The sequence below is a fragment of the Schistocerca cancellata genome, chromosome 1 (genome assembly GCF_023864275.1).
Source record: "Schistocerca cancellata isolate TAMUIC-IGC-003103 chromosome 1, iqSchCanc2.1, whole genome shotgun sequence".
NCBI lineage: Eukaryota > Metazoa > Arthropoda > Insecta > Orthoptera > Acrididae > Schistocerca > Schistocerca cancellata.
Genome location: NC_064626.1, coordinates 413,544,936 through 413,689,114, shown reverse-complemented (window position 1 = coordinate 413,689,114; position 144,179 = coordinate 413,544,936). Strand labels below are relative to the sequence as shown.

At 42.9% G+C, this 144,179-nt stretch overlaps 1 protein-coding gene across 1 annotated transcript; it reads left to right on the top strand.

The window, feature by feature from the left end:
* The first annotated feature begins 42,859 nt into the window (after positions 1 to 42,859).
* LOC126180299 (mucin-17) lies at positions 42,860 to 131,551 on the top strand. Its single transcript, XM_049924686.1, has 10 exons — positions 42,860 to 42,948; positions 97,640 to 97,693; positions 102,486 to 102,695; positions 103,518 to 103,648; positions 104,286 to 104,433; positions 105,622 to 105,915; positions 109,869 to 112,820; positions 114,751 to 114,948; positions 118,662 to 124,311; positions 130,303 to 131,551. Exons 1-10 carry the CDS (start codon positions 42,867 to 42,869, stop codon positions 130,400 to 130,402), a joined length of 9,819 nt encoding a protein of 3,272 aa, XP_049780643.1. The 5' UTR covers positions 42,860 to 42,866; the 3' UTR covers positions 130,403 to 131,551.
* The last annotated feature ends 12,628 nt before the right edge of the window (positions 131,552 to 144,179 follow it).

Genomic DNA, 144,179 nt, shown 5'->3' with positions numbered 1-144,179 from the left:
GGTGGTGGCTCTATAATGATGTAGGGTGTGTGCAGTTTGGGTGATATGGGACCCCTAATACGTTTAGATACGACTCTGGCAGGTGACACGTACGAAAGCATCCTGCCTGATCACCTGCATCCATTCATGTCCTTTGTGCATTCCCACGGATTTGGGCAATTGCAGTAGGACAATGCGACACCCCAAAAGTTTAGAATTGCTACATAGTGGCTCCAGGACCAGTCTTCTGTGTTCAAACACTTCCGCTGGCCACCAAATTCCCCTGACATGAACATTATTGAGCATATCTGAAATGCCTCGCAACAAGCTGTTCAGATCTCCACCCCCTCGTACGCTTACGGATTTATGGACAGCTCTGCAGGATTATACCGAGCGAGATGGCGCAGTGGTTAGCACACTGGACTCGCATTCGGGAGGACGACGGTTCAATCCCGTCTCCGGCCATCCTGATTTAGGTTTTCCGTGATTTCCCTAAATCGCTTCAGGCAAATGCCGGGATGGTTCCTTTGAAAGGGTACGGCCGATTTCCTTCCCCATCCTTCCCTCACCCGAGCTTGCGCTCCGTCTCTAATGACCTCGTTGTCGACAGGACGTTAAAAACTAATTTCCTCCTCCTCCTCCCTGCAGGATTCATGGTGCTAATCCCCTTCATCACTAACTAAGACGTTAGTCGAGTCCGCACCACGTCGCACTGAGGCACTTCCGTGTGCTCGCCGGAGCCCTACACGATATTAGGCAGGTGCATCAGTTTCTTTGGCTCTTGAGTGTAAACATTTCATCTGGTAGGAAGTCTCTATGCGTGGGACGGACGTATTTGTGAACCGCTTATATTTTGTAAATAATATGGCCTGATGCATCGACAATACACAATCGCCTGAGATGCACCCACGGTGGAATTAATCACGCTCTACAGTTCGTGACTGATTTTCGACGATGGAACGTTACCCGTTACAGCATCTTGCAGACATGCCTTTCATCCGATGTGCAGTAGGGTGCAATGCCACGACAACCGAAAAATGTACAAATAAAACTTTTCTTTGATGTGTGCTCCGACGTTGTTGGTGTTCGGCGAGAGCAGTGTGACTTAGAGATCAGATAGTAGCACAGTTCGGATGTCGAGGGAATAAACCTGCGGTAGTTTTTGTGTTGTACTCTCCGAGGCACTGGAGAACGTTCCAGTAGCAACGTAATTTACTTTCGTTTATTTCAAGCTTCTCACGGCGTAATGAATAATCCATTAAACGTCTCCCAAACAGATGGATTAACATGGTTGAATGCCCGAAAATTAATGGATTAATCTGTATAACGTACTAGGTGACTAGTATTCTCTTCCTGTAATTTTTTTTCTACCAAACTTGTGTGACAACATCTGTGTCCCGCGGAGAGTCTAATCTAGACAACTCTAATTCTTTAGCATTGCTCTTCCAATCGAGTCATCCGAGGATGCCTCCGGGAACGACTTGAACCTGCCACTGGTTCGGTCCATATCTTCCCATCTACTTTACGTTTCTCTCTCGATGCTAAAGGATTAACATGCCGGGAAAATGGATGTAGAGTAGAATTTCCCTACCCATAGCATGTAACAGAGCGCGACATTCTTTCTTCCTACATGCAGTCCCCAAAAGAAGACGGTGCACATGGCAAGCGATGAAATGCAGAGTACACATATTCCTATTCTTCTTTCTAGCGTTCTGCTGAGGTCACGGGCCTCGATTCGTTTCATGAGTTGAAGATACTTTCATTACTTCGCTTCTGCGTCCGGATGCTCCTCCTTGTCAAATACCAAGTGGTAGGAATTCGTGTGCGCCGTCTGTGAAATGTGTAAACTTTTTTCTGCATATTGTCATTTTTTACCTGTTTGTCTATCACATTTTCTAAGAAAAAGATTGGTGTGCAACCAGCCATTCGTGTACAAGGGAGCCCACTACTGTTCAAAAACCACACTCGGGGCGGCTGGTGCACCAGACCAAAAGTGATCAGTACGGCGCGCGTATCAGGTTCGGGTCTCGCTCGCGCCCCTGCCTCCTTAAAACGGCGTACTGCGCTTTGCCTTGTACGGCAAAGCGTTGCACAGTACGCACACAGAGGCGCAAACCAGAAGAGCACTGCCTGCTCGACGCCGGTCAGTGTGTCTGAGTCCTATTCTTACCTGCCGTCTCTAATACATCCTCTACTCGAAATAGAATGAAGGACTTTCTATCCCAGGTATCACAAAAATTTTCCTCTAAATACATAGTAATCATTCATTCATGAATGTAAACGCCTTTTCCTTGCTGAAATATTATATTTATGTATGTTCGAGAGGCGTTTCGCCTTTTATATTACAGACAGATGCATTTTTTCGGTGAATAGTAAAGTTTTGTTTTAGAATTTATGAAACGAATATTAATATACTTGCCGCAGAAAACAGCCACACTAGCAAATTTGCTTTTTGAGTCTGATCATAGCACACATATTTGATGCTCTGATTCAGGTTCATTGTGGATAGAAAAGTCTGTGGGGTATTGCGGATACACTACAACGAGAAAAATTTCTCTCTCTCTCTCTCTCTCTCTCTCTCTCTCTCTCTCGCTGTGTCCGCAGCTCGTGGTCTTGCGGTAGCGTTCTCGCTTCCCGCGCACGGGGTCCCGGGTTCGATTCCCAGGGGGTCGGGGATTTTTCCCTGCCTCGAGATGACTGGGTGTTGTTGAGTTGTCTTCAACATCATCATTCATCCACATTACGGTCGGAGGAAGGCAATGGGAAACCACCTCCGCTAGGTCCTTACGTAGTCGCCGGTGCGGGTCTCCCGCATCGTTCCCTATGCTCCTCGGTGTATGGGACCTCATCATCATCATCATCAGTCTAAAAGTAGTTGCGGTTTGGAATTGGAAGCCTTATTAAGAAGTTGCTATAGATGTTCACTTCTTTATGTTGCGTTTAGAACTGATTTATCTGGTTCGACGAATTGCAAGGCGACCTGTGTAGGTGCTACAGAATACCGGAAGGTCATCGTTGGGCAGTGAACCGCTGAGAGGAGGAACCGAGGGATTGGGGATGACAGCAGCGCGGAGCCCCGGCAGACCGCTGAGAGCGTTACTGCAACAAGCATGACGTACAGTTCCCGCAGGGCCGACCGCAAATAGGCCAGATGAAGAGTACGGCAATTTGCGGTGCCGGGCGCGCTACAAAAACACGGCGACGTACGGGAGGTGTGGCCACGGCGCCCCTCCGTCCAGGACTCGATTCTCATCAGCGTATTACTCTTAATAACGCCACGCCGAGCCCCGCCACCACAAAGACGCAGTGTTCTTGTCGGCAGCGTGGGGGTCTGTAGCATTACTTTGTATTTCTTCTTTTTTATGCGGAGCCAACGAGTAATTCTCGACAATCAAGGTAACGGCATAGTTGAATGTACAGCTACGGAGTTTCTACGAGTGAAACGAGTCTCGAGATCTCTAGGGCAAAGTGGCTACCTAGACGTTGGGCTCCAGGTTTGTTTTGGGCTCGGAGCGAGTTTGTGGTTGATACCGAGGTCATCAGGGATAGTATTGTGAGCTTGTTGCTAGGAGATGGTTGGAGCAGAGTTTCACCAGTTGAAATGGGGACACTGTACAACTTTTTAGATCACTGACAAAGATTCATCACAATCGAAGGGCCGGCCGCGGTGGTCTAGCGGTTCTGGCGCTGCAGTCCGGAACCGCGGGACTGCTACGGTCGCAGGTTCGAATCCTGCCTCGGGCATGGGTATGTGTGATGTCCTTAGGTTAGTTAGGTTTAAGTAGTTCTAAGTTCTAGGGGACTTATGACCTAAGATGTTGAGTCCCATAGTGCTCAGAGCCATTTGAACAACCGAAGGGCGTGTGAAGCTTGCTATGTCCGTATACGTTTTTCGTAAAAGTAATGCCGTTTGTGATTGTAAAGATGTTTTTTTAAGTGCGTATTGATTTTTCGAGTATTCTACATGTCAGTGTTTTCAGATGCGCAGCTGTCTAAGATGTGGCACAGAACAGCATCAGGATCTGTGAGATCGGAGTAACAGATAGCTTTATCTAATTAACACAAAAACGACTGATACTTGCTGAGTAGTGTCTAACATCTACATTCCCTCTCCCTAACGCATATTTTCTGTGTTGAAGAAAGTCGGGATAATCGAAGGTAATTCTGGAAAGGCACTCAGTCAGGCGTATTGGAAAGCCTCATGGCCTTCTTGTAGACGAAAACTCTCACGTTAGTTGAACGACTTGACTGAACAGCTCACCAATATTTGAACACACTTACTTTTCATCGTGAGATATGCGTAAATATTGACGATGAGAGAGTGTTGCGAGTGAGCTGCGTATCTGTTAATGATGAGGGCAGTGGGAAAAGCGAGAAGGTGAAGCATGAGCCGGAAGACAGCTAGCTCCTTTCGAAGAGCACAAAGGGACACCAGAATTTAGGCTCCACAGGTAACAGGTGTTTACTGTCCGCCATGCCCCATCTCCATAATATACTGCGGAGACCTTTATTATTCGACGTCTATAGCGGTTTGCACTACGAAGGTGCGTGGTTGGGTGAATTGCAGCAGCAAAGGCTAGTGTGCTTCGTGACCCGCCAGCCAAGAGCGTCATTCTGCCGCATATGTCTGTGACGAGTGCTCCCGTAGCGACAACTGACGTTAACTGAACAATGAGCGGCACAAAACTGTAATAAACTCAATGTAGAAAAGATGAAGGCTCTAATGTTCTCATGACGACGCCTCGATCTCCGTGATTGTCTGATTCTGCTCAGTCGACCACTCAAACGGACGAACAGGCTTAAATACTTAGTATTATCCTGGACGACACGATAATTTTTAACACACATGTACGAGAGAAACGAATCAAGCTGCTCTAACTTCTCCACCAGATCTACCCTACACTGGCCAGCATGCAATTACGGACCAGACCCGAGCTCCGCTATTATTCTGCAACAGTCCTCCCGGCGCTTCTTTACCGCTGCTCGTCATGGAGCACTTTTGTCCCTCATCCATACGCCTACTCCGGGCAGTCCAGGATCGGTGCTTTCGGGAAATAGTCTTTGCACCTCGTTGGTCTCGGGTCCAGCACCTCTTCAGAGAAGATGTTCGAATATCCACTATGAAACTCGTCAACAAGGTTGAAGTATTACGTCCGACATCAATCCACCTCGAATATGTCTGTTCCGTGGCATGTGCACGGTGGCAAAAGTGAAGACAAAAGAAATAAAATTGAAGGTTAAACTAATCAGAATCCACCGCCTTAATAGGGTCTACGGCTCTGCTTAAGACTACTTCACCCCAGAAATCCAGTCACACGGATGATGATACTTTGGAAACACGGCAGACAAACAGACAAACACACACGCCCTCACACACAAACAAACACACACACACACACACAAGAATGGTTTGTTGTTTGAAGTATGGTGGACGTACTTAGCCACTGTACTCTTCATTCTGGGTAACGTGAAGCAGAAACTTCATGTATCAAGTTAACAAACGACACCAACGTACAACGTAAATAAGTCTAGGGAGAGCCAGCAGCAGAAAGAATGGCTCAGCGTGGTGCTTACTCCATCGTTGACGGTTACCAGCGTAGGCGACATCTGGAGCAGGTAGCGTGGGTTGGGTTGGGTTCTTTGGGGGAAGAGACCAAACTACGAGGTCATCGGTCTCATCGGATTAGGGAAGGACGAGGAAGGAAGTCGGCCGTGCCCTTTCAAAGGAACCATCCCGACATTTGCCTGGAACGATTTAGGGAAATCACGGAAAACCTAAATCAGGATGGCCGGACGCGGGATTGAACCGTCAACCTCCCGAATGCGAGTCCAGTGCATGTAGCGTGGGACCGACAGAGTGACCACATTGGTGACACCGCTAAGCATTCCCTGTCCCTCGCTGCGTAGAATGCATCATGTGCTCGCCTTTTACGCCACTATAACATTTGCTCATGATGTGGTCATTAGGAAATGTTTGTAACTACGAAACCAATGCGCTAGTATGTTTCCGTGTCGTGTCAGCTGGCGCCAGACGGATTTAGGTGCCATTACGGTCACAGAAAACAGGTATCTCAGAGCGGTCATATATAACTCGCCATTAATACGGATCATAGATCTGTAGCAATCATAGTCGCATACCATTGTATCGAGGGTCTCGGGAATTGTGTTTCGCCGCAGGCACGACGCTTTTCCTATTAAAGTGGACGGCGAGAAATGAAGAGCGCTAGTTCCGAAGCGTCGTCTATTGTCCGGCAGTGCAGTATTACCGCCCGGGGTCAATAAGTTCGAGACGTGCGGCCATCGGGACGACCCCCGGACGGAATCAGTCTGGACGACATGTTATTTGGTGAGCCGGCCCTGTTATTACGACTATATACACAAGCGGCACTTAAATTAATGGCCGACATACTCACGCAGCCCCGGGCCGGCGCGAGCCGCCCACGACGGAGCTGGGGAACGAGAGACGCGGTTCATCGGCCGGCCGGCCGGCGGGCGCCGCGCGCCGCCCAGACGGCCGGGAGCCGGGGCCCGGTATGCGCCGTTTCGGACAGCGGACAGCGAGCAGCCGCATTACATATGTAATAGGGCGCGCCATGCGGCGCACGTCTCCGCCCCCGCAGTCTGCATTCCGCCGCCTCTGGCCCTGGGCCGCTGATGCTGCCTCTGCCGCCGCCGCGTCTTCAAGGACGAGCAGTCCGCGTGCCGGCGCTCCCGCTAGCGCTCACTGCTGGACCCGCGTTCAGCTCTTAGCCTCGGGCCGTGACGCTTGCAGCAGTGGGCGACAACAGATACTATCCTCAGTCCCACCACACTTGAAACACTGCGAATTTCCTCAAATGCATCTTTTTTTTATTTAACTGAGGCGTTTGATTGTGTTGATCACAAAATATTGCTCGAGAAGTAGGACCATTATGGAATACGGGTAATAGCTCACAACTGGTTCACCTCTTCCTTTAACAGCAGACAGCAAAATGTCACTATTCACAGTGTTGAGAATAGCTGTGATGTGGGGTTTGGGTGGGGTACAGTGAAATGGGGGGGGGGGTGCCCCAGGGATCACTGTTGGGGCCACTCCTGTTCCTTATTTACACTACTGGCCATTAAAATTGCTACACCGAGAAGACATGCAGATGATAAACGGGTATTCATTGGTCAAATATATTATACTAAAACTGACATGTGATTACATTTTCACGTAATTTGGGTGCATCGATCCTGAGAAATTAGTACCCAGAACAACCACCTCTGGCCGTAATAACGCCCTTGATACGCCTTGGCATTGAGTCAAACAGAGCTTGGATGGCGTGTACAGGTACAGCTGCCCATGCAGCTTCAACACGATACCACAGTTCATCATGAGTAGCGACTGACGTATTGTGACGAGCCAGTTGCTCAGTCACCATTGACCAGACGTTTTCAGTTGGTGAGAGATCTGGAGAATGTGCTGGCAAGGGCAGCAGTCGAACATTTTCTGTATCCAGGAAGGCCCGTACAGGACCTGCAACATGTGGTCGTGCATTATCCTGCTGAAATGTAGGGTTTCGCAGGGATCGAATGAAGGGTAGAGCCACGGGTCGTAACACATCTGAAATGTAACGTCCACTGCTCAAAGTGCCGTTAATACGAACAAGATGTGACTGAGACGTGTAATCAATGGCACCCCATACCATCACGCCGGGTGGTACGACAGTATGGCGATGACGAATACACGCTTCCAATGTGCGTTCACCGCGATGTCGCCAAACACGGATGCGACCATCATGATGCTGTAAACAAAACCTGGATTCATCCGAAAAAATGAAGTTTTGCCATTCGTGCACCCAGGTTCGTCGTTCAGTACACCATCGCAGGCGCTCCCGTCTGTGATGCAGCGTCTGGGGTAACCGCAGCCATGGTCTCCGAGCTGATAGTCCATGCTGCTGCAAACGTCGTCGAACTGTTCGTGCAGATGGTTGTTGTCTTGCAAACGTCCCCATCTGTTGACTCAGGGATCGAGAAGTGGTTGCACGATCCGTTACAGCCATACGGATAAGATGCCTGTCATCTCGACTGCTAGTGATACGAGGCCGTTGGGATCCAGCACGGTGTTCCGTATTACCCTCCTCAACCCACCGATTCCTTATTCTGATAAGTCATTGCATCTCGACCAACGCGAGCACCAATATCGCGATACTATAAAACGCCATCGCGATAGGCTACAATCCGACCTTTATCAAAGTCGGAAACATGATGGTACGCATTTCTCCTCCTTACACGAGGCATCACAACAACGTTTCACCAGGCAACTGCTGATTGTATATGAGAAATCAGTTGGAAACTTTCCTCATGTCAGCACGTTGCAGGTGTCGCCACCGGCGCCAACGTTGTGTGAATGCTCTGAAAAGCTAATCATTTGCATATCACAGCATCTTCTTCCTGTCGGTTAAATTTCGCGTCTGTAGCGTGTCATCTTCGTGGTTTAGAAATTTTAATGGCCAGTAGTGTATATAAATGATATGCCTTCTAGTATTACGGGTACTCTAAAGTATTTCTGTCTGCTGATGACACTAGCTTGGCAGTGAAGGATGTTGTGTGCAACATTGGCTCTATTTCAAATAGTGCAGTACATGACATAAGTTCGTGCCTTGTAGAAAATAAACTAACACTACATCACAGTATCAGTTTTTACAGTTTGTAACACACAATTCAACAAAATCCGACTATGGGTATTCACAGAATGGGCATATAATTAGTGAAACAGAACAGGTCAGATTTCTAGGTTTTCAGATAGACAGAAAAATGACGTGGAAAGCCCACGTTCAAGATCTTGTTCAAACAGTTTATCGTGCCATTTCTACTATTCGAACGGTATCTGAAGTTCGACACGACAATTAGTTTGCTTTGCTTATTTTCATTCCCTTATGTCGTGTGGTATCATATTTTGGGGTATCTCTTGCCATTCTCAAAGGATATTTTTGGCTCAGAAACGGGCAATTCGGGCAATAAGTGGCGTAAGTTCGCGAACCTCTTGTCGACCACTGTTCACCAGTCTGGGTATTCTGACGATGGCCTCTCAATATATATATACATTCCTTATTGTCGTTTCTTGTTAATAATATCTGATTATTTCCAAAAATTAGCAGCTTTCACTCGGTTAAAACTACACAAAAATCCTTGGATCGCACTTCCTTGACTCTTAACAGTTTTGGGGAGATGGACGACCAGAAACGTCCTAGAAAATAATTCTGATCGTCTGTCCGTGGATTGTACAGAAACTTGAAATGGTTCGAATGGCTCTAAGCACTATGGGACTTAACATCTGAGGTTATCATTCCCCTAGAACTTAGAACTACTTAAACCTAACCAACGTAAGGACATCACACTCATCCATGCCCGAGGCAGGATTCGAACCTGCAAGCGTAGCAGCAGCGCCGTTTCGGACTGAAGCGCCTAGAACCGTGTACAGCAACTGTTCTTAGCACTTCACGGATGTTATTTTCACCACATCGATGTCGTCTGCCTAATATTTTAATGATCTTGTACTTTCCATTGTGATGGAAGAGGTAACGAGTTCAGCCCCCAACATTTTCTCGACTACCAACAAATACTATTTATTCCTTTTTTACTGAATCCATACAGTTCTATTTATTGCTTCCCAAAAGAAGTTCAATCTATTGAGAAGCCACAAGGCTCCATCTTCAGTTGTAAAACGCACACTCAATGTACATAGAGTACACGAGGAAGCATATCACCTGGGTGAGAAGCAGCTCATTCACCTATCAACAGGTGTGAAAACAAAATTAACAGGTTCAACTAAAATGATTAATTTCCACGTTTTATTCGTAAATATGGAGATCTGTAACTAATAAATCGATTACAATTAAATAGGAAAAGCAATAAACACAGCTCTTTGGAGTAAGAAATAAATAGCGGGTAAACAACATTTATTTTTCGCCGCTATATTATTTGAAGACTCCAAGGCAGTACAGGCCCGAGAAGAAAACTGCACGAAGCCACAGTGGTCGAAAGACAGAGTGACAGGTGACTGGGCGAGACGCGACGCCCAGACGGTGTCGGCAGCACAAGGACATTCACTGCGTGGGAGGCGCTCGGCGCGGCAGTGCAGTGCAGTCTGGCGGCGCGAGTAGAGGGCGCCGGCAGACCACGCCAGCCAACAGCTGATCCCCCGTCCCGCGTCTGCCGAGCTGCGGTCCTTCTGCCTAACCGGTTCCCTCAGCGTATGACTACAGGTCGTACGGCACCACTTAGCTCTGTTGCTGTTGCTCGAAAGCGGAACTCTCGATGTACTCCCTCACATTTAATAGACCTACGTACTGTCTACGGAATACGAAAAGTATTTGATCAGAAGAGCACAATGGTATCGCCGTTGTCACGGAACACAGTGAAACTTTTCGCAATTGGGAATTTGTTAAATATAAACGTGAACGCAGCAGCCATAGCGCATGTTCTGCTATGCAAACAGATGACTGTTTATGTGACAAAACAGGCGCAACTTATATGGATGGTATGGAAACACATATTGAGGTTCAAGTGTTAATACCGTAGGAACCAGACTCAGACTTCATCCTGGGTATTCTACACTGAAGCACCAAAGAAACTGGTACAGGCATGCAGACTCAAACACAGAGATATGTAAACAGGCAGAATACGGCGCTGCGGTCGGCAACACCAATAAAAGACAACAAATGTCTGGCGCAGTAACTAGATCGGTTACTGCTGCTACGATGGCAGGTTATCAAGATTTAAGTGAGTTTGAACGTTACAGCCGGCGCACGAGTGATGGGACACAGTATCTCCGAGGTAGCGATGGAGTGAGGACTTTCCCTTACGACCATTTCACGAGAGTAGAGAAATCAGCAACCCGATAAAACATCAAACCTACGATATTGCTGCTGCCAGAAAAAGATCCTGCAAGAACGGGACCGACGACGACTGAAGAGAATCGTTCAACGCTGCAAACTGCTGCAGATTTCAACGCTGGGCCAACAAGCGTCAGCGTGCGAACCATTCAATGAAACATCATCGATATGGGCTTTCGAAGCAGAAGGCCCACTCACGTACGGTTGATGACTGCACGTCACTAAGCTTTACGCCTCTTTGCGCCCATGAACGCCGACGCTGGACGATGACTGGAAACATATTGCCTGATCGGACGAGTCTCGTTTCAAATTGTGTAGAGCGGATGTATGTGTACGGATATGGAGACAACCTCATGAATCCATGGACCCTACATGTCAGCAGGCGACTGTTCAAACTGGTGGAGGCTCTATAATGGTGTGGGGTGTGTGCAGTTTGAGTGATATGGTTCCCCTAATACGTCTAGATACGACTCTGACAGGTGACATGTACTTAAGCTTCCTGTCTGATAATCTGAATCCATTCATGTCCCTTGTGCTTTCCCACGGACTTGGGAAATTGTAGCATGGCAATGCGTCATCCCAAACGTTTAGAATTGCTACATAGTGGCTCCAGGAACAGTCTTCTGTGTTCAAACACTTCCGATGGCCACCAAACTCCCAGACATGAACATTATTGAGCATATCTGGGATGCCTTGCAACATGCTGTCCAGAAGAAATCTTCCACCCCTCGTACTCACACGAATTTATGGACAGCCCTGCAGGCTGATTTTGGCCTTGTCTCCTTTTCTTTTTATCGTGGTTTTGCTTTTTCTCTTATTTATTTTCGTTAGAATGTGCTATTTACGTCTTACAGCATTTTACTAAATACCTTGATGCTTGTACTTCCCTTAAACATTCACGTCGTCAGAAAACTGTAGATACTCCATCCTTTTCCCTTTCCGTCCATTAACTCTCCTATGATAACTTTCAGGGAGATATTAAATAGCGTAGGTGAAAAGCGATATCTGTGCCTGACTTCCTTACCTATTCATACTCTCTTCATTAGTTCACCACCAAACTTGAGTTTTCGTTTGAGGAAAAACTCATCTATCACCTCCTTAACCATTATAATAAATAATATAATTTGATGTGCCTCAACGACCTGTTACAAGCCTCTGAATTTGACCCTGTCTCGGCGGAATATGTATTCTTAACATACGCCACTAATCCTGTCGAGGAAAGGAGAATCTAATCCACGTGTCGTTCCCGATGAATCATCACGTCATTAACAGGTGAAGGCTACGTTAAAAGCAGACTAAAAATTTTCCATTGTCTCAGTGGAATTCTATCCCGCGACCTTTCCGTATTCAGACACGCGTTTTGCCCCCAGACCACCAGGCTTCTTAACCAACGACGGCATACGACAATTACTTTCGCTTAAAATATCCAGCTTCAGTCCACGGTTATAACTATCGTTTGCGTTAGAGAGTGCCTGAAAAGACCAAATAAAGATAAATATTTTGAGATACAAAATAATGTTGTCTAGAATACAATAGGTAACAGGTGTAGAATGAAACAACAATTTTACTGTTACCACTCACTCTTTATTTATATCCGCAACGCGTTTCGAAGGTTTAAGCCACTATCATCAGGTGGATTTACATGTGTTAATTAGACATACGTGTGTTGTGTTACGATATTGGGGCAATTTATGACCACTGGAGACAGTGCCACAAGTTACCCCTAAATCGTAAAACAACAGACACATCTGACATACTAACACGTATAAATCCACCTGATGATGCAGGTTTAAATCTTCGAAATGCATTGTATACAGAAATAAACAGTGACTGGTAACAGTAAACTTGTTGTTTCATTCGATATCAATAGCAGTGACGGTAAAGCCTAACCTAAAATGTTCGCATTTAAAGGTAAGAGGCGCGCTGCTCCTTGACAGCCACCACTGGCAGCTGAATTCTAGGTCAAGAGCTTCCCAGAGCTGTGGTCGCGACAGCCGCCTGGGAAGACTGCTCATTGTGTCGGAGCAGCGAGGAAGAGGCGAGGGAGGATTGGACCCCTGCTCGTGTGCGTCCTTGGCGCTTTGGGCGGGTTCAACACCCTGGCAGCGGGCAGCTTCCGCGATGGGCCGCCGGATTGGGCGGTGGCGGCGGCGGCACCTGCGCTAACGGTGCCGGCTCTTCTTGCCTTGCTCGGCCACACCGCCGCTCTAATTGCGGGCCGTTAAAGCACGTACGGTGGGCGCCTTTTTCCCCGTCCCGTCGCATTGTGTTCCACAGGACCACCTGTCTGGGGTCTGGGCAGCCAGCAGCACCTCCGCTGTCCAATTTCGTCTGGCAAGCCACAGGCGGACCTCATCCGCCGCGCGTTCCACACTCCATTTCCTTCCTCCTGACGTGGAGGCTTTTTTTTGTTCCGTAACCGCATCCAAAGCCAAGGTCGTTGCCGCGAACTATATAGAGTGATGCCGCTCGAGCCGGAGGTAAAAGGGAAGTTGTAATTACAGTCGACAACGAAGTCATAGGAGCCAGAGTACGGACTCGGAATGGGGAACGAAAATTGGCGCGTCCTTTCCAAAAGAACCATCCTGAAATTTGGCTTAAGCCCTTTAGAGAAAACACGGGAATTATACATCTGAGCCAGCCGTTGTGCCCTAGCGGTTCTAAGCGCTTCAGTTCCGAGCCGCGCGAATGCTACGGTAGCAGGTTCGAATCTTGCCTCGGGCATGGATGTGTGTGATGCCCTTAGGTTAGTTAGGTTTAAGTAGTTCTAAGTTCTAGGGGACTGATGACCTCAGATGTTAAGTCCCATAGTGCTCAGAGCCTTTTCTTTTTTTTTTTTTTTTTTTTGAGAGAATAAAAATGAAACCACATCTGCGTCTACATCATACTCCGCTAGCCACATTATGGTGTGTGGCGGAGGGTGCCCCTACCCTGTTCCACATGCGAATGGCGCGTGGGGAGAATGAGATGTATGTGGGAGGAAGTAATATGTCCGAATCTTTTTAATAGTAAACCTCTCAGTGATGCACAACCCCCCTCTTGTAGCGTCTGCCAATGGACTTTGTTGATCGTCTCAGTAGCGCCCTCACGCTGACTAAACGATGCCGTGATGAAACGTGCCGCTCTTTGTTGTATCTTTTCTCTCTCTCTCTCTCTCTCTCTCTCTCTCTCTGTCTCTCTTCTAACAGTCCTACCTGGTAAACTAAATGCAGGAAAGAAGACAGCTATGTAGTGTACAACGAAAAAAGTGTTCACAGCTAAGCGAATGCTTCGACTACGATATACAGTAAGGCCTTGGTCGACAGCAGTAAAATATTTGTGTATGACTCTAGAACAACAAATGACATTAAAACAAAACATCAGAGAAAAGGGCAGAAAGTGTAAAAAGGTTAGATAGATAGCGTCATTCTTCCTCAGTGTCGATCTTTCAACACGAACTAAACTGCGTCTTTACGAAGCTACCATGCTGCCAGCAATATTACACCGATGTACGGTTTCATGTACTGCGGGAAAATATTAGATGAAATGGTTCAAATGGCTCTGAGCACTATAGGACTTAACTTCTGAGGTCATCAGTCCCCTAGAACTTAGAACTACTTAAACCTAACTAACCTAAGGACATCACACACATCCATGCCCGAGGCAGGATTCGAGCCTGCGACCGTAGCAGTCGCGCGGTTCCAGACTGTAGCGCCTAGAACCACTCGGCCACTCCGGCCGGCATATTAGATGAGACAGTTCGATTCAGTTTATCTCTTTCCTGGGAGCCAACAGTTGAAATACACCAACGAATCAGAACTGTGACAAAACTTTTTTCAAGAAACCAACATTACAAGATTTATTCCACCATGCTCCGGATCCTAGCCAGCGATATGTAGTGCTATCTACATTAATCATGCAAGAGAATGAAACAGAATAAAAATTACAGCAGACCATGTACCAACAGAGGTCAGGGAAGGATCCCAGCCGGCCGAAGTGGCCGAGCGGTTCTAGGTGCTTCAGTCTGGAACCGCGCGACCGCTACGGTCGCAGGTTCGAATCCTGCCCCTGGCATGGATGTGTGTGATGTCCTTAGGTTAGTTAGGTTTAAGAAGTTCTAAGTTCTAGGGGACTGATGACCTCAGATGTTAAGTCCCATAGTGCTGAGAGCCATTTGAACCATTTGAAAGATCCCAGGAGGAAGCAGTCCTTACTCTCGCCTTACATAACTACTGTCAAAACAGGCATACGTTTGGAACAGAAACTACGGATAGTGCACGGAAAAAAGTAACAGTCCAGTTGGTGCAAGCTTATGAAGCTAATCGTCACGTGCAGTAATATTAATAGTATACCGAACCTGATTTACCACGGATTTTTTTGGAACGGTGAATCGGATTTATGTGTTAAGGGCTCTCAATGAGTCTTGCTGTTCAAACGGCATTCGCTTCGCAACGGAATGAATCCAATCTCTTCCGAATCAACTGTTACGTGTCCCTACAGCTGGACGTTAAGAGACTTCACTATTCTGGTATCATTGTCAGATATCAAATTTAAAAAAAAAGGAATAGATTTTATCGCCAAGTTTTGCCTGTAATGGTGAGGAGATGTGGTGATGTATGACATCGTTACTTACCTCTATGTGAACGTGGGCTGGGTACCAAATCTTTCTGCAGTGTCATATCGAGTGAGGCATGTGGTTATGTCGACGGTGGTTCATTACTTGGATGGAAGCGTAGGTGTGGTGGCTCTCTCAGTGCTATATCAAAAGTTGGTAGGGACCGCGAACGTCCTTTTTATAGATGAATTAATAAACAAGTTTCGTTAGACACAGCCTACCGTCCTACTGGCTTTACTTTCTGAAAGAAGGATAGCTGCTTGCTGGGGTAGCAACGTTTTCAAATATCAAAAAGCCTACTCCTGGATGAGACGGCGTAGGTCCGTAAAATGAAGTCCTGCATTGCGAAGTCACTAAAACCAAAACCTTTTAAGAAATTAGCCGGAATTGGTAGTCACTGTTGCAATATCACTTCCTGATTTACTAATACTACGAAGATGTTTCCCTTTTCAAGTATCTCGGTATAGCCGTTCTCAAGCAACTAGGGTATTGTTGACATCATTGCAAAGAACATTACCGTCATGCACAAAATTTGCTAAACTATTCCGTAAATGGTTTTAGATGAACCACGAATATATAAGAACAATTCTGCTGCAACGGATTAGCAGCGTGGTTATAAGCTTGTCGATGTTGTAAAATCCCAGTGTCCCCTTCAAATGTTCGTTTCACAAATCCCGGAGCGATCAGCTGTAGTTACACATTTGAGTCAAGTATTAAAAAAAGATTATTGATCATGTTACTTTCTTATGCGATAAGTTTTAGAGAATTCGACGCATTCTCATGCGTGTTCAGCGGCGTGTCTCATGTTCAAACTATTAGTTATCAACTGACTAAGAAAGAGGTGCCATAAAAACGTTGTTAAGGATTATGTCAAGATCAGTGATGGTGCAATTCGACTGACACAGTTCGGTATTTGAAGATACTATTATTCCACTTTCACAGCTGGAAGATATATGCGTAGAGAGTAATGAATGCTGCAGTGTTTTCGAAAGATCAATATGATTAATTTTATAGTTTTAGGGTCCATCACGTCATAAAACAAATCATCCTCTGGTTCATTCGCAAGTACACGAGAGCAACCAGCCGTATAGGAGACGTACGGCTGAATCCTATAGACCTTAACTGCATGTAAACATAGAGAAAACGAAACTAAGTAAGAGCTTATCGGAAGCCACAAAGACGGTGGCGCGAATACGGAAAGCGTATTAGGCGGTCGCACGGTGTGTGGTGGTAGGTGGGGAGAAGTGCAGAGCCGGAGGGGTGCGGCCCTCTAATGAAAGCAGCTGGGGGAGGCGCGAGGGCAATATTGACGGACCTCGGGCGCCGAGCGTCATCCTCGCCTCGCCGCGCCGCGCCTCGTTGTAATTCCGAGATTACTCACCGGGGACCCGGCGTGACACTGGCGCCTCGCAGCCGCAGAATGGATCGCTGGAAAAAATACATGCGTGCGGAAGCGAGCACTGAATTGGTTTCAACGGTCCCGGCAGAATGAAACGCAGGCCCCCAACAGAAAAAAAAAAAACGCCAACCACAATTCGTCTCACACAGTGCAGGGAATCGCTTTCTGTAGAATGAGTTGAATGAAACGTTACGCAGAGTACACACCTTTCACGGCACCTGAATAGTACTAGTATTCAGGTAGGCACATGTTTTACTTAATATCAAAAATAAAAACATTCACTATATAAATAAAACAGTTTCTGCAGCAGTGCCATTACGAAATTCGGTGGTTCTTGCCGGCCGCGGTGTCTCGCGGTTCTAGGCGCTCAGTCCGGAACCGCGCGACTGCTACGGTCGCAGGTTCGAATCCTGCCTCGGGCATGGATGTATGTGATGTCCTTAGGTTAGTTAGGTTTAAGTAGTTCTAAGTTCTAGGGGACTGATGACCACAGATGTCAAGTCCCATAGTGCTCAGAGCCATTTGAGCCAATTTGGTGGTTCACCCCCCCCCTCCCCGCCACCCACCCCCTTCTTCACCCTCCTCTCAGTCTTCAGGTGGAGAATTTCGTCGTGGTCACGTTCTTGGTATTAGTGCAGAGCATAGACGCTTTGTAGTAGTTAATTTACAAAGTAACAGTATATTCATTATATCCGATATGCAATAGCGATTTAAACTGGTGGTTTATGTAGCCTAAGTATAATATGCCACCAATTGCTTTTTGAATTTCTTTCTTTCTCTCTCCATCGGAAGGCCAAATAGTACCGACATGCCGCCATGACTTCCTCAGACATAGGCGTAACTGGATGCCGATATGGAGCGGCATGTGGTCCGCACACCGTTCTTTCAGCCGTTGTCAGTTTTCGTGACCGGAGCCGCTACTTCTCAGTCATGTAGCTCCTCAATTGGCCTCAATGTAGCTGAGTGCACCCTCCTTGCCAAAAGCGCGCGGAAGATCCGGACGGTCACCCATCCAAGTGCTAGCCCAGCCCGACAGCTCGTAACTTTGGTGATCTAGTGGTAACTGGTGTTTCCACTGCTACAAGGCAGTTGGCGCTTTTTGGATACGATACTTTTTTTGTACCACTGCAGACTCATCATCAAATGGAGATGTCACAGGAACGATATACAGAGTGGACCACAACTCCACCGACAAAATTTCTCGGGTTGTTCAGGGATATTTTCTGTGTATTTTGGTATAAGCGACCCATCGTCTTTGGTGGCTCGTTATAGCGAAATGATTTATTTATGATTCATTCAGTTTGTCACCCAAATTAGCTTTATTTATAGGAAAACATGTTCATAATAATGAAAAGCCCGTAAAGTGACAACACAAACTGATTATTGCAACAACCCTCAAACAGACGCAAAAGTAGTGTAATGAGGTTATCTCGATGGAAGATGATCTAATCCTAGCGCACTGTGCCGCTCTTCCACTGTATTCAGTGAACCAACACGAAGAGCATTTCCGCAAATTTTACATCATTAACGAAACAACTATTACAACCGAGAAGGAAAAAACAGAACGAGACAGAACTGTAAAGTTTTGAATGCAATCCTGAGGTCGGAAAGTAATCAGCTTTGCTGTTGGTAGCAACAGGTACCATGAGTGAATGGAATACCATGATTGAATGGAACAGGTGTTCCCAGATAGGACACACAATGCACACAGGCCACATCTGCAGTGTTATGCGGATATTTTCAGTGCAATACAGACGCGAAAATAAATGTGTGCGAAAAATCAAACGAAATTCAATAACTGTAACGGACCACCGGAGACCACGGTTCCTCGTACCATCTCAGATAACCATGAACAGCCTCTGAAAATTTTTCGGTGTAGTTCTGATTCACCCTGTATTCTGCACCATATGCAGATCTAAATCTACATCTACACAGATACTCAGCAAGCCATATACTTCACTATGCTCCGATTTTTGGTTTGAGCATCACCATCTTGCATCCAGATTTGAGCTTCCCTAAGCTGAAGCCGGCCGTGCTGGCCGACCGATTCTAAGCGCTACAGTCTGGAACCGCGCGACCGCTACGGTCGCAGGTTCGAATGCTGCCTCGGGCATGGGTGTGTGTGATGTCCTTAGGTTAGTTAGGTTTAAGTAGTTCTAAGTTCTAGGGGACTGCTGACCTCAGAAGTTAAGCCCCATAGTGCTCAGAGCCATTGGAACCTAAGCTGAAAAAGGCCAGAAAAGCACTTTCATCTAAATCAAGGTATGTGCTCAGCAAGCTACTTCTCGTTACTTTCGTCTTTATTCGGTTCACTCTCAGTCCATATTCTGTACTCATTAAAATGTCCATTCCATTCAGCACATCATGTAATTCTTCCCCACTTTCACTCAGGATAGCAATGTCATCAACGAATCGTATCATTGATTTCCTTTCACCCTCAATTTTAATTAAACTCCTGACCCTTTCTTTTATTTCCATCATTGCTTCTTGGATGTATAGATTTAACAGTAGGAGCGAAAGACTATATCCCTCTCCTACACCCTTTTTATTCCGAGCATTTCGTTGTTGGTCGTCCATTCTTATTATTCCCTCTGGGCTCTTGCACATATTGTATGTTACCCGCATCTCCCTGCAGCTTACCCCTATTTTTCTCATAATTTCGAACATCTTGCACTACTTTTACGTTGTGGAACGGCTTTTCCAGGTCGGCAAATGCTACAAACGTGTCTTGATTAGTGATTGTTTACGGTGAAACCAAACGGACTATCACAACAACGACTACAGAAGCCGGCCACTGTGGCCGAGCGGTTCTAGGCGCTTCAGTCTGGAACTGCCTTACCGCTACGGTCGCAGGTTCGAATCCTGCATTGGGCATGAATGCGTGTAATGTACTTAGGTTAGTTAGGTTTAAGTAGTTCTAAGTTCTAGGAGACTGATGAACTTCGGTCCCATAATTTTTAATGTCATGTGACTAGGGCCTCCCGTCGGGTGGACCTTTCGCCTGGTGCAAGTCTTTCGATTTGAGGCCTCTTCGGCGACTTGCGCGTCGATGGGGATGAAATTATGGTGATTAGGACAACACAACACCCAGTCCCTTAGCGGAGAAAATCTCCGGCCCAGCCGGGAAACGAACCGGGCCCTTAGGATTGACATTCTGTCGCGCTGACCACTTAGCTACCTGAGGCAGACAGTCCCATAGTGCTCAGAGCCATTTGAACCATTTTGACTACAGAAAGTTTCAAAACAGCACAAATTCCGATGTAGAGCGGAAGTTTCATTCTCGAAGCTGTACGTCTCTAAACATGGAGCTCTCACTTCGATGTATAAGCTCTAATAAACAGACATTACAGTCGGCTAATGGACTTTGAACTGGCAAATAACTTAGTTTCCCAGTTCCGCCGCAGCAGACCCTTCGATGTATTCAGTGCCTTCGATGCCATTTAAGGACAAGCAGCGAAAGCGTATCCCCGCGCGGACAGGTGTTGTCGGCGCGCAGCTGCTGCTTGCAGCGCGGTGCAGCCAGACGCTCAGTGAAGCGGAGGTTGACCCGGACGCGGACGCTCGGCGACCTGCGGCGCCCGTTCCCTCGCCTGGTGCTCTTTTTTCGCGCGCAGCCTGTTTAGCATTTCTGGCCGAGCAGTGGTCAGACCAGGAAGCCGCGAGCAAATGAGCGAGGCGCTCGCAGGAAACCGCTAATCCGCATCCGCGGCCGCTTAACGCCGGCAAAACATTCGGAGTCCTCGTCATTAGCCTCCGGCCGTGTCCAAAGCGAACTTCCACCACCACCGCCGGGGACCGTGATTCATCGTTCCGGTCATCCCACTACATCGCTTTACACTTAAAACCCCGGCCGGCGGCGTTGCTATGTGGCGAGGCTGCCTCCGCAGGAAACTCCCGTTCCAGCGCTCGCCCGGCTTAGGTGATTACTCGCGCTGTACTGACGTCGCTCACTAGCGACGTACGCGGAGAGCAATAAACAGAGCTTACAGTCAAATGTTTTATATTCCAGTCTTTGATCACAATATCAATTCCTTAGACGATGACCGGCTTCAGTCCACAATGACCACCCTCAGATCTTTTTTACACCATGTCCTAAAGTGATAAGGCCATAATGGCATCGTCAAAACATATAAGTATAATCAGCAGAGCATCGCCACATAGATCTAAAATAAGCTGTAGAATAGGCTAGAGCTTACAATCTACTGTTTGTAACACGTTCTATCATTTCAATGACTTCGTTTTCTTTTCCTTAATACGAGGGGTACTGTCAAAATAGGGTCTGATCGGACGCGAAAATCCATGAAGCTTTGAACAGATGTGTTGGGCAGTAGTCTCTAGTATGCCCTTCGATCGCGTCGCGTCGCTCTTTTCAGTTCTCAGCGCATAGTGAGCAAGTAAAGACGCCTAGGAAATAGTGTACCCCGTCAAGTACGGATCCCTACCGAAAGACTTCGCCTGATTTCACGCAACCCCACGTAACTCGACATAAGTGTCATGCATTTCGTTCTCCATGAAAATTCTCGGCCGCACTCTGCAGGGGCAATGAAGATACTCCGGCAGCCTTTTAGATGTGGATTATTTGATCACCAACAGGACAACCCCTAATTGGCTTCCCCTGAGTTTCATCTCTCCTCACATGAAACTCTAGCTATGAAGACAATATTTTGGCACCGACAACGTGCTGTAGACCAGCGTAGAGAATTGGCGAAAAACACAGGTGGATCCTTCTATGAAGAGGATATTGGAAAGTTTCTAGAGCGCTACTATAAATGTCGAAGCGGCGACGATGTAGAGAAGTAGTTGGTAGGTATACCTAACTGCTGCAAAAAAAAAAAAAAATAAAATCGCTGATGTTAACAGTGGTTAACATTTCGCCAGGGATCGGACATTACTTTCCGAATAGCTCTCGTAATACAGCATTATTCACAAGTACCGACCGGTTGTAATTAGAGTAAAGCTACTTACAGAGGTCTGGTGTAGGGTGTAATTATCGTATGGCTGCGAAACCTGGAAGATATGCTAACGCGTTAATGCAGAACCGAATTACGCAGAAAAAATTGTTCCCCCAATATCGTCATTCCAATACACGTCTGAAATTGGTTTATATTCGCAACTGCGAATGCATTTCCTCTACTCTTATTAACCACAGCGAAAGCTCTTTCATCCAGCCGTTTGTTCTTTGGGACCAAGCCAAACTAGGGCCCCACAAATGAGCGCTTCATACAACTTGGGATAGAGGGCGATAGCCCGCCGGACGCGGGAATAGCGCCAGACGGCCCGCGTGCAGAACACGTGGCGGCGGCTGCGGCGCCAGCGTCACGTTCCGGCGTGACCCAGCCGCGGCCGCACAGCGCGAGTCTTTTGTTCTCGGCGTGCGCTGCTCCGCAATAAAGCACTGTCCTGCCGGCCAGACGCGGCCGTCTGAGCGGCAATACGTCTCCCCGCCGCGGGCCGCCGGCGCCGGCCGCTCGCTCTCCGATAAACCGAGCCACTGCGGCCCTGTACCGCGTCACGCGGCCGGTCGGCACCGCTCTCCCAAGTTATGTACGGCTTCTATTCCACTGTACTTATATGTCACTGTCTTTCCGGGTTTCCAACGCAACTGACAGTTCTAATTTTCCGTAAAATGGGTGCACCAATATGAACTGATTAAATATAAAAATGCACTGACTGCATTATCTTTCAGGTGTACCTGGAATTCAGATTCACTTCAGCCGAAAAATGTATATCCGCACCAGCCAAGAAATTGTGATTTACTTCCCCTTTCCACGAACCTAATATGAGCGGCAACACCCATCCTCCCTCACACTCAGATCCCAATTGAGTGTGGAGCAGAAACAAAAAAATGGTTCAAATGGCTCTGAGCACTATGGGACTCAACATCTTAGGTCATAAGTCCCCTAGAACTTAGAACTACTTAAACCTAACTAACCTAAGGACAGCACACACACGCATGCCGCAGGCAGGATTCGAACCTGCGACCGTAGCAGTCCCGCGGTTCCGGACTGCAGCGCCAGAACCGCTAGACCACCGCGGCCGGCGGAGCAGAAACAGTTTTACAGGCTTTGGGAACGGAATCCTCACAATAAAAAGAAAATAAAAGGGCCGGCCAGTGTGGCCGAGCTGTTCTAGGCGCTACAGTCTGGAACCGCGAGACCGCAACGGTCGCAGGTTCGAATCCTGCTTCGAGCATGGATGTGTGTGATGTCCTTAGGTTAGCTAGGTTTAAGTAGTTCAAAGTTCTAGGGGACTGATGACCTCAGATGTTAAGTCCCATAGTGCTCAGAGCCATTTGAGCCATTTTTGAAAACAAAAGTCCGGAGAAACAAGGATCCGAAAATCCTTCGTTTTAGAATTTTTCTCTCGGACGTTCAATAAGTAATGCAACACATTTTGTTTCTAAAAGCAGGTCAGTTTTATTCAGGATTCCAGTACACTATATTATTCCCCACTCTTTGCTCTACAAAACCCTATTTTTCGAAATAATCTCTCCTCAATGCGACGGCATTACACCACTTTATTAGGAGGGGCTGTATGCTCGCACGGCACCTCTCTACTGATCGGTGTGAACGTCTTACTGCGTCAATAACCTGCCCATCATCTACATACTGCTTCCCACAGAGTTCATCTTTCATTGGGCCAAACAGACGGAAGTCGGAAGGTGTAAGATGCGGACAGCAGGGTGGATGAGACAAAACTGTCCAATGAAGTTTCGTGAACTCCTCTTGGGTACGCAGACGTTCGCAACGCCCGACGACTCACCCTACTTTTGATCACCGACAGGTCTCCGTAAAAATGATGCAAGCGCCTACGAATACCTGCGATGCTCCAGTTTTCAGCCAACCAGTGCCGAAGAGAGGATGTCGATCATCATTGGTCTGAGCCTCTCGGCGAACCTGTGGTATGTTCTTCGAGAGCCGGAGCAGCAGCTCTGTAAAACTGTGTTAGGGGAATAGGTATCATACACCCTACTGTAACTCGACAGGTTTCGTTAAGGCTTATGTCGACTTTCTTCAGACTGGTTGAACTGGTCCATATCGGGAAGGCATACTCAGCTATAGAGAAGCATAGTGTTTGTGTGGCGGTTCTCAGGACAGCAGGTTTTTCTTCCCGTTTGCTGTTTATTTCTGGAGGCCGCCTTCTAAAGGATCTTTTTGCGGTGTTGTCGATATGTCAGGGATCTATCTAAGTGGACAAAGAACGAGCATCCAAGAGAGCGTTTTCGAAGTGGGAAAGCAGAAAGTGGAACTGAGAATGCCGGCGTCCCACATAAACGTTATCTACAGAGGCGACTCTGGCGACTGTAAGCCTAAACGTCGAGGAAATTTATCCTGAAATTGCCAGTGTTCGATCTGGATTGGTCTGGAGAACCGAATCCGGCTACGACGGCACACGTGAGGGTGTCGGCCGGGTGCCGCGTGGCTGCCAAACGGCTTGTTGGGACTGTCCCTCTAATCCGGCCCTGGAATTCGTGAATCCCTGAGCAGAGCGGTGTGCCAGCGCCCTGCTGGGCCGAGTAACCGTTATCCCAGCCGGGACAGTCCCACGGCCCCACCTCCTCCGTGTCGCGCCACCACCACGGGACGGGGCGGCGCTTCAGTCTGGCCCTGCTAGCGCCGCAGCAACCTACACCACTACACCACTCTCCACTCCGCGCGACAAGACCAAGTAATATATACGAAGCTACTTCAAAAGTAAGTTGCACATTATTATGGCATGCCAAACCTTTCATTGAATGGTATATCAGACTTCACACTGACGGATACATGACGTTATTTCTCAAGATAGTGATCAAGTCTTCGCAAACGACGGTCGGAACGTTCTACCAGTCGTTCAGTTTCTCAACGATAGGAGTCTGCTTTTCGGTCACGGAGCCATTCGAGAACCGCTGTGTACACGTCCACAATGACGGAAAAATCTCTTCCCGCCCACATTTTCCTTCATCTTGCCGAAACGATAGAAATCGCATGGTGCAACATCTGGACTGTATGCCAGATAAACATCACCCACGTCTATGATGGCTTGATGAATTGTTGCAATCGTTTCACTACGGCTGGACGTGAAATTGCATCGGGTCCATACACCCCTTGAATTTCACGGTAAATCTTTTTGCAATTTACTCTTTTTCGCACGTACTTCAACTCTGGAACACGTTTCAGTTTTCGCGCCATTTCCGTCCCACCTGTTATCCGTACCGCAGCGGAACTACGGCTGCAGGGAACCCAGAACATCTACGCTCTCCTGACAATGCGCCACTCTTCTTGCGAAATGATTTTAGTGTGGGAAAACGTGTGTAACTTTCTGAAGTCCCCATGTAGAAGTAAATTTTCATCGTCGTGCTAAGAATATAAGAATCTGCACATGTAACAAACGTTAGACACTAAAACACCGGAGTGAACTGGCTCTGTCCAACATTAAATTCAATCCTTTTCGTGGAAACCTGTGTATCTGACGGAGTCGACGGAGCATAAAAAGTACTGTTTTTAATACTAAACCGAGGCTAGTCCGACTTCTTAACGTCTAACCTTTAATATATGAAAATTCTTGTACACTTAGCTTGAGGATTGGAAGTTCTTCTACAGGCGCGTCATCTGATACGTGATTTATCATTAGTACACTTAGCTTGAGGATTGGAAGTTCTTCTACAGGCGCGTCATCTGATACGTGATTTATCATTAGTTATATACGTATGCGGACAAATAGCATAATTAACAAATTCAGTGGCATTGCGTCATTTATGAGCAAACTCTTTTCATCTCTGTGATGACTCAGTAGTTCGCGTACGTAGTTTAGATGAGATTTTTTAATAAGTTACTAGATATATGGGATACACTTTTGCTAACTTTTTGCTCGGATTTCTCACATCAAAACTAGGAAAAGCTTCCTATAAACATTAGTGGACAATAATTTTTGGTCTTTTAATTAAAGAACGTTAAAAAGGTTCACAAACGCCAATGTCAAACTCTCCTCCACTGATTCTACAGGTGCATGTACTCGTCAGACTTTGGACTGTCGCAACTGTTTAACCTCATCCAGCGTTGAAGGATCTCGCAGGATTCCGTGGCATGTTGTAGAAGCTGTCTGCATGAGGATGTCCGTTACGTAAAGCAGTTAGTTCTGATTGCTCCCACAGAAAATAGTCCAAGTCGTTGCGGCTGGGGAACGTGTAGACTGTGGAACTGGCCCTTCCCCACTTTTCTGTTTCAATACATGTTACCCGGTACTTGTCAAAATGTTTAAATCATTTACGTTGATGGAGTCCCAAAAAGCATCCCCAAACGCTTGTGGGCTGAGGTAAATTCTGGAAGAGTGTATTTGAATAAGTTCTTGTACACAACGCTAGTAAGAAGTGTCTGCAGAGGATATGAACCAAGCATTCCAGACCCTACATTAATTTTAAACAGCTGGTGCTGCCTACCCTCAAATGTTTCATGAGGATTTTCATCTGATAACAAGCACTGTGCAAGTGGAAGATATTTTGAACATTCTTTTAATCATTTCTGACTTGAATACTTTCTAAAATTTGGTTTCATTAATAATTCAAAAATGATTTTTCAACAATGTTTCTCTGAACTTTATGAATGGAAATGTATTATCGTATATCGCCGGCCGCTGTCACCTAGCGGTTCTAGGGTTCTTCAGTCCGGAACCGCGCTGCTGCTACGGTCGCAGGTTCGAATCCTGCCTCGCGCATGGATGTACGATGTCCTTAGGTTAGTTAGGTTTCAGTAGTTCTAAGTCTAGGGGACTGATGACCTCAGATGTTAAGCCCCATAGTGCTTAGAGCCATTTGAACCATTTTATCGTAAATCAATCTTTTCTAATTGTTGCATTTTGTAAAGACGATGAAACCTGTAAGGTCCAGTAATGGCACTGACGATTGATAAAATAATTACTTGTATATTTATTTCGTTTCTGAAAAGCTATCGACTCTGATATCATTATGTTTAGGAAAGATGAAAAGAAACCAAATTTAATCCTCTAGAGGTAGTTTTTGCAAAGTGGTGATGATGATGATGTCGTGTGACGACGGCCTCCCGTCGGGTAGACCGTTCGCCTAGTGCAAGTTTTCGATTTGACGCCTCTTTGGTGACCTGCGCGTCGATGGGGATGAAATGATGATGATTTGGACAACACAACACCCAGTCCCTGAGCGGAGAAAATCTCCGACCCAGCCGGGAATCGAACCCGGGCCCTTAGGATTGACATTCCGTCGCGCTGACCAGTCAGCTACCGGGGGCGGAATGCAAGGTGGTGAGAAACGAAATGAGCATGTTAATCAGCCGTAAGCTTTTCGTGGAGGCTGAGAAAGTTATACCTGCTCTTTGGTGTTACGATCACAGTCGGGTCTGTGGTCCGGGTGTGCCTCTTCAATCGGCGAACTTCTACCTGCTAGCTCAGACCGCTACCTGCCAGATCGCACTCCATCAGAGCAGGCAGCTAGGGTCCGCCAAGCAGCCGCCTCTGCGTACAAATACTGGGACCGATCGGCGAGCGATTCCTCGGACCGATCGGGCTGCGAATGGGCGGCTTAAAGACTCGTGTGCGACCTACTCGCGAGGTTTCGGCAAGTATTTGATCCTCATCAAGTCTGCCAGACAGAACAAGAAGGCATCACACTAAATTGTAAGACGCTGTTTTAGTACCTATGAAGCACAGTCTGATGGTCTAAAGTTAACGCGTGCCTAGAAACAGAGAGGTCGCGGGATCGAAATTTTCAATCTGCTTCTAGTCTGACCCTCACCTCTCAACGATGTGAGGAGTCACCAAGACGACACGTGGTTCGAATTTCAGGTACCCTTTCCCCAGGTGGTTAACTCAAGTAGATTAAGGACACGCAGTCGCCTAAGTGACGCCCAATTCAAAGACGCATCTTGCCATTGAGCCACACGACATTATTGGTCATATGAAAGTGTTAAGAGGGTGCGTAAGAAGCTTACCTTCAGAACACTTGCTTCTCGCAAAACGCCGTTAGAAAAGGTTACAGAACCAGCATTTGAGACAGATTCTAAAGCAACTGTATAGCCTCCTTCCCATATCCAGTGGCGAGAGCTGAGGACAAGATTACGTAATGTACGAGTCATACCGGCAATCATTTCCCCGTCGCTATCCAAGGAACAAGGAAGTGCCCTGTACAATGGCTCGTAGCGTACAACACATTAGTCGATGCAAGCAAAGCTGTTCATTTCTTTTTTACTCCCCCCTATGCTGTGGCGCCTAGCCCCTGATATGACTCAGGGTCTTTGCTGCCACATATGGACTGGTACGCCTTTTCTGCCGCTTCGCCCTCTCCCGTTACGATCCCCAATCCAGATGATCGCCCGGGGAGAGGGCTCATCCTCGGGAATCCCGCTGGGCTGCATTCTGGGCGCATCATCCGGAAGAGCGCCCAGCCACCTCGCCTCGCGTCACGCGCCGGCTGCTCTCGCCTTCCGCGCCGGTACCCCGTCCGCTCGCTGCACGGAGAACACTAATAACAGCTCTCATTTCTTTCCACTTGTGTTTTCAAGCGAACACTTGCAAGTTTCAACGCAAGTGCCACTCTGAGTGTACCATCACTGTTATCGATGATTTTTCTATTTTCGGAAGGCATTGTTATACGGAGGATAATGTGATATAATCGAAGCGAAGCTGATGGCATTGGATTAAGGAATGAGACACTAAAAGTTGTATACGAGTCTAGCTATTTGGGCAGCAAAATAACTGACGATGGAAGAAATAGAGAGGACATGAAATACAGACTAGTTATGGCAAGAAAAACATTTCTGAAAAAGTGGACTCTGTTAACATCGAATCTATATTTCAGTATTTGTAAGTCTTTTCTGAGGATATTTGTCTGGAGTCTAGCCTTGTATGCAATTGAAACATGAACGAAAAGCAGTTCAGGCAAAAAGTTTTTACAAATAAGGCGCTACAAAAGAATGCTGAAGATTAGAAGCATTGATCGCGTAACTAATGGGGATATACTGAATCGAATTAGTGAAAAAGAAAATTTATGCTACAACTTGATTAAAACAAGGGACAGATTCATAAGACATTGGCTGAATTTTCAATTTGGTGACGGAGGGAATTGGGGGATAAAAATTGTGGAGGGAGGCCGTGACGTGAAGCTGCTTCAAAAGGATGTCGGCTGCAGCGGTAATTCGGAGATGAAGAGACTTAGCACGGCATACAGCAGCGTGGAGAGCTGCACCAAAGCAGTCTGCGGACTGAAGATCACAACAATAACAACAACATTCATGTAAAACTGTCTAAATGATAACGCTTTGGCCTTCGGACGCTATTGCAACTGCGGCTCTACAGTTATTTTCAAGTGATTCTGCAGTAAGCATTTATTTACCTACGAAACTTTAATTACTTCAACAATTTGCGTACGGCATCAATTTAAACTGCATGTTCAGTTTTCTGTATCATTGATGGTTCAGATGGCTCTGAGCACTATGGGACTTAACATCTGAGGTCATCAGTCCCCTAGAATTTAGAACTACTTAAACCTAATTAACCTAAGGACATCACACACACCCATGCCCGAGGCAGGATTCGAACCTGTGACCGTAGCGGTCTCGCGATTCCAGACTGAAGCGCCTAGAAGCGCTCGGCCGCGCCGGCCGGCCTCTGTATCAGTATCTGGGGCATCATGTGCCTAATATCGCTCATACTGTGCCACACATCACTCAACATTAGCAGAATTATAGTTTGGAATATATCAAATACTTAAAAGTTTGTGATCGTGAGTTTCTGACATAAGTTGCTGTAATCATTAGGTAACATAGCGTGAGGCGAGACAGAGGCAAGTTTGCTAATATTGCGTGAGCCAAGACAAAGGGAGGTTGATACTGAAGTGCCGTCGTACCGATAGGTATGTGTAAATCACCAATGTCCTGCTTGCCCCCCCCCCTACCTCCCTCACCTCCCCCTCCTCCCCCAGTGATGAATGTTCTATGAACCGAAACCGGTAGAGGAGTAAAGTTGTGCTGGTACATCTAATGGTTTCCAATGGATTATTTCAAGTACTTGACAGCTGTGGACTGCTGTTTCAAGAAAATTATTTACTAGTTTGGCGGAAAAGTGAGTTATGCCCACGTTCCAACGCCTGTAACTCAAAAACGGCTACCCCATGAAAGTTGTTGAGCATCAGTTTCCGTGTAAAAAGAACTCCTAAATTGTAAAATTTACTCTCCCCTTTGCAAAGGTACAAAAACAAATGTGAAAATATTCGTAGCAATAAAGAAAAAGCATGACAACGTGGATATGTTGAGATCTGTAAAAATTTGTTGTTTCTAATTTTTTTTCTCAATAAGCAGATTAGTACTGAACTGCAGTTACTCCTTCAGCAATTCCTATTTACATGGATGAAGAGCATCAATTTTTGAAATTTTTTTGAATGAACGATATTGAGTGTAAATAAAAAATCCGTCTCTAGTAAAATTCTGTAAATGGCATTTGTTGAGTTCTGTTAAAATGTCCTCAATTCATGTTGCAGATAAATTGTACTGATCAAGCCATTGCAACAAACAAGCTCAGGAAACACCCTAAAAGCTTAATCAGCATGTCCGGGAGGATAATCGAACAGCCGTCCTCCCAGATTTTACTAATGCCCAACTTCAACATTTCTCATGCGAAAATTTAGGACGTACTCCCACAAAGAAAACGTAATACTAAAGAAAACCGTTAGACGCTGTGAGGACTGGAATCTCACCAAATATAATTTCTAATGCTGCTTTGAATGTCATTCATTGATGGCATAAAGCCGCAACGTCCCAAATGTTGCAAAGTAATGCACTCTGAAGGTATGGAATGATAATGCTACCTGTTAACGTCCACAGCCCCGAGAGGGGCGGGGGGGGGGGGATGGATTATTTCACCTGCAAGTACCGGGTGATCAAAAAGTCAGTATAAATTTGAAAACTGAATAAACCACGGAATAATGTAGATAGAGAGGTACAAATTGACACACATGCTTGGAATGACATGGGGTTTTATTATAACAAATAAAATACGAAAGTTCAAAAAATGTCCGACAGATGGCGCTTCATCTGATCAGAATAGCAGTAATTAGCATAACAAAGTAAGACAAAGCAAAGATGATGTTCTTTACAGGAAATGCTCAGTATGCCCACCATCATTCCTCAACAATAGCTGTAGTCGAGGAATAATGTTGTGAACAGCACTGTAAAGCATGTGCGGAGTTACGGTGAGGCATTGGCGTCGGATGTTGTCTTTCAGCATCCCTAGAGATGTCAGTCGATCACGATACACTTGCGACTTGAGGTAACCCCAAGGCCAATAATCGCACGGACTGAGGCCTGGGGACCTGGGAGGCCAAGCACGACGAAAGTGGCGGCTGAGCACACGATCATCACAAAACGACGCGCGCAAGAGATCTTTCACGCGTTTAGCAATATGGGGTGTTTTTATTTTGGTTCTAATAAAACCCCATGTCATTCCAAGCATGTGTGTCAATTTTTTACCTCTCTATCTACATTATTCCGTGGTTTATTAAGTTTTCAAATTTATACTGGCTTTTTGATCACCCGGTATGTGGGTTACTACGATTTGCATATTAATTTACCGGCGGGAGTGGTCGTAGTTGCACACTGAGCTCAGCTGTGTCACAGCAGAGTAGGAGCAGCCAGACTACAGTTTGCATACGCGAGGGACGAGCGGCGTGACGGATCTGACTCCGGCAGCGGCAGCCGCGACAGACGTGCTATGGGAAGGCTGGCGGGCGTAAGCCACGGCCGGGAGGAGGAGGGGCAGCCGTGCGGACGAGGGGCCAAGTCGCACGCCGCGCCGGTCGGCGGTCAGTGAGATGCAAATGAGAAGCCGCGCTGTGGGGCGACCCTGGCCGTGGCGGCATCGGCGGCGGCTGCGCCAGCGGCTGCGGCGACGCGTGCGGAAGCGCGGGATAATTTTAGCCGCACTCGCGCAGCCGCGTGTTCCAGTTTGGCAGGCCACGGCGGCGGTGGCGGCGGTAGTTGGCAGCGCCTCTGGGAACGCGCCGCGCCTGCTGCATCAAACATGCGCGCGCCTCCCGCGCTGTCCCACGCCGCCTGCCCTGGCACTCTGCTTCACACATCGACAGCTACGTTCTGTCGTCAAGTCTGCGCAGCGGCGTCGTGCCCACTCACTGACAAACACTTCACACTGTACAAAACTTCCGGTGCTAATTTTTTTGTAAGGGGTGGAGAGTTAAATTAAGTAGCGCCTCTGCATATAAGTAACATACTTGCCAGTAAGTGGCTATAAGTGTAAACCGCTATCTGATGTGGCACGTTATGCTGAACCTGCAGCATTACGTAGCAATATAAGCACAGTGGCTGTCGATCTGGACTTAGCTGCGTTCTTTTTTAATTAATTTGTTTCCAATGCAACAGAAGAAGTCGCAGCTAACAGTATGCGCATCAGTGACCACCATAGCAGGATCTTGTGATGTCTAGTGCACTATTAGATGCAAATGGTTCAAATCGACAGGTTTTGTGCGGCACGGCAGGAGAAGTGAATACAATCACCTCCTGCTTAACACATTGTCAAATTGACCACGACGCTGAAGCGTCACTGCACCACTTACGAAGCCGTTTTTGTGGTAAAATTCGACATTACATATTAGTGCGGTGACGGTCAATCTGGACTTAGCTGATCCCAATGGCAAGGGTTAGTTTGACACGACTGTGTGAGTGACAGTGTCCATTTCCTAGAAAGCAAGCTGCTCTTCCAGGCCGTGAAAGCCCAAGAGATTCTACCAGCCGCCGTGGCATCCTCTGCCTTACGGCGTCATTCAACTGCGCTATGGAGGGACATGTATTCAGCATACTTCTCTCCCGACAACTCCTCAATTGGCATTACAAGGCTGAGAGCACATATTACCAGTCCTCAGACCAAGGAAAAGTCCTTGCAGTACTGCAAATCGAACCCGAGTCCTCCGCACGGTAGCTCTCTCTTATGCAGTCATTTCCCATGGACCACCCTTAGTTAAATTCCAGCCTTCTCTTTACTGACTGTCAAAAATCTGTCATTCTGGCTGTCGTTGTCTGGATTAAAATATCTCTTCGTTATGCCTCTTGGAATAAAGACGGAAGAAAAAGCAGTGCTTAGCGTCCCGTCTGCAACAAATTAACTGTAGAAAGAGCATAAGGCCAGGCTGCATAAGAATGATACAGTAATTCGACCGTAGCCTTTATGAACTATCTTGGCACTCGATGTTTTTGTTTAGGGTAAATGTTGATAATCTGAATATGGTGGGCCGAGGGAGGCTTCGTGCCCCACTTCTCAGGAATGCAAATCAAGTTTCTTAACCATACATCCCTCATTGAGTGTGTCATGTGAATCCACTGATGCTCTTCCGTCACATGGTGACATGCAGCGGTATCCTCGGTCTCGTTCAATGTGAGTGAGGTACATGTTGGCCCCCGTATGACGGCATGATCCTTTTCATTCGTCGCAACAGTACAGACGTTGTACTACCATCAATATGAACCCACCACAGGCACCTGCATCAAAGACATTCTCTTAAACCCAGCCACCACACAGTTAAATAAACGCACCAACGAGTGCGAATAAATCGTTTCCAGTTATGTGGCACAATTGCGTCTTTGTATCTCCTTGTCACAAATGCTACGCAATACTTTCTTATCACGCCGAATCAGTAAAATTTCTTTAATTTTATCTCTGTCAAGTAAGCCTGCAGCCAGAATTGTTTCAGCACAAATTGTTCTCCAGTATAACTTATCGAAACCGTACTGACTGTTTCAGGATTGGTCCGTATCTTCTGTTGACTGTAATACAGAGTTTCTAAGATAACCTAAGAAAAATCCAGGATTGCTCGCTCTTGACTATGGGAACGAAGTAAAAGGAGTTTTAAGAAAATCAAGGTTATCAAAAATAGTGTTACAGTAGCAGTGCTTTCAGAATCAGCTTAGCAGCAGTCGGTTTTGCAACCTCGGTTACGAGACTCACCGTTTGGAGAGATTCAGTCACATTGCATGAAATGGTGAGACTACCAAGAGGGTAAAGCAGGAGGTGAAACACATACGTATTACGTGTCGTCGTTAAAGTAATTTAACTGCTTCATTCAGCAATTGTTGATAGCTATTTGGTCGAGGATAACACAACACTCCAAAATGATACTAATTAGTCATGTTCATATATCATTTACGATCGCCGTTTACGGTACAATATACGAAGGTTGGAACTTTAATAGTGGCAACTATTTATTTACAGCTCGTAGAAAATGGATATGTGTTTCAAAGCTTTACTGACCTTCAACGTAGTCACCACCTAAGAGTATCCTACGACTTCCACATCGCTGGCAACGGGTTTATACACAATGCTGGTGACTACTTTGAAGATCAGTAAAACTTTGAAACACTTTATCTATTTTGTGCGAGCTGCAAATAAATAGTTGCCTACGTTGTGATCAAACATTGTGTGCTCCAACCTAACTACGTCTAATGTTTCGAAAATAAATCGAGAATATTTTTAGTTTCTTCTGAACAGTGTGCCTCGTTGTAACAGCTCTTTCAAAAATAAGGCCACTAGGAAAGAATTTCGTATACGAGCAGTAGTTGATAAGAAAGAGTGTTACGTCTCTGTTTACATACGTTTCCACGTCTTTTTGACGCTATATGTGATAGCATCAGTCTCATGGGTCGTTATACTTTTTTTCATTATTACTGCGTGCTTTGATACGTATGTGTTGTTTTCTGTGCATATATTTTGTATTAAGCAATACATGACCATCAGGTTGTTAATGTATACATATTTATGAACAGAAGTGCCATGTTTGGTCAGTCTATTTTCGTAAAACACGCACCGTGTTTTGCCATTTTCTTGAAGGACCGTTTCTATCAAATTGGCTTTGTAATGCACCAGGGAACATCAGTGGCCCGTTAATTGAAACGGTTGCTGTGAACGTGACCCCCTATGGCATGATGCAATTAACAGTATATCTCTGCCAGGCGGGCTTCCCGGCGGTCCAAAGAGCAGTCAGTTGTTAATTAATAATCTACTCTCGCGGCGCCACGTTCTATGTCTGAGGGCTCGTATAAAAATAGCGCGAACGAGCGGCCGGCTTCTAAATTGGCCGATCTGACGAAGCGCGTCCTCGTAATTATTGTTTCATTATGTGGCATTATACGAGCAGAGGTAGGGACCACGCGACGGGGCGCTAATTGCACGGAGGCCCGCCAAGCCGTTTAACACAATTAGCGCCACCCTGGCGGCATTCTTGGGAACCAGTCTGCCCGCCGCGGGGCATCAACCAACACAGAGCGACTGTCGCTCGCACAGAATTGCCCAATTGTTGGCTGATGCCCTAGGGGAACTGTCTCGTTATATGTGTGGGTAACGTCAAGCAGGATGGCGTAGATGTACGCGCTGAGAATGCGTAAGAAAGAAATCGTAGTTGTTTCCAAACAATCTACTACAAAAACGAAATTAAAAAATTATATGCATAGAAGACTCACAAAATGGGTTAGAGCGTCCAAATTCAAACTAACGACCGTAAAATAAGTCCGTGTATATGCAATAAAATTTATTTACTATACTATAACTTGAATACGTATTTGGATCACTAAGCGATTAATTTTTGCTGATCCAGATAACGAGCACTCAAAACATATGTGATGAATCATAACCCAAATTTTCCTTGTCGTAAGGCCTACATAAAATGAATTAATTACCTCGAGGTATTTTATGAGAAGGAAGCAAAATATAAAAGCAATGCTTGGTGTGAAGGAAGTAATTCTTATATGCTGGTAACTTCAATGCATGGTTAGGACACTAACTTTTCAAGACGCTGTCAAATTAGTTCCGATGTTCTCTGTTGGTTTTTCTCCATAAACCCTATCTCACACTCAACCTCCTCCCCTTCTCTTACTCTCTACTCCCTCCCTCCCTCTCTCTCTCTCTCTCTCTCTCTCTCTCTCTCTCTTTCTATCTATCTATCTAACAAACACACACACATACAAACACCATTTTATTTATCAGTTAGTAAAGGGAGTAGAATGAATGAGTCTGCGATAATTATGAACTTTTGCGAATACTCACTTCGTTCCAAGACAGACCCTTCTTCTTCTTCTTCTACGTGATCAAGCCCAGTGGACCGCACGCTGCTGCAAGTTTCCCCCTCCATTGTGTCCTGTCCATTGCTGCTATCCGCCATCCGTCCACATTTGCTGATGCTTGGTTTAAATCTTAATGGAAGCCATCCCTCCAACGCTTCTTCGGTCTCCCTGTGGGTCTGTTTCCTGTAGGTGTGAAATCCAGGAGCTTCCGAGGCCATCTGTGATCTGTCATCTGGGCCAAATGGCCGGCCCACTGCATTTGTTTGGCTTTGACAGTTCCTACTATGTTGGACTGCTGGTATAATTCCTCAAGCTCCTGGTTGTGTCTGATACTTCATTCCCCTGGTCTGCATCCAGATCCAAACTCATAAACACTGAAACAAGATTTGCTGTCAAGTGACGCCCCACTTCGGCGTATGTTTCTTTCTTCATTGACAATGAACCTTGTTTCAGAAGCTGTGAGTTTGGAATCGAAGATGGTAGTGGCCGAAACATGTCATGAAATAACAGAAAAATTGTAAAGTGATCTAGACAGTATTATTTGCAAAAGTTCATTTTGATCTGTCCATTAATGAATTAATAAGGACTATGACCAACCATGTAAAATTCTTAAGTATGTGCGATCCGTAAATTACGTCAAATAGTTGTTGTTAGTTACTGTAGATTTCAACCCAAAGACTGGTTATACACAGTTCTTCACATTAGTCTATCCCGTACAAGCCTCTTCATGCCTGTACAACTACTGTAGCCTAGATCCTTTGGAGCCTGATGACTAGAGCCAAGGCTTGGAGTCCCCTACAACTTTCATCCTCCACTCTTCCCTCCACTAACAAATTGGTTTTTCTTGCTGCCTGAGAGTGTGTTCAATCTACGAAGTCGCGGCATAAATTTCTTTTAACACCTTTCGGTTCAGTACTTCTGTTATCCAATCTATTAACGTAGTGTGCAGCACTCCCTTTAAGCAGCACATTTCAAAAGTTCTATTCTCTTCTTCTCTGAACTATTAACCGTCCACGTTTCATTTGCGGATGATGGTTCAAATGGCTCTGAGCACTATGGGACTCAACATCTTAGGTCATAAGTCCCCTAGAACTTAGAACTACTTAAACCTAACTAACCTAAGGACATCACACATACCCATGCCCGAGGCAGGATTCGAACCTGCGACCGTAGCAGTCCCGCGGTTCCGGACTGCAGCGCCAGAACCGCTAGACCACCGCGGCCGGCATTTGCGGATGAGGGCGCGGTCCAGGCAAATACCTTTAGAAAAGGCTTCCTTACATTCGAAATTAAATTCGGTGTTAACAGATTTCTGTTGCCGATCTGCATTTTACATATCTTTACTTTGGCCATTGTCACTCATTTAACTACCTAAATGATGACTGGGTGTTGCGTGATGTCCTTAGGTTAGTTAGATTTAAGTAGTTCTAAGATCTAGGGGACTGATGACCATTACTGTTAAGTCCCATAGTGCTCAGAGCTATTTGAACCATTTAACTACCTAAAGGACAAAACCCATATACCATTTATAGTGTCTCATTTCCTGATCTAATTCCCTAAGCATCGCCTGATGGAATTCTACTACAAGTTATTGCCTTTGTTTTAATTTTGTTGATCTAAAATAGTTACGTATACTTTCAGTGCAGAAGTCTTTTCGTAAATCCACGTGGAATCGAATACAGTCAGTCAATCGACATTTAAGACTGTTTTCTTTCTATTCAGGTCCTTAAACTTCGGGTAAGACGTTGATTATCTTTGCAGACGACAGTGTAAACACTTTCACCAAAATATTGCTCGCAAGCAGCTTGCGAATGTGAGAGAGAAGTGCGCCTCGCTATAGAGACGTTAAGGGCGCACAGTGACTTGCTGCTTGTCGGCTCTCGTTATTTATCTGGCCCGCTCGCATCTATCTTGGCTGCAGAAGAGACAGGCGTGACGGCCGCGGCATAATTAGGTTGTAAGTGATCCCCTTGCAGGCGGGAGAGTTGCTAACCCCAGCAGACTGGTACACCGCGCCCCAGCACAGTCGACGTGGAACTGGAGGACAGATAGCGGGGACGGCGGCGCCTGATGGATGGGCAAGCGTTTATCCGCGAGCAACGCAGCTAAAGCGCTATAACGAGGGCGTGCTCGGCAACGCCACAGATTGAACAACGCCTGCAGTTTCTCTTTTGGGCGGGTCTTCCAATGTACACGAACTTAATTAAAAATGCGGCGCTTTTGCATTCTCAGATTTGGCTGCTTATCGAGGAGACTTGGAAAATAGCAACTTTGTGAGACTGATGAGTAATAACTACCAAGACAGTCCCACGTAATCCGCGGGTAACGACACCAGTATTCAGCTCTGATCAAATTACCAAGCTTTGCTGTTTCTTCTTTACACTTGTGTTTTACGTAACCGTAGAAGAATGTTCCCTTTTTTCTCAGATCCCCATTATCATTCTATTCTTATTTCTCAAAATTTTTGCATGGTGTTTAGGAACGAATGAAATTATTATAGTAGTATTTTACGTATGTAACTGAAACCCTTAACGTGCAGTTCGGGAACATTCTTTTGGAATGTATATTTCAAAAATTGAAAGCATTTAGAGATCATAGTTCACTATAATTAGCGCTCTCCTAAGAAAAATAAAGAACTAGCTCTCTACTGCTTTGTGAAAAGTTAAAAATATGTTGCCGGCTTCATGTTAACGCAACCTAGTTTCCATACAAAGGAAACCATTAGCCATTTACTCCTCACTTCCCTTCCTCCCTTCCCTCTGCTCGCCGATCTCTCTCTCTCTCTCTCTCTCTCTCTCTCTCTCTTTCTCTCTCCCTCTCTCTCCCTCTCATTCTGTGTGTGTGTGTGTGTGTGTGTGTGTGTGTGTGTTTACTGACTGAACTATTATTGTCAGGAGATGCTAACACCCTGCCTTTTGTTGTTTCGGGAATATTCGAAACTTAGGATACTCCACTACCGTACATATAGAACTTTGTTTGTATGCGATAATTAATGAAGTATACAATCAGACCTGACACCGGAAGGTACAGACCAGTGCTAAAAACGAGCTTTGCTCTAATTCAGTGTGGCGCAGTTCTTCCTTCGAAAAAATCTCAGGTTCCCTGCTTCACTGTAAACTCATTTCTACAAGACAATGAAAGCGAAGGTGGCGAGCCAAAAGTATCATAATTTTGGTTGTAGTCGTGTTACTGGGGAGAATGATTAAGTCAGAACAACTAACATTGAATGTACCAGGAACCATGAACGAAAATTACTGTTCCAGCGTTGGTATGTTCGTACACGTTCGCAAGATAATCGTAAACCGCCTGGAATACCAACAGTTCGCTGATGAGTAATAGCAACGATATCACAAGAAATACAGTAACTTGAAAACTGTAAGTTTACAATCTATCAAACTTAACAGTAGAAGAAAAGTAAACCTTTTGCTTGCCACTATAGGAATATTTGCGTTACATAATAATTGGCAGCAACGTAACTCAAATTAAAAATGTAGTCAACTAAAGTTAATTAATAAGCGTAAATAAGTAAGAAAAAAGACAACATAACAGTGAAACAAAGTGTGGTCCACAGTGTTTGAGACGTTCTGGTGATTTCTTGATAGTCAGCCCAAAAAAAGAAAACTGTTCATTGGTGTTCCACGGCATTTAAAGTGTCGGGAAAAAAATAATTTTCTCTCTCAATTCTTGTTAAATTGTAATTTTATGTGTCCAATCCATAGAACAATCTTATTAGCTTGGTGTGCGTTGACTTCATCATTCCATCATGCAGCACTCTGATACAGCTTGTTCAATTTCTCTTTCAATTCTTGTTAAATTGTAATTTTATGTGTCCAATCGATAGAACAATCTTATTAACCTGGTGTGTGTTGACTTCATCATTCCATCATGTAGCACTCTGTTACAGCTGTGAATACAGCGACACAGTCGCTGAGGAAAACATTGATTTCTGTTGCCATTGTTAGTGAAAGTCATTGAACTGAATATCGCGTGAATAATTTTAGATTGATGTATCAACTGGGCACATACAAAATGTATTAATTTGAAAACATTTGGTTAGCACCAGAGGATTAAATCGACCTTTTCTAGTGACACTAGTTACCTTTCTGACACTTTGCCTACCGTGAAACCAAAATTAGAATGTCTTCATAAATGTCGGTGGGGTGACAACTGACCTCTTCTATAATCAAGTAGTTAGTTATCTACATTTCCCAAACATTGCCACTGCAACTTCCCGCCATGATGCGGAACCAGTCAGTTTAAAATTATAAAACACTGTCACAGTGAAAAAATTTGGCAACATGCTCACCATTTACAATGTTGTCTGCTTACATTAATCTTAGGCTACCTTTAATTTTGTTACGTAATTTTACAGTGATTTGTACTTAACTATGTTCTGTTGCGCTCTCTCCCACCCCCACCCCCGCCCCACTACTCTCTCTCTCTCTCTCTCTCTCTCTCTCTCTCTCTCACACACACACACACACACACACAGACTGACATTCAAATACTGTTTCATACAGTAAAAGTAATTGTCTGTCAGATAAGATTTCAGTTTCTGTTTGAAGTTGACGTAGTTATCTATTACACTGTTCAAACACTGGTTAAGTGGTCAAATAATGTTAATGACTATATGTCTCACTACTTTCTGTGCCACACTAAGGCTGAGAGCGATGGATACTGGATACTAGCTCTTTAGCTTTCTTTAACTTTTCTCGCAGGTCTAAGCAGAACGTCTTTTTTGAATATCACTCTATACTTTTTCTTATGTAATCCACTTCCTCTCCTCAAGACCTATTCATAAACATATCACAGTGTCACATAAACATTACGTTATTATAAATAAAGTTTAATTCGGCTCTCTTATAGTGCCACACAATGCAGATATTAGGGATAATGTAAATCGTCCGCTTTCTAGAACTGACAATAAAAAGATTGAAACAGAACGCAAATTCACACCGGTCATTATTACTTTACTAACTTACATTCTTCTTAGATGAGTAGAATTTCTAGTTTTCTTTGCTGGTAAACAACTGAATAGTGTTGACTGAATGACCTGTGTGCATTTCCGCTGTGATTCCATCCGTTTACTGTCAACTCCAGCGCGTGGACGAGTTACGTTATCCCAGATACCTGCGTTAAACTTTGAAAACAACCATTATATGCACTTCAGAGCCCGCAGCATATTTCCTTCCAGTATGTATATAATACACTCCTGGAAATGGAAAAAAGAACGCATTGACACCGGTGTGTCAGACCCACCATACTTGCTCCGGACACTGCGAGAGGGCTGTACAAGCAATGATCACACGCACGGCACAGCGGACACACCAGGAACCGCGGTGTTGGCCGTCGAATGGCGCTAGCTGCGCAGCATTTGTGCACCGCCGCCGTCAGTGTCAGCCAGTTTGCCGTGGCATACGGAGCTCCATCGCAGTCTTCAACACTGGTAGCATGCCGCGACAGCGTGGACGTGAACCGTATGTGCAGTTGACGGACTTTGAGCGAGGGCGTATAGTGGGCATGCGGGAGGCCGGGTGGACGTACCGCCGAATTGCTCAACACGTGGGGCGTGAGGTCTCCACAGTACATCGATGTTGTCGCCAGTGGTCGGCGGAAGGTGCACGTGCCCGTCGACCTGGGACCGGACCGCAGCGACGCACGGATGCACGCCAAGACCGTAGGATCCTACGCAGTGCCGTAGGGGACCGCACCGCCACTTCCCAGCAAATTAGGGACACTGTTGCTCCTGGGGTATCGGCGAGGACCATTCGCAACCGTCTCCATGAAGCTGGGCTACGGTCCCGCACACAGTTAGGCCGTCTTCCGCTCACGCCCCAACTTCGTGCAGCCCGCCTCCAGTGGTGTCGCGACAGGCGTGAATGGAGGGACGAATGGAGACGTGTCGTCTTCAGCGATGAGAGTCGCTTCTGCCTTGGTGCCAATGATGGTCGTATGCGTGTTTGGCGCCGTGCAGGTGAGCGCCACAATCAGGACTGCATACGACCGAGGCACACAGGGCCAACACCCGGCATCATGGTGTGGGGAGCGATCTCCTACACTGGCCGTACACCACTGGTGATCGTCGAGGGGACACTGAATAGTGCACGGTACATCCAAACCGTCATCGAACCCATCGTTCTACCATTCCTAGACCGGCAAGGGAACTTGCTGTTCCAACAGGACAATGCACGTCCGCATGTATCCCGTGCCACCCAACGTGCTCTAGAAGGTGTAAGTCAACTACCCTGGCCAGCAAGATCTCCGGATCTGTCCCCCATTGAGCATGTTTGGGACTGGATGAAGCGTCGTCTCACGCGGTCTGCACGTCCAGCACGAACGCTGGTCCAACTGAGGCGCCAGGTGGAAATGGCATGGCAAGCCGTTCCACAGAACTACATCCAGCATCTCTACGATCGTCTCCATGGGATAATAGCAGCCTGCATTGCTGCGAAAGGTGGATATACACTGTACTAGTGCCGACATTGTGCATGCTCTGTTGCCTGTGTCTATGTGCCTGTGGTTCTGTCAGTGTGATCATGTGATGTATCTGACCCCAGGAATGTGTCAATAAAGTTTCCCTTCCTGGGACAATGAATTCACGGTGTTCTTATTTCAATTTCCAGGAGTGTACATGAAGACATGCAGATAGAATAGGTTGACAGTGATAAATTTAAATACAGGGTGCTATTTAAAAGATAGATGTACTGCTGTCCATATCTTCCTAACGATCAAAGTTACTAGGAGGACACTCAAGCTTGTTAATGTAGCTAATTTGTCCATGGAGTAGATGGAGTTTCAAGCAGATGTTGTACGATTGTTACTGTTCTATTCTAATAGAATCCAACCGTTGACAAAACGAGTGTATAGAAGACACAGAGTTTGATTTGGTAATGAAGGTACTACTTTTACGTTTGTGTATGTCCTTGGAGCGGTGCATTAATGCTCTTGTTTTGGTGTGCTGCAGGTCGGCCATGTCTGATCCGCCACTGTGGTCGACAGCAGCGGCCGCCACGCTGCTGCTGCTCCTTGCGACGTGCCTTCCCGCCTCTGCCGGTGAGTACTTCTGTATGCCTCTCTCACCTACACACACATACCACATATAACACACTGAACGCTTCTACTGCCGCGTTTTATTGATTTATATTCGAGCACGCAGTCATCCACGACCACAGTGGTGCAGTGCTGTATGATCCACAGCAGCGATTCTCAACCTGCGGGGAAGATTATGGCTTAACTTCCCGTCGACAACGAATTCGTTAGAGATAGAGCACATACTTTCAAATGAACTCTCTCGGCATTTAACTTTGACAATTTAGGTAACTAGCGATAAACAAAAAATCTGAATATGCGGACGGTGTTTGAACCGTCATCCTCCAGAGCCCGAACACAACGTGCTAACTACTGCGCCACCTCCCTGGCTGTCGTAATTAAGAAGGTGTTGTATTTACATCTGACGTTCCGTTCTCTGCTATGAACGTTGTCCACTACACCTTCCAGAAATTTAAATCTTCCACTAGTTGACCAGGAGATGCACAACGGAGCTCCACAGAAAGTATTTCACTTCTTGTACTGCTATCTTTATACAACATAAATTTTAGAGTCGGTGTGGACACCGGCGCTACGATCTATGTACAAGGCAAATTTCTGCTGTACTTTTCTGCCACTGCACAGACAATTAAGTGGAAGTACCTAAACGACTACTAGTGGCCCCTTAATAGGTACAACTGCAACTATTTTATTTCATGAAATATCTTATCTCAAACTCATATAAAAGAGTCAATCTAAAAATATATTTTGCTCTTAGTTTTGAGGTAAGGAAATGCTTTGCGTTAAATGACGCTTGAACGCAGAAAGCAATCTCATTATCACAGCGGCTATGTATCATAGCGGAATTTGCAGAACAGAGGGAGGATTATGGGCTTTAAGGCTGCAATGTTTACATCCCGTCTTTCTCCTTTGTCAGAAAGTATATTGCAGTGTTTCGCCTTTGCTTTATACTTACCATTACTGTATCATTCCGTGGCCATAGGCGGCGATGTGACGTAATATACACAACTCGAATTCGAGAGAGAAGAGTTCAAATCACTGCACAGCTACGCTGATTTAGATTTTCCTAGCTCTGCAAATCGTTTAACTTTTCAATGTTCTTTCGTTATCTTTCACAGTCGGTATGAACTTGGTACAATTTAAATAACGTGGTTCTGAGAGGACCGTGGCCTTTTAGTCAACAATTAAAATTAATCGAGACTTAATGTGTACTGAGTTTCAGTATTAGAGGCCGTTTTCAAGTGATTCGTGTACATTCAACAATACAAATGTCAAATGTAGCTCTCCATGTGCACAAACCTTTAAATTTAACAAAAGTGGACATCGGCAAATATGCTGAAGATCTCAGCTATGTCCTGTTTCATATGACTATGGTAGCTGATATATGCGGTAGCTTATTGATGTATTTATTGGTACGTAGATGTATAGGTAACACAAATTTAGAGATTTTCCGCTTAAGAAATTGCTTTTGACGTACATGTATCACTTTCAGACGAGTTCTAAAGTTGTAATTGACTATCGATTGAAGTAAATTTTAATTTTTAGCAAATATTTTACGTAAATTCGAGAGTCCCTTTCTGCAAAGCCACAATCGATTTGTTTCCCATTCTTTTCCAACTAAACTAATGCTTAGTCCCTGACAACCCCGACTTTTATCATACGTCAAACTCAAACCTCTTGCTTTATCCATTTCTTGTTTCAGCAATTAACGAAAGGCAGCAAGGAATACGGTAGCAGCTTCCATTTGTTGTATAGACATTAAACCAAATAAATGTCTTATGATATATTCTTATTACATTATTCAAAGAGATGCAAGTTAAATTTAGGCTCTTGTACGATACTCGCGGACCTTCTGATAATAGCGAGAGCCTGAAGTAGGTGGGTAATAAAAATAGGATTGTAATACAAGACTGTTTTATTTCTTTTTTTTTTCTTTGTTGAGGAAAAAGAAGATGGCACAAGTGGTTACAATTTTTGTGATGTGTCTCAGTTTTCTCCAACCGTCGACTCCTTCTCTTTGCAGCAAAACTGAATACGATATCAATAGAAGCAAAGTGCTAAGTGGCTACAATTTCCTTTGTGGTAGCGGCTGAATGCTGCTGAACACCCGCAGGATGAGAAAGCAATACTAGAGTAGATGAGGCACGCAGCTCATCTCTGGAGCAGTGGCTAGATTCTTCGCCGAACGATGCGGCCGGCAGCGTCCGCTCTGGTGGCAAAACAGGCGCGGCTAATCGGCCACTGCGGATCTGAGGCTCTGGCAGGCCGCGTGCTGCCCTTCGCTACTGGAGCACTGCATCCGCGTGGCCAACCAGGGTAAGGGCGATTCGTTTCCATCACTCGCCCTCAACTCCGAACGGTCATACTTGCTTTCACGCGGGTGAGCACTCGTCGACTACGACCCGGCATGCACGTGGCCCCTTCCTCGTGGTAAGGAAACAGGTCAGTTGGCCCCGTTACAACGCTATCTGCGCACATTGCAACTTCGCGATCTGTGCGCCTCCGCTTGCGTTCCACATGGTTATGCAAGCTGTGCAAGTGACTGTGTCAGCAAGCGAGGCAGCATCGTTCATTCCCGACAACTATCGTCAAGCTATGTGTAGTTTATTCTCTATCTACTCTCTATCTATCTCTCGCAGACAGAACAGCAGGAGGATAGGGTCGGGCGGGCGCTTGCAGTGCTCTTCTCCCTATCACTATCAGCAGTGTTGGGAGAGACGGATAACAACATTTGACTCCGTAGAAATGGGGGTCAGTAAGCAAATCTGGATACGAAGGAAGACTGTCCTACCACTTGCTGTGAGTACCTGTTGGATGAGATCTAATTCTGGCCAGTCAAACCATAGTTCTGGTATGTTTTGGTATGGAGTGTAGAATCCCTCCTCACCCACGCCTCAGACATAGGGTAAGGCAGCACAAGAAATTAGAAGAAATGTAGCTAAGACATATAAAGAACGATATCGTTTCTACCACATTATTTTAAAGTATTAGTTTATTGAGCATTACAAGCCCCTTTTGAGTGCTGATCACTCTCAGCTGAGGCTATCTAGTATCTCTGATCGGCTTGCACAGATCCAACTCTTGATGAGGTTCCACAAGGAGAAATAAAAAAAAATCGTAAATGGGAATTTCCAATAATCATAAAAGCCAATTGAATGCCACCAAATCTTGCGATTTCTGTCTCTACCTAATATAAAAACACGGTATGAAGGATAATGGTTAAATGGATATAAAGTAAGGAATATGATACGATAACCGGTGTTACAGAGAAAAATTGTGGTCAAATGAAAGGAGCACTCGAAAATATATTATGTCACAAACGAATCGCTCCCGATTCATTACGAGATTTCGTTACTCAAAGCAAAAGATTCCTTCAGTACGTATACCAGTCGTAGTTACTCTGTGTGTTAAGAAGCCGCTTTTTGCTTATAGGTTATAAGGCAGTTTACATCTATATTGCCGGCCGGTGTGGCCGTGCGGTTCTAGGCGCATCAGACTGGAACCGCGTGACCGCTACGGTCGCAGGTTCGAATCCTGCCTTGGGCATGGATATGTGTGCTGTCCTTAGGTTAGTTAGGTTTAAGTAGTTCTAAGTTCTAGGCGACTGATGACCTCAGAAGTTAAGTCGCATAGTGCTCAGAGCCATTTGAACCATTTTTGAACACCTATATCGATATAATCAAACAGGTTCATACATGAATACTCGATATGCACAAGTATCCTGTCACCACTTTATCGCTCTTGCAAATTACGTAAAGTTATATGAAAACATTTTTTGTTGTTGTCTTGCATCAAACTGACCACGAAGATTACCAACAATATCCGTCACGCTGTATTGACAGATTTTGTCAAAGCAGCAGTCCTTTGTCGTAGGGGATGTTTCAGACTTTTCCCTCTCTTACGATCTATCGTGCTGTAAGAAGTAAACAAAACCTCGTCATGAATGTGTGGCATCGTGTCAAGTGAACCCTCTTAAAAGTTCTAGCTCCTACAAGATACCATTTGTTTGTTTTCGCTTCGGCCACATACGTTGTAGCACTATCTGTGTCTGTTCATGGAAAGGTAAACAAACAACGTCTTACATAACGGAATTTCTCTCCAATTTTTCGTAACAAGCTCGAAAAGTAAGAACTACAGTATCCAAAATATGATTATAACTGCTCTTAGTTCTGTACAGTTCCACACGACACGAAGTCACACGGAACTCAAGCAACAGCATCTTCTAAGCTTTCCCGAACCCGACTTGTGGCGACAGCCCGCTCTGGGCCGGTCCCCGACTCACCTGCCCTGTGCCGTGGCGCCGCAGACTTTCGCTGTGTTCGCCAGCTGCCCGCAACACACACCCGGGTCGCCGGGTTGCCTACTGCGTTGCCGCCTTACGGCAAGTCGTTCCTTTACGAGCGCATTACAACTCGTTATAGCCGACTGCTCTTCCTCGAAATCCGAATGAGTGGCCATTCCTTCGTTCAGGTGTCCTCGTCTCACTCATGTATATTTTATATTTTTTCTCTCTTGATACACGTGAGCCGAAGAATATAGGTGAAACTTGTAACGAAAATTATTATCTGCTATTTCTGTCTTATTAACTTTTTGACGATATGAAAGCTATATTTTACGCTTATTCTACACTTTCATAACATGACAGTTATACTACCTCGTTTAAATTCCTCTGTGACCAAATCCGCATTCCATATCTCGTTTTCATTTCCCACAAAATGACGCTGTCAGTTTTACTGAGTCTTCATTTTGTTGGTCATAGGTAGAGGTCTGCGCGGACAAGAAAAGTGCAATCCGCATCCGCACCGCATCCGCAGCAATTAATCCGCATCCGCAAGTTCCTTGTCCGCGTCCGCATAGATTTAAGTTTTGAATGAGTAATTAATAGTAATAGACAGTAGTACTTAGAATTATGGCATGTAATGACATAGTTATTGTTAGGGTGCCATTTCTGCAACAACTTAACTACTTTTGACTTCTTAAATCGCAGGAAATGCTCTATACCTACTCTAAAGCAGACCATTCCAAACAGGAAGGCATTGGCGCTCCGGAGCACACACAAAGCGGCTCGGATCTCGTGAGATTGGAAACGCTATTTAAAAAAATAAAATTCAGTGTAATAGTATTAAATGATGAAAATACGTGTATAGAAACAATTATATTTCGCTGCTCTTGTGCCAAGGCAGCTGAAAATGACGATGGTTTTAAACTGTTACTAGCACATTGCATCATTTACCGACAGTTTTTTTTTTTTTTTTTTTTTTGTACTCACTGCTTGGATGTGTCAAATTTTGAAGCGATTCATGTCAGCTGATGATTATATTATAGCTTACGCATTCAGTCCCCGTCATTTCCAGGTGAAAATATTTACAGTATTAGGCCTACACTGCAAAACGCTGGCGCACCTGTGAGAAAGTTAAACTGCCAGCAATAATTGACGTTGTCTGGAAGAAATAACTCGTATTCCGAAGAGTGACAACAAAATCAGTGGTTATAGAAATTAGGAGCCCATTTAGCTTTATCTAAAAATCTTTTGGCTGATTTATCGAATTAAGACCTAGCGATAAATGAAATGTCTGTTTCATTCTCAACTAAACAAAGTTTTTTACACTTTAAAACATCGTCAATATTGGTCTAAATTACTAAGACAAAATTTGCAGTATATTTCTCAGTTAATACTTTCAATTTTAAATAATAATTTTTTTCAGAGTTTAATGGAACTGCAAACGATTTCAAGATCTCTGTGTAAAAACCACTGTCCCATAACTTCAAATGTTAGGCACTGTTCCCTGTTAAGCAATACCGAGCTACAGTTAAAATGTTCAATTTTGTTACGAATTTCAGCTCTTATCTTCACTAATTGGCTGGTAAACTAAAAGACACATTATTATTTTGGATGATTTGAATATTTTGCAAGTTTTCAATGTAATCAGAATAATCTTTCACGGGCTATCGCAGTCACAGCTTGTTGGTTGTCGTGAGCCGTAGTTTTAAGTCCCACTTGTAATTAATTAAAAGGCCCGCCGTGCCACCACTCCGGCCGGGCTGTTTCACTGTTCACAAAGAGCGACAATGCTCGGCGGCTGCAAATGTTACTGTAGTACACGCTAAAATTTAAGTAGGCACTTATGAGATCATCATTACCTAGTTTAATAATACTGACGTGTTAGCTGTTGAATGTTCTTGTTGCGAAGAGTAAAAACTTAAAATTGAGCTCTTTAATATGAAAATTACAACAAATCAGATTGCTTGTTAAATATTTCCTTCTTTTACCTAATGCTACTTAAATGTTCTTGTTGGGAATAGTAAAAATACTAACAATATTCTTTACTATAAATATTACACTAAAAACTCACAGGCTTCAGATTAAATATTTTCATCTTCTGCTTCCTTCTGATTCAAATTCTGTAAAAGAAACAATCAGCTGAAAAAAATTGTAACTAATTCAAATAAGCCCAAAAAATACAGTGAAGTAAGAGAAGCTGTACAATTACCTCTTTAATTTGGAAGATTACTATGCAGGAACGTGATGTCATCAATCGTCTGTGGCTTCAAAGACGTGCGTCGGTCCTACATTATCTGTCCCGCAGTAGAGAAGCTTCTCTCAGACGGCGCGCTGGACGCTGGAATGCAGTGCACGAAGTATGCGAGTTTGGAAAGACGCGGATAGACGTTTTCACGTCCATGCCACCAAGCTATCAGGTCGATGCCTTCCGAAAACTGGACTTTATCATTCGTATATCTGAGAATTTCATCTGACGCAAAGTCAAGATCTCTCGTCGATTGATCTTCTGAGGAATCTTCAAATTCATTAAAAAGTACGTCAGACTTCTGTTTTTTTTATTTATTATTATTATAATTAATTTTTTTTTTTGCAGGAATTCCAGATGTTGTCTCCTCCTTATCTTTTAACCGTGCACAATTTCTCGCAACACAATTTTTCGCTTACTTTACAACTTCATCTTTTTCGGCAGTGCTAAGAAATTTTAGGTTTTTATATTTTGGATTCAAAAACGTTGCAAGCTTATGGGTTACTGTTATGTCCCATTTCCTGATTAAAATAGATTTGGCTGTCCTCTTTAAATCTATCAGAAATGGGTTGTCGTCATCATTTTTTTCAAGGAAGGAGAGAAGTTTTAACTTCCACAACACACATGAACAAAGCGTAGGGGTTTTGGAGGCTTCGGGATCACAAGAAACTATTTTAAATGGTGACAGAAAGGTTATTAATATCTTCCAACATCCTCTTGTCTATAGAATCAATCAAATTATCTTGATTTTTCTTTGACAAAATTGACAGAACTTCAAACCATTGTGAGTTAATAGACTCAAACATATCCAATGTACTGTTCCATCGTGTGTCTATATCTCCTTTCAATGACTTCTGAAGCCGATTCTGAAGACCAGATCTTTTAAAGAAAGTTGTGATAGCTCGACAGGAATTTATTAGTCGCTGCACGTCTCTTCTCATAATTCGCGTCTCCTCAAGTCGTGTGCTCCAGCACAGTATTAAGAACGTGTGCTGAGCACGAGAGCCTCTTGTATTGGCGAAGTGCCGCCACAATATTTGGACCTCTATCCGTAACGAACACAATGTTATTCACAGCACTGAATAAATCGAACGACCGTAGTATCTTAATTCAAGTTTAATGTTTTCTCCTGTTTTTTTAATCTCACTCTCAAAATTTCTGGTGCACTAGACTCGATCCTCTAGTTTCACTTCTTCATAATTAACATAATGTGCAGTCACTCCCATATAGTTTATTTTACGGTACGAATCAGTCCATAAATCGACAGTTAGTGCTCCACCTATATCTCTGAATATATTCTTCACTTCTGCGGAGACAGTTTCACGCAGACGATCGGCCGTTTCCCTCAATTTCTAGGTATGGTGGTTGGATGAGGTAGCAGTTTCTTAGCACTCACTGCACAGTATTGAGCCTCACATCAATAAGAAACTGTGCCGTCTCGAGAAACCCAGATCCCCACGCAACTTCGAATGGTAAAATGTCTTTGCTGACAAGATTGATAAGTTTTTCTGTCGCGGCTGTCTTCAAATTTGGCGGAACTTCAGGAACTTTCACGTCTCTCTTGGTATTTAAATAAGTAATTATGCTACTTTATCCAGCCTCACACGAATGTTTTAGCAAATTTGAAGTTCCACTTTTGTGTCCAGTGTAGGAATATACTTTTTTACAGGCAAAACAAGCCACTATATCTTTTATCTTTTCGTTGTCATCAAATACGTACCGAATTTTTTCCAAATTAGCGATTTCAATTTGTTTTCCTTCACTAATGTAAAATCACCTTTTTTCACCTTACACGAAATTGTATCCATCGATATGGTGTTCATTTGAAGAAAGAACTCTACTGATATTTGCTACGATGCACGTTGTCACTCGGTCACTACAAAGCGCTAACTGAAGGCAGCGGAAAATTGCAACGGGCACCTGTCTGGTAGACAGTGGGCAGGTTTGCCACCCACAGAGCACTTCACAGGCCACACAGAAGACACGGTCGCGGAAACGGATTAGGCGCAGGTCTTCTGGGTACAGCTACGTCGGTCGTAGCCAGGGGCTGAGGACAACAGACATCCGCTCCACCCGGGCCCAGCAAGATTCCAAGAATGTCAACAGACTTGAAGTTTTCAACTAACATTGCAACATACGTACTGGGCAGATGCCTTGCTCATTATCCGCAGATGACCCGCGGATATCCGCGCCGGTCGTGATTTTATCCGCCAAGTAACAAATACCGCGGATATCCGCATCCGCGCAGACCTCTAGTCATAGGTGAAGAAACGAATTTGTTTATATACCGTAATTTTCAGTTAGCTTCCCTAGGGACGAGCAAGAAATGCTGTTTTTTAGAAACACCGGCATTTGGAAGACTCCTTGTAAATAGCTGCCTTGCCTACAGTTCATAAAGGCTGTTGGTATAGCACTATACACGATGCATCCATTCACTGTTTAAGGAATATCCTTTACGTAAATTTTTTGATAACTCACCAGTTTCTGACAACTTGGATCAACACAAACACTTGCGGATGTAGTCACTCTCTCTCTCTCTCTCTCTCTCTCCCTCTCTCTCTCTCCTCTCTCTCTCTCTCTCTCTCTCTCTCTCTCTCTCTCTCACACACACACACACACACACACACACACACACACACACACACACACACACACACTCATTACTTTTCTACATCTGATTTGCAATTTTTGTTCGTTTGACTATCAGCCTCGTCATCGCGGCAAGAAAGTTGAAACAATAGTTTTCCATGGATGATGTGCACCATTTAACGAGTACATGCAGCCCTGTATTTCGTAACGGTAATATGGCCCCGGGTTCAGGACGGCGAATTTCTGAGAAAGTAAAATAGTTGTGTATGAGAAAAACAAAAATAACCCGAATGTACAAATCTTTCCATTTATAGAGTAAGTACACGTCAGGTTCAGAGTGTTTGGCCAATTTGGCGGTTCAGGTACCGAGAATAGAAAAATACCTTTATGTTAGAGATGGGATTTTAACTATGTCGAAAGTAAAAAGAAAATACACTCTAAGACATAAAAAAATGACGCACCACGAAGGAAGCAGCTGAAGGGACGGAGCTTGGTAGATATTATGTATATGTACAGACAAACATATGATCACAATTTCATAGAGATTGGATGATATAGTCAAGACAAAGAGCTTCACAAATTGGGTTGGGTTGTTAGGGGGAAGAGACCAAACAGCGAGGTCATTGGTCTCATCGGATTAGGGAAGGATGGGGAAGGAAGTCAGCCGTGCCCTTTCAAAGGAACCATCCCGGCATTTGCCAGGAGAGATTTAGAGAAATCACGGGGAAAACCTAAATCACGATGGCCGGACGCGGGATTGAACCGTCGTCGTCTCGAATGCGAGTCCAGACAAATTAAGTAACTCAATAACGCGGTGATCCACCTCTGGCACTTGTGCAACAGTTATTCGACTTGGCATTGATTGACAGAGTTGTTGGATGTCGTTGTGAGGGATATCGACCAAAATTCTGGCCAACTGGTGCGATAGATGGTCAAAATCCCAAGCTGATTGGCGGACCCTGCCCATAATCCTCCACACGTTGCCAATTGAGGAAAGATCCGGCGAACTTGCTGGCCAAGGCAGGGCTTCTACAAGCGGTAGAAACTCTCGCCGTGTGCAGGCGGGTGCTATCTTGCTGAATTGTAAGTTCAGGATAGCTTGCCACGAAGGGTAACAAAATGGAGGGCAGAGTATCGTTGATGTAATGCTGTGCTGTAAGGATGCCGCGGGTGACAAACAAAAGGTTCCTCCTATGAGATGAAATGGCAATACAGTGCATCACTCCTAGTTGTCGGGTCATTTGGCGGGCGACAGCCAGGTTGGTATCACACCACTGTCCGGGGCGTCTTAGACACATAGCCGCATATCATCAGGGCTCAATTCGAAGTGGGACTCTTCACTCAAGACAATTTTACTCCAGTCAGTGACATTCCAGGCCGAGTCGAGTCTGGGGACCCTGTACGTGGTGAAGTATTTTATTTCGGTTCTCTGTGCCTAAGTGCCCGACGATGAATGCTGCGAAATCAACTGCAAATAAACAGCAAATTTAGCAGATTGAAGAAATAGTATAAATACAGTGTGTGTACCACAAAAAAAATTTATTCCCAGTCGATAACACAATTATCCAGTTGTAGATTTTACGTCATCTCCCTAAATCGCTTAAGGCGAATTCCAGAGTAGTTCCTTTGAAAGGTCACGGCCGATTGCCTTCCCCATCCAACTCCAATCCGAATTCGTGGGCCGTCTCTAACGACATCTTGGCTGACGGGACGGTAAAATCAAAGCTTCCTGCCTTCTAGCCACTAGCACACCTTCGGCGATAAAAGAGGGAGATACTGTCCTTAAGTTTGACTGCGCCCCACAGCGTGTAACTACACTGCGCAACAGAATTAAAAAATCATTTTTACGAAAGCCCGCAATTGCCTCCCGTTGCGACACATAAGTTCGAAATTTGAATCAAAGATGCCTACAATCTTCCTATGGAATGGTGAAAAAGCATGGCGCCCTGCGACGTCACCCTCGGACTCGACTCGACATTTCAAACAACGAAGTGTCGACACATGCGAAGAAAAGGCCACAGCTCAGAAGTCCATGCCACGTGTAAGGTGGGTTAATGGTGCTACAATAATATCAAATTTAACGACAATACTGTCCAACGCAACCGTGGTTGTGTCACCACAGCCTCTCACCGCGACATGCAGCGTTGAAATCAAACGGTTTTCGTACGAGCGGCCGAGGAAAACATTCCAGACGCACCGCTGCCCATAACCGACACGAAGAGGTCTCAGGAGGTGGTATAAAGGGCGTCAATGAAGCCACCCCCTTCCTGGGAGGTGAACCCACACTGGGCAGATGACAGTTCGCAGTGTGATGATCAATAGGGCGACGTTTTGACAATTTTGACACTGTTGACACACCCCGCCGCTTCAACCCTTTTCTACGGGCACTGTAGGGCTGCACCTCCATTAAACGTGATCGCTCCCCACTGAAGAGCAACTCGACCACAGTTTTTGCTCTCGTGTACAGGTTGGAAGCACTAGAGGCCGTTCAGAATCATTCGACGAAATCTGAACGTGATCCGAAGCAACAAATAGTGATTATGCTCTTCCAACCCTCCCAAACTGGCACGAGACCAAAAATTGCGGTCGCGCTGCACTTCGAAGGGGTGTGATCACAATGAGATATAATCCCACAGTTTCCTTAGGGAAGGTTTGAAGCGTTAGAAAGTGTCAGCAGTGTCAAAGCTTGTCAGCTACGCCTTCCTGCTGCTCATCGTACCGCGAACTGTCGTTTTCGGCTGTGAAATGTGTTGGAATCAATGCATCAGGGAAACGGTGGTTTCATTGATTCCATGCGACCCCCTGAGGCCTTTTCGTGTCGATTCTGAGCGCAGTGTGTCTGGAGTGTTTTCCTCGGTCACTCATAAGAAAACCGCGTGATTACAAAGCTATGGAAATGGAAATGAGCTTTTGGCGTCAGTGACCGGGAGGCCCCTTGCGGGGCAGGTCCGGCCGCTTTGGTGCAGGTCTTATTACATTCGACGCCACTTTGGGCGACCTGCACGCCGGATGGGGATGAAATGATGATGAAGACAGCACAACACCCAGTCCCTGAGCGGAGAAATTCTCCGACCCAGCCGGGAATCGATCCCGGGCCCGTAGGACGGCAATCCATCACGCTGACGACGCATCTATCGAGGCGGACATTTCAAAGTTTTGAGTCGCGGTTTTGACCTCCATCGCAGAGACAGCAAGAAATGGGTGAAATGTGTGTAGGGATGGTTATGAAGATATTCCCAGCGTGTGACACAGCCACGGTGGAGTTGGGCAGAATTGTGGCTGAGTTTGGTGCTAACGTGACGTCATTAATCCACCTTACAAGTCGCATTAACTTGTGAGCTGTGGCCTTTCTTTCGCATGTGTCGACACCTTGCTGTTTGAAACGACATCGAACCCGAGGATGACGTCGCAAGGCCCCACGCTTTCGGCTAGGAAGATTGTAGGCACCTTTGAGCGGAACTTCAAACTATGCATCGTAATGGGAGACAATTACGGGGTTTAGACAAAGTGACCTTTTTTGTTCGATTGTTCAGTGTAGTTAGTGGAAGAAGTTCGGAGCAAGAAGGCCAGGATGTGCATCAAAAGATTCTACACGAATGCCACGGTACCGACAAGAGCACTTCCAACATAATCCACAACGGCTACGAAAGTCTACGTCCTTATGTTGCCATCCTGCCAAGCACACATCAAAAAGCGGAACGATGACGGAACATCTAACGACAGGCAAGAGTGGCGAGGAAAGCAGGCGCGAGCGGAAGCAAAGCAGCGAGATGCGAGCGGCGGCCTTGGAGGCTGGGCGACGTAACCGGTCGGGCCCGGAATTATTCACCTGACCCGCAGCCAGCAGGTCCTGTTATGCGGCCCAGTGATTAGCCCGCTTCCCGTCCCAGCCCGCAACGGCGCTCGCTGCGCTGTAAACATAAGCGGCGAGGTGCTGAAGCACGGATCTCCACACCGGCCGCTCCTTCCCAGATGCCTTCCGGTAGCGAGGCAGCCTGGGAATATGCGCGACTGAGGCATGCGGAAAAACAGCAAAAAAAAAAAAAGCATAGCTGCTGCTTGTCGATTTCCCACTTGCTCAATCGACATGGGAAAATCAGTGGCTCAGGTCAGTGAACCGCCATGTAAGTGTCATAATGCTTCAGAGCTCACAGAACAATATCTATACGCATACGACAACCCACCCAAAAAACTTGTTGGTGGTTCCTGTTCATTGAATGGAAATATGATGATCGCTGATTCAGGTCAGTGACTCTCCATTCATACACAAAGTGATTCAGTTGCCCCTACAAATTAGTTTTGTGAACCCTCAGCACTTTCAGACACCATGCTCAAGATTTTCCTTCACTCTCGCTCACTACACGCAACCTATTAGTACTACAGAAAAAAATTGAACAGGACCTTTTTGCGGGAAATTTAATGTGCTTAAATTTTGTACTGGGATACGTTCTCGCTAGAGACTGTAGTTTTCTAATTATTCCAGAAAAACGTACAAAAGTCACCTTCAAACTCGTTTTTATTGTGGCCTACAACGAAAATATATCTCAGTACAAAATTTAACTACAATAAATTTCGTACAGAAAAATCCTCTTCAATTTTTCTGTGGGACTAATAGTGAGCGAAAGAATGTAAAAATTTCGCGCACGGAGTTTGAAGGCTTTGCAGGTTTCATAAAACCTATAGATAGAAGCAACTGAGGCACATATTCGCGTACACATACTGCCGTACATGCAGGTTTCTATTCTGAGACGAATGTGAAGATTAAGGTTTCCCATCGACTCAATAGACACCATCACCAATGTCCATAATACGTATAAGAGAGCCGACTTCCTCCATAGCCGCATTACTATTAACATTGCGCTTAGCGTGACATATGACGACGAGAAGGACGACATTGATGGACGCTTTTCGTCATGCTTCAAGTCAGCGAAAAAGGAGAATTTAAAAGGCTATGACTATAACGTTTTGTTGACGTCGAAGTCATTAGAAGTCCAAAGGAATGGGGCAATGATGGCGAATGAGGAATCGAATACGGCGTTGTGAAGAGATCACTCCGGCACTGGTGTGGTGAAACAGTAGTAAGTCAAGTAGCTGGACTGCGATTTGAACTACACTGCTCTCGATCAGAAATCGTCTGTATTAATCGACGTACACACCACTGGTATTTGTGTAAGCTGCTTTGTAACTAGAGTAGAGTAGGGTAATCTATTGATCCGTTATATACTGTTGCTTCCATCATTTTTCAGAGAAAGGGAAGCTTAGTCGAAGTACATCTAAGAGATTATTTCTAGGAATGAAGGTGCAGCAAGCTTGCAGGGGTACCTACAAAGAGTTTGGAAATGAAGAAAGGCATACCAGCAAGTTGAGATTATAGCTCGCATTGTGACGCATTCTTGGATAGCCAATTCGGTAGAACGAAATCAATCAATTCATAATACGCCACACGTCACATATATCAAACAATTTCAATATTTGAACCTGCTTTTTTCATGAATCTTGCCATTCGTTTTCTTATGCGTATCATCGAAACCCTCCACAAAGCACTGACACTTGCTTCATAAGTTTACGCGTTGTTCAATGGACGTTAGCGAAGACCGGTTTGTTGCACTGAAGATGGTGTTCCAGTTTACTTTAATACTCCTGGTAAAGAAAAATAGCTGAAAATTATTTGAAGGGAACAATATGAACTGTTGTGAGAGCTATGTCTACATGCATAAAGTTTCAGCAGTAAATGAAAGGTAGACGTTCGCATCATTAGCCGGTTAACTGACAGAGTCACCGTGGAAACATCGCATTTATTGCACTTCTGCTGTTTCAGCTGTACGACAATTATCGAGTTATTTGCTGTCGTAATTGCAAGAGACGTGTGAACGAGCATTTAACAGCTCCTCGAGCCACACGGATTGCCACTGAGTGTAGGCAAACTGCGGGGTATGCCAATAAATGTCAGCAGCCGTAATTGTGAATTTTGCAGAGGCCGACTCCATTATGCATTAATTACAACTCTGAGCTACCTGAATTTCAGTGATGACATCTGTGCCAATACCCGCCATAGAAATCGCGTAATTAGACGTCGTCTAACCAGAGTCGGAGCGACTGATGTGTGATTTCATTCCGTGAGAGTGCAGACAACGAGCCATTAAGAGCCTAGGTGGGAATAGAAAACAACAAGCAGAAGGAGAAGATTTTTCAGGATACTCCAGCAGGGGGAAAACGTAAACAAAAGAAGCTGCGGAAAATCTTGCTTCTCTTTCCTGCAGGAAAGATTCTGTGAAGTTTGGAAGGTAGGAGACGAGATACTGGCAGAAGTAAAGCTGTGAGGACGGGGCGTGAGTCGTGCTTGGGTAGCTCAGATGGTAGAGCACTTGCCCGCGAAAGACAAAGGTCCCGAGGTCGAGTCTCGGTCCGGCACACAGTTTTAATCTGCCAAGAAGTTTCATGCAACTCGATTGTGCCCTTGGCCGTGAACTGTTTGGATAGCCCCAAAACATCTACCAGATTTTGCGGACTTTTTCTGTTGCGTAACTTCGACAGCTGAGTCGTTATGGAAAGTTGTCTGAAGGTACCGAAGTCTTCAGAGTCAGCACACTGGTCTTTATGGAGGAAAACCGCCCATGGCGTTAGTGATGGGTTCAACCAGCCATTCGTCTCTAGCGATGTAGTGAAAATACGGAAAACCTATATCTGGGTACTGTCAGGTGGTAATCGCTTTCCTTCTTCTCTGGAATATAAATCCATGTCTTAGCAACTGCGTTCCCATAGCTCGGTGGAAAAAATCGATCGTGGCTTTATGCGCGGAGAGTCATCTCAGCTGTTAAATATATCTGCAATTGTTCAAGATATTGAAACACGGTTTTCATGAAGTGATAATATGCAAAGTTTCGTTTTATTCGTTTCATAAAAAAATGGAACACCAAAATATAGTCAGCAGTTATGAAGGAAGTGAGTGAGGTCCACGTCTGGTCTTGTTAATATTTAACATAAACGACTGCATTATGCACTAAAAATGCATAAAACGCATTTGAAGCAAAAAAAAAAATCTTCAAGCGTACAGTTCTATGTAGTCACCATTCTATGGCTACAGCGTTGAAATCGACCACAAAAAGGAAAAGAAACTATAACATTTTTAGAGCACACCACAGCATTTTCTTCCTCGAAGTCGGTTCTAACAGAAAACCTCTACATTCTTGCTTGGGAAACCATATGTAGCGTATGTCCGTCCGAATGCTTACTAGACTGACGTAAATCGTTCAAGAACTGTCCGACATGTTTGCTAATAACGTGTCCCGTTTGTATATTAGCATAGATTAAATGAAAATTACATAGTTGCCTTAGTATCTCGGTAGGTATAAAAGTCGGGATCATTGACCGTTTCTTGGCACATGACGGGAAATCTACATTTCGAAAATGAATTACGCATCCGACTGACTCAAAAATTTCTCTGAGCACTATGCGACTTAATTTCTGAGGTCATCAGTCGCTAGAACTTTGAACTAATTAAACATAACTAACCTAAGGACATCACACACATCCACGCCCGAGGCAGGATTCGAACCTGCGACCGTAGCGGTCGCTCGGCTCCAGACTGTAGCGCCTAGAACCGCACGCATCCGACTGACTGTTGAGTGTTCACCTTTATACTTGACTCCTCATCTATCAGGTCAGAAAAGCGCAATGTTTTGTCGCAGAAAGGTGTGTCACCTAGTGACTATGGCAAACCATGTTACCTAGCACAAAAAACGAACTGTACACCGTGATTTCGTTGTACAGTCTTTGTAGTTACATAAATTGCAGCATAATCTATTACTGATCTACTTCAAGACATGCAATTTAAACGGTTTGTATTAAATTAAGCTAAAACTACTCTATCTGACGGGTCCTCTTATCAGCAGATTCGGATTCATACGCACAAAGCAGACGCAGCTAAATTGTTCCAGTTATTAACCGCGTCGTCCGTCATTGCTTCCCTAAAGCCCAATAAAACGTAATCTAAGTTATCTAAAGATACCTGATACTTGGTTTCGAATAACTAGTAATCATAATAAAATTTGTCTCGTCTGATTACTCCATTTCTTTTAGTCCCATTTATAAACATCTCACTCAATGGTAAATTACTTTCATAGCCCGGTCGTTAAGGCAAAAGTTTTTTTTTTTTTTATCGTCCATCAAGCAAGCGCCGTTTTCGAAGAAAATTACTCAGCATTGCCTCTATAACGGCAGTTGGAAAGCATTACGACAGTCGGTTGATAGGGTCGCAGCGCTGACGTAACAGACGCACCTGGCAGCCTCCTTGACCCGCACCAGCCCAACCGAGGATTTAATTTTCCGCCCTGTCGCTACTCCAAAGAAGGCCCGTAAACGTTATCCGGCGCCGTAACGTATTGGGCCGTAAAAAGGTAAAACAAGCCCGCGGCATTAGGATGCAGATGAGAGAGCCGGGGCGCGTCGTCTCTCTGGCTGCAGTGGTGCGAGGCGAGAGCCCGGTTGGCAGGCAGGCAACTGTGCGCTCGCGCCCCGCTCGGTCATCGAACCGCGCGCACCGTGCCGCGCCGCTGCAACAGCTGTCGTCGCTGTCTCTGCGACAGGTACCCGGCGTGCCCGCCGTGACGTATCTCGGGCTGCCGCGGTCGGACCGGATCAAACAGGCAGGTTCACGGCCCTCTCCGCGCTGCTTCTCCCCCGGTGCGTACCGCAGCGGCGCACACACCGACGCCTACTGCATTACACATTGAACAGCTGTCGACCGCGCCGCTCATCTGCTCTGCACTGCAGACCTGGCGTCCTGCCACTTCCGGCTCTTCCTGGCAGTGAGGAGGAAAGGGCAACAAACCTGACAGTACACTCTGCGGGCACATGCGTCTGTCTCTTCTGATATTTGTTGTGTCGGTAAGAGGATCCGTAGCTGTTCAGTCCTACTACTTCTTCATTTTTCAGCTTCAGTTGCGCTGACAATTTGGATTAATGGCCACCTGAGCCAAGGTTAAACTCATCCGTTAGGGCTTGTTTTACGGAATAACGCCAACATACACGTCTACGGTTCGATACCGAACGGAAATGTTCGATACTACACTCATGCTCATAAATCAAGGATAATTGCAGAATGTGGTGCCACACAACGTGGCACTACACAAAACTGGCGCTAATAGCATAGGCACATAGGGAGCACACACGACACAGATCTTAAGTCCACGGTATTGGTGATAAGTTGAGAAAACCGTCCCGAAACACAAGTGCTACAAAACGCCACTGTTTCCTGCGCATGTACCCCGACATCAATATGGGATATGATCACCCTGGACATGTACACAGGCCGTACAAAGGGTTGGCATACTCTGGATCTGGTGGTCGAGCAGCTGCTGGGTTATAGCCTCCCATTCTTGCACCAGTGCCTGTCGAAGCTCCTGAAGTGTCCGAGGGGTATGAAGACGTGCAGCGATACGTCGACCGAGAGCATCCCAGACGTGCTCGAAGGGGTTTTGGGTCTGGAGAACAGGCAGGCCACTCCATTCGCCTGATATCTTCTGTTTCAAGGTACTCCTCCACGATGGCAGCTCGGTGAGGCCGTGAGTTATCATCCATCAGCAGGAAGGTGGGACCCACTGCACTCCTGAAAAGGCGGACATATCAGAGCAAAATGACGTCCTGATACACCTGACCTGTTAGTTCCTCTGTCAAAAACATGCATGGGTGTACATGCACCAATCATAATCCCACCCCACACCATCAAACCACGACCTCCATACAGGTCCCTTTAAAAGACATTAAGGGGTTAGCATCTGGTTCTTGTTCACGCCACGGCCTTACTAATCAAAAAAATAATTAACATGACATATCCAACTTATTTCTGCTCTGATGAAAAAGCTGCCACATATTATAGAATGATAGTGCGTGTCAACAGATCAAAACTCTTAATCTTTATATGTTTGTCAGAATACGTATTTTCCGCAAGCTCGAGAGACTTTATTGTTTTTATCAATTGATAGCGTGTTAAGAGCACTTCAAAAAGATGGCGATGTCTAATTATGACGACTTTCGAGCACTGTTAGATTATTATTGGCTTACGGTATACAAAAGACTAAAACAAAATAACTATCTATCAACAACTCTGACATACTCGTACAGAATCCAAATGGTCCGCCAGTGCTCTGACTGCACTGTTTTCAACAATGTGCCGTGCGTTGCTCAGTACAGCAACATTCTTGGATTACGATATGCGCGACCTGTATGCTCCGTACGTCCCGTGTCAAATATGGGCGTATTAAGGTCACGATAGGTGAAACTTTTTGATGCAGTTGTCCGTCAAAACAGACGTCTGGAGTTACAAAAAATAACTGTGTAATTTGTCGGTGAACAGTTGTCCTTTGAAAAGACTGCGCAAAATAGGCAAAACACACATATTTAATACATTCAGGAAACCTTGAGTGTATGTGAATGATGGCATCCCTCCGAACTTTCAGCGAAGCGCTGAGTTTGAAGTGGTAAAACAACGAAGAAACTTTAGACGATTTCTGTGTTCACTGTTAAGATGCACTGCGCAGCCGACTGGAGTGGCCGTGCGGTTCTAGGCGATACAGTCTCGAGCCGAGCGACCGCTACGGTCGCAGGTTAGAATCCTGCCTCGGGCATGGATGTGTGTGATGTCCTTAGGTTAGTTAGGTTTAAGTAGTTCTAAGTTCTAGGGGACTGATGACCTCAGAAGTTAAGATGCATAGTGCTCAGGGCCATTTGAACCATTTTTTGCACTGCGCAGGAAACCTGAGTCCGATCCCCAGCCTTAGCGAAAATTAGTTTTACGTTGCATAGACATCGGGTTTTATTGTTACTTCGAAAAAATAAGGTTACGCACTGAATTTTTGCCCGTTTGCAGTCTGCAGTCATAGTACACAATGAAACTCCCACCACAGTACCACTTACCACCGATAGAGGATTCAGATAACGATAGTGGAGCCATCTCCTAACTTACCAATCGTCTGCGCCACATTTTTTCGGCCTATGCAGCGGGGTGTTCCGTACCGTGGCGCGGGGATTTCGGTGGGTACCAGGAGAGTCAATATGTACCGCGTGGTTATAATTAAGAGTGCAGCTACTCGAAGAGGTGCAGTGCGGGCTGTATTTTATGTCAGCGATACTTGGTAGATATTATAATTCGTTAATACGGAACCGATTTACGCTGGAAAAAAATTAGTTCCAATTTTGGCCACTAGGTGCAAATCTGGCGCTGTGAACGCAATGGAACGCGGGCAGAAAAGACCAAACACGTGATAAAGAAATTATGTTGATTTTTTTATTGTTAACTGCCTCTTAGACAGTTTGTTCAATATGAGCACAGAAGATGCCGACCAGGTGCTGTACAGCGCCAGATTTGCATCTGGTGACCAAAATTGGAAATAATTTTTTTCGCGTTAATCGGTTCCTCATTAATGCATTAGCGCATCGACCAACTTTCGCTGCGATACGGTGATACAGCCCACAATGGACCTCCGTGAGTAGCTGCACATTAATTATAACCACCTGATGCCTGCAAACAAACAGTAATCAATTACATAACTTTATTGTTTCGAGGTGATGAGTAAAACTTCGCGTGTGGCAGTGCGCACCGTGGTGCGGCAGTCAGCGCTGCATGTGCACACCATGTTCGTTCGCCATATGGCGGCGGCGCCGCGCCTTTACGCGTTCTTTGCTCCCGCTGCGCCTCGGCCGCTGATGGCTACCGGCTGTCGGCTGGCCGGAAGGCGCCGGCTCCAGAGATTAGGTCGGGAATGCATCGTGCTGCGCAACTGCACCAAGCTGAAACACACCTGTGGTGACCCTATACCAGTCGGCTCTGTATGGCTCAATAAGATGCAGGTAGTAGCTATACGTTTGGCAACGCTCTAGCAAAAGAAGGGAGGGAGCTGTAGAGCTCGACGTTTCATAGAGATCGTGGCCATCAGGGTGAGAACTCTAGTTGAGTCTGAGTGTGGGAGGAAACTAACATTGGGCTTGCTGAAGGAATCTTCACGCCATTCACTGTACACAGTTAATTTCGCGATGATGTTACAATCTTTCAGGGATGATGGAGAAGGATAAATGTTTCAGTCTGAGGTAAGTCTAGTCCGGAAACTACTGAATCAAAGGGTATAACCGAAAATCTTCTCAAGTTCCGCCTTGTCCTCGCGCGGAACTAAAACTACGGGCCCCACTTCCGAACACTGGTCCTGACGTACAGAATTCCCGCTGAATACTGCCCTACACCCTCAGATTTCCCCTTTTGATTAACTAGTAATGGCGCATACATCTTAATGTCAGAGACCCCGAAAAACCTCTCTTCGGAACAATAACAATGAATTCCATTTTCCTGCAACAAGTTTAACAAACTGCTAAGTTTACAACAGTTGTCCACCATGGCATCCTTCACCGTCAGCACAAACATGGCGTAGTCTCACAAAGTTCTGACATATCCGTTCTAATATCCCCGGTTTCATTTGAACAGTGTCGCAGGCAGCGGGAATTATTACCAGGAGATTTTCAGTCTCGACAGGCGCCTCTTAATCAAGGCTTTTCACATGGCCCCACAATAAGAAATCAAGGGGGTGAGATTAAATGAACGAGCTGGCCACTAAACAAGATCTCCTCTGCTTATACACGTGTCAGGGAGTGTCTGATCCAGATGTTCAGGAATCCTCAGTCCAAAGTGAGTTAGGGCTCCATCACGTTGGAACGACATGATGGACGAATAACAAGTGGGATATATTCCACGCCGCGTCTGGGCACATGTATTCCACTGTCAGAGGCATTAGAACGATTTTCGGTTATGTCTCTCGACTCGGTCCCGGAATAGGATCCCTTGCTTCAAATTCATACACACACCCTTCTCCCTCATCCCTGAAAGTTTGTAACATCATATTACTCACTCTGTGTATGAAAATCGCCGTAAACCTAATTCATGATGACCGAACAGAGATTTAAAATCAATAGCGCACATGTTTTTACAGCCTAGTGGCGTTGAGAATACTCACCTACCATGGAAATAGCCGACGTTTCGATTTGAAGACAGAAGTACATGATCGTGATATCACATGTTATGTCAAAACGAAGCAGTTCAACATTGACTGATTATTGCAGTTGTGCAATGCACCGTTAAATAATGCTACTTTTATGATACGAGAATGGTCAAAGTGTGATAGAAATCGATAGTACAGTGGTGTATTGCAAGACGCAGTTCCCAAAAGGTTACATGTACATACCGGAACCAGTCACAGTGTTTATGGAACATTGATGTTAAAATATTAAATTATTCGTGACATGCTTCCAGCCACTTCTAGTAATCTACATTATCTACGTCGCTGAGTAGTATTTACGTCATGAACGAATTTTCACTCTGTAGCGGAATGGGAGCTGATATAAAACTTCCTGGCAGATTAAAACTGTGTACTGGACCAAGGTTCGAACCGACGATCTTGGCCTTTCGCAGGCAAATGCTACCACTACTCCTCACAGCTTTACTTCCTCCAGTGCCCCATGTCCTATCTCCCCAACTTAACAGAAGTTCTCATGCCAAGCTCTTCAAGTCAAAGGTCCCGGGTTCGAGTCCAAGTCGGGCGCACGATCTTAATTTGGTAGAAGCTGTCAGTATTTTATCCCTTGAAGTCCGAAAATGAGCAGAGTTGGTTAGAAACGCGTCGTAAATAAATCCGTCTAAATAAAAGCGAACACGAAGTAGCGACCGTACTCCCAGAGGTGTTGAACCTCCCTGGCCTCCACTTTCCGCAACGGCAGCAGTGGTTAGAACAGCCGCAACTCCGCACCATAGTGGGGTCCAATTGCAGCTTCGTGCTAGCCTCTACATTTCCGCAGGAAACCCAAAAGATAACAGGACGCCATTCTTCCGCGGTTGCTCTGATGGCAGACATTTCCGCCAGAAAGATGAGAACGTGTGATTATCATACTAGAAATACGATCACCTCTCTCAAACGCGGAAAGGTGGCGATAAGATGGACGCACAAGTCGTCCGGGCATGCTGTGAAGCGACCGCCGCCAGCAATTTTCCAGTAATGTGAAACACACTCATCATGTACTCACACTGTTCTTCATCTGAAGGCGAAGCTTTTCTTTTGTGATGAAAATGAGCTCGCATAAGGGCAAAATTTTAATCAACATATTCCACAGGCACCGAAATACTGGAGCATCAGTTCGATCAAGGTGTTCATGGTGTAACGCTTTCTATTTATAGTATACGCGTGGATGGTGTGAGACCTACAGGAATGTAATTGTGTGGGTTCCTCACGCGACAACACACAGTGCAATGCAGATCGTGAGGTTGACTACAAGTGCGGCGGTCCTACGATGGCGAGGTTTCAGTGAGAAGACCAATGCACTAGAGCAAAGATATCTAGCTTGAGCATTTACCGAGACATTGTCCGAGTGGAGGCGACATTCCCTGCCAACCCCCAGAGAAATATTAGTCGAGTGACGTGGCCCGAGAGTAAAGCAGACCGACGTCTTGCCGTCTGGACGTCGTGTCCCGGCTTTGTGTCGCGCAGATGGCGGCAGTTGCGGAGGGCAGCAAGAAAGCACGCACAGATGTGGGAAGCGCGGCTGGGCTGGGCTGGGCTGAGCTGGTGTGCCCGTCGGGTCATCGCTCGGCGTCCGGCGTCCGACGGCCGCGGCCGGTCTGCCGGCGGGAGGCAGCAGCAGCAGCAGGCAGCAGGCAGCAGGCGCCGAGAACTGTTAGGAGGTGCTCGCGCGGAACGGCGGCGGCGGTGGCGGCGGGGCGGGAGCGGGGGCGGGGTGCTCACACGGGACAACGCCCCTGAGCCGCTGCCGCCGCAAAAACACACTCCTCTGGGCCTATTCTCGGACCCGGCTCCAAACCACCAGTCACTAACGAAAAAACGCCGACCTCTCATATCGACAAGGCTGCAGTTCAAATCCCGACTGGTAACGGTATCTGCGTTGAAACTCCACATGAATATGAGATGGACTTATTTTCAACTCGTTGCAATAAACGCTGTGTCGGTTCCGTGTTATAATTCAAACTATATACTGGGCAAAGATTCGAATCCCGACACCTAAATCTAGCTCACGAACTGCATGAAAGCTTCAACTTGCTACTGACAAAGGAACCATACGAGCAGTGCTCAGTAACTAATGCAATACTTTCTTCTCGGCCAATTCCAGTTGAAAAGAAGTGATATTTGTTGTGGGACGTCGTAGAATATTCTCGCTTCAGCTCCTGTTGTTGTTCTGGTCTGCAGTCGAAAGACTCGTTTGATGCAACTCTGCTATGTCCTGTGCAACCCTCTTAATCTCCGAGTAACTACTGAAACCTACATCCTTCTGAATCTCTACATCTACATCTACATTTATACTCCGCAAGCCACCCAACGGTGTGTGGCGGAGGGCACTTTACGTACCACTGTCATTACCTTCCTTTCCTGTTCCAGTCGCATATGGTTCGCGGGAAGAACGACTGCCGGAAAGCCTCCGTGCGCGCTCGAATCTCTCTAATTTTACATTCGTGATCTCCTCGGGAGGTATAAGTAGACGGAAGCAATATATTCGATACCTCATCCAGAAACGCACCCTCTCAAAACCTGGACAGCAAGCTACACCGCGATGCAGAGCGCCTCTCTTGCAGAGTCTGCCACTTGAGTCTGCTAAACATGTCCGTAACGCTATCACGCTTACCAAATAACCCTGTGACGAAACGCGCCGCTCTTCTTTGGATCCTCTCTATCTCCTCTGTAATCCCGAGCTGGTACGGATCCCACACTGATAAGCAATACTCAAGTATAGGTCGAACGAGTGATGGATTACATTTTCTAAGGACTCTCCCAATGAATCTCAACCTAGCACCTGCCTTACCAACAACCCTTACTGTACTCATCTATTGGTCTCCCTCTAAGATTTTTACCCCACACGCCTCCCTCCAGTACTAAAGTGGTGATCCCTTGATGCTGCAGAATATGTCCTACCAACCGATGTCTTCCTCTAGTCAAGTTGTACCACAGATTTCTCTTCGCTCGGATATTCAGTACCTCTTCATTTGTTACGTGATCTAACCATCTAATCTTCAGCATTCTCCTGTAGCACACAATTTCAAAAGCTTTTATTCTCTTCTTGTCTAAACTATTTGTCGACCACGTTTCACTTCCACACATGGCTGCACTCCACACAAATACTTTCAGAATGGAATTGATGACATTTAAATCTACACTCGATGTTAACAAATTTCTTGGCATTGCCAGTTTACATTTTATATCATCTCTACTTCGACCATTCTCAGTTATTTTGCTTCCCAAATAGCAAAACTCATCCACTACTTTAAGTGTCTCACTTCCTAATCTAATTCTCTCAGCATCGCCTGATTTAACTCGACCACATTCCATTATCCTCGTTTTGCTTTTGTTGATGTTTATCTTATATCCTCCTTTCAAGACACTGTCCGTTCCATTTATCTGCTCATAAAGATCACCGAGTGAGGTGGCGCAGTGGTTAGACACTGGGCTCGCATTCGGGAGGACGACGGTTCAATCCCGCGTCCGGCCATCCTGATTTAGGTTTTCCGTGATTTCCCCAAATCGCTCCAGGCAAATACCTGGATGGTTCCTTTGAAAGGGCACGGCCGACTTCCTTCCCCATCCTTCCCTAATCCGATGAGACCGATGACCTCGCTGTCTGGTCTCCTTCTCCAAACAACCCAACCCCATAAAGATCCTTTTCTGTCTCTGACACAATTACAATGTCATCGACAAACCTCAAAGTTTTTATTTCTTCTCCTTGGAGTTTAATTTGTAGTCCAAATTTTTCTTTTGTTTGCTTTACTGCTTGCTCAGTATACAGATTAAATAACATCAGGGATAGGCTACAACTATGTGTCACTCCCTTCCCTTCTTTTATCTCATCATACATTTTCTCGATCTCCTGCTACTTGGCATATGAACTTGAACTACTGTGGTGGGTGTGGGCTTCGTTTCTGTCTTGGCCACAATGATTCGTTCACTTCGCTTTTCATAGTATCTTATCTGCGTTCCTATTTTTTTATTCATTATTAAACCTACTCTTGCATTACACCTATTTGATTTTGTATTTATAATCCTGTATTCACCTCACCAGAAGTCCTGTTCCTCCTGCCAGCAAAGTTCACTAATTCCCTGTAAATCTAACTTTAATCTATTTTCCTTTTTAAGTTTTCTAACCTACCTGCTCGATTAAGTGACCTGACATTCCACGCTCCGGTCAGTAGAATGTCAGTTTTGTTTCTTCTGATGACGGCGTCCTTCCGGGTAGTCCGCGCCCGGAGATCCGAATCCCTACTTTATCTCCGGAATACTTTGTCCAAGAGGATGCCTTCATCATTTAACCATACGGTAGTATGCCCACGGGAAAAATTACGGCTGGAGTTTCTGCTTGCTTTCAGCCTTTCGTAGTACCAGCACAGCATGGCCGGTTTTGGTTGATGTTACACGGCCAGATCAGTCAGTCATAAAGACTGTTTCCCCTGGAACTACTGAAAAGACTTGCTATCTGTATCGCTGAGTCATGCGAACATGCGAACCTTCCTACTAACGGCAAGGTCCGTGATTCGTGGGGGGAGGGGGGGGAGGGTTTCAGCCCCTACGGTTTAATGATAATTTCATGAAGTTCCGATAGATGGCGGCACTAAACCTAGATTTCAAAATGGCGTCTGTAATGGAGCTGCAAAACAGAAAGCTGTTATTAGTTACGTTTGGCGGAAAAATAGAGCTCCGCAGAAAAACTAGAGCATCACACTTGCAGAATATCTTCGGAGATCAATTAGTGAACGAAAGCACGGCGAGTCGTTGGGCGAGCCGTCAGTTTGCGCAAACCTGTCCGACTCCCGCGTGTCGGCCGGCCACACACAGTTGTGATTCCTGCAATGTTGCAACGTGCGGACACACTCATTCGAGCTGTTCGGCGGATCACAATCAAATGTCTCGCTGCACAACTGGACGTGTCTGCTGGTAGTGCTCGTCCACGACAGGTCTGTACCCGCTAGTTTCCTCGCCCCCTAAAATGAGACCATAAAGAGCAACAAAAGACCAAATGTGCGGATCTGCTTGCGCGTTACGAGGTTGGTCGACATAATTTTTTGTCGAACATTGCCACAGGTGATGATGCATGCGATCATCGTTTCGAACAGCAAACAAAGCGGCGATCCGTGGAGTGGCTCCACACCACCTCTCCTCTAAAGAAAAAGTTCCTCCTCACGGGGCAACGATCAACTCTGTCCCTGCACCAACCGTCGACCTTCTGCGGGTCATTCTGCATTTCGTTAAAGTCTTCTGGCATTGCATTCTTCGTATAGATAACACCATCGTCTGTAAAATGCAGACAATGCTGTTGCTTCAGCCTTTATCCACTAGACCACTGTTATGCATTGTAAACAATAGTAGCCCTATAGCAGTTTCATGGTGTACTCTAGAAATTACCTTTACACCTGTAGACATCATCCTGTTAAGAGTAATGTATTGCGTTCTATACCTTAGAACTGAATCCAGTCATATATCTGGTCCGACACTAGGTAAGCTCGTTTTTTGTTCCCTAAACAACAGTGTGGAACTGTGTCGAACACCTTACAGAAGAGAAGGAACACGTGTCAACCTAGGCGCCTCTGTCTTCAGCAGTGTAGTCAAGTGACCGAAAACCGTTAAACTAACAAGCATTTGCGTGGTATCTCTTGGAAAAGCAATGGAGAAACCGAGTATTCAATTAGTGACGTGTAGAAAATAGCCCAGAAATTGTAATCAGAGCTGACATGCAGGTAACCTGACTTTAACCCTCTGACTACAATTGGGATGTATGTGTCCCACGACAGTTATCACAGAAACAATGAGAATCTGTTGCCTGTCGCTGTGTATCAATGCCCACTGCTAAAGGGAAACCTGCTAATGGTTTACAGGGCACTTATAATTACAGATTACACCTGTAGGTTGTTCTGTTTTCAAGTTTCGTTTTAACCCACTATTCTGTATTGTTGCCTCGAATTAGTTCCTGCCTGCAGATAGGCAACCCAATGAAGAGCTTTGCAAAGCGGTACCTTCCTGGACAGTTCGCGTCAATGAACTGACGTTTATCACGCCACAAACGGTGCCCGTAGTGAGAACCGGTAGTGTGCCACAAAAAGTTGGAAAGATGTTCCAGTAATTGATGTTTATCTGTTTTCTGTACAACTTGTAGGTTTTGCGCAGTCCGCTTCTCAAACCCTGGACGAACTTACGAATGACCCTTTGGTCTCAACCATTCCGGAGCAGAAAAATGAAACGATGGGAAATAGATTTTCCTTATTGTTACTTCTGACTACGGTAGTAATTAAAACGGCCATACATTAAAGGTTTTCACTCCGAAAAAGGTGGTAGTGGAAGGATTAAATCAGGCAGGGAATTCGGACCAGGCTTGACATAATTGCTCGTCAAGAAACGCCTCATTCCAAACTTAGGCTGTTTAAAATGCATTAGCAATAACGTAGATAAGAGCCGAGTGATAGAGCTTTCGTCCGTAAACTACACTACTGGGCATTAAAATCGCTCCACCAAGAAGAAATGCAGATGATAAACGGGTATTTATTGGACGAATATATTATACTAGAACTGACATGGGATTAGATTTTCACGCAATTTGGGTGCATAGATCCTGAGAAATCAGTACCCAGAACAACCACCTCTGGCCGTAATAACGGCCTTGATACGTCTAGGCATTGAGTCAGACAGAGCGTGGATGGCGTGACTTCAACACGATACCACAGTTCATCAAGAGTAGTGACTGGTGTAATGTGACGAGTCAGTTGCTCGGCCACCATTGACCAGACGTTTTCAATTGGTGAGAGATCTGGAGAATGTGCTGGCAAGGGCAGCAGTCGAACATTTTCTGTATCCAGAAAGGCCCATACAGGACCTGCAACATGTGTTCGTGCATTATCCTGCTGAAATGTAGGGTTTCGCAGGGATCGAATGAAGGGTAGAGCCACGGGTCTAACACATCTGAAATGTAACGTCCACTGTTCAAAGTGCCGTAATGCGAACAAGATGTGACCGAGACGTGTAATCAATGGCACCCCATACCATCACGCCGGGTGGTACGACAGTATGGCGATGACGAATACACGCTTCCAATGTGCGTTCACCGCGATGTCGCCAAACACGGATGCGACCATCATGATGCTGTAAACAGAACCTGGATTCATCCGAAAAAATGAAGTTTTGCTATTCGTGCACCCAGGTTCGTCGTTCAGTACACCATCGCAGGCGCTCCTGTCTGTGATGTAGCGTCAAGGGTAACCGCAGCCATGGTCTCCGAGCTGATAGTCCATGCTGCTGCAAACGTCGTCGAACTGTTCGTGCAGATGGTTGTTGTCTTGCAAACGTCCCCATCTGTTGACTCAGGGATCGAGAAGTGGCTGCACGATCCGTTACAGCCATACGGATAAGATGCCTGTCATCTCGACTGCTAGTGATACGAGGCCGTTGGGATCCAGCACGGTGTTCCGTATTACCCTCTTGAACCCACCGATTCCTTATTCTGCTAAGTCATTGGATCTCGACCAACGAGAGCACCAATGTCGCGATACTATAAAACGCGATCGCGATAGGCTACAATCCGACCTTTATCAAAGTCGGAAACGTGATGGTACGCATTTCTCCTCCTTACACGAGGCATCACAACAACGTTTCACCAGGCAACGCCGGTCATCTGCTGTTTGTGTATGAGAAATCGGTTGGAAACTTTCCTCATGTCAGCACGTTGTAGGTGTCGCCACCGGCGCCAACGTTGTGTGAATGCTCTGAATAGCTAATCATTTGCATATCACAGCATCTTCTTCCTGTCGGTTAAATTTCGCGTCTGTAGCACGGCATCTTCGTGGTGTAGCAATTTTAATGGCCAGTAGTGTAGTATTAACGGGCGGCTCTGGAATTGGTGAGCGCCTTTGCAGACTCGCCGCGTACACATGGAGGTGCGTGAATCGGAGCGCCGCTGGCAGGTTTCCGCAGAGTAGGAGGGAGGGTCCGGCGCGGGGCGTGGTGCGTGCGGACGGGCCGCGCCGGGTCAAGCGAGGCGATCTGGTGCGCGTGCAGACTTGCGGCGCGGCCGGCGGGGACGCAGCCAGCGCACGTAGCGGCCGCCCGCGCGCGACGCGCATCGCAACGCGGCGCCCAGTCCGCCCGGCGGACAGCCTCCAGGCGCCGGGGCCACCCGAGAACCTGTCCACCTGGCGAGTGCGCGCCGGACACACTTTCTCCCTATGACCTTAATATCACGCACACTCACGTCCGTATCTTCTACGAGGGTCATTCCCTAAGTCATGGCAACTATGGTATACGAGTATGGGGAATTCCACGATAAGCGTTGAACCGGTAAGACACTGTGTAACTGAATGACAACATATAACAGGGTTCCAGAACAGAAGGTCGAGACAAAGGGTGAAATGGACCACACGTACTGGAACTCTGCGTAAATTTATTGTGCACGAGAACAAACGGAACAAAAATGTATCAAAATCAACTATTCTCCTCAAAGATAGCTCCCCCCAGTGCATACACACAGCGCTGGCGACGATGGGGTAGCCGCTGAATGCCATTGCCAATTTGTGCCGCCTGTCGCCGAAATGCCGTGAGGATAACCGCACTGTTAGCAAAGCGCCTCCCAACAGTGGTTTTTTGAGCTGTGGAATGAGGTCGAAGTCGCGTGGATTGGAGTCTGATGAATAGGGTGGGTGGTCGAGGATTTTCCACCCATCTCGTTGTACGAGTGTGGGTTGTAGCGTTATCACAGAGTATGACTACATTGTCCAGCAGTGCCGGACGTTTCCATCATTAATTGCAGATGCTTGTACTTCCGCATGACACTGAGTAGCATTTCTGCAAGCGAGATGGGTTGCTTTCACGCATACTCGCTGTTCAACTCTGCTTACATCCGTCTTGTAGAACGGTCATGCTCATACTGAATGGTCCTTGCGCTGGTACCGAGCCACCCCTCAGATGCGCTCGTAATGTGACTGTTGGTTTCGATACTGTCTGCCGCAGGATTTCGAATACTTTTACTGCGATTATAGAGATGCCACCTGTTCGTACGACATACCATTGTATTACATGGAGCCGGGGACCTAGAGACGACGGAGAGACTTCGTCCCCGCCGTAGCCCTCAGAGGTTCACAACCCCACAAAAGGCCTCAGCAGTCCACTCACCCCACCGCCGCCCACACCGAACCTAGGGTTATTGTGCGGTTCGACCCCCCCCCCCTCCCCTCCCGAGTGGACCCCCCCCCTCCCCCCCCAGGGAACGTCTCACACCATACGAGTATAACCCCAATGTTTGCGTGGTAGAGTAATCATGGTGTACGCGTATGTTGAGAAAGTGTTTGCGCAACAATCGCCGCCATAGTGTAACTGAGGCGGAATATGGGGAACCAGCCCGCATTCGCCGAGACAGATGGAAAACCGCCTTAAAAACCATCCACAGACTGGCCGGCACATCGGACCTCCACACTAACCCGCCGGGCGGATTCGTGCCGGAGACCGGCACGCCTTCCCGCCCGGAAAGCAGTGCTTGGACCGCACGGATAACCGGGCGGGCTACGACATACTATAGTTGCCGTGACTTATGGAATGACCCTCGTATATCCATCTGTACCAAGCGATTGGAAAAACGTACATGTCATTCCCGTACTCAAGAAGGGTCTTCGAGCTGATACCCATAATTTTAGGCCTATGTCGCTGACGTCAATCTCTTGTAGAATATTGTGGAACATGTTCTGCACTCACGCATTATGACGTTTCTGCAGATCAAAAATCTCTATAACAAACAACCTGGATTCTAGTAAGAGATATCTTGCGAAACGCAGGTTGCTCTATTCGTCCGCGAAAACCAGAACTCCGTACACCAGGTTTGCCAGATTTTTCTACACGAAATTCGGGTTTTTTTTTTCGTACATGGTACTTTAAACCTGAACAAAAATCGGCATTTTCAATGTGTGTCTTTAACGTCAGTTTCACCTCAGTGAGATACATTAATCTATGAGAGGCGTACAATACAGTGAGCAGTCTAGCTAATCATGTGAAGTGGTGAGAAAACCCTGCACCATTCGTCAATAAAACTGGTTTTCAGTTTCAACTTTTGCTCCTTTTTTGTCACTGGTACTTCATTAGTTGACGCTGATGGTGAATCCAATTGCAAAAGTTTCACCATCAGTAACAATAACCAACTGTTTCGATCGATTTCTGACTCGCTTCTGAGTTCGATGCAAGTTAACCGACTGCAAGCTGTGCCTCCACATTCATCGCCACCGTGCGAGGCAACAATTGCTTCTGCAAGCAGAAGTCAGAAGTAAAAATCGATTAAATGATCGTAAACGTAGGCTTCTGCAACCATTGTCACAGTTAATAAAAATTTTCTGGTTTGGTGGTCACATTGTTAATATGTAGAACTGTCGGCGTTTCGGTCACTGTTGCAGCTGACATTCTTCAGGGTGTTTTTGTTTACTGATGAATGAGAAAACTTTTTTCCTTACATACATGCAGACGTGGCTGTTATCTAATTCTGATAGGCTGTTAAGGATGAAGGGGAGGAATGTTAGAACTTCTTTCGAGAAACAAACGGGCGCTTTTAGAGTCGGGATGTACATCAGACCAATCCTGGTGTTCCTACATCATCATCCTTTCAAATTAGTCCTGCTGATCAAGGATTATCATCCAACAGATGGAAAAATCTACTCTAGATTTACGTGCCGTTGCAGGTGCCATCCCTACATACTGCATTCGGCACGGAACCTCCAGGAAATATACACAGTGGCGTACGTACTCCTAACAAGATGCTGTCCCAGCAGAGAATGCTGAAGCCACCATATCGGCTCTTTTTCACTTTATTGGTAAGCTGTAAATTTTCCAACGGATGCGCAAAATGAATTCGCGGCTAGAATGTTCAAATGGCTCTAAGCACTATGGGACTTAACATCTGAGGTCATCAGTCCCCTAGAGTTAGAACTACTTAAACCTAACTAACCCAAGGACATCACACACACCCATGTCCGAGCCAGGATTCGAACCTGCCTCCGTAGCAGCAGCGCGGTTCCGGACTGAAGCGCCTAGAACCGCTCTGTCATAGCGGCCGGCTGCACGGCTAGAATCACTCTCCAGGTTAAACGGCAGTTCATCATAAATAGGAGGATCGACTGCGGGCACGTATTTGTCTAATCGTTTCTGTAGAATATCAACTTTCAAAATCATTAATAATTTGCTAATAGAGACAAATACATGTTAACTAACCAAACACTGTTTTTTGCCTTGTTTCGCTGTACAACCTACGTTTCGGGTTAAAAGATCATTTTCAAGTACATTACTGTATATGTCTTGCAAGCAAGGATGTATCCTGTGGCGTAAAATTGAAGCGCCGGAACTTTCAGTTTCTGGTCAAGCACTAGGCCTGACCGGTGCGTCCCACACGGCCTGCGGCCCACGCCGCGACCCGGTGGCACCACCCGTATTAGGTTCTGGTGTCGACACCGACGCATTGTCCGTCCTTTGCATCCGCAGTTCGAAGGCGGGCTGGAGACCGAAGGCGCTGACGACAGAGCCTCTCTTCGCTTCTACCCGTCAGGCTGTCCGCGCGTGGGAAGAAGGCGTGGCCGACCGGAGTCTGCCTTGGTGTGCTCTGCGAGGAGAGCGACACGTAGGTGGCAGACGGAGTCCGAAACAAGAATAGCAGCTACAAATTTAGAGAACTTACGCAAGTCATAACGTATCTGGTTTCGCAGTCAGTGGACTCCTGTTTTGAACAGTTCGACCAAAATTAACAACAACTTATGTGAACTAGCATTGTGACGTAGAAGACAATTTCGACAGTTCGTTAAATGATGTAGACAGTTATTTTTAAAATGTTGCTTGGCTTTTGATCTTTGCTGGTTCGTATTTCTGATGAAGTCTAAAGAGAGCAGGAGAATCGAAGGAAAAGGAAAGAGAGAGAGGGAGAGAGATCCGCCACGTGCTGCTAGACCTGCATGTCTCAGCGTGCCAGGAGGTCGTGGGGAGAGATACGTCACGTACAGCACGCGCTCCGGCGCGAGAGCGGTAAATCAGACTCCCTATCGGCCACCCACGCGCTGCCAACAAGCCTGCCGACTGGCGCCGTGCCAATGTTTATACTAGTGGCCGCCGACCACGGCGCCATTGTCTGCTAGCAGCAGCTGGAGCAGGCAACTACGTGAAAGAGGACTGCCCGAATAGCGATAGCAGGAAAAGGGAGGTACCGATGCGCGTTTCAAATATCCGTTTTTCTGTCTGTTATAGGAAAAATGGTTTCCGATAGTTTGTTGCCAAAGACAGGAAAGTACACTTTGAGAGCTGCGACTTATCCCTGAAAGGATTTCGATACATGTAAGACACAAGATACTGGAGACTTGAATGCACGGTTAAGACACGAACACGCCTACAGCTAACACAGACTGTGTTAACTTTCCTTCTCCATTTAACTCATTTTGAGTCATTCATAAACAGTCTTTCAACATTTTTTTTATTTCGCTTTAGACCAGGATCACGAATATGGTACACAGTGAGTAGGAAATTTGTGCACGACAGGTTTATAAGGATCGTTTCAACCGTATTCTCTTGTATATTTTTATTTTAAATGTACTCGTATTCATGTGGTTTAACTGAGCTGGAATGAAGAAATAATTTAACATTCGTCTGAATGGACGTGAAACACATAGTAGTAATAACAATCACACTGGATTATGTTACACTGGATTGGTAGACGTAATCACTTTAAAGCTAGCTTACGTCTCTGACACGAAAGCGATTATTTCAGAGCATACTGCAGAGTTCTTATTGCTTTTTCCGTGACTTGATAGACATATTTAACGCAAAATGGAAACTTAGCTGAAAATTTTATAGTCGACTAGACAAGTGACAAGTCTTCAGAAAAATTACTGAAATTTTATTCCTGGTATATGAGAAAATGTAGTACCGATGCCTAGTTCAATATTTTAAAGTTATTAACAATCACAAGCAGAGGTAATACAATAACAGTCCGTCATGTGAACAGCATTATTGCAAAGTTACAAGTAATGCACTGATGAAATGAATTACACTGCCAGCCAGAATTATAAGATTTAGGGAAAAACTGTTACTGTTTATTGCAAGTTCAGTACCAGTTCGAGAATATTTTTGCACATAAGCGACTTATCATTTGGCGCCCCCCCCCCCTCCCTCCTCCCTTTTTTCTCGTGCGCTTTCACCCGTGCCCGTTCCCGCTACTAATTTGTGACGTCCACTATACATATCATGAACAGTGCCGGCTTGAGTCACTTAGGCCTTAAACCGGTCAAGTTTTTGATGTATTATGCTATCAATAAAGAGATTCAGGTTTCAATCCTTAATTGGTCCTAGAATTTGCTCTGTAAGTTGCCTTGACATTACTCCCTTAATAAGGCTTTGTGTACGTGAAAAATACTTGGTTACGCTGTTGTCCAGAGTCCACATTATACTACAAGATGCAGGGAGCCAAAGGAAAGCGCTGTGATTCATGTTATCGACTATGTGCTTTAAAGAATTTGCCGTCATATCCCGATAACTACATCACGTACAAAACTACCGTAGATATACTGACGTCTTGAGAAGCGTACTTGCCGAATTACCGACGTGCTGAGTCAAGATTTTGAGCAGCTGCGGCCGCGGTCAACGCACGGGAGCGGTGGCCGGAAGCGCGAGGTCGCCGCCGACGAGAGCTGAGTCACAGGAAGGCGGTTGCTGCCGGACAATGAAACTGGTTCCCGAGACGCGGACGCCTGCGGGGGCGGACGGCGCAAACACCTGGCGCGCTCTCCCGCGCCTTCCCAGGACACGCGGCCCGGCGAATTCGCAAGGTCGACTCTTACTGCTGACGACTCTTCGCTGTCGGGTCACGTTATTGCGATCACCTCGTAGTAGTGACGTTCATGGGGGACGTTGCGTAACGTTCACTGCAGAAGTAGGTACACAAGCTGTCAGTACGCATTATGCTCACTGCTGACATAGATACATTAATACGACACTTTTCAACTTAAATAAAAAGCATCGTTTACTTATAGGTCAAAAGCAGCAATATCTCTTAAAACGGCGAACTTCACGGTCTCTTCCGGTACCTCCGCGGTGAAGAAAAAGAAATATATACAAAAAAAAATCATCGGTTTGCTGCTTAATCACTTTTTATTTTAAAGGCCACTAAGCCTTTCGATAACCTGCGAAAAAGATGGAAAGGAAGATTAGGGTTTAACAGCCGGCCAAGGCCGGGGTTATTAGAGAAGGAGCAAAAGCTTGGAAAGAAAATCAGTTGAGTCCTTTTCAAAAGAAACATTCCTTGCTTTGCCTTAAACGTTATGGGAAACCTGTCTGGACAGCCGGACGGGAATCTGAACCGCCATCCTCCCGAATGCGAGAGCAGTGTGTGAACTACAGCGTCACATCGACAGGTCGCCAGCAGCTGGATTTCGTTCTTTGTTACATCATGGAATGCACTTCTGGCATGCACGTCTTTTTTTTCCGCAGACAGCGATATAACAAGAACGTTGTATGTCATCTAGCGTTTGTGAAGAACCCTTAGCGTCAATTATGGCTTCGAAAGATGTTTTACACGTTTCGACAAGTAAGCAGAAGTTTTAGTTGCTGCATAACTAAACAAATACACTCGTTCCGTTTGAAAATACCATCGTAGCAGTGCCTGTTCCTTCAGCATACGTGCATGTCTGAAGGACATCGCATAGTACACTGATATACAGACACTGCCTAGAGAGGCCGTGACAGTAACAAGTAAGTCTCTTTGCGGCAATAACAGCAACTGTGCAAGTAAGACACACGGCCACATAAGGAGGTTTGGGTCGGCTCGGGAGGTGTGTTCGGACAGCCGAAGTGGTTGAGGCGAGCGCTTGCGTAAATAATATAATGTTTTGCCCTGTGCGGGTCCTATGAGGGTTTAGATCGATCTGGGAAGCCTCCTCGGATAGTGGAGTGGCTACGGCGACCGCTCGCGTAAAGCGGAATATCCAGGTTCGAGTCCCTGTCGGGCACCAATTTTCATATATCGCCTTGTGCAGCTGATGTCTAAGCCTATTCGCAATTGCGAATACATTTATTCTCCTCTTCATATAAATGTATCATACGGGCTTTTCTCAACGTGTGCAGTATTTTCGTATTATTGTTTATGTTCTCAAATTTACTTCCTGTGCCTTTGACGTGTGCCGGTATCGGTGATGGGTCATGTGTGTTACATCGGAAGGCGTTGAAGTTATTCTAGCCTGTCCTAGATATTAAGAAGGGTATCATTACAAGGAAGGGGAGCATTACGGTTTATCTTTATATCAACGATGAGGTCATTACAGACAAAACGTAAGATAGGATCGGAAAACTTGTAGAAGGAAGTCAGAAGTGTCTTTTTGATAGGATCTTCCCGGGATGACCTTAAAGCGATTCAGGAAAATTCGTGGAAAACTTAAATCTAGACGCCCGTTTATTGGTTTGAAGCCAGCGCCTCCGTAATCCAAGTCCTCTCCTGCTGTGGTATTGAATTGTAGTTGAAGTAAAGGTGCCCTTTGAAATAACTATAGCGATGTGCTGACTTTTTAAATTGATGTCTACGTAGATAGTTTGCTAAGATAGTGTTCAAAGCTAACCGGCTTATGACAGAGGAACACTTCATCGTGTAGCCCGATTGGTACCCACCATAAGAGTTCGGCGAATATTACAGTACAGGGCATTGTGACAAGGGACAGTTCTTCGGTATTCGAAGGCGTTTCACATTGTTACCATCATCAGCTGGCAAGCAATTTCATATGTTAAGAATGTTTCGTTTTGGCAGCCTCAGTCTTCCGTGTCAATTTTCTACATTAGGAATGAAAGTCCTCCCAGTCGTCCTTCTACTGTTACAACCAAAATTTGAATCCATATCGTTCTGATTACAAATAAAGCACTTCCTCTTAGATCTATTGAGTGATTTATTCTATCGTCAGGTCCCGCATTTTCACGTCATTTTAGCAAATCATATTGAAATCAGCAGTGTAAAAGAAATTCTCATCCTCTGCCACTGTGAATTAATTTATTCGTCGCACAAGACGTTACAGGAGATCAATCTATCACACTCGATAGGGTAAAATGGATAATTAAGCTATCCCGTTAATGAATGATGAAAGGGAGGTCATCAATGACAATTCTGGGAACCTCTCAACGAAATCAGAACGCACAAACGAGCAGCCTAATTTTATTGTTTTTATTTGCCCGACAAAAAGAATCTCATTAAACAGAACAGCATGCTAATCAGATGACTGTCATAATGGAGCGGGAAAACAGGCCACGTTAGCCGCGAAACATTTCAAGAGGATGAAGCTTATCAGCCTTAAGTGATGTAGCCGTGTTCTCGAATTGTTGCCTTATGCAGGCCACAGTCGATTTCTTTGCCCGACTGTTAAGCACAAGCAATAACACCTCACTAGTAACGGAGAGGTGATGGCGGCAAACCCACTGCCATTTACAGACCTAAAAGCAGAGAAACCCCGTATTCCTTGCATAATGTGACTGAAGCATTCGCTGTTTTACCGCCTCGGTCGCAGCGAGCTTATAATACCTTATTTCACATCTCGTTATGCGTTAGCGAACATTGTTTTTCCCTCTTTCGACATCGGTTTACAAAACATTCGAAAATGACCCTGGAAGTTACAACAGACTGAGAAGTAAGTAGGATCTCCCGACTAGCAGAAACCGCATTTCAGTCTGGATGTGTACTGAGGTGCAGATAGGGGACAATTTGGAGCGACTTGTCTGGGGCAGAGCAGTAGGACAGGGAAAATATCCCAATAAGCGGTGGTTGGCGGGGAGGGGGCGAGGGGGGGGGGGGGGGTACATCCTCGAGTGCCGCAAGAGTGGTCGCTGCGGCCGCTTGTTCAGAGAGGAGAGGCCGCAGACGGCATTACTCCGGTCACGCGTTTTGAGGCTCTTTACTCGCTATCCTGACGCAAGGCTCAGCTTCTTGCTTAAGGCTTCTCCCACCACTTCTGAAGCAAGTGTTGCAGCGGATGCACTGCTAACGGCACCGCAACAGCGACGTGCGTCCTTGCCATCATTCCTAACACCAAGGCCCACTGGATCTCCATCTGCATACCGTGCAGTACGTGGCGAAGGATACATAGTTAACCATATCAATTTCTCTCCTACACGTTCAATTCGTGGGTAAAGAATAAACAAGTTAGATGGTTCAAATGGCTCTGAGCACTATGTGACCAACTTCTGAGGTCATCAGTCCCATAGAACTTAGAACTATTTAAACCTAACTAACCTAAGGACATCACACACATCCATGCCCGAGGCAGGATTCGAACCTGCGACCGTAGCGGTCGCGCGGCTCCAGACTGTAGCGCTTAGAACCGCTCGGCCACTCCGGCCGGCAAATAAGTTAGAAGTTATTTCGGTTTACCATCGCGATTGTTAGGTGAATTGTATAGGAATTTGGGTAGTAGGAGTCTGGAAAGCGCTCTTTTAGAATGTCATGAGTATACGTCTTTTTGTGCTGTGTAGCTTCTCATATAGCTAGCTGTCCATCATTTTATTCAGCGTCAGACCGAATTTAATTCTGTATAAGAACTGTATGTAAAAAAAACACCATTTATTTCGAAGCAAGATAAAGGTGTAACGACCCGTCAATGACTAGCTCATTAGAGACGAAGCACAAACTGTGACTTGGGGAAAACGGGGAAGAGTATCGACCATGTCCTTTTCAAAGGAACCATTTCAGCATTTGCCTTGAGCAATTCAGGGAAATACGGGAAACCTAAATCAGTATGATGGATAGGGGACACTGAACCGTCGCCCTCCGATGTCGTATCACTGCACCACCTTGTTCGTCTGCTATCGAGATAATTGTTATACGAGCAATTTGCAGTAGTTCAACCATCGACCAGGCTGGTAACAAATTAGAAAGGTTTAAACATTACAAAGTACAATTTCAATAGATGCAACCACGCGTACAGATACTCTTGCCTTCCTAGAGGCTCAAAACGAGAACGCTACGGGCTCACACTGTCGGCTGATGTCAAAGATGCGATGTTCTAACAATATAAATTGTTTCTGCAATGTGTGAGTTTTACTTGCAAGTGCTGGATTAAGATACAGAGAGTAACGTCTATCATAGGTAAAGTAGGGCCTACTTTATAATAGTGTTGCTCACTCACACGAATCCAATCTAAAAAGTGTCTTTTTTTAAAAATTAGCTGAGGTGGAAGCTTACGACGTCTGACGCTGCTGGCTTGTACGACGCATACTGCAAAACAGTTTTTCACAAATAATGAACTTCTCAGAATCTTATGAAAAGGGAAGATATTTTCATGTAACTAACGATCCCCAATAATATGTAGAAGATAACTAAATCTTTGACCTGAAAGTGCCCTTAATGAAGTCTCGACAGATCTTCACGAAGCGGTAATTTTCTCGGACGTCTTGAATTATGTATTTCACTGAAATTACAAATAAGAAGCCAAACCACAACATCTGTCACACGTGAATTTTTATTCGCGTACAGGACACTCTGTAATGTCGCAGAAAAGGACTTCCTAAAGTAAGGAAATGTCCATAAAACTTACCACCTTATTTCCCTTTCATTGATAAAGTGTCATATTACGGACATAAGCCAAACACTGCTTATGATTTGTGCATTCAAAGTGTCTAAACAGATTGCATCTTGCACAAAGGACAGACATTAGCAAAAACTACCGTAGTCCATACACTTTTCGAAAAGCTACTGCCAACAGTTAAGTGAAAAAAAACTTTTCACAGCATTAGACTGAACATGGTGATTTGGAACTGTGCCCCTGGATGAGAACGAAGACTTCAAAAATATTCCCCAAAATATTCTCTAACCGGTTGTTTTGGATATTTTTTACAACAGTGCACACACAGCCATATTACACTGGTGAGACGGAAGCTTACGATGTCTGATGTTGCTAGTTTGTGCTATGCGTACTGCAAAACAGTTTTTCACAAGCAGTGAGCTCAGAATACTATGGAAAATAAAGGTGTTCTCATGTAACTAACGATCCCAAACTCCAGAGAAGGAACATTTTTTACGCAAATAACTTGCTTTGTACTCTGCTCAGACAATGGAAGATAAATTCATTTCTACCTCAGCATAAGTCCTATGCAGGTTTTCGTGGGATTATGTACTCGTAGTTATAACTGGTAATTATCTTGTGGTAGTATTTACTTTATATATTGACAAGCATAAAATTTCGTCCTCGTATGCAGATGGGTCTACGAAGTATTTCATTACTGTGATGCTTGACGGAGTATTTGTCATACATACATCTCCGCTTGAAAATGGTTTAAAGCCGAAATTGAGTGATGCATGTTTGTCAATAAATACAGTTGATGTGGAAAATATTTTTAAGAAATATTTAGGTGTGAGTCTGAAATGCGAGACCGTATCTTCTAATTCAGTTAATAGTAGCGGTGTTTAGCCAAACAAGCAGTACTTCCGCGGTGTGGACAACTGACTGTGCGGGTTGCAGAGAGTCGATATGCAGGCGCGCGCTGATCCGCTGCTGGTGTTCCGCTCTATGGGACGCGCAGCCTGGCACGGCTATCGGGTTCGGACCACTTTTCCGCCCGCGGGGACGATACGTCTCCTATCCCCTATCGCTCTTGCGAAACGCGACAGGTCTTCGGTCCGATTTCAGGACAGCTCACCGAACGCTGTCTGCAGTTGCATAAACATCCGGGCTGGACAGCGAATTTTGACAACGCCCTTGTTACGCCCCTGACCTAGTTACGGGACACGGCCAAACACCGCCTGGAACACATGTCCCATGTCAAACTGTGTTTATTTCGTAACACATTGCCAAATGAGATAAGAGCCGCCTTTCACCTGAAATCCACAATGCAAAAGAGTCGAAAGTAGATTCTAAGACCACTTCATACCGCAACAAATGTAGCTGTGTGGTGGCTTTAAATAACACACTGTTCACACTTCTTTATTATGGTTTTCCCCATACCTCCTGAGGCTACAATGGGCCGCCAACTTCGAGGCTACTGAAAATGGAGAAACAGTCTTGTCTGAAAAACGTGTGAGAAGGAATCTGTTGTATTTTTGATGAAGTTTTTACACCAACATTCACATGATGTGGTTAAGATAAACCTAAATTAGAGTGGCCGGTTCGTAATTCAAAGAGTGCTCCTCTACAACATTCGCTCGGTACATTCAAAGAGAGGAACTGACAAACATCAAACATTTACGGCGTTTCTGGAACTTCCCCCCTGTAATCTATCAACCTTGCTTTTTTGCGAGCAGAGAAGTGACGCATTGATTAACGCACTGGATTCACATTCGAGCGAAAGCAGGTTCAGTTGCTGGTTGTTTCCTAAAATCGCTTGAGACAAATACTGGGACGGTTCTTTGGAAAAAGATACGGCCGATTTTCAGCGTTTCTTGTCCAATCCAAGCTTATGCTCCATCTTCAATGACGCCGGTGTCGACAGAACACTAAACCCTAATCCTGACGGAACACTAAACCCTAATCCTGACAGAACACTAAACCCTAATCCTCCTTCTTTTGTTATTCTGTGAGAATTTCTTTCAGCAAAGTCAGAGATACACTGAGGAGACATAAGTCATGAGATAGCGAAATGAAATTTATACAGATGGCGGTAGTACGGCGTACAGAAGGTGTAAGAGGATAGTGTATCGGCGCAGCTGTACTCAGATTATTCATGTGAAAACATTTCGTGCGTGATTATGGTTGCACGACGGGTACTAACAGACTTTGAATGCCGAATGGTAGTTGGAGCTAAACGCATGGGATATTCCATTTCGGGAAGACTGTGCCGAGAATATCAAATTTCAGACATTACCTCTCAGCACGTATAACGCAGTGGCCGACAGCCTTCACTTAACTACCTAAAACAGCGGTGTTTGCGTAGAGTTGTCAATGTTAACAGACAAGCAACATCGAGTGAAATAGCAGCAGAAATCAATGTGGGACGTACGCTGAACTTATCTGTTATGGCAGTGCGGCAACATTCAGCGTTAATAAGTTATGGCAGCAGACAAACGAATTAAGTGCCTTTGCAAATAGCACGACATCGCCTTTAGCAACTCTCCTGGGCTCGTGACCTTGTCAGCCGGACTCCAGACGACTGGAAAACCTGGCCTGTTCAGATGAGTCTCGATTTCAGTTGGTATGAGCTGAAGATTGGGTTCGAGTGCGGCGCAGACCCCACTAACCCTTGGATCCAACTTGTCAAAAAAAAAAAAAAAAAAATGGGCCTGAGCACTATGGGACTTAACATCTGAGGTCATCAGTCCCCTAGAACTTAGAACTACTTAAACCTAACTAACCTAACGACATCACACACATCCAAGCCCGAGGCAGGATTAGAACCTGCGACCGTAGCGGTCGCGCGGTTCCAGACTGAAGCGCCTAGAACCGCTCGGTCACAGCGGCCGGCTCCAACTTTTCAACAAGGCATTGTGCAAGCCGGTGATGGCTCCATAATGGTGTGGCATGTATTCACATGGACTGGACTGAGTCATCTGGTTCAACTGAACCGATCATTGACTGGAAAATGATGCGTCGTTTGCTGTCATTCATGAACTTGATGGTCCCAAATAAAGATATAATGTCATCAGGCCACAATTGTTCGCGACTGGTTTGAAGAATAGTTTGGACAATTTGAGTGAATGATTTGGCTAACCAGATCGCCCGACATGAATCCCATTGAACATTTAAGGGACGTAATCGAGAGGTCATTAAGTGTACAAAATCCTGCACCGGCAACACTTTATTAATTTCTGACGGCTATAGGGACAGCATGGCTCAATATTTCTGTAGGGGACTTCCAACGACTTGTTGAGTCAATGCCATGTCGAGTTGCTGCACTTCGCTGGGCAAAAGGAAGTCCGACACGATATTACGAAGGTATCCCATGCCTTTTATTACCTCAGCGTAGTAGAGAGTAAGGATAATTTATGGTATTGTACATCGCGAATGTAGCGCAGAAAGTAGTCCACTTGGAGTACCATTCCATTGCGACTGTGACCGTTAGACGCGGACCACTCAGTCGTTCAGAGGGGCGTGGATACGAAAGGAAACGGACTAGGTCTTCTTTAAGAATCCACTCAAGATTCTCGTGTCACGGAAACCTAAGCTAACACAACCTGCGTCTTCTAATGCGAGGGCAGAGTCTGAGCCACTGAAAATGACCGACAGCTAGAGGTGAAGCACGTCTGAACAAAATAGGAACATATATCCGCAAATTCAACAGCACAATTTTTATGAAAGGATAACGTTTACAATTTTAGTGTTTAGAAGAAACAAAAAGAAACACTTTTTATGTAACAAAAATGACATAGTTCTACCGTTTTCATGCTAATGATGTTCAGAGACGGTGTTCAAACCTCCTTGTGATTAATATTGTTTTAGAGATGTTGCTGAAAATATCGTCCGTTTACTTTAATGCGCAACTGGCATCTGCGTGCCAATGGTTGTCTAATATGCTCAAAACAACCAGGAGCTTCATGAATAATGGCTGCAGCTTCAATACACCAAACGCTTGATCTCCCTCCACAGAAAGAAGTACATAAGAATAAGGTGATGAAAACAAGCGGCCACGGTTCTGGCCCACCCTTCTCCGTGTTTCTCATTGTTGGAGTGGGAGGGGTGGTCCAGTACCGTGGGCACCACGTTCTCCCGATCTCACTTCTATGGACTTCTTGTTGATGTGCGAGACACTGATAGACAATACGTACAATTTGAACACTGTCTCTGAAAATCATTAGCGTCAAAATTTTCTTGTACCTTTGGCTGGGAAACAGTGTCTTTATGATATTTTTGTGACATAAAAAGGTGTTCCTTTTTATCTCCTCTAAACACTTGAAAATTTTACATGTGCAGTCCTTTTTACAACCTGTATAATAAGAAAGCATTTCTAATTATATAAAAAAAGTACCTCGCTCAGAAGACAGCAGCTAGAGTTGCTGAGCCGACCAACAATACCTAACTGGTAGCTACCGCTGTGACCGCATACAGGAGGAAGCCTTGCATTGTTCAGGCGCTCACAGCCGACAACACGCGATTGCCATTTGCCGGCGACGTATTCGGAACAGCGCAGGCGGACTGCCCTTACTGCCGGTCAGTTCACGGGCCAAAGGTCACGCCGGCTCCCCAAATAATTCACAGACCATAATGGCTGCCTCTGGTCCTTGTCGCTCAAGCACGTTGCGGGTAAAAACAATTAGAACACTTTTCCATGAAAAGTGGAGGGCATCGTCTGCTCCGGGCTGTGGGGTCATGTTGGCGTTCTTTCCACTGCTCCACCTCTTTTGAGCAGCGAAACTAAGTCACCTCCAAACTACGAACAAGTATTGCCGGTAACGTCATCGTGTCGATCGGAGGGAAGGGAGGGAGGTTCATAGCATACGTCGTGTTCAAACGCCAAAGTAGTGGTGAATGAATGGAAGCAGATTTAACTTATTAATCACTATCTCTTTATTACAGTGCCAAGAAAGAGAGAGAGAGAGAGTCCATAATTTCACACATAAACAAACATAAACTGTCTGGTGTACATTAGTAATGCATCTGGTTGATATGAGAAGAAAATAAGCTGGGAAACAAGAGCTACACAAGAAATCGCTACTGTGTGCAAATAAAAAAATTTAAAAAGTAGACAACAGAAGACAAGAGTGTGACAATGATTATTTAACTAACACGACGCAAGGGAATGGTATTTCCACCAACTGGCCACCACCAAACAGTTTTTTTTTCTTGTTTGTAAATGGTCTTTTGGCCATCACCATCAGTCTTCCACTGCACGCATGTAAAACCACATGTATCACACAAGTGCTGTGCATTTTCATTAGTTATAACTAATGAAGAGAAGATCGAGGAAGAGAACGTCGGGACCTATTCAAAGAAACGATTCTGGCAATTTTTTGGGACCATTTACGAAAGAAAACCAACATTAAAGCTTAACGTCCCATCCACGATGTCATTAGAGCTCTAGCAAGGGCTGGTCGAGGATAGCAATTGAAATTAACCGTGCTGTTTTCGGAGAAACTATCTCGACATTGGCAATTTGGAAGAATCTCATAGAAGTTAAACCTAGGTAGTCTCACGGGGATTCAAAACCTGCCCCTACGGAATGTGAGGCAATCTTCTCAACCATCACGCCACCTCGGTCGGCCCAAGTGATAGAGGGGAGAAACAAGAACCTAAATTTGGATAGCTGAACGGGGATTTGACTCAAAGATCACACAAACGCGAATAACTGTTTGAACCAGTCCTCTATCGTTCCGCTTACTTTTATTTTTCATGAAGTTCAATTAAGAGGTGTAAAAGGTTTATAATTCAGTTCACTCTGCACCACAGCAGTATTATCCAGCGTCTACAGTTTTGATTCCTTAGCCTTAATACAGAACCAGGTTGAGAATTATTTTAACTCCTTTTTTAGTGTTGACTTCGTACAGTGCGTTGGTTCTGTCACTGAAATTTCAAGAACCGTACAACTAACTTAGCGTTCGGGAGATCTATGGTATGCAGATACTACCAGCTATTGCGTCAGAGAACGAAGTCGTTATTTGCCTCATTGATCGAGGATGGCGGATGTATTACTCATTCCAGCACTTGTTCAGTACAAGAGATGTGTTTCACAGTAGCAAAGATTAACCAGTGCTCATAGCTCTCAAGGTAATCACTTTAGAGACCACGTTTATCGGACATCTTTTTTTCTTGTTTTGGTCCATATTACCTCTTCTCAAAATACGGAAGATAAAGCGTTATAAATTGTAGAGTGCAGCAATCAGTCGTCCTTTCCTCAAAGAACTACGACTGACGCCCGAATAACAGGGACTTCTATACACCGAGAATAGAAAATAGTGCATTGAGAATGGCTAGCCACTAACCGAAATTTGGATTTGCGTAATAAAATCTAAAAAAGGTCGACTGATAGCTGCACTCGATAATTTATACGTCACGTAACAGTCGCTGAGTGCACCCTCTTTCCGAATGGAAGGTAACCTGATGAAAATAAAGAGCTTGCAGTAGAAGAGATTTGTTTCACGGTATCGAAGATGAAGAAGCACTTATAGCTCTTAACATCCGTTTCAACAGTTGCTCTGCTCAAACTTTTATACATCTACATTTTGTTACTGAAGTTTCCTTCCGTAATATATGCGTACTTCGCTCAAAGAAACTGACGTATTTGTTTCGCTAACAGCATATCCCACTTTACCAAAATATATTTTCGATATCAGACTATAGTCTGTAGTTAAATCTATATTGTTGCTACTAAATCAAGATAAGGCTATACGGTAATCGCGACTTTGTCCAATATCACACCGTTTCGACGTGATATGCACATCCTTAAATTTACTACCCGGCCCACATTTTAACCATCCTGTAAAGCTTGAAACTGTTTTACGGATGAGAGCTGTCGTCATCTCACGTTTGCGTCGGCCGCAATGACAACTCATTTGCTATCAGCGGCGGGCGACGCTAATTCATGTCTGCTGTGGCAGGCTCTGCCATTTCATAGCCCGCGCTGCTTGCGTAATGCATGAAAGGCGACCCTATTTCACTGTAATCAATTCTACACTGTTTACGGTCTAACACAACGGACTTTCACGCCATGTGGCGGGTGAAAGCCGTTATTTACGAAAGATGAGTTCTATGTTCCATCGTGCGCTGTTAGAACCCAAAGAAGAAGTGGAAGGTTGCGGAGATTCTTCCTGTTGCTGAGGTTGTAAGGAACTGATGTAAATCGTTCTCGGTTTTAATCTTGTGTGTCGAGGAATTCATTGTTTCCTTGCTTCTAGGCTGGTAGGAAACTCCAGGCACGATTTCATTTACATGTTGATCACGGTCATATTCTTCCTGTCATGCGCCTCCACCCATTCGCAACGATTCGGCACTATTGAATAAGAGAATTACCCCATTCCCAGCCCTCTTGTATAACGGATAGTGCTAAAGTAACAGAACTGTGAAAAATTAATCATTCATAAAATATTGCCAGCGTAGAGAAGCGTTCTATACGTAATGCAACACATTTTTTCCCCCCGAAAGCAGGTTGGTTTTATTCAGGATTCCAATACACCATACTATTCCCCCTCGTTGCGCTACAAAAGCCTATTTCACCACGTAATCTCCGTTCAATGTTACAGCCTTACGTCAACTCATTAAAAGGGCCTGTATGCTTTGCTGCATCAATAACCCCCACATCATCGACGTACAACATCTTTCATTAAGCCAAACAGGTGGAAGTCACAAGATGTGACATCCGGGCGGTTGGGTGGATGAGGAAGAACAGTCCAATGAGGTTTTATGAGCTCCTCTCGGGTCCTCAGACTTGTTTAAGGCTTTATGTTGTCATGGAGAAGGAGACGTTCGTTTCAATTTGTGTGGCGACGAACACGCTGCAGTCGTTTCTTGAATTTCGTGAGGGTTAGTCTTCTGAGGGGAGAAGGTGATGGTGGTAAGTTCCTATGTTACCAAACTGCTGAGGTCATCGGTCCCTAGGCTTATACACTACTTAATCTAACTTAAACTAACCTACGCTAAGAACAACACACACACGTGCATGCCTTAGGACTCGAACCACCGACAGGGGGAGCCGCGCAAACAGTGACAAGGCGCCTGAGACCGTGTGGTCCCAGACAATTTTACGCAGCGCTCTTGCCGTCATGGCAGGCGCCTCGCCCAACGACTCACAGTACCTTTGTTCAGCGCCACGTCTCCATTCTCCAAGCGCCTATGGGTATCTGCCATTCTTTGGTTTTCCACCAAAAGAAACTCAGCCACAGCTCTCTGCTTGGAAAGAATCTCTGTTACAGACGCCATTTTGATGGCTACGTATTGCACCGCCACCTATCGCAACTTCATAAAACTATAGAGGCTGGATCGGTAATATTCCATTATGTCCCACAACAAATCCGCATTTTTTCAACCAAAATTGGCAGAGAAAAAATGCCTTCCTTTACTTTTTGAATCCCCCCTCCCTCTAGATATAGGGTTCTTAGAGAAATTCATGAAAAGAAATGGAGTTTGTCCAACTATAATAGTAAAAATGAGATCTACAGTTTCTGACAACCGGATTTCGCTCTGTGGTTTTGTTGTAGCCCATTGTGCGGGTTTGCAGTTAGGGCAGCGAACTCGTGTTTGGGAAGAGGCAGTTCATACCCCTGTCCAGTCACCATGATTTACAGTTTTCTGATTTTTCCCAAATTACTTCTGGCAGGCTCCAAATGTTCTTTCAATAAGGCCACGGTCGAATCCTTTCCCCCCCATCTGTCCACCCGATCTAGAGCTTCAAGTTTCTTCATTTACTTGATCCCTCCTCTCCCTGAATTAAAACTCCAGCATTTTAAAATTATGTGAAGTTAGGCGTCAGGACGTGTTGATGATTCCCCACTCATCCATTGAGGAAGTTGTCAACAGTTACCTTCTGTTACCTTCCAGGCAGTAACTAAGCATAATTCATTCCTCCTTTTACATTTATTAATGTTAACAGCAAAAAAAGTATATTTCGTGAGGACTCATATATTCTTCGAAAGAAGTCAATGAGCGTCGAGAACAACACATGAATCTCGCATTGTAGTTTGTCGTCGGGGAAACCTTTTAGTGGTTATACTGTTACAATCCTGCCATCTGTTAAGAAGCCTTGAGCGTTCATTTATATAGTGTGGATGGCTGTGACGATTATTTGCTCCATTTCGTGTTTTTATTGTTATAGATGAGCGTGAAAAGAAAGGAAAGGGTCGAAATCCTCCCTGATAACAAGGCAGATATCAGTTCACGACTGCAACAAATTGGAGGATCAGTCTAAACAGTGTCGCATGCCCACAGTTCATGAGACATTACAGAGTTTCGGGATTTAAATGAGGCACAGGGACCGATGATTCGTAATTTTATACCATTATATATTATCCCTTGTCTGCCTCGGTAGCTAAGTGGTCAACTTAACTGTCATACACAGGACACGGGTTAAATTCTCAGTATTGTCAGAAAATTTTCCTTGGTGGGAGAACTGGAATGGGGTGCCCTCAGCCTCGTAATGCCAGCTGATCAGCTATTTGACTAAGAAACAGCGGATCCAAGATCTGGGAAACCGATAGTTGCTGCGAGAGTGTGTGCTGATCCCACGCTCCCGAACCACATCCAAATGACACCATAGACAGAGAACGACATGGCGCCAAGTCGGCACTAAGGATCGGGAGCTGGTGTATCTTATTCCCTAACCTGTCAAATACTACTACTTCCAACCCCAGGAATCGATCTTGGTAGGTCTGGATCGATCGCCTCCATACTGCAGTGCGTTTGCGATCTCCGCTTATACACAGGTTATACCCATATTTATTTCGGAGGAAGGTAATAACAGCTCACCTGCAGTAATCAGATCTCATAATAAGTGCAGGGACGGGACGTTAAATTGAGAACCGTAGGTCGGAAATGTAGCATTGTGAAGTTACGGTCATGCAAAGACAACCAGTCGGCATCCAAACTAACTCGTGTCAGCTAATGCCTGTTTTAGTAAATAGCGGAGTTACTATTAAATTAGCTGAATTTAATGACTTAAGCTGAACAATTAAAAAAATGGTTCAAATGGCTCTGACAACTATGGGACTTAACTTCTGAGGGGATCAGTCCCTTAGAACTTAGAACTACTTAAACCTAACCTAACCTAAGGACATCACACACATCCATGCCCGAGGCAGGATTCGAACCTGCGACCGTAGTGGTCGCGTGGTTCCAGACTGTAGCGCCTAGAACCGCTCGGCCATCCCGGCCGGCAACAGTCAAAGGTAGCCAAATTTTAAATTCCTGTCCCTGGCTGGCTACATCAGATGTGAATTTTCAGTGGTATCTTAAGGTGATGCGTTGTTAATAATGAAATATAAAGGCCAAAGTACATAGAGCAAAAGTGAACTTTTATCTTGCTGCTGCTGAACAAGTGTTTAAGACGACCTAACAGCTAAGGTCATTAGTCTCCTATTCACCCCCCTCCCAGGATAAAAGCAGTGTACCCAATCTTTCTGCATATACAATAAATTCTTTGAATTCTGTGTGCAAGTGTGAGAAAGTGTTCTAAATGTTTGCGTGACGTGTACCTGAAGCGGAACATGGGCATAGTTATATGTGGGAAACCACCTAAAAACTATATCCAGGCTGCCCGGCACACCTACACCTCGTCGTTATTCCGCCTGGCGGATTCCATCCGAGGCCGGCATATCTCCTCGTCCCGGAAGCGGCCGCGTTATAACACGAGCGGCTAACCGGACGGGTCAACTTTTGTTCTAAAAAGTACATTTATAAGAAACACAAAATACCATATCATAACATAGGAGCAGCTTAGTCGGGCTAAAACGCACTGCTAAATACATTTCAGCACGTTTGCTTATTGAATAAACTTCTGTGCACTCGTCGCTGTTTGGCTGTCGTTCCACGGTCGAAGCTGCACAATGACGCATTTTCTACCTGTAGTTATCGGAAAAGTTTTCCTCAGTTCCGCGTTCTCTATTATTATCCGATGGCTTTTCTACCCACTGTATAGGATCAGTGAATATATTGAACTTCTTTTACTTTTCCATCTCGTAGCGTCTTCTTGAACCGACGGTTCCACCCCAACATAACGCCGAAATGGAAAATTTAAACCGGATAAAGAGTATGTCCTCGGCTACTGGCACTGCGGTCCTGACTGTGGGAAAGGACAAGTACTTGAGACGAGACAGGAACGCAGGCAGATATATTGGCTGAGCTCACAAGTCGGGCGGACAGCACGTGGGCCGCACCTGTCGCGGACAATAACCTAGGCCGGCATATGGGCCGCCGCCTATCGCGGCATTCTATGTAAAGCTGCCCGCCCCCTAGCCTCCGGCACTCGTTATGGAAGTACTGACCTCGCCGCGGAGACACGCATGCAGAGTCTCTGTGCTCGTTTTCTGCCTCCCTGCAGCAACGTTCGAATCAATTTTAAATAGGGCACGATAAACATACACTAACGAGCCAAAACATCACGACCACCTGCGCAAGAGTCCGTTGGTCAATCTTTGGAATGCAATACAGCAGCGATTCTGAAAGACATGGTTCCGGAGGTGCGTGGCATCATAGGTCTACGCAGAGGTCACGTCGATCCCCATAAATTAAAGGCGGCAGTTTGTGAGCGTGTAGCTGGCGCACGATAACGTGCCAGAAGTGTTCCATCGAGTTCACAACCAGCGAATTTGGTGGCCAACGCATCAACGTGATTTCTGTAACATGCTCCTCACACGACTGTAGCACGATTTTGGCCTCGTGACACGGGCAGTTATCCTGATGGAAGATGCCACCTCCGTCAGTGAAGACATCAAGCTTGAAGGGCTGCACGTGCTCCGCAATTATGTTCACGTAATCCACAGCTGACGCCGTGCCTTATATTGCTACCACAAGCCCCATGGAAGCCAAAGTGAATGACCCCAATAGAAAATTACAGCCCCCAACCCCTAACCTCGAAAGTCACTCGAAGATCTACATTCTGTTTGTTCTAATAGAAGCAGTACGAGAAAAATACAAACATAATCCTGGTTATCTCACAGTGAAACGTGGTTGAAGATGAATACGTGCCTCATACATCCACGCCAGTTTAAAATCGCGGAGCCAGTTGCACTGGTTCAATACCTTGCTCAGTTATATCTCTCGTTAAAAGTTTTAAAAAGATCTTACAGACCTCTAAACATCTGTTGAGTCACTAAAAGTACATGTCCTGGTTATCTCACAGTGAAACGTGGTTGAAGATGAATACGTGCCTCATACATCCACGCCAGTTTAAAATCGCGGAGCCAGTTGCACTGGTGCAATACCTTGCTCAGTTATATCTCTCGTTAAAAGTTTTAAAAAGATCTTACAGACCTCTAAACATCTGTTGAGTCACTAAAATTACATGTCCTGGTTATCTCACAGTGAAACGTGGTTGAAGATGAATACGTGCCTCATACATCCACGCCAGTTTAAAATCGCGGAGCCAGTTGCACTGGTGCAATACCTTGCTCAGTTATATCTCTCGTTAAAAGTTTTAAAAAGATCTTACAGACCTCTAAACATCTGTTGAGTCACTAAAATTACATGTCACATTCGACTTTTACCGTCTAAATTGAAACGTAACAGGAAAGCACTTGTTTACAAGTAATAAGTCTCTGTTTTACCAAATTGAAACAAAACTTTTAGACCACTACCTAAAGTACGCACATTGCACTCAAACTGACCAAGCAACTAGGGTGTTCTTACTCTTGTTTTCACTAAGTGGAAATACGAGTAGTAGAGAGCCCAGTGTCCTAGGTTTATGCTATAGTTAGAAGTGCAGGGCAAGCGCAATTAATAGCTGCCAACCGTTTCAAGACGTAAAACAAGATGGTTCAAATGGCTCTAAGGACTATGGGACTTAACATCTGAAGTCATCAGTCCCCTAGACTTACAACTGCGTAAACCTAACTAACCTAAGGACATCACACACATCCATGCCCGAGGCAGGATTCGAACCTGCGATCGTAGCAGCCGCGTGGTTCCGGACAAGATGGTAAAACCAGCAGTAAGAAAGTTATATTACCACTAATGATAATGCCAACGAATAGCTGTCAGAGGTTGGGGGCGTATGGATTGTCCAACTCTTTCGCTTGGCACCGATTGGTGCGGGGGTGTGTCAACAAACGACTTTTTAAGTGAGCTTTGATAACAACGTAAAGCAAAGAATCTCTGTCGACAATACTGCGTCGCAACTCCGCAATAATTCGGAATAACGTAAAGCCTGCCACTGTGGAACAGCCCGTATAGAAAAGACTCTTCTACCGATCTGGAATACATAAAATCTGGTTTAATAAATAGGATTACGACGAATGTATTCCTCAAACGTTCGAAAATACATACAAATTCGTATCAATGAACTATTGTTTCCACTGTTTTAAAAACACTGCACAATCATGTGCCGGCCGAAGTGGCCGTGAGGTTAAAGGCGCTGCAGTCTGGAACCGCATGACCGCTACGGTCGCAGGTTCGAATCCTGTCTCGGGCATGGATGTTTATGATGTCCTTAGGTTAGTTAGGTTTAACTAGTTCTAAGTTCTAGGGGACTAATGACCTCAGCAGTTGAGTCCCATAGTGCTCAGAGCCATTTGAACCACAATCATGTAAACACAGTCCCAAACACAGTATAAACTGATAACTGTTAATTTTCCGTCGGACAACTGCACACTTCAGACGTGTGGGTAAACAACCTGTGTAATGAACCCCACCTATAATGGAACTCAAACTGTTTTACCAACTGTAATACCAAAATATTCATTTGAAATGCACAGATATCTGAAACCAGTAATTTTAACTACGCTTCAGTCATTATTTTCGGTGCATTGCCTCAATATTCAAGTGAAATCAGTTATAATTGATGTAAATATTGTTTTTAAGTGTACAATTTTGTGGTAAACATGCAGCATTACATTTTTGTGTTCGCAGCATGTTTTCCATAGTCGTAAGCATATAACACGTGTTACTTTTCGTAAATTTACACTGCTTCTGTCAGCCCAATAAGCGTCACGTTTACACTTGTTCGTTTTTGTTGCAGCACCCATGCACGACGCTCAACAAGTACAGCATCAACTTGACGAATATTATGGAGGTAAGTAATAAATTATTGATATACTATACAGCTTAATGTATAGAGGTCATTCTTCGAATCCTCTCCCCTCACTTCCACGAACCGAACCGGCAATATCCCGCCCACAAGAGGATATACTGTATGGTGCGTCTCAGCGTCAGTGCACTCAGTCACCATCCGCTAGAACAGTTGTTAAGAAGATAAAATTTGGTGCGCAGACAGGCCATTGTTTTGTGAGGATACTTTTATAGCTTGTAGCGAACTGTGGTGGGAGCTGAAGGTGCGGAAACCTAGAAGGGACCGCATCGGGATTTGCCTTCCCACAGCGATGAGGCGTCTGCTAACGGATCCACAGGATAATTGTGGGGCTGCGGTTCCCACGGGCGTGTTGCCCCTCTCGCCAGGCGTTGACCTGCCGTGCCGCACCTCTAGCACATTATGCCCTCCGTAGACGTCCCCACACAAAATTGTCCATTCCCTTCTGCCTTTCGGAAATACAGTACACAACACACAGCTGTGATTCTCATTTTCTTTTAATGTCCGCTTCTGTCTTCGGACAGTGATACCATACTTTAGATTTCAGAATGGTTGCTCAACTGCTGAAACAATTTACAAAAACACTAATCAGATTTGACGAGCATTAGACAACAGAACAGCACCAGTCGATGTTTTCTGTGAACTATTTAAAGGAGTAAATCACATTTTGTTACAAATACTGGGCTTTTATGGATTTAATGGTATAGTTAACAAATGGATAACATCATACTTAAGAGAAAGAATGTAGAATGTTATACTATAATTTTAAAAATTTAGGAAATGTGGTATTATTTCTGATTGGTAGGATATCATCAATGGAGTTCCAGAAGCTTCAGTATCAGATTGCATCCATTTAATACATCTAGAGTAAAATTAGTTATTTTTTCAGATTACACGTCCGAAAGAACCGACTCCAGGTATATGAGTAAGAGGAGGGTGGCCACTTCAGTGCGGATGCACATCACGTTCTAACTCTTAAGGCAATCAGCAATATGCCTCGAGTAAGGGGCACTACGTCAGTAGTGTGTGGATAAGATGAGAATTTGGATCTGGCGGGAGGCATGCTATAGTATTCCGTGCAGTTATGATGACCACTGTGGATGGATGGTGCACTGGTCAGTGCATCTGTCTAGTGAGGAGGAGACCAGGGTTCAAATCCCAGTATGGCACAAATTTTCGACTTTCCCCATTGATTTAAATCAATGCCCACTGGCAGCATGTAATTAATCCCTTTGTGTCTTGATATGTACTTTAATTAATCCCAATAAACATGCAGCGACAGATCAAATTATGAGTAACGCATTTAAGAATTACTGATTAGTTATCGCATTGGCCGATAGTAATAACATTTTGACTTACCAGTGTATGTCCTGATAGGACGTGAACATTCTTCTAAAATTACTCATGAAAATCAAAGATACCATAAAGTCAGAGTAATACCAGCACTATTACGATCGAATGATTTGAACCTTTTGTCACCTCTCCTTGTCCAGCCCAAAAACAAAATTATTTATGAATCGTCCTAATGGTGGTACTACGCCACACATTTGTTCATATGAACTGCAAATAACAGCTGCATATTTTAAAAATACTTTGCTACAGGTAAAACCCCAGGGAAAAGTTTTGACGATAGTTTTGCTGAATGTTTTCTGGACAACTTCACTTTTATCGTGTTTTAGTGTACTCATCAAGTACCACAACTTTGATCTTCGATCTACCCGTCAGCCACTTACACACATAGTAAAGGGAAAAAAATCACGTAGGTTCATCGTTCAGTTTTTGTGGACCAAGTGCTGGATGCAAACTGTGCCAGAGCTGCTCGCAGCCACGTGACGTCATCCATGATCACCACCAAGTAACACTGTCGTGACATCAGGGTATGCTAGTCGAGACCTCGACTTTGAGCTCCCCATCTGCTAGTACTCAGTGGCTCCAGCTCAGAGCTTTCTGGAACATTTGGCCTCAGGCAGCCGAAGTAATATATCCATCAGCAACTTTTCAGCCCTCCTAAAACGCCCAAGTTCCACTGTTAGTGATGTGATTGTGAAGTGGAAACACAAAGGAACAATTACTAGGAAATCAAGACCAGGCAGATCTCATATACTGATAGACAAGGGCCTTTGGGCATTGTGGAAGATAGTTGTAATAAATCACACGAAATCAGCAGGAGGAATCAGTTGTGAGTGTTACCATTAATCCAATAAGCACAATGACTGTGCATTGTAGTTAAAAAGTCTTCCATCGACATAACCGAGAGAAGTGACAGTAGAAAACTTAGCTGACATATCAAAAATTAAATACATTACTTACTTCACCCTCAACAACTGACACAAAATTCATTCACTGATCTCCTTGCTTACTGTATTCATGTGAGCTTGTTCGAAACAGAGGCAGTCAAGCACAGGCAGGTCTGGGGTGGGGAGAGGCTAGGGGGAGGGTAATTCTACCCCACTCCAGCAGCACAGGGATTAATCTTGAAAATGCCCAGGTCCTCATAATGCAGCCTCAAAAAGAGGTACTTTTTTCATTTTTTCAAACAGCCCCAAATGTCCTAAACATGGCTATTGGTACTGAAAAGTGCTATAAACATTTCAATTAATTGGTAATATACAACTGCTTCAAGACCATTGGAATTTTTTTTCACACCCCCCACCAAGAGTCCTTCTTGGATCTGCCTGTGCTGCCAAGTCATTGTGTATTAGATTTTACAGTCCTGTAAACACTGAAGTATGTTCTAAATGAGATTTCAGCTTTTCTTTGTATTCACTGAGAAGATGTAGCAGTTTAACAGAATTACATTAATTCAGCTTTAACGTATCAAGTCATCCTTATAGCCACTTGTTACTATTGTTAAGATGCATGCTCAAATGTTATATGCTAGTTATGGTGCATGATTCAGTTGTAGGCCTACCAGTTGTATTACATTGTTCGCCTCTTGGAAACTGTGGGCAGCAAATTTGTAACACAGAGTACCCCATTCACACTAGTGCTGTCCTGCTTGGATAAATATTATTTTGCCACTTAGTGGTACAACACACAGCAAGTTCAGTCGCTTACCTTCCCACCAACAGAAAAATGCCTACGTGATCATTATTATAAGCTGTTAAGGCCAGTTTACCTTGAGATGACATATAAATGTATACTACAAGTGTAATTAGTCATTTAGCTTAACAGTGATTATGTTTCCATAGCACCTGAAATGAAATTATAACTATTTGTTCTTGTAACCTCATCAAGGTCTACGGTCACATGTACTTCTCTGCACTCCAGCCATCTCTCATATGATATAGCTCATTCAGAGAACATCTCTCTTTGCCTGGCTCATAACTTATAGCGAACATAAACTTAAAAATTTTGTTGAAAATAATGAAAAATCAGCAGCACGATCCAAAATATTGTATAAAAAAACACTTGTCAACCCATGCTACTAAACTTTAATGACACCATTAGTTTCACCTTTCTTTCCAGTTTGTGCTGGGTAAGCAGTGCTTACATTGTGTCTATTGAATACACTTCACTGTTTGACATCTTACTTTAACTTCAAGTTGTGCATGTAATTGTGTAGGCACACACACATGAGATTTGAAGTATATACATTCCATCTCTTATGCAAAACAAATTAGACATATCACCTCACAACTAATGAATCATAAATTAATATGTCATACAACGTTTATTAAATTGGTTAAATGGCTAGGATTGAGTGTGTGGTGGCTTATATTGTCATAAATGGAAAATAATGTCACTGAACCCTGCTCTTTTAAGCTGAGTACTATGAATTCTCTTGCTATCGCCTTTTAGTGAGAAACAGTGTTTTTGTGCTGCAAGATAATAGTTGATGAACTGAATTCTTTTATTTCTTTAAATGCATTTCTTTGTCTTTTGACTACCGTATGATTTATAAAAATAATTTTTAATACTACTACTACTACTTCGTGATCAGGCCCAGTGAACCGCACGCATCTACAAGTTTCCTCCTCCACTGTATTCTGTCCATTGCTGCTATCTGCCATTCCATTCACTTCTATTGACACTTGGTTTAAATCTTCATGGAGTCCATCTCTCCAACGCTTCTTGGGTCTCCCTGGCGGTCTCTTTCCTGTAGGTGTGAAGTCCAGGAGCTTCCGAGACCATCTGCGATCCTCCATCCGGCCCACTGCATTCGTTTGGCTTTGACAGTTCCTGCTATGTTGGGCTGCTGGTATAGTTCCTCAAGCTCTTGGTTGTATCTGATCCTCCATTCCCCTGTATCTGCATCCAGAACCAGACCGAAGATCTTCCGAAGCACTTTTCTCTAAAAAACAAGGAGCTTATGCAAGTCCTGTTTCCAGATACTCCATGTCTCACAGTCATATAGAACAACAGGCTGGATGAGGGTTTTGTACAGTCGAATCTTGAACTGTCTGGAGAGAGATTTGGACTGAAGCAGTTGTGCTAGGCTGTGGTAAGATCGGTTTCCTGCTTGCTTGAAAGTATTTAATGGAAAGAAAATGTACCAGTTGCTACAACTTTTTGAATTCACTACCATAGTTCTACGAAGTTGCAGTATTCAGATTTCATGGTTGTACACAGTCAGTATAACAGTCAAAGATCCATGCAGCAACTAAGTTCCTCAATGTCATGACTACCAGTGAACTCAAGTGTCACAAAGCCAACAAACAAATCCATACCCAGTTCATTGCACACTTTCCAATGTGATTTCAAAATTTGCTCTACATTCAGGAGGCTTATTTGATGGATCAGTATTATAGATAAAATTAATTTTGTTTGTTTGCAGGTTCAACAGCGACAGGGTGCTATTACAACTTTATACATTATGAAGAGGGTGACCGTATAATGACCAATGAGCCATGTCTAAACTGCACGTGCCATAACCGCATGCTAATGTGCTACCTTCGTGTTTGCCCCTTCAGTAAAGGTATCGGGCAAGACTGCACAGTGGAGCAGAAACCAGACCAGTGCTGTCCAGTGATTACATGTCCTGAAGGTGATTATACCAAATGGATCTTATATAAACATCTGAAAGAAATGTAACTTAGTATAAGAATGCTAACACACTTGCTCTTGAAATCCAAATTTTGTTCCTTAGTTGCAAATTAATATAAAATGATTCTAATAAACTCAAAGAACACATTTAATGAAAAAGAAAACAGAAGAAAATATTCCCAGATTTTTTTTTTTTTTTTTGAGAACATCTAAGATATACTGGCAACTTTCATATTATTTGGTATGTGGAACAACTTTCAAAACATTCCTTAACATGTGTCACGGACATGAAACCACAGTAGGATAAATACTGACTATCTTGAGCAGTTATAGTAATGCACTGAAACTTTTTTTCTTTTCAAATGGTCAAAATGCAGCCCACAATTGGGAAAGACTGAATTAACCTCATGTATCCTTGTGTGTGTTCACATGTACATTCGTGAATGACATGAAATTTTTGATAATCCCTTCTTGTTGTTACATGAGTATTTCATACACAAATATGTTAACTATCATTTGAAATTTTTACCGTCATCATAATTGCTAACTTCCTATTGGTTTATGAGTAATCTAGAAAAATGATTCAACTGTCTCTGAACTGCTTCTCATGCCTCTAAATGACTTCTTGCTCCATTTAGTTCATTACCTTTGACATTTTTTCTCTGTATTCATTTTGTTCTGAGCAAGCTTCATATATGTAAATTCTACTACACAACCACGCAACTAGCAGAATACTTGGCTTGATGGTTTTGCTTTGTGCTTGCCAAACATTATTAATCTGACTTCTGACTAGACGAAGTGTAATATCTTCCACAATTTGTAGTGCCAGTCCAACTGATAACAAGTTCAACAACTATTACTACTCCACCTGCTCCAACCGGGTCAACAGCTGTTGGACATCCTGATAATTATGGTTGCACAATTGATGAGGTGTTCTACTCCGATGGCACCAAGGTATTTAAATTTTTGCTAGTTTTTAGAATTAGACATATGAATATGAGTTTATGAAATATATATCTCAGGTAATTGCTAATAAAGTAATACAATATATATAAGCCAAGCTGAAAACAAATTGTTTATGGTATTCAGACTGTTGAGTCATGTAAAGTGATTCTAACATCCACATATTAGCAATTGTTCTTAATGTACAATAAAAGTAGAACACACTAATAATGAGTGTATACACAACACACAAAGTAAATGATAAACACATACAATAAGCATACTTTCTATCCAGCAAAAGCACTTACTTTTACTCACTTATGACATTTCTGAATCAGAGATTCTGTCACTATTAACTAATCAGAAAAAAGGTAATAAATGCTAGAAACTTAGACAATGATGGATACACAAATAGTACAACTAGGAATACCATGAATAATTGCATCATGACAACAATTAAGCTTAACACAACAGTTTCAAACACTTTTATTACTACAGGTGCGGTACATCTTTGATGGCTCATGGGATGCCATTTCTTTCCAATTCTGGTTTTGGTGAATACACTTTACACTTATAGTGCCAATCACTTGGAAATTATCATTGTCAAAATTACTCAAACATGTATCTTTTTCTTTTTTTTGATTTTCAGATACCTGGGGATCCCACAAAGCCATGTGAACTCTGCTACTGTATTCGCAACCACACAGCATGTGTCATGCAAGAATGCACACTGCATGTCGAGGGTTGCAGGCCTGTGTATGTTGAGGGTGTCTGCTGTCCTGTGAGATATGACTGTGGTGAGTATTAGTTCAATTACAACCAAGTATGGGGTCATCCATTTTACAACAGCCTATCTGATTATCTATGTCATCCTTTAAAACACATCAAAACATATTCCAATAAGCAAATTATGGAACACTAATGATAATAATCCAAATACTATGCTGGTGGTATGGTGATTTATCACAGATTAAAAATGCCCATAGTAGTTTTAATTGGCTTTATCCACATATATGTTCAAAAAATGCATTCATATTTGCACCACCATTGCATGTTTGTGTCCCTGTTTCAGTTTTAGTTCAGTTAATAGAGATAATTTTGGAGTAGTATCACTCTCTTATAAATGTCTTGATTACAAAGTGCTTTATTCTTAAAGGTATTTCCACACTTCATTTATGATGATACAGCAGGCATAACAGCACTGTAAATAATGTTATGATACTCGCGTTTAAGCCTGTGACCATTAAAATCCTATACATTTGTAACAAAATTTTCATCACATGCCACACAATATCTGGAAAAATGATTAAAAGGTTTAAATGTAAAAACGTATACAGTGTTAGTATTGCGTGGCATGAAACTGTGTATTGACTAGGCTTCATTACACTCAAAGCCACACAAGATGAAATAACTATGTGAGCCTCACAAACAGAAAGGCAAATACAGCTTGAAAATCATGTGAAGGCTTCTGCACATGTATATCCTCTCACCAAAGAAGTGTAGTTCAGTCTTGAGTGTAGCTTCTGTCAGAGTTTCTTATGTTTGAAGGTATTGAGAAATATTCAAAGATTTTTAGAGTCTGTGATGGATCAGTTTTGATTAACATGAGCACATTTCCGCAGTGCTTGGCAAGATCCCCATATATCACTTAAAGGACTACATATGAAATTTGTAGATTATGCTTTTATGGAAGATTATATTACAGTCCCATATATAAATTTAGTGAAGAAGCTACAGTTATTAATTTAAGGACACTGGGGCTCATGGTGAAACTTTCTGATGAGTCACCCAGAAGAACTGGAGTAGATGACTGGTGTAAGTAAAATACTTGATATTCAGTAACCTCTGAAGAGCCAAAGCAATGCCTTGCAGAATGTAAAAGCTGATTCAGTTGATGAAAATTTAAAAAAATGTAATGGGAAGGTAAAGTCTGTCACATTTTATCATATTTTAGAAGTTTATATGTGCAAACATTTATCTTACAGATTACCAGGAGTACACGACATCTGCACCGCTACTGGAAACAACATTGCGGCCAACTCCAGGCTTGCTGTTCACAACAACAATGGCTGGCCCACTTGATTGTCGCTATGGAGAAGAAACCTATGCTGATGGTGCGCTCATTGAAACAGAAGAACCTTGTCAACACTGTTATTGCATGCGTGGAGACATTGTTTGTGCTGTCCAAGAATGTGGCACACCACTTGAGAGAGAAGCTGGAAACTGTACTGCTTTGCCTCCGCAACCTGGACAGTGCTGCCCCCAACAGTATCAGTGTGGTAAGCATGTTAAAAAATTGAATGGAAACATTTCAGATTCTGTTAAGTAACGAGACAGTTCCATTAAATGAAGGAAACAAACTAGATTTGCAGACTTCTTCGTGATTAATGTGTGTCAAACAAACATGAAATACATTGAAATATTGTATACAAAACATAACATACCCTTGCAATCATAGACCTAATGTCAAAAGGTATCAAATGTCTAGTACACTACCTATTTTTGAACTTTCTCTTTGAACACTAATATTTCAATACTATGGACACAAAACGGCCATTCATTCTACCAGGGGAGTGTAACATATCCAGACTATGGTAATAACAGAATACTTGATTTTCCATGGTCTTAGAAATGATTTTTAACTGAAAATAAATGTAAAATACAAATGTTAACACATCTGCATTTGGATGGACCACAGCCAAAAGGCAATGACCACTTGACATATTGCTTCCTTCAGTTGTGCAATAGTTTAAAGATGGCATGCATTTGTAACTCAGGTCTTAAAATATCCTCAAAGAAAAACGCCACACAGGGATAAACAGTACATCAGGAAGGCCTACAAATGTCTCCACACATAGATATCACATGATGGGACATTATCAATAATGTCTTCCATGTAGGTGAAACTGTCTCTATTTTCAATACTAAGGGTGATTGATGGAGTTCTCCATTCCTTTTGCTTATCAGTTTCCACTTCATTTCATTATAGCTGTTGCATCTAACATCAACAGTCTTGACACTCATGTCTATGGGTACCTCTGCAATTTTTTCCTTTCACTGTTCCTAGAACCATAGTTTTCTTTGATGACTCATTTCATAATATGTGCCTAACTATTCTACCTCTTCAGTTGATTGTGTACTTTACTAGGCCTTTTCTTTCTCATTAAGTCACTGCAGGGCAAATTCATTTCTTAATTGATCAAACTACCTAATGTTCCACACTTCTGTAACACAACGTTTGCTAGGCTTCACCCTGTTGTCCATCCACACAGAGCAATGTTCCATACGTAGCTTTTCATTAACCTTTCTTACCTTAAGTTTCATATTTTTTATTCTAGCAGCTATTTGTCTTTTAGAAAGTCCTCTTGCCTTGTGCAGTCAGCAATGCTATATATTTTATGATATCCCTTCTTTATTTACTCCATTTTTCAAGACTGTGAACTCAAGCACTTCTGTAAGACTCTCTTGTCCAATATTTAGATATCCAGCATGCCCACCCACTATATGCACCACTAACTTTGTTTTGATTTTGTTTATGTGCGTATCATAGCCATCATTAGCAAAAGTTCCACTCCATTACATACTCAACTCAATTGCTGTTCACTTTCTATGACTACTAGTGATGGTGACAAACATCTGGTTTTAACAACAGATTGGCTAGTTGACTGTTTTTTGTTCATTCATTTTTTTTATTTTTATTTTTTTTATTTGAATCAAACAACTGAATGAAACTAGCTTCCTCAGTCATATCAGCTACATGAAAGTTTTCACTCAGACTCAATGTTTGAGTGTTTCACTTAATGTGAGACAACTGCCAGATAACAATTACCTGATACAAGTCTGTGACAGTAATGGCAGTTATATGAATGTTTTCACCTAGTCTCCCATGTTTGAGTGATTTCATTTACACACTTTTTCAGCCTATTTTGGTTATAGATGAGCCATGACTAGGCCTGCCATCTTTTTAGAGACAAATAACATATTTCAGTGAGAGGTGAATAAAAATCTCAGTTCAAAGAGTGAAGTATTTTCACAATTTATGTATTTATTCACTTAAATACAAATTGTTCATGCTTCTGGCACTAAAAATATGCATTTTTATTGTTTTAAAAAAGTTAATAACTGATGCTGCACTGTAAATTTACGTTTGTATAAATGAACAATTACTTTTTTTATTTAAGTTCATTGAAGCTCCTCCCCCTCCCCCCCCCCCCCCTCCCCTCCTCTCATTCTGTCATCCTGCTGCTTTGTACCCATCACCGACAACCCCAATTCTATTTTGGTAAATGCTGAGGCGATGCAAACACAAAGTTTATAAGATAGAATGTTTAAATTATTTGGTGGCTTAATCATTTTCTGTTTAAGCATATACTGTCACTTGTCGGAAGCATATTTTCTGCAAGAAATATTTGTCATCATTCGTTACTTTTCTTTGAATTTCTTTAATTAACATTGTTTCATAATATGATCACTCCTGCAGATAATGTATATCCCACTGAATTTATCTTGATGATCACTTTTTAACCAGTCATATGTTTCGTCCATTCCCTTGTCAATGAGCACTTTGGCTTTCTGATTCAGACACCAAGTTCACTATTTCATAAACACAGTATTAATAAAAATGGATGAAAAACTAAACTAAAAACTGCTTATTGGTGCTCAATAAAAAGCAAATATTGGAACAGCAATATGAATGATTCCTCCGAAAACTGAATGCTCCAGATTGTGTCAACTGTTTTCATTTGGTTGCTCCCACAGAATGGTGTCAGTTGAAAAAAAGGACAAGTAGTCCAACCAATACATAAAGCTACAACAACAAAACCGAATCAGTTGTATTCATTTAGTTGCTCCTACAGACCGATTTCACTTGAAAGAGCAAACAAGTAATTCAACTGACACATAAAAATACATCTAAATTACTCAATTTTTTTCCACAAACCAACTGAGTTACATGTTTTCTTCCTGTTTTTCCCATCACTAGTGACTACTGTCATCAGAATACCATATCATGCTAAATTTCTGTCCAAGTGAAATCAAAATAGCCATTTAATTCTATCAATGTGTCCCTTTTTTTAAAAAAATAAAGTAGTTTTGTGTTTTTAATTTCATTTTATTTAGATTGCTCTTCACAAAATGGATTACATTTCTCCAAATATGGGAGTTATTTTTGACTCACAAAGTTTAATTTAAATAGTTATTTTTGTGGATTTAATAGGTCAGTCACACTGTGCCTCAAGAATGTTAATTCCACAATTTCCAGTTGGTTGAGATAAATTTATTTTCTCTAAAAAGAAGTCTATGGAAGCCACATTTGAATCTACTGTTGATCCACAAACATACATCAAATCCACATCTTAGCTTTTTAAAAAAAAAAAAAAAAAAAAAAAAAAAAAAAAAAAAAAAAAAAAAAAAAACAGATTTTCCTCAAGTTCTCAGTATTGTTTCTTCCTTCTCATCTATAAAATGTATCATATTTTCATTCCTCTTACTGTAAACAAATATTAGCAGTGATATATGAAATATAAATAAATGCAACATTTACCATGCATATAAGATACAAAATTTGTGTGGTACTGTGGTTTGCACTAATTAAATGCAGTAATAATATTAGAGAAGGGAAGTGCCTTCTCTAATATTGTTACATTTCATCCTGCATTTTCCATTGTTTGATAAATGCAGTAATAGTCATTATTCACTTCTCAGAAACAAATTTACCATGTCAACAATCTTGAGAAAATGTTACTGTAAAGATGACACATGGTGTTGCAGACAGACAGAACGAAAAGTCCGTTACACATTTAGCTTTCAGCCAAAACCTTCTTCAGAAACGCAAACACAGACATGCATTCACACAAGCAAGCACACCTCTCACACTTGAGTCCCATCTCTGGCAGCTCAGATTGAGCTGCACATGAGATATGCTTGCTTTGTGTGTGTGTGTGTGTGTGTGTGTGTGTGAGTGTATGGCCACAAGCAAAATCTGTACCAGTCTTTCCATTGTTCATGTCCGCAACATGTGTCACCTTTAAAGTGAGTAGCAATCTATCCCTTTCCTAAAATTGTTTGTATACAACCTGAGTTTCCACTGTTTGATTTACACAATTCATGTTGTTAAGATCATTTTGTGCAGCAAGTTCTGTGTTGCATTTTTGAAAATCACATGGCAAAGCATTAAATAACTGTGCATAAGCATAAATATGTACATTCATGTGAATTTTCGTATTTATTTCAGATAATGTGACAGTTCCATTTGACATTCTGTCACAAGGAATGGAAACAGCTCAACCATCAAAATCAACTGATTCAACAAAATCTGATGAACAGGTTTCATTGTCAACTGAAGCTACTCTGGTTCAGCACTCTACCGTGGATAAAGAGGAACATGTCCAGCAGCAAGGAAGTCTTGATGAGACACAGGAACATCTGAATGAAGTTGAGCAAGGTTTAGAACAACATACGCACTATGAGGATGAAGAGATTGAAAAGGGAACAGAAATAGAGCACATCACAAATCCTGCAGAACATGAGGGACAAGGCACAGTTGAGCATTTCACACAAGCTGTAGAACACTTACCAGCAGAGGGCAGTGGGCATATTACATTAGAGAGTGACAGTTCTGTGACTGAAGCTGTCATTGCCTCAAGTGAGAAACAAAGAACAACACTGGAAGGTGCAGAAACTGCTACTGAAAGTCTAACAGAACTCAATGTTGCAAGCATCTCTGAAGGCATTCAAACTATTGAACAGGTATCACAGCAAGAGTTTACTTCTTCTCCAACAGAAAATGGCAATGAAGATGTACATGATGAACAGTCTTTAACAGCTGATGCAGACAACCATCCATCAGTTGCCCAAACAACATTATCAGGAGAATCTGTGAGTTCTAGCAGCATTGATGAACTTCCAGAAGCTCAAGTGACTACTGAACAAAATGTACCTGATATTGTTACTCTGAAAGATGAAATAGGCTTCACTCACAAGAGCACTTCTGCAACTCAGACAATGAGTGACACATATGAGGAAAGTGAACCTGTCACACATGAAATCATAGCAGCAGAAAGTGATTCCACAGAAAAAGTGGAACAACAAGATATCACACCACCTTCCCCGCAGTCCTCTCCAGCAAATGAATTCATTACTTCAGCAGTTGAAATTCAATCCTCCACGGATAAGACTGAAGAATCTGCTTCTGTTGAAAATATTCCTGATGCTCTTGAACCATCAGAAGGTCAGGAAGCAATATCATATGTTACAGACACACAATTACACGAAGATGAACACACTGTTGCAACTCCAGTAAGAACGTCAATTGTACCTGAAACAGGTGGAATCACACTACCAGTACAGGATGCCGAAGGTGAAATTGTAACTGAAGGTCAAGAGCCAACTGATTTTGAGTCAGGCGATAGAGTAACTGTCACTGAAAGCACACAAGAGAATGTCACAAATGGGCCAGTAGTAGAGATCTCACCTGAAGCAGACAAGATTGATGAAGTATCTCATGAACAGTCTGTGACAGAGGCCAATGTAGCTGAAGAAGCAGGCCATACACCAAATGATGTACTGAGTGAAGTACATGAAGTAGAACAGCAGACATCTGGTAAACCACCTCAGCTGCCAATGGAAGAGCATGCTACAGTTTCTGAAGAATTAGAACTGTCAACAGGAGTAGAATCCATCCATCATACAACAAGTAAATCTGATTCTGCAGATTTTGTCTCTGAGTTAGTTACAACTACCAGTCCTAACAAGCAAGAAGAGGGCAGTTTCCAAGCAACGGAAACAGTACTCAATGAAGATACTGATAATGATTTGGATTCAGCAACTAAGGCAGATGAAACAGAACATGTGACAGTGTTGCATGATATCATATCTTCATCAAGTGAAAGTGACACAGGCACTGGTCTCAATGAAGTACTAACCACTATGCAACCAGCAGTAGATGTCATTGGTATTACTCAAGAAAGCAGCATTGATTCACAGCCAGGTCAAGAAGCAGGTAAGCCAACTGAAGCAAGTGTGGCTGCAATTGGAGAGACAGCAGATGGAAGTGAAGCATCTGCTGAAGTAACAGACATCATAGGCACAGTTACAACAAAGCTTGAAACAACAGGGGAGGATATCAAAGAGCAACCTGTGACAGCACCCACTGAGCTAAAACCCTCAGCTAGTACAGGAAAAATTGATGAAGAGTTATTAATTACACATCCTCCTGAAACAGCAGAACCTAGCATTTCGAATGAAGTATCTTTTGAATCATCTGGGGATTCAACTGAGGAGTCAGTTCATCATTTAGTAAGTGAAATGAATGGTAAACCTACTGAAATACATACAACACCATCAGAAAGTGCTTTGAACAGCCAGTCATCTCATGAGGAGACCAATGCAATGTCAGAAGAATCTCAACAAGAAGGTTTAGGTGCAACTGAACCTGTGCCACCAAATGAACCAGTAGTAGTGCAACAATCCACTGAATCAGGAGAACTGTTTGAACAAGAAGGCTCCCAAAAGCCAGCTTCTGAGGAAGATGCAGAAGTAGTGACGGGTGGATCCATTCCATCAGAGGAACATCAAACTGAATCTACTCCACAGGAGACTAATGCAGCTCAGGAAACAGGAACATTTTCTGAAGCCAATCAAAAACCAGGAACACTGGAGGAAGTAGCAACTGAACAAGCTTCTGTGTCTGAAAGCCTCCATCAAGAGCCTGTGGAGCAACAAGTGATACATGAGCCTACTGAAACTGGCATTGTAGAGCTAAGTACAGGTGGAATTTCTATAATATCTACACCAGAATTTGATGACATTGAGCATGAGCTATCACAGCAACAAACCCAGAAACCAATTGAAGCAGATGGAAATCAATATACCACAGAAGTCTCAGCATCTGGAATCAGTGACACTGCTTCTGAGCAACAACAACCACAGAAACCTGCTGAAGATGGAGGACTGCCATCTGCAGAAGGTAGCGCAGTGACTCAAGAAACTGTAACCCCAGCACATGATGTTCCTCAGTACCATGAAACTCAGGAGTCAACTGACCCAGAGAAGCAACCAAATGAACTTCCACTGACAACCAGTGGAGTGGGTGGATTTGTACAGGAACTGTCAACAGCTACATCTATACAAGGCCCAATAGGAATCCCCACAAGTGGACCTCCACATGCACTGATTCCTGGAGAGGGTAAGTTTGATTTGCATTTTAATTTTATTCTTGAATGCAGATAACAAAAGAATCACTTTTTCTTTTACACATGTTCATTCTGAAGTGTAGTTAAAGTATGTGGTCACTGTTTTCACTGTGCAGTAGCAAAGTGTGCTTACACACAAAGATCTCACAGAATCAAAGTCTTATGAAACTAGCTTCAAATTGTAATTCACATGGGCCATTAAAAATTGATTTTAAATACAGGGTGTATCAAAAAGAATCATCTGATTTTAAAAAATCATAATTATTATGTTATTTGAGATAAGTGTGGGTACAACATACTATTGGAAAGAGCAAAATCTTGAGTTTTTCTTGGGGCACCACCACACTGGCATCTGGAAGTGTGGGAATTTTTAAATCAAAGGATTACTGAATGGTGGATTAGACGCACTGGATCGCATGATTCAGCCTTACATTACTGGTCTCCGAGGTCACTGGACCTGACTGTATGTGATTAATTCTTGTGGGGGTTTATAAATACTCTGTTTATGTGCCTCCATTACAAAAGACAATGAGTGAACTGAGACTTTGAATAACAGTAGCTGTGGAAGTTGTAAATCAAGACGTGCTCGCCACAGTGTGGGAACAATTTGAATTCCACATTGACGTATGCCATGCATCTCAAGGGGGGGCATATTGAATGCCTATGAAAAGGTATGAAAGAAAAAACTTTTTTGAGTTTCCCATTCATCAAAGAACAAAATTCATTGTGTATGTTTATTAGTTTCAAAAATTTAGACGTGCAAAATTGGATGATTCTTTTTGATACACCTTATATATTGAAATATGAGGCAGAGTTTGTTCCTAGAAAATACCTCAATGAAAAATGATATTGCTTTTCATCAAGTAAAGAGCAGCTACTGGTTAGGTGTTCATCATTGGGAAAGTATAGTGACTGCTTCATGCCATGCACTTCCACAGTGCAGATCCATACCAGATACCAAGCTCCCCCGATAGTCATCCACCGTAATCGACTGGATGTTACTTAAGAACAGTATACATGAGAAACATTAAGGCTAAGAATGTACCATTATATCATCACTCAGGTTTACAGTAAAAATATGCAGAACTCGTTTGCTTTGAATAAGTTTTTTAGTGCCACTGGGGTATAAGAATACGTGGGACACTATCAACATGATATTAGGTTTGGCTGCATACAAATACCAATATTAGTTCTGATGTGTGATTTTCATACTTAAAACCTAAATTCTGAGCATCAGCTGAGTCAGTACTTACAAACTCTTGTGATATGAAAAGCAATATTTGAATCATTTGATGTGAGATTATTATTGTTATTATTATTATTCTTTCTTTTCTCAGACGTTATGTTTGGTCAAAAATGGACCTTGATCAAGCGTGACTTCCTTTTAACTGTACGGTATATGTTATATTGCATTTAGGAACTTTCGGGTGATTGAACATGTATCAATAATTACGGATTTCTGTAGTTGTATATATAAGTTTGGATGTAGCTGTATTGCATTGATGTACTGGTGGATATTGTGTGGTATGACTCCTGTAGTTCATAGTATAATTGGTATAATGTCAACTTTATCCTGATGCCACATGTCCTTGACTTCCTCATTATTATTATTATTATTATTATTATTATTATTATTATTATTATTATCACTATTATTATTAATATAACTAATACCATACTTTCTTCACAAGTAATCAAACCAGTGAGTGAGTGAACAATGACAGCCAGCCATGATAAGACAGCCAAATTGCAGGAATTATGACTCATTTCTCATCAAACAAAGTCTACATTTTAGTATCAAACAAATGAAGTCACAATCAGATATATCATTAACAAAATTAGTAATGTGCTACTTTTAAATATTGAAATAATATTTTGTCATTTTAATTTGCTCTATAATTTATATTTTTATTTTTTTAACAGGTAATTGCCTGGTTGATGGTAAAACATATGCCAATAACTCAGAAATCCCACCTCCAAGCCACTGCCACGTCAGCTGTCATTGTATAAGTAGTATTGTTCACTGTGTCAGTGTGAACTGCCCACCACCTCCAACACATCTCAAAAACTGTACTCCAGTTCGACACAGTGATGATGCATGCTGTCCAACATATACTTGTGGTAAGTGCACATATATTTTATACACAGATACAAAGAAGACTGAAATATCTAAATTGATTTCTTTGGCACCACAGTGACTTAGTATTTGGCTTCATTGTGAATGTAAAGCCACTGGGAAAAGTAATCATACTCCATACATATTGAAGTACAGTAAATCTAATATCGGTTTCAGCAGCATTGGGGTTAATGGGAAATAATAGAGGGTTTTGGTTCAGTAAGCAGTTACGTCACTTTTTCATTATTTTGATTAAACTACAATAACTTTCCACAAACTGGTAATACATTTTCTTTGCCCAACCTTTATTCAGGCCACCAACAGACTGTAATAAGCACATTACATAACAAAACAAAGATTTACTATGATTCTCATTGAATTTGAAAAAAATAACTTCTCTCTTTCTTGCACAACAACTGTGTTTTGTGAATATTATGTCAATGAATAAATAAGTAACTAAAAAACAACAAGCTAACACTTTGCTTGTTTGCTTCTTTCGTAAGCCCCAGTCACAGAGTAGAAAGCTGTGACCTAGGACAGGAAATGCACAGGTTAATGTCTTGAAAGGACCTTCGAACTCTTGTTTGTACAGGTACTGCTCTATGCTGTGATTTTTGGTTTTAGCACTGCCATTTTGCATTGAGATTTGTGTTTCCTTAAGCTTAAAATGACCAGACGAGCACTTGCATCTAAATCAAGATACATGCTCCGCAGATCACCATTTGGTGCATGGCAGTCAGTATGCTGTACCACTACTAGTCATTTCTCTCCTGTTCCAGTCACAAACAACATGAAGGGTAAACAACTGTCTATATGCCTCCATCTCCATATGAACCCTAATTTCTCATATCTCATCTTCGTGATCATTACACAAAATGTATGTTGGCTGGAGTATAACTGTTCTGCAATCAGTCACAAATGATGGTTCTCTAAATTTTTTCAGTATTATCCCTCAAAGCATCTCCATAATACTTCTCCATTGTTCAAACCTATCAGTAACAAATCTTGCAGCCACCTGTGAATTGCTTCAATGTCTTTCTTTAATATGACAAGGCACGGATCCTAAACACTGAAGCAGTACTCAAGAGCAGATCACACTAGTGTCATGTATGTGGTCTTCTGCAGATGACCCACCCTTTCCCAAAATTCACCCAATAAACTGAAATCAATCATTCATCTTTCCCACCACAATCCGTAAATGCTCGTTCCATTTCACATCACACTGCAACATTATGACCAGATATTTAAATGACATGACTGTGTCAGGCAGCACACTACTAATACTGTATCCAGACACTACAGGTTTAGTTTTCCTACTTATCTGCATTTATTAGATTTTCTTCATTTACATCAAGGTGCCATTCGTCACACCAACTAGAAATTTTGTCTAAGTCATCTTGTATCCTGCTACAATCACTCAACAATAGCACCTTACCACACAGCACAGCATCTTCAGCAAAGGAGCAGAGACTACTGCCCACCCTATCCACCAGATTATTTATGTATGTAGAAAATAACAGTGGTCCTATCACACTTCCCTGGGGCACTCCTGACAATACCCCTGTCTCTTATGAACACTAGCCGTCAAGGTCATTGTAGTGCTTTCTATTATTTAAGAAGTCTTCAAGCCACTTACGTATTCTGGAAACCTATTCCATGTGTTCATACCTTTGTTAACAATCTGCAGTGGGACACCATGTCAAATACTTTTCAGGAAGCTATAAAAATGGGATCTGCCTGTTGTCCTTCATCTGTAGTTCAAAATGTGCTGTCCCCTTGCTGTGTCCAAATGACATCACTGCTGAGGATAACATGGTAGTTGGTCAGAAGCACATGACACTCAGTATCGCTTAGCAGAGTTGTAATTTGGTTTCCCTGTCCCTATGAAGTCACTGATTACAATGTTCTTCAGAAACAATAAAATTGATTTCTTTCCCCATTCTTGTCCTATCCAAGCATGAGTCCCATATCTAATGGCTTTGTAAGTGGCAGAGTACTGAAGTTTTAATTTATGTTTCTTCTACACCAACAGCAATGATTTAATAGTCCTAGGAGTTGATATAGTTTATCACTTAACTTTTAAAATTCCATGTTGCTCAAATAGCCAACAAATTAAAATGGAATCAATACACTGATGAGCTGATGAAAAGGAAGATACTCTTCCACTTGTTTGTCACTTAGAAAATATTATCTTTACCTGCAGTTTAAAAAATTAATTTTTTTTTCAAAATTCTGTTCCTTGCTATATTATAGATAACTGTTTGTGCAAGTATGTATAACACAAAATATCAATACGAATACTGTATTTACATGCCTCTACAACAATATTGTAATTCTTACATGTTCATCCTATAACATTTACTCATAGCAAACAATAAAAGTCATAAAATGTGTTTCCTTATGAAATGTTCTTTTATATACCAGAGGTATTTTTTATGGTGCCTGCAGGTACAAAACAGGACACAGAATCTCCAGACATTAAAAACTAAATTGAATTGTTTTATCAGAAATTTGGATTCTTGGTTTGCAAATGCCAGTTAAAATGTATGAAACAATATTTATTATAACTAAGCCCCTATTCACTTGGTACATAATAATTGCTGTCGTCCACCATAATCAATATTTTCACATCATTACTAAGTATGAAGTAAAGCAGCTGAAGACTAAAACATTACATAATTTGCACTGCTAGTGTCTTGAAGACATTATATAATTCATATATCATTAATGATAGTAATTACTGTAGTGCACAGAAGCAGTTCATTGTAACTGTAACCCTCAATTAAAATATTATTCCATCTCAGATTTTAATTATTTGATTGTAAATCTCAATTGAAATATATCTTGCTAACTCCACAATGCAGAGATTTCTCCCTCCTGATGGAGCTATAAAATGTGATGTGTAAATGAATGCATGAAAAGCTGATTTCCTGTTCCTGGTATTTTAATGTAATATAAATAGGTTGGTAAGAACATATACTGAAAATACATAGTTTACAGCATTGAACAAATGCATATCATAAATAAAAAATTGCTCTAAGTTACTCTGTATATTGTTGAAAAAAAACAATACCCCATACCTGACTCTTTGTCAATTTGCCTCATGAATGTAAAAGTGCTTGAAGCCAAAGTACATTGTTATTGCTTGTTGCACATCTCTCCATGTTGTAAAGCAATTCTTGAGTCATGGCTTAAAAAGATGGATGGAAATCGACACCATTTTATAATAAAAATTTTTCACCAAAGAAGAAATTATAGCTCCTGAAAGTAATGTACGAAAATGGAGATTTATTTTTTGTAGTCGTTGATAGCTGCTACCCATTGCACCAACTATCATTCTTTCAATTTCATTTTCATTGTAATGAATTCAAAAATTTGTGAGCCCTGAAGTACCAGCATATGTTCCGAATCAAGTAAGCCAGCTTACCGAAAGCCACAAAATCATAAAAGTCAGTTATGTGGTATTGTTTCTTTAATGGCAATATCTGGTCACAAGGTAAAATTAAAGCAAACAACATCAACCTTGCTCACAGTCATCTGTGACCAATTTTAAAATAAAATGCATAGCTGAAAGCATTTTTTATCTCAAAATAACCTTCTAACAAATTTGTCAATTTCACTGATTTTCAATAGCACATTTGCTAGAATCCATATTCAGTAACTATGATGCTGACGGTATAATTAAAAATTTATGCTTTAATAAATTCTAAATTTTCAGATGTCGAGCATAAAGTAACACTAGTCGCAGACAGCATGGTGGCTGCAACTGGAAGACCAATGGTCAGTAGTGAGACTTCTGCTGCACCTTCTGAAGAACATCAAGAAGATACAAAACCACAAATTACAGATAGTAGTTCTTCACTGGATACTAATCAGGACTCTAATGTAGTTACTGAGGCACATCCAGTCTACCATGGTACAGAAATGGAGGAACAGGAGAACACAGGAGACACTGTACATGACACCACTGTCACCGAAAAACCAGAAACTGTTTCTTCTGCACAGGAAGGACACATACCAGCATCCCCCGAACCTACTGAAACCCAGACAAGTCATGTTCCCAGCTCTGAGAAACCAGCTGATGAACATTTAGTGCAGCAAGAGGAGAAAGATCAACAGAGCACTGAAGTACAGCAAACAGTTCAACCAGTGGAAGGTGGATTGGTTGAGGAGCAGGCCCCCAGCGAGGTGAAGCCAGAGGCTACTGAGGCAGTAATTCAGGAAGGAGCTGATACTTTAGAGCATACAGTTAGCCCATCAGAAAGCCAAAATGCGGATCAACAAGTGACAACAGAAAAAGCATCCACTGAAGATGGCTATGTTCCAACAATTTCTCCTGTTGGAATTTCAGAAACCAAAGAAGACCACACATATACTCCAACTTCAAGTGCTGAAGAAGCTACAACTGTAGTGGTAGAACATTCATCTGGATCCAGTGATGCAATACTTTCCCCAGGTTCTTCATCAACTGCTCCTGATGCTGAAGGATCACAACAACCAATAGCAGCTGTCACTGAACACACTGACAGTTCTCCAGGTCTTTCCTCATCAGTCATTGATGAACAACATGTAGAACACTTCACTATTTCAACTGACCATATCACACAACCAGCAGCTGTTACAGCTTCTGTCGAAGGAAGTGCACATGAAGATCAGTCATCTCAAACTTCTGTTTCAAGTACTGACCAGGTATCTATTTCTAGCCCGCATACGGAAGCAGCTGATGCAGAAGGTGTTACCAGTGGGCAAGTTCCTTCTGAAAGTATCCCTGATGCAGAACTTCCACCTGTTGAAATAGTAACAGATAGTCAGCAAACTGTTTCAATAATACATAGTGATGTTCCTTCCGTAGCACCACCTGAATCTGATAGTCAGTCAAAAGACCCAACAACAGCATCTTCTGAACAAATGAAACCAGAAGAATTTCTTAACACTGAAAAACCTGATGTATCTAGCAGTAGTCCAGAAAGTTATGAAACAGAAACAGTGACTGCTTCATCATCAAATGATGATGAACAGCAAGGTACAACTTCTGTGATACATCATTTACCATCTGAGAAACCTTCTGATCACCAACAACAGGCAGAACATCAGACTGATTTTCCAGCAATAACTGGCTTTGAGGAAACAGTTTTTCCTCAACAGGCAGGAGAAGTAGACTCAGAGGAAGGATCTGGACATGAAGAACCTATTCACCCTGTAGTTACTGAAGCAGCTGACTTAGAGCAACAGTCATCTTCTCACCCTGAAACCATGGAAGAACACCAACAGACCGTGTCACAAGGATCTTTGCTGTCTGAAGAAGAAACAACTGTACCGAGTGAATCTGAAACCCAGCAATCTCCTGTATTTACTGAGCATGTACCTCCAGTGCAGCCTGTTGGAGAAGAACAAGGAGGAATAGAAGCATCATCCATTCACCCTGAGACCAGCAAGCCAGACTCTGTTCATCAACATTTGCCTGAACAAGACACAATTCTCACAGGAACATCTGGTGATGTGCACACCACTTCTCTTCTAGAAAGTGATTCTCAGCAGTCTTCTGTTACAGAGAACCAACTATTTGATAGTGATTTGCCAACAACTCAAAAAAATGAGCAATCCTCACCATCTGTGGAGGTAGTTACTGAACATTTACCACAGCAGCCTGTCATACTTGAAGGAGAAGCTGAATCTAATGAGCAGTCTGTGACTCTACCTACCAGTGACAAAGAGGATAGTACTGTTATACAGGAATCTCTCTTCACAGAACAGGAAAAGCAGACTGAAAAACATCCTGAAGAAATGCAGACAGTTTCCCCAATTGATGATATTGCTCAACAAGAATTGGTTTCTCAGCAGCCTGTACAGCAGCCATCTGACACAGAAGAAACAGCAGAACAGCAGACACTTGCACCCGTAGCTGCTTCACAGCAGCCTGATACAGTGATGCAGGAGGAGGATGATGATATTGCTCAACAAGAATTGGTTTCTCAGCAGCCTGTACAGCAGCCATCTGACACAGAAGAAACAGCAGAACAGCAGACACTTGCACCCGTAGCTGCTTCACAGCAGCCTGATACAGTAATGCAGGAGGAGGTTACAGACAGGATTCCTGATGACCAACAGCCATTGTCCCCTACAGAAAGTGATGCTCAGCATGTTGCTGCTTCACATCCTCATGAGTCTAATGAGGGATCAGGGGCCATGGAAACAGCAGAAATTCAAACATTGTCTCCTATCACAGTGGAAGAAGCATCAAGCACTGTTTCACAAGAATCTACATTACCTGGAAGTGAAGCTGTTTCAGCTGCAGAAACAGGGCAAGAAGAAGGTTTGGCATCAGAAGAAGAAAAGGAATCTGTCACTACTCAGCAACCAATACAGGCAGTATCCCAACAAGAATCTGTGTCTGATGATAAGACACCTGACAGCATTACTGAAAATTATGCCGAACAACAGACTTCATTAACAGGGGATGTCAGTTCTCAGCATGACATTATTTCTCAGGAGCCTGTAGTTGACGAACAACATGAACAAACAACATTTGCAGCTGACAGTCATTCAGAACACACACCTGCTCCCTTACAGCCTGTTACAGTTGACAAAAATCCTGACATTCTTGAGCATGAGACTACTACATCTTTAGCTTCTGATACACAGACAACAGTTGTTTCTGTAGAGCCCATATCTACTGCAGAAGAGGAACTAGATAAGCTGCAGACTCTGCTCCCACCAGGAGAAGACAGTCAACATGTTTCCATACCACACCAGCATGCACCAACTACAGAAGAAATGATTTTGCAGACATCCTCACCAGTATTTGAGGACAAAGAGAGTTCTGCAAGTGTAGTCACGGTTAGTGAAGACAACAAGACACCTGGATTTACAGAGGAAACAAGCAAACAGACAGTAGCACCACTAGATCATGATGTTCAACACTCTGTGGTCCCTCAAGAGGGTGCACCTGTCACAGAACCTGCAGAACAACAGACTAGATTTACTGCACAGGATGAAATGGTGCACATTGAGAACACACAAAAGCCGTCACTGGATGGTCAGCAGGTCACTGAGATTTCAGGACTGTCAGATGTAGTAACTAATTTACCTGTAGACGCAGAAACTGAGCAGTTCTTGATAGGTGAGGAGGGAATAGAAAAAGTAACAGAAGCTGTGGAAGTCCAGACCATTTCACCTACTGATTCAGAAAACAAACAAACTGATGTTCCCTCACAACCTGTTACTATTGAGGAAGTGGCAAATGCAGTAAGTAGTTCAGATGAGGAACACAGCATCCCCTCTGTTATACCTGATATTGAACCAACTCACATATCTCACCCTGAAAGCCAAGTTGGGCATGAAACAATTGTCACAGATGTATTGGATGAACAAAGTACAGCAAGCCCTGAGCAACCTGAAATATCTGAAACACCCACAGTACCAGTTGCAGGTACGGCTGATGAAATACAAGTAACTAACATCCCTGAAGAACATGTATCACATGCTGCTGAAGCAAATGTTGATGATGCAGGAGAAATAAATGTAGACACGCAAACTACTACTTCTCTTGTATCACAGTCTCCTGTAGAGACTGTTTCAACAGTACAAGAATTAGGAGAACTCCACCCCTCAACACCAGAGGAAACAGAAGTCCAGCAGGTCACTACAGCTCATATACCAGAAACCTCTAGTGAGAAACCTGCTGAACTAGAAGGACCAGAAATACAACAGAGTTCTGTGTCATCTGAGACTGGAATTCAGGAAGCAAGTACACTTGCTGAACAGGAAGCATCAGTCATTGAAGACACAGGATCACAAAACACGATTTCTCCTATTGAGTCAGGGACACACACAGTAAACGTTGATCAGCCAGTCTCTGCACCTGATGTGGAACAAGAGCCGGCATCTCCTTCCGAGCCTGAAATTCAGCAAGCAGCAAACACTGAACAGTCAGTACTGGCAGAAGGTGATAGTTCCTCTGTGGCAGAAACAAGTGTAGAAACTGCCACTTCAGCAGTTCAGCAGCCTACTCCCTCTAAGGAAGAAGAGCATTCTTCAGTAGAATCATTGGAACAGACTGCTAGGCCCACAGAGGGTCATGTCCAGGAGGCCACTGCTACAGAAATCATTTCAGAACAGCTAGCTACATCTGACAAGGACACATCCATTAGTTTCAGCAAACCTGCTGACCAAGAATCTGTGTCTGAAAGTACAGAGACATCAGATGAACCTCATTTAATTGAGACTGTTGTATCAACAAGTATTCCGGAAGACATGGAATCTCAATCAAGCAGTTCCAGTGCTCCAGATGTGGATCATGGTGTGCAGGATACAACTAGTGATTTCACACAATCTAGTGGTGTGCAGGAAAGTGGCACTGTAACACTGGCAATCATACATCCTTCTCAGGCTCCTATAGAATCAGCAGATCATCATATAGAAATTTCTGAACAGTCTTCCCAAGGTACAGTTACAGAAGCAACAACGGTTCAGCATGAACATACAACTTCAGCTCCAGTTAAGCCACCTGTCCATGAAGAGGAAGAGGAACAAGTAGCCAATAATGTCCATCCTGTGGAAGTTACAGAAGGAAATCAGATTCTTACTGCCTCTTCTGAACATCCACTGCACACAACAGCACAGCCTGCACTAACTTCTTTGGATCATTCTGATACTAGCCAAGCATCAGCTGTACAGGAAAATGAACTAGAAACTAATGCGTCTTCACCATTTCATCCAGATCAGAAGCCTGCTCATTCTTCAACATCACATCCAGCTTACGAACATTTCCCAGAAGATCATACTTTGGCAACTGGTGAAGGAATCGAACACATAACGGAAGCAACGAAACGACCATCACATCATTTCACAACTAGACCACCATTAACTACAGGATCACACCATCATCCAAGTCAACACCCTGAAGATCAATATGAGCAGTTTCCATTTGGAGAAGGACAGTACCCAACAGGAGGTGATACAGATTATGATGATGAAGAACAAGCTGCCTTTGGTCCAGGAACCTGTCGCTATGGGGGAAAGGTCTACGTATCAGCTCAACAAATACCTCGTGATGACCCTTGTGATTTCTGTTTCTGCTTCCGAAGTGATATCATATGTCTTCAACAGAGCTGCCCTCCTCCTATCCCAGGTTGTCACGAAGAGCCAATCCAAGGCTTTTGTTGTCCACGATATGAGTGCCCTGTCTCTATGGCAACTGTTCTGAATGTATCAACAACTACCACCACCACTACTACCACTTTGCCACCACATTTCCTAGCGCACCACTACAAGGGTGCAGCCCACAGGACTGGGTGTCAAGTTCAGGGAAGTGCATATCGTGTTGGAGAAGTGGTGCACTCTGCCTCGGGTCCCTGTTTGGAGTGCAGGTGAGACCACCTACTTAAATTATTTATTAAAGTGTTTGGGGAAAAGGATAGAGAATAATTTGTTGTGATTTATTATATGTCTTTGTAACATTGTTCTTTAACTACACTATAAGTGTTGTTTGTATTCAAATCAATTTCTAACATCTGATATCCTGACAGAGCTAACAGATTATAGGTGTTTGATTCCTTCTTTTTATGCAGTAAAGGGACCAAAAAACCATTAGCACCAAATGAAAACTATATAGTGGCCTATTGATTAAACATGACTCTACTTGAGTGATAATGACACATTCAATTCATAATCTGTCACAGGTAGATTTCTTAAAAATGGCCATCATGTGCAGTGTTTTAATTATTTCCTTTAGGAATGCATTTGCTATTGTTATCTTGCACACTATGAGGAACTGAAGTCATTCAGAGGTTCTGATGTCATTTACATTAACATTAAAATGTGACAACTAAGGAGGTGCAGTTTGAACTAAGTAATTTGGACAGCCTGCTTCACAGCACCACAAATTCTGCTCTCAATGACTTCTGAATTGATTTGCAGTCCAATAAAAATAAATATGAAATTATCAGGGAACAATAACAAACCTCAGATAAGAAACAGGGAACAATAAAAAACCTCAGATAAGAAACAAACAAATAAACAAGTGTTAGAAAAATTGTAGTTTTTGAAACCAGAGGTTTCTTCACTCAGAAAAAGCCTTGGTCAAGAAGGGCAGAAGTTTGTGTCAACTTTCACCAGTGTGTGTGCATGCTCCTCCTGATAAGCAGCTTTTTCTATTCTTCTTTTGCTCCATTCTCTGCTGTTCAAGTTAGGTACCAGCAACCAAAAAATGTAAATATTAACAGAGTGTGATACACAACTGAGATGGAAGTGACTAGATTTTACTTCTACACATTTCCACCATTGAAAATGTATGTGAAAAATTGGGTCTCTAATTTTTAGTTTTAAAATTACTAAATGTTATCTATAAATCGACACCCTCCTATGAGTAACTTATTAAAGTAAAAATGCACATGAGAATGCAAAGTTTACCTATTACAGTAGGCATATTATATACCAGCTTTTTCAACCCCTAAGTTCTTCTTTTGAGAGGACTGCAAAAATTTCTATTAACCCTTTTGGTCACATTTTTTTTTATTATTATTTTTTTTATTTTTTATTTTTTATTTTTATTTTATTTTTATTTTTTAAATTCATGGCTTTGCTATCCAGTTCTTCAAATTAAATTATGATTTTTCAGTTGCATAAAATATTTCGAGGTGGCCCCCAAGGGAGTATACAACCTTCCCCGAAATGAGGACATTGTATTCAAGCGGGTGCAGTATAAGTCCAAACTCAAAGTATTTTATTTGATTTTATTTCACCAAAATACATAAATTACACAAAGCATATTTAACGATTGTATATACATAAACTATGGTTTTATACTTGTGAAGAATGACAATCAAAGTTTTTTTCCATCCAGAATAAGTGAATGTTACATTTTACACAATAAAATTTGGTTTTGCCTTTGCAACCCTGTTTCTTTCACCTGCCAAATGATTTTTTTTGTCACTGACCACTGGAAGATGCCCTACGTTGTTCAAATGAACATGAGCTTCAGGATGAACTTCCGCATTGGCTCATTTTGAAGTACTTGGAGATGGCATTGGACTCTCACTAGTGGGCGCCTCCTTTTCCTAGCAGCTGGCGTATCTATTTTTGTCAGTACTTTTGCCATATTTGTCCTGAAATGAAGTAAATCAAGGGTCTTATTTTTAGGAACACCTAATACTGATGTGTTTTTCTTGTACTCAGTCCATGTGATCAGAAAATCCATCTTGTTGACCCCTCACATATGTTGGTTGTAAACTTGAATAACTTATGGCCGGTTAATTTTTTACACACGTCTTTGTTCCTAATTCCCACAAAATTCGACACCATTACCACTGGCTTATTGTTACGCCATTTTGTTACTATAACTTTACCACCTTCACTTATCAGTTCCTAAGCAGAGCCTCTTCCACATTTCATTATGTTTTTGTCACTCAAAAATCATAAGTTCTTGAAGTGATTTTGGCAAAGTACACATTGCGTACATATTCTTATTTCTCAAATACTGCAGATGACTATAATTTGAGAAATAATTATCAAAAATGAGAAGCACATTTGTTTCATTGACTCTTTCTGTTAATTTCACCACTACTGATGGAACAAGACCAAAAATGTTTAACACTGCTGGATCAAGTTTTGTTGTCGAGCCTTGATCTGTTATAAAATCAAACATTTGACCCCTTGTTCCATAGAGTGCAAATGTTTTTATTCCATGTGGTTTCAGTTTGACCTTAACATATTGTTTTACATTCAATGATCCCTTGAAAGCCACTATTTGCTCATCAACACTAAGATGTTCTTCTACTGGTAAACTCAGCAACTTTTCTCTTATGGAATTGTATATTGCTCTGACTTTCCAAAATCAATAATTTTTATCAGGATCACTTGTTATGTCAACGAACTGGAAGTTCTATCTCAATTTTAGGAAACAGTTAACTGACACAATGTGTGCTATTTGGGAAATGTATAGCTGTGGCCTCCAGTAATATCCAATCCTGGGGTATTTCAAATTTCCCATCAGAATGTGGATTTCCATAAGTGGAAGTATTTATTTTTCTGTTCTAGGAGCAAAATTACCTACACTTCTGTAAACTGCATAAATATTTGTGCATTCCACACATTTCTGTACAAAGAACACAATTGAAACATTTTCTTAAAAAATTGGTAGGCACTCTCAAGGTTATCCACTGACTCAGAGTAACATCTATACCATTTGATAATAGAGATATTAAGTGAGTCCTCTTTTCCTCCATTGCATATCTTTTTCAGGTATTAATTGTCCAAAATTATGATGCCACTCTAGACCAACAACGTCCATCACATCAGTTTCAGGTGCAATATTTATTTCAGAATAGTCTTGTTCATTGTCATCATTGTTTTGTGCTCCGATGATAAGGGGATCTCCAGAATCTATAATAAAAAATGCTATTACAAAAAGAAAATGTACATCTGAGTAGCCCAGATGAAAAAGCTGTTAAATTCATTTTATATCAATTCTGAGGTGAGCACACAACCGTGTACATTTTTTCAGCACCTACATGATGGAATATGTTTTGGGTTGCAAAACTGGCTATAAACCATTGAACATGGCTGTCAAAATTCATGTTCAGTTTCAAAAGAAGCTAACTGCATGTTGTCTTCATGTACAAAGCCTGCTAAATGCCCAATAGGCATGGCTGTCACCCTGCCATGTATGGATGCAAAGCATGTGAATAGACATCAGACTTACAAATCTGGACATTCAAAGCTATCTTTCAGTCTGTTACAATAAGAATGGATACTATTCTTATTCAGCTTTAGGTTGATTGTGTTGTAACAAATCTACATCTACACGGTTACTGTGCAATTCACACTTAAGTGCCTAGCAGAGGGTTCATTGAAACATTTTCATAACTAATTCTCTACCATTCCACTCTCAAACGGCACATGGGAAAAAGAAACACCTAAATCTTTCCATTTGAGCTCTGATTTGTCTTATTTTATTATGATGATCATTTCTTCCTACATAGGTGGGTGTCAACAAAATACTTTCACATTCGGAAGAGAAAGTTGGTGATTGAAATTTCATAAATAGATCTTGCCACAAAGAAAACCACCTTTGTTTCAGTGACTGCCACCCCAACTCGCATGTCTCATCAGTGACCCTCTCACCTCTATTGCACAATAACACAAAACGAACTGCCCTTCTTTGCACTTTTTCGATGTCCTCTGTCAATCCTACCTGCTAAGGAACCCACACTGCACTGCAATATTCCAGCAGAGGACGGACAAGTGTAATGTAGGCTGTCTCTTTAGTGAGTTTGTACATCTTGTAAGTGTTCGACCAACAAAGCGCACTATTTGTTTCACCTTCCCCACAATATTATCTAAGTGGTATTTCCAATTTAAGTTGGTCATAATTGTAATTCTTAGGTATTTAGTCAAACTGACAGCCCTTAGATTTATGCGATTTATCGTATACCCAAAATATATCAGATTTCTTTTAGTACCCATGTGGATGACCTCACACTTTTCTTTGTTTAGTGCCAATTGCCACTTTTTGCACCATACAGAAATTCTCTCTGGATCATTTTGTAATTGGAATTGATCGTCTGATGATTTTACTAGATGGTATGCAACAATAACATTCTTGCTGCTAATGCATTGTCATTTGGATGGGATGAGTGTTTCATTATTATCTCAGTGTCACTTATCATGAAGTTAGCGGGCTTTGCTTCTAGGCTACTCAGCTTACAAAGTACCGTATGATATAAAACATCTAACATTACCTCCATCATGGTCCTCTTTTTCAAAATTAATGCCAGGATCATTGGACAGATTGTCAATCTCAGATGAATTAAGGAGCTCTATGACTTCTTCTTCTGTAAGTGGCCTTTGTTTATATTGGACTTGGGACATTGTGAAAAAACCATAAGCTGACTAAAACGACAGCAAAATAATGTCCTAAATTTCTATGCTATGCCTTTCAATCATGATGTCCTCATTTGGAGACATGTATAATGTTATAAATATGTCACTTACCTTTCGTTCTGAAAGACACCTTTAGTTTTCACCTTCAAGAATGCACCTTTCTGTGCACAAATAATTTTTTTTAGCTAAACTCAGAAGATATTAACTGTCTGATGGGAGGTACAAAAATTACTGGGAAGTGTCCATGTGACTACACATTCAGTTTGATTTTGTGATAACATAGATTGACAGGAGATGGTGACACTGTGCTCAGATAAACTCTCTGCTTGTGGCAATATGAGGACAACAATCATAAATGGTAAAATTTAATGAATTTTAATATACTAAGCATTTATTTAGTATGTCCTTATATGAGGACACCAACACCAAAAGGGTTAAGAAAGATAAAAAAGAGAAAAATGAAAGACACAAATATAAATGTTAATTAGAGACTGTGATAATTTACTCATACCTTTCACTAAGAAGAGATACAGCATAGAATAACATATGATATGGTTCAAACAGCTAGTGTGATGCAGCAGATGAGAGTTCAAGCAAAACATGGGAACAGAATAGGCAAATCACCAGTTAGAAAACAAACACTTAAGAGAGAGCAAAAAAGTGAGTTGTAGGGACTAAACAGAATAATACACATGAGTGAGAGAGAAATATTGGTGGAAAATAAATAAACTTTTCTGTTAATTTTAGTGTTTTCATTGACTTTTTTCTAAATGTAAAAAATGGCAGTCATCTGATTTCAAACTGGAAAATACATACACTTTATAGGCAAAAGAAATTGTACAAAGCAGTACAAATTTAATACAAGAAGTCAGCAAGAGAATATTCACAAAACATAGTTTGTGTTCTTTGTATTCTGTGAAAATCATAAAATTATAGCCTTGGTCTGTTGCAGACAACTTTTTCATTGTTTTATTTTAGGCCATCATTTTTATTTGTTACCCTTGGCTGAACAGAAAATAAGATACTAAAAGAACAGGCCATGAAAATAAAAGTAACAAATAGACAAAGTAACTCTTCCAGTTATTCAGCTGTGAGTGAACACCTGACAATAATAGTCACACCAGACACTTTTTTGGGTCAGTGTTTTGGCCATGGCTACATTTTACACAATGTTTCAACAACTGCTCTAGTTATCTTGGTTATATTCTACACGTAATAATATTGGTCATGCTTGCTAAACAGTCTGCAACGAGACGAGGCCAGGACAGCCACTGGCCAACTTCAGTGGTTGTATGCTAATATCACCATTAAGTCTGTTTAACATTTCAGAAAAAAATCTCTACAATGAGGTCAGACCGAACCCCGAAGGGGATATCCTGGCCAATAAATGCCATATGATCATTTCATTTCATTTCAGCTAATTTGTTTCTGCAATAGACTATCAGATTTATACAAATTTATGTTTTTTTTCCCCATAGGTGTGGTGGAGATGGCCAAATGAAGTGTGACCCTAAGGAATGCAGTCCAGAACCAATGTTACGAAAAATGATCATGGCAGCAGCATCCAGAAGAAGGTGAAGAAGAGTACAGAAACTCTCACAGATGTGCTCAATTGAAGAGGCTTCCTTTGGTGATAATGGAAGCAAAGTTAATATTTGTGCATTGACTGTGTTGTGACAAGAAAACTATTGTGGACAGTGAATCTTGTGGCAACACATGCATATATTGTTTTAAAATTCAAGAATGTTGTTGTTTAAAAGAGATTAAATTGGGTGCCAAAACTAGTAGGACAAGCTAGGAGAGGATCTGAGAAGACTGTGCCTTTCCTCTTTACCTCTGCCCTACGCAGCCCTCAGTCTTCTGAGTTGCACAGTTTTTAGTGCAAATTTAAGACAGTTGTTGCTGTGTAAAAACTGGTAACACTCATGAAATGTTTTCTTTTTATGAGTGATATGCTATTGAGGATAATCAAAGCAAAGATTGTCCTCACACACTGATACAGGTAGACTGATCTTCCTTTTTATGAACGTTTTACATCTACATATTTTGTGTCTTTTTGAGTCTTTACACAAAATCTTTTGCTACACACATTGTACCAACCGTATATTATTCAAGGAAAAACTTTATACACAAGTTGAAGGGTTGGAGGAGAAAATTCAGAGACGTGGCACTTCCTGTTTTTTAATATTTGGTGTTCATTATAGCCACTTATTCTGAAGATATTTAACAAAATCTCCATGATTTATACTATTTAAATATTTTTTTACTATTTATCTCAGTGTAAGCATAGGTATAACAAACAGACACTTCCATTTTTCCCGCTTTTTGTTTATTCTATCTTGAATAAGTGAGCTTTTGGAACACATGTCCAGGTAGTTTGACTGGTAGAAATTTGCAGGTGATGTGCCCTTTACTTCAAATTTTTTACTACTTGAACTATGACTGTTAAATTTCTGCCTCTTGAACATCTGGACAAAAAGCTGTATATTTATGTCATTGGTCATATAGATACAGTGTTAGTATTTTTAGTATTTATATATTATATATAAAAATGTAATTACGTGAGCTTTCCTTGGACGTGTTTTCTAAAAACACTCCACATTCTCAATGACAAAATTTAACTAAAATTTTCTACTTCATTGAACTGAAACTTTTATGTTCTTCATGTTACAAATGTGCACAATGAGATTCTGAGTCATTTTTATGAATAAAATTTTGTGATTTGTACCTCTCGCTGTTTCTTTGCTTGGTTCCTTTAAGCATCCCAGTTATTATATTTAATTATTTTTTTTTTTTTTTTTTTTTTTTGTATGTTGAACAAAAGTCTAATTATGAAGTACGTATTTCCACAGTAAATGTTCTGCAGTTTTCACTCCTCTCCTGGTCCAAAATTCCTCTTCTGCTCCAAAATACTCCTAATGTCATAACATCTTTCACAGCCTTTTCACAGCAGAATCTTATTAGTGTTATCCATGAAGCAAATGTCTGCAAGGCCACAGCAAAAACTAATAGGCCCAGAGAAAATATTTGTTACCACAGATACAGAAAATGTCAATCTGTTTTCCAGCATGCACTACCCTGGAAGTGACATTTACTAAATTGTAGGCATGCCCTTGAAAACTGCTGGCTGGACTGGAACACATCTGTGATAGCTATCTCCAGTTTTTTGTAAATGTGAAAATGTTTATTAGACAGGTGTGAGCAAGATGTGGAAACTGATTGGAGCTATTCTGTATTATAGGATCTACATCCATGTACATACACTGCAAACCACCATATGGTGCATGGTAGATGGTACCTTGTACTACTATCAATCATTCTCTTTCCTGTTCCACTCATGAATGGCGTGAGGAGAAAACAACAATCTACATGTCTCTGCACAAGACCTAATTTCTCTTTTCCTGCCTTTGTGGTCCTTACACAAGATACACATTGGTGGCAGTAGAACCATTCTGAATTCAGTTGCAAATGCTTGTTCTCTAAACTATCTCAATAGTGTTTCACAAAAAGAATGTCATCTTCTCTCCAGGAATTCCCATTTGAGTTCACAAAGATTTTCTGCAATACTCACAAGTTGATCAAATCTACTAGTAACAAATCTAGCAGCACATCTCTGAATTGCTTTAATTCAACCTGGTAGGGATCCCAAACACTCAAGCAGTACTCAAGAATGGGTCGTACAAGTGTTCTATTCACAGTTTCCTAGAATTCTCCCAAAAACCTGAATATAACAATTTGTCTTCCTCACAACCAATGTTACATGCTCATTCCATTTTATCAGTTTGCAACACTGTATTTAAATACTTAATTTACATGACTGTGTGGAGCAACACACCACTAGTACTGAATTCAAACATTACAGGATTGTTTTTCCCACTCATAAGCATTGACTTACATTTTCTACATTTAGAGCAAGCTGCCACTCATCACAACAAATAGAACTTCTAAGTTATCGTGTACCCTCCTAGTCACTCGATGTCAATTCTTTTCTGTATGCTACAGTGTCATCAGCACACAGCTACAAATTGCTGTTCACTCTGCCCTTGACCACTCCATAAGGTACCCTTTTCTCTGATGAGTACTCGCCATCCAGGATAAAGTACTGGGTTCCATTACTTAAAAAGTAGTATCTTAGAACCTATTCTGCATGCTCAGACCTTCCTTTACAGTCTGCAGTGGGTCACTGTGTAAATTGCTTTCCAGAAATTTAGGAATATGGAATCTGCCTGCTGCCCTTCATCCATGGTTCACAGCATTCATGTGAGAAAAGAGCAAGCTGAGTTTCATAGAAGTAATGCTTTCTAAATCCATGCTGATTTGAGGACAGAAGCTGTTCTGTTTCAAGAAAATGTATTACATCGGACTTAGAATATGCTCAAGAATTCTGCAGCAAACTGACATTAAGGATATATTCTGTAATTTTACAGGTCTGTTTCTTTACCCTTCTTATTTTTTCGAGTTTCTTGCAACTTGACACTGGGTGAGAGATTCGTGATAAATCCTACCTAAGTAAGGGGCCAACAATAAGAGTATTCTCTGTGAAACAGAACTGAGATTCCATCTGGACCTGATGATTTGTTTTCAACTTTTGTAGTTCCTTCCTTCTAAATGCCTGCTTCTGTGTCCTCTATACAGAAGGCTTGACCAAGCAAGGGCATGTACATACAATTCTTCTGTATAAAGCAAAAAATGGAAATTCCAGGATTGAATGTAACAATATTATGAAAGGAAAGTTGCTGTTCACCATATAGCAGAGATGCTGAGTAACAGATAGGCACAACAAAAATACTGTCACAAATAAAGCTTTTGGTCAATAAGGCCTTCGTCAAAAATAGATATCACACACACACACTATTTTTGATGAAGGCTCTACTGGCTGAAAGCTTTATTTGTGACAGTCTTTTTGTTGTGCCTATCTGCGACTCAGCATCTCCTGCATAAATGATTTTTTAACATCTAGTTTAAAGACTTTGCTTTACTTTTGCTGTCCTCTATTGCCACACCAGACTGGTTGACAAATGACTGAACAGAAGCCTTTGATCCTCTTACAAATTTTACGTAGGACAAGAATTTTCTTGGGCTCTCAGCAAGATTTTTCAGTCACATATGACAGTGGAAGTTGTTGTATGCTTTGCATATTGCTCTTTTTATAGATGCCAGTTCACATTTCTACATTCTTTTTTGAATTGAGAATGGAAAAATCTGTTACCTTAGCATTTTCCAAATTTTATTATTAAATCACAGCAGGTCTTTTCTGTCTTTAATCCACTTACTCAGCACACTCTTCTCCAAACTGTGATTTACAATCATTTTAAATTTTGCCTGAATTCATGTATGTCTACCATATGGGAACTAAATGATATCTCTTCATTGTCTATCAAGACTGCTAACAACAGCTCATCTGCTCTTTCCAGCATAAAAAGTCTCCTAGCTTTCTTGATGGATTTATTAACTTCATCATGATCATTAATCACCAGCTCATTACTGACACTGTTGTTAAGATCAGGCCTCTTTATAGCTTTAAGATCTAAAATTATTCCCATTACATGTGGTTAGTTGAACTAGTTGCTCAAGGCACTGTCTGGAAAATATGTTCAGAAATACTTCACAATGGTGTCTGTCCACACCCCGTGCAATGAGACCATCTATAATCGGTAGGTTCAAGTCGCCTCCAACTAATATCATATGATTGGGGCCTTCCTTGCTCCTTAATGTGGACTTCCTTTGAATGATTTTACAAGCATTATGGTGGAACCAGCTGGCCAGTAAAAACAACCATCATTTGATCTGAATTCAGCTGTCAGTCATTCATGTCGAGATAACTTTGCAGTCAGACCAAATTTCAGACTCAATAGCCATACTATTTCTTGTCAATTGCTACACACAATCACCCTCCTATGGCAATTTGCTCTCTGCCTATCGATTGGCAGTGTTCATCAGAGGACTTCAAACTATCACTCCTCCTGAATGAAAGGAGAAAATATAAAAATGCAGTAAATGAAGCAGGCAAAAAGGAATACAAACGTCTCAAAAATGATATTGACAGGAAGTGCAAAATGGCTAAGCAGGGATGGCTAGAGGACAAGTGTAAGGATGTAGAGGCTTATCTCACTAGGGGTAAGATAGATACTGCCTACAGGAAAATTAAAGAGAACTTTGGAGAAAGGAGAACCACTTGCATGAATATCAAGAGCTTTGATGGAAACCCAGTTCTAAGCGAAGAAGGGAAAGCAGAAAGGTGGAAGGAGTATATAGAGGGTCTATACAAGGGCCATGTACTTGAGGACAATATTATGGAAATGGAAGAGGATGTAGATGAAGATGAAATGGGAGATATGATACTGCGTGAAGAGTTTGACAGAGCACTGAAAGACTTGAGTCGAAACAAGGCCCCCGGAGTAGACAACATTCCATTAGAACTACTGACAGCCTTGGGAGAGCCAGTCCTGACAAAACTCTACCATCTGGTGAGCAAGATGTATGAGACAGGTGAAATACCCTCAGACTTCAAGAAGAATATAATAATTCCAATCCCAAAGAAATCAGGTGTTGACACATGTGAAAATTACCGAACTATCAGTTTAATAAGTCACAGCTGCAAAATACTAACGCAAATTCTTTACAGGTGAATGGAAAAACTGATACAAGCCAACCTCGGGAAAGATCAGTTTGGATTCTGTAGAAATGTTGGAACATGTGAGGCAATACTGACCCTACGACTTATCTTAGAAGAATGATTAAGGAAAGGCAAACCTACATTTCTAGCATTTGTAGACTTAGAGAAAGCTTTTGACAATGTTGATTCAAATACTCTCTTTCAAATTCTGAAGATGGCAGGGGTAAAATACAGGGAGCGAAAGGCTATTTACAATTTGTACAGAAAGCAGATGGCAGTTATAAGAGTTGAGAGGTATGAAAGGGAAGCAGTGGTTGGGAAGGGAGTGAGACAGGGTTGTAGCCTATCCTTAATGTTATTCAAAATGAAGAAAACAAAATAAAAGTTCGGAGTAGGTATTAAAGTCCATGGAGAAGAAATAAAAACTTTGAGGTTCGCCGATGACATTGTAATTCTGTCAGAGACAGCAAAGGACTTGGAAGAGCAGTTGAACGGAATGGACAGTGTCTTGAAAGGAGGATATAAGATGAACATCAACAAAAGCAAAACAAGGATAATGGAATGAAGTCGAATTAAGTCAGGTGATGCTGAGGGAATTAGATTAGGAAATGAGACACTTAAAGTAGTAAAGGAGTTTTGCTATTTGGGGAGCAAAATAACTGATGGTAGTCGAAGTAGAGAGGATATAAAATGTAGACTGGCAATGGCAAGGAAAGCGTTTCTCAAGAAGAAAAATTTGTTAACATCGAGTATAGATTTAAATGTCAGGGAGTCGTTTCTGAAAGTATTTGTATGGAGTGTGGCCATGTATGGAAGTGAAACGTGGATGATAAATAGTTTAGACAAGAGGAGAATAGAAGCTTTCGAAATGTGGTGCTACAGAAGAATGCTGAAGATTAGATGGGTAGATCACATAACTAATGAGGATGTATTGAATAGAATTGGGGAGAAGAGGAGCTTGTGGCACAACTTGACTAGAAGAAGGGATTGGTTGGTAGGACATGTTCTGAGACATCAAGGGATCACCAATTTCGTATTGGAGGGCAGCGTGGAGGGTAAAAATCGTAGAGGGAGACCAAGAGATGAATACACTAAGCAGATTCAGGAGGATGTAGGTTGCAGTAGGTACTGGGAGATGAAGAAGCTTGCACAGGATGGAGAGCTGTATCAAACCAGTCTCAGGACTGAAGACCACAACAACAACAAAGCATGAAAGCCATGCACACCCCGTGTGCAACTTAATGTGTCATCTTTATGATGAGTATCACTCTATCCTTTCCATAACTATTCATTTATAAAGAATATTTATTGTGTTTTCAAACTGCCAAAGAGTATTCTCAAGGGATGGTGATGACATATAAATGCAAATGTCCTTGGTACATTGAATCACCTAAAATTGGCTGAAGTACTTGCTAAAACTTAATACAAAGTACTTTAAAATATGGATCTGTGTCTATTTTACCACACATCAAGGTCATTTGTCTGTAAAATCATGCATTTGTGTATGACTGATGTTTGAAGGCTAACAAATCTATAAAAGCACAGGTAACATTTGCTTGAAACAAACTTCTGGTGTGTCAAGACAAGGGAAATTGAAGGAGTCATATTTTCTGAAATAGAAGTTGCGGTGTCATTATACATTAATCCCTTATTCATTATCAATGTGTAAATGTAGAGTTTCCATGAAGTGAAACACAGTGGAATGTAACAGTATGCACATTCAGCAAGGGCAACTGTGGACATGCTATATCATATATGTTGCATCTGCACTGCGGTAGTCCAACATCAAAAGCCACAGTGATCACATTATCCTGAGCTTTGTCATCAGCTGTCCTCCCACTCCTGCCCTCCCCCCCCCCCCACCCCCCACCCTCCCATCCCCACCACCCTTCAGTTAATTGGAACTCCACATTTGCACTTGAATTATGAATAAGAAAAGAATGTACAACAACACAGCAACCTCTGTTTTAGGAAATACGGTTCAGTAAGTACTGAATGAGCTAACATGTACTGTATGAAGCAAATGTTCGGTTTTTGCAAAATAATACCTCATTTATGACTCTTGTAGATCTGCTTGTCACAATTGTCTACAATACAGCATTGTTACTTCAGTACCAAGTGCAACACCAGCAGTCTTTGGATTATTTAACCTTCATCCAAGAATGGTAGACATATTTTACTGATGGTTCGTAAAACAGACAAATCTCCATATGTTACAGTCATTTTTATTTTGTTTTAGCTGTTTTGCGTGGACTTCTTCACTATTAAAGGTAGCTGCTTGCAGAAGGCTTTATAACATAACACGAGGACCTGATAGTGTGTTGTCTGGTTGCCAGATGCACAATTTCTCCTGATGTAGCAAATTTTATGTGCCACAGAGGTACTGATCTGGTAAACCTTGAGTCTGCAGTTTGTTGTTTAAAACTGGTATGAAGCTATTATCATGGCTACCTGTAATATTGAGGAAACCAAATGTCAGAAAGCCTTGCAAGTGGTCACTTGCAGCTTTAGCAGTGGAAATACAAGGGTTGTTTTCCTGAGCCCAGTTACAATGATGGTGGATAATTAACCACCATTTGACACTGATCTTAAGTAATTGTTGAAACTTCAAGATAACAGAACTTTTTTCTGTGTGAGTGTGTGTGTGGGGGGGGGGGGGGAGGGGGGGGGGAGGGGGGGGGTGTCACAGCTTTGGCAGTTTTGCCAAGGATGGTGTGGGTCTGTGTTGGAGGAACAGCATCTGTGAATTCCCTATTCACTTACACAGGTGTGGAGGTATCTGAGATGAGAGGTTGGTTTCAGCTTGCTAAATATACACTGGATTTGGGGCACTGGCATTTTCTTTAGCACTCTTTCACAGTATTTTTTTTCAACTGATCCTTTTTTGCTTCTTAAGTAATCTCATTGCCTTTGCCTCTCCTTGTTTCCATGTAATGAATTATTCCAGGTACTGCAGCATTTGTAAAGAAAATAAGCCTTCCTTTCAATGATGTAAAAAGAAAATAGTTCAACTTCCACAAAAGGTTTAGAATTTCTCTGGATGTGTTCAGAAATCTCCTTAGCAGAATAAATGCTGCTGTACCTGTATTTATTAGTTCCATCAGAGATTATCATACTGTCTGATTGCCTTTGAACCCAACATCAGGCCTGTTCAGATGATGTTCTATATTTCAACTAATCTGCTTTCTTTGTGTTTCATTTATTCATTGGATGGGCTGGTGTACAGTTGTGATATGGCTTGAGTAGTGTCCTAAACTGTTGAACATAGCAACACTTTCCATTCAAAGTCAACCAAAACATGTTACAAACAATGAGTGATCAATTGCTAAACATCCGGAGTCTTACGATGTAATAAGATCAGGTGATCCATTGTTGCATCCTTTCTTATTTAGATTATTAACACTCCTCAACATTACAGAGGCCTACAATAATATTTTTGTACCATTTTTAACCAACAAACTGTAGGCCCTAGATTTGCCAGATCAGTACCTGGTGGCATATAAGGCCCCAGGCTTGAGTTCCAGTCCATTACTCAGTTATAATCTGCCAGGAAGTTTCAAACCAGCACACAATCTGTTGCAGAGTCAAAAAACCCCAAGCTGTGGTGAGGCCATGCTCTTGAAATTTCCTTTCTTCCAAGAGCACTAGTCCTACAAGGTATGTAGGAAAACTTCTGTGAAGTTTGGAAGTTAAGATATGAGGAACTGGTGGAAATAAGGCTGTGAGTTGTGCTTGGATAGCTTAGTCAATAGACTGCATGCCTGTGAAAGGCTGAAGTCCCAGGTTCGAGTCCTGATCCAGCACACAGTTTTCATCTGTTAGGAAATTTCATAAATGGCCCCTTATCTATACTATTTTATCTGTTTCTCTTATGTGTATGGGTAAATATTTGTCAGCTTTTATCTGAATCTGTTTGGATCTGCTCCCTGCTCCCCTGCTTCATGCAGCACGAAGTTTGAAGCTGTAGGGTTATGTTGGGCCTACACGTCTCCCATGTCTACATTCTTTGCACTAAAATTAAGTTCTACTCTAATATTTGTTGTCTAAAAGTGACATGTTACTTGTGGATAATTTACTCCCAGTAATACTTATTATTTCTCTGGTATGTTGGTATGTGGCTAATTGCTGAAGCGCCCTTCCTATATGACAATATCCAGGACATCTTGAGTGGTATCCTCTGCCATCCTCTTGAAGCTGCACTTTTTTTTTAAACTGTAACATGCATGCCATCCATCTCTGAAAGGTGATTTAAATCATCTGTACAACATATCTGTTTGCCAGTATTAATAATCTGTCCAGGATTTTAATAAAGAACTCTTGTATGAAACTGAATGCTACACTCACTTAAGTTTTCTTCAGCAATAGTTACAGAATGAAATCATGTCCACTGCAACATGTGACAAATTGGCCAAATCAAAGCAATACATCAAGTCAGTGACATGACAGTTAAAAATGCTAATTTGCTACAAAAACTTAAAAAAATGTAATAGAAACAAATTTATCACTTAACTATTGTGTTATTCCATGCAAAGTACTCTAGCAGTCCCCACCCTTCTATTTCAGATCATGTTTAAATTTTGTATGTAGATGTCTATACATAAACAGTATGACTGTATTAGATATACAAGTTCTGGGATGCTCAAGGTCATGAATAAATGGTATTGTGCTGAAAAGCAATCAAAGTGTAGGAAAAATTAGATTCGGAGGTAATTGTCATAGAAAGTTCTGCTTTAGGGGATTTATTCTCTATTAGTTTCTTTGTTTGATCTGCAGATTTTGGCTTTCAGGTGTGTGTGATGTTTCTTGAACTCTCACATGTCAGACGAGCCACCTCTAGTTCAGTTAGCTCAACATTCAATATAAACAACAAACTTTTCTCTACAAGACACCTAAATGTCAATTTAGTATGAATTCAGGTAGCCTACAACCAAAATTACCCAAGATACTTTTATCCAAATTTTCATAAATTGCCATAGAATTTCTTTTCTCTCTCTCTCTCTCTCTCTCTCTCTCTCTCTCTCTCTCTCTCTCTCTCTCTCTCTCTCTTTGATTCATGAGTCTTCTGACCGATTTGATGCGGCCTGCCACGAATTCCTCTACTGTGCCAATCTCTTGATTTCAGAGTAGCACTTGCAACCTACATCCTCAGCTATTTGCTGGATGTATTCCAAAATCTGTCTTCCTCTACAGTTTTTGCCATCTATAGCTCCCTCTAGTACCATGGAAGTCATTCCCTGATGTCTTAACAGATGTCCCATTATCCTGTCCTGTCTCCTTGTCAGTGTTTTCCACATATTCCTTTCCTCTCTGATTCTGTGCAGAACCTCCTCATTCCTTACTCTATCAGTCCACTTAATTTTCAACATTCATCTGTAGCACAACATCTCAAATGCTTCAGTTCTTTTCTGTTCCAGTTTTCCCACAGTCCATGTTTCACTACCACACAATGTTGTGGTCCAAAAGTACATTCTCAGAAGTTTCTTCCTCAAATTGAGGCCTATGTTTGATACTAGTAAACTTCTATCAGCCATAAATGTCCTTTTTACCCATGCTAGTCTGCTTTTGACATCATTCTTCTTGCATCTGTCAATGGTTATTTTGCTGCCTAGGTATCAGAATTCCTTAACTTCATCTACTTCACACCCATCAATCCTGATGTTCAGTTTCTTGTTGTTCTCATTTCTGCAACTTCCTATTACTTTCGTCTTTCTTTGATTTACTCTCAGTCAGTATTCTGTACTCATTAGACTGTTCATTCACTTCAGCAGATCATGTAATTCTCCTTCACTTTCACTCAGGATAGCAACATTATCAGCAAATCATATCACTGATATCTTTCACCTTGAGTTATATTTCTGCTCCTTTCTTTTATTTCCATCATTGCTTCTTCAATGTACAGATTGAACAGTTGGGGTGATAGACTACATACTTGTCTTACACACCTTTTGATCCCAACACTTTGTTCTTGGTCATCCACTCTCATTATTCCCTCTTGGCTCTTGTACATATTGTATATCACTCACCTCTCCTTATAGCTTACCCCTATATTTCTCAGAATTTCAAACATCTTACACCATTTTACATAGTCGAATGCTTTTTCCAGGTCAACAAATTCTATGAACGAGTCTAGATTTTTCTTTAGTCTTCATTCCATTATCAACAGCAATGTCAGAATTGCCTCTCTGGTGCCTTTATCTTTCCTGAAGCCAAACTGATTGTCATCCAACACATCCTCAATTTTCTTTTCCATTCTTCTGTATATTATTCTTATCAGCAACTTGGATGCATGAGCTATTAAGCTAATTGTGCAATAAATCTTGCACCTGTCAGTTCTTGCAGTCTTCAGAATTGGGTGGATGATATTTTTCTGAAAGTCAGATGGTATGTCGCCAGACTCACACACTCTACACACAAATGTGAATAATCATTTTGTTGCCCCTTCCCTCAGTGACTTTAAAAATTCTGATGGAATGTTATCTATCCTTTCTGCCTTATTTGTTCTTAAGTCCTTCAAAGCTCTCTTAAATTCTGATTTTAATACTGGATTCCCTATCTCTTCTAAATCAACTACTGTTTCTTCTTCTGTCACATCAGACAAATCTTACCTCTCATAGAGACCTTCAATATACTCTTTCCACCTATCTGCTCTCTCCTCTGCATTTAACAATGGAATTCCTGTTGCACTCTTAATGTTACCAACCTTGCTTTTAATTTCACCAAAGGTTGTTTTGACTTTCCTGTAAGGGGAGTCAGTCATTCCAACAATAATTTCTTTTCCGATTTCTTCACATTTTTCATGCAGCCATTTTGTCTTAGCTTACCTGCACTTCCTATTTATTTCATTCCTCAGTGACTTGTATTTCTGTATTCCTGAATTTCCCTGAACATTTTTGTACTTCCTTCTTTCATCAATCAACTGAAGTATTCCTTCTGTTACTCATGGTTTCTTAGCAGTTACCTTCTTCATACGTATGTTTTTCTTTCCAACTTCTATGATTGCCCTTTTGAGAGATGTCCATTCCTCTTCAACTGTACTGCCTCCTGAACTATTCCTATTGTGGTATCTATAGCCTTGGGGAACTTCAAGTGCATCTCATCATTCCTTAGTACTTTAATATCCCACTTCCTTGCGTATTGATTCTTACTGACTAATCTCTTAAAGTTCAGACTATTCTTCATCACTACTACATTGTGATCTGAGTCTATATATTGGCACCTCGATGTGCCTTACAATCCAGCATATGATTTCGGGATCTCTGTCTGATCATGATGTAATCTAACTGAAATCTTTCCATATCACTCAGGCTTTTCCAAGTATACCTCCTTCTCTTAAGATTCTTGAGCAGAGTATTCACTATTACATGCTGAAATTTATTACAGAATTCAATTACTCTTTCTCCTCTCTCATTCCTTGCCCCAAGCCCATATACACCTGTAACCTTTTCTTCTGCTCCTTCCCCTACAACTGCATTCCACTTCCCCATGACTATTAGATCTTCATCTCCCTTTATGCACTGTATCAACCTTTCATTATCCTCGTATACTTTCTCTATATCTTCAGTTTGCAATGTCAGCATGTATACCTGAACTATCATTGTTGATGTTCGTTTGCTGTCAATTCTGATAAGAATAACCCTATCACTGAACACACTCTCTGCCCTACCTTACTATTCATTATGAATCCTACTCCTGTTAAACCATTTTCTGCTGCTGTTGCTATTACGTTGTACTGATCTGACCAGAAATCATTGTCTTCTTTCCATTTCACTTCACTGACTCCTACTATATCTAGATTGAGCCTTTGCATTTCCCTACCATGTTCAAGCTCCTGACATTCCACACCCTGACTCATAGAACATTATCCTTCAGTTGGTTATTCAATCTTTTTCTCATGGTCACCTCTCCCTTGGCAGCCCCTTCCAGAGGTCCAAATGGGGGACTATTTCAGAATCTTTTGCCAATGGAGAGATCATCATGATATTTTGTCAATTACGGGCCATATGTCCTGTGGATACACAATATGTGTCTTTAATGCAGTGATTTTCAATGCCTTCTGCATCCCCATGCATTGATCATTGTTGATTCTTCCCCCTTCAGGGGTAGTTTCCCACCTCAAGGACAAACGAGTGCCCTGAATCTCTGTACACTCCACTGCCCTCTTTGACAAGGCTGTTGGCAGAATGAGGGTGACTTCTTATGCCAGAAGTCTTCAGCTGCCAAAGTCAATTATTAATCAAAATTTAAGTGGCAGCGGGTTTCAAACCCAGGACAGTGGACATTTTGATTTGTAATGAAAGATGCTACCCCTTTTTTTCTATTTTCTTTTTCTTTCTCTTGGGGTAAAGGAATAGAAGGAATGGTCTCGGGGGCGAAGTGAGAAGGAGTCATCATACAAGGCCTGGCCACAATGTCTCCATCGACAAGCAGGAACATATCGAAGGGGTTAATGGCACAGGAGAATATTCATTTATTTATTGACAAAAAATAAATCTGCCCTTTCCATGACTTGTCTTTGAAAAAAAAGAAAGTAAACACAAAGCTACACTTCTATAACACACACATGTGGCATTGATACTCCACGGTTGTCACAGTTATCTCCTGCAATGAACAATCCAGCCATGGGGCAGATCGTCGAAGATTCTCCACAAGCAGTTCAAAAATTACTGACTGTACTTAAGGTTCTTCACAATAGCACAATGATGATCATTTAAATACTTCCAAAAAACATGAGTCCTATGA

Excerpts from the sequence above, each read along its gene's own strand:
- LOC126180299 (XM_049924686.1), top strand. The coding sequence starts at position 42,867 with ATGTCTGATCCGCCACTGTGGTCGACAGCAGCGGCCGCCACGCTGCTG. Across the intron at positions 102,696-103,517 it reads AGTGATTACATGTCCTGAAG|TGCCAGTCCAACTGATAACA; the intron begins GTGATTATACCA and ends CACAATTTGTAG. Across the intron at positions 105,916-109,868 it reads CCCCCAACAGTATCAGTGTG|ATAATGTGACAGTTCCATTT; the intron begins GTAAGCATGTTA and ends TATTTATTTCAG.